This window comes from Bos mutus, chromosome 23 (genome assembly GCF_027580195.1).
Source record: "Bos mutus isolate GX-2022 chromosome 23, NWIPB_WYAK_1.1, whole genome shotgun sequence".
In the NCBI taxonomy this organism is placed as follows: domain Eukaryota; kingdom Metazoa; phylum Chordata; class Mammalia; order Artiodactyla; family Bovidae; genus Bos; species Bos mutus.
In genome coordinates, this window is record NC_091639.1 from 33,376,073 (window position 1) to 33,497,968 (window position 121,896).

Below are 121,896 nucleotides of genomic sequence, written 5' to 3' on the forward strand. Positions count from 1 at the left end.
CCATGTTCCAAGGTTCTTAAGGCTAGCAGTTGACCCCTGACGACTGTGGTCGTGGCACGATGTTCCCCTGACTCAGCAACAGTGCTGGAGAACAGTACCCTGTGCACCCAATGTTCTCAGCATTCTCCAGTATAATATAATGTGAATTCACACAAAAACCACACTCACCCCCAGGTCACATAAGGTTCCACGATACGAAGCGTCTTTATGGTTTCAGGGGTCACCTTCACAAAGACACCACTGAAAATCTTATTCAGGCGAAGTCTGGCAATGGTCCTTTGCACCAGTGAACTCACCCCATTAATCCTGAAATGAACAGCAAAGTCAGGCTCTGCCCAGCAAGCACCATCAAGTGTGTGCCACTAATGGGCACCCAGAGGGCAGGACAGAGCATGACTTACAGAGTTAACTGAGTGGGAAGCAGCTATGTAAACAGATCACTCACCACGCTATGTGGAGCAACGCCCGAGGCGCTAGAGGGACAGAAATGGTCCCTGGACTTGTAATGGGGAGGGCTGTATTTGTCAAGCTAAGGACAATGGACTTGTGTCTGTGGGTATTAAAAGCTAGAGAAGATTTTAAGTAAAGGAGACGTAACCAGATTTGACAATCACCGAAGAGAGCTTATAAAACAGAAACAAGAAAGTGACACCAAAGTCTGGGAAGTTTACCTAGACAGCTGATGTGATAGTCCAGGAAAGAGATCATGGGCAATGAAAGCCAACTACACTCTAATTTAAAAAATACAAATAAAAGGCAAAAAGGAGAAGAGATTATGGGCAAGGGCAAGGATAGGAGGCTCACACATACTTAAAACCCACAGGTTTCTGGCACTTTCCTGGTGGTCCAGTGGCTAAGACTGTGCTCCTGATGCTAGAGGCCCAGGTTCAATCCCTGGTCAGGGAACTAGATCTCACATGCCACAGTGAAGATCGAAGATCCTGTGTGCTCAAACAGACCTGCTGCAGCCAAATAAAAACAAAACTCCACGTTTCTGACTTGGATGACTGGGTATGAAAGGAAGAGCTAACGCTGTATGTGCAGGTAGGAATGGGCAAGGTTATCGCTGAATGTGAAACAGCCCTCCCCAGCACTGACTATGCACCATCTGCTGGACCCTGGTTCAGTTCCTAAGAAACCACCTTGATCCTACACTTGAACTTGCTGCATCTCTGCCTGGAAAGCTGCCCCCCAAACTTTTCATGTGGGCAGGCCGCAGCTTCCTGCTCCAAGTGTCCTAAACCACCACAGATCACACTGTGGCCACCGTGTCCTAACTCCAGCACTTTGCCTTCACAGCAACTAGTGTACTTTCATGTTTGTTTCCTTAATGTCAGTCTCCCTAACATATTTATATATATTTTGGCTGCACCTTGTGGCACGTGGGACTCTTGGTTCCCTCACCAGGGATCAAACCTATCCTCCTGCAATGGAGTGTAGAGTCGTAACCACTGGACCACCAGGAAAGTCCCAATCTCCGAGTCTTTTTTTAATGTGACTAACTTTAGTAGAAGTCTGTATTGAATTTGTTACAGTATTGCTTCTGTTTTATGTTTTGGTTTTTTGGCTACAAAGGCAGGTGGGATCTTAGTTCCACTGATCAAACCCACAGCCCCTGCATTGGAAGGTGAAGTCTTAACCACTGGACCTCCAGGGAAGTCCTCCAGTCTCCCTAATTTTGAAGACAAAATCTGTTTTGCTTAGCCCAGAATTCCTAGCACAGCTTGCCTTAAGGGCTTAAATCTCATCTCCCTAAAAAGGGCCTAAAGCTGAACCAACAGTTTCCCCAGCCTCATGGAATCCCCCAAGTTCCCTACCTTTCAATGCGGACAACAAAGGCCAAGGAATGTTTGTCTGGCACTTCCAAGCCATGAGGTTTCACTGTTAGCCGTCTGAGTCGCACTCTGTCCCGTAGCTGCCGCCAGGAATCATGTACAAACCATTCTAGTCGCTTAAACTTGACTTGTTTTCCTTTCCTCTGCTACAGAGAAGGCAGACCACCATCACCATTTTTTGGCCTCTGTAGTCATCTTTTTCTTTCACAATGCTAATTCACTAGTCACTATTCACAGAGCTTATTTCCCCTATCCTCTGGAAGGGGGCACAAACAAACATCCTGCTTTTATTTTTTTTAATTTATTTTTACTTATTTTCTGGCTACATTTCAGCATGCAGGATCTTAGTTCCCTAACCAGGGATTGAACCCGTGCCCCCTGGGATAGAAGAGAGAATTCTTAGCCACTGGAATGCTAGGAAGTCCCCTCTATTCTTATATAATTTAAAAACAAGATTGACAAGAAAGAAGTGAAGCTGAGAAGCCGTGGGAACTATTGGGAAAAGTCCCCGATAAACAAACAAAAAACCCAATGTACATGCTGTCAGCCCATGAACAGAGGAGCCTGGTAGGCTGTAGTCCTTGGGGTCCCTAAGAGTCGGACACGACTGAGCGACTTCACTTTCACTTTTCACTTCCATGCACTGGAGAAGGAAATGGCAACCCACTCTAGTGTTCTTGCCTGGAGAATCCCAGGGACGGCAGAGCCTGGTGGGCTGCCGTCTATGGGGTCACACAGAGTTGGACGAGACTGAAGGGACTTAGCAGCAGCAGCAGCAGCAATGTTTACCATCAAGTGTTTAGGGATCCTAACACTGTGTTAGGCATCATAAACTGCCTCCAAAATGTATTTCTCCAAAATCATGTAGCAAATAGCAAAAATTGTACAAAACTGGTACATTAAAAATCTTCCAGGTACAAATTCGGGTCTCTCAAATCACTTGGTATGAATCCGGAACTCTGCAATTACTTTCTTCCTCAACAACTCAAATCCAGTACTTTGCCCGTGGAAAGTGTTTGATACATTTTTTGCTAAACAAAGACAAGAAACCAGTATCAGGTATAACCCAACCGATGGGGGAAGGGGCCATCGGTACCAAGCCTAGTTCAACACGTGCTGGATACAACTCAAACACAAACTCTAATTCCCTCCACCTGGTTCCCACCATTACCTCCTTCCTTTGCAAAAGCGCCTGTTTTGCCTGGGTGGCTTTGAGGGCCTGATACGCCTTCCTCTTTTTCAAGAGATTCTCTGGAACCAAAGGGATCTTTCTTCTTGGCCTAATACAGAAAATGGAGACCAGCGATAGTACTTAAGAAACAAGTATGCACCAGATTTCCAAAAGATATCCCGGGCCTAGGGAAACACTATCTTCAAATTCGTAAGGGCTATGGCCCTTCCGAAATCTGGTTTCTAACACTAGCCCTCAAAATGGACCCCTCATATTTCCTAGGATCCAAAGACTTAAGTCACGAAGCCCACAGCCACTGGTCCTCATATACGTCAACAGAGCTAATGCTGCCACAGCTTTATAGACACTATCAGCGATGAGATTCCGCTCCGTGGAGTTGGGTCGCGTGCAGACCCAGCTACAGTGGTAACACTTAAGCACAGTTGGGGGAACCCAGCCTGCTCTCAGCTCGCTGCCCGAAAGTCAATCCTCGCCCGCTTGAGATGACCCGAGCTCCGCGGCGGCCCCCTTCGCCCACCCACACCAACCCGTACGGCGCCTCACTCCTCTTTCTGTAATCTGGAGCCTTTCCTATTCTCTTCTTTCAGTCCACAAGTACCCTTATTTTCCCCCAGCGAGAAATAAACACCGTGGATGGCACCGGATGCTCAAGAAGCCACGCCAGAGATACACCTCCCCGAACACTTACTCTTCCTCCGCCATTTTTCCAACGCTGCAGCTACTACTCATGCGCAGTTCCACCCCGTAGGGCCGAGAGACGCCTCTCTATGTTTACTCTAACCATAGAGACGTCTACTCTAGCTCAAGGCAGGGCGGCCCGGGCCGTCTTAGTAGTAGTAAACCGCTGAGGTTTTGCTAGCCTTGATTCCCGCCAAAAGTTACACAAAGCTTCCTTCGCACTTCTTGGAAGCTTTTCGGAGCCGTGTCATCTTCAGAATCCAGTCCTTTCCATTCTAAGTGTACTCGCTTTACGCTGGAGGCCGGGATGTAAATAAACATCGAGACGCTTCCCACAACGCACTGACTTCCGGTGGAGTGTGGGCGCTGGGCCTCCGGCTTCCGCTCGTTGCGCTACGCGTCTGCGTGGCTGGGTGGGTAGAGCTGGGACTACGGCTTTGGCGCTCTCTTGTGGGTAAAGGTGAATAAGAACCACCTCGGAGAAAGCAGTGGCACCCCACTCCAGTACTCTTGCCTGGAAAATCCCGTGGACGGAGGAAGGCTGCACTCCATGGGGTCGCTAGAGTCGGACACGACTGAGCGACTTCACTTTCACTTTTCACTTTCATGCATTGGAGAAGGAAATGGCAACCCACTCCAGTGTTCTTGGCTGGAGAATCCCAGGGACGGGAAGCCTGGTGGGCTGCCGTCTATGGGGTCGCACAGAGTCGGACACGACTGAAGCGACTTAGCAGCAGCAGCAGCAGGATGGTGGAAAAACGCAGCTGTGATTCCGTCGGCCTGGCTCCGTCAGTGGATCCCTGAGCAAATTCTTTGACCCCTGTGTCCCTGAGTTCCTTTTTCCCGTAGATAGACATAATGGAGCTTGCCTTATTACTAGCCTCAGGCGAGTTATGTGAACTACTCCATTTAAAGCTCTTAGCACAAAGTCTGGCGCTAAGCGAACTTTAACACTATGTTAATTGTTCCTGGTGCTGATACGAAAACTAGAAATTCCAATTTACTAACTCAGGACCTTCCCTCATACAGCTCTTACCGCCTGGAATATGCTTCCTCCTTTCCTGGTTTTCATAAAACAATGAAAACTCACGTCTTGTCTTTTCTGGAAACCTTACGAGCAGCGTGTCTCAGGCATTAATGTGCATAGGAGTTACCTGAGGATGTTGTTAAAATACATGCTTTTTATTCAGGAAGGGGCGGGGATCAATACTGTACATTTTAAACATGCTTCAAAGTGATACGGATGCTTCAGGTCTGAAAACTACACTTTGACAAGCAAGGTTCTTGAGTAGTCTGTCTTGAATTTTATCAAGCAAGGTTCTTGAGCAGTCTCTGTTCTTGAATTCTGTCAGGAAGCTATTGTATTTTTAACATCTCTTCCCCATGATACTAGGAGAGCAGAGATCATACCTGCTTTGCTCATCACTGATCTAAGGGTCATAAGCACAGGTTTTTCAGTCTCAGCACTACTGGCATTTGGGGCCATAAAATTCTTTGACAGGACAGGGATGGCTGTCCTGTGCATTATAGGATGTCTAGCATCCTCAGTTGTGACAAAAAAGAAAAAAAAATGCTCCAGGCATTGCCACATGTCTAGCATAGTACATATATTTATCTTTCAAATATATATTATTTAAGTTGTGACAAGAAACAAAATGCTCCAGGCACTGTCACATGTCTAGCAGAGTACATATATTTATCTTATATATATTTATCTTAAGGTCTAAAGCAATGTCATTATTTGACAGTTAGTACTTACAGGTATGGGGGCTTCCCAGGTAGCACTGGTGGTAAAGAACCTGCCTGCCAAGCAGGAGACACAAAAGACATGGGGTTGATCCCTGGTTGGGAAGATCCCCCAAAGGAAGGTGTGGCAACCCATGTCAGTATTCTTGCCTGGAGAATCCCTATGGACAGAGGAGCCTGGGGGGCTGAAGTCCATAGGGTTGTACAGAGCCGGACAGGACTGAAGCGACTTAGCAGGCGTGCAGGCACACACTTGCAGGCATATCCACAGATATTATCCTGTATTGTCTGGCTTATTGTTTCCCTGACTAGATTGGGTTCTCTGAAGGCTGAGAACTTGTCACAGACTTCTCTGAATCTTCTACAGCACCTCTCAAAACAATGGACACCTGCAGGGACTTATTAACCATCTAAGCTCAAAACATCATTTTGGTAAGTGCTATGTAACTATTAATAGTTCAGCCATAAAGTACCCATGCACAGAGCTCAGTACCTGACGAATAAATGTCGAAGGACAACATGGTCTTCAGAATCCTAGACCGTGGTGTGAACCGTGGTGTGCGGCTCATTTTTACTCGCTCTTTCAGCACCTCACCATGTGTCTTTGTGGAAAGGCAAAAACAGAAAGGCCAGCAAACTGAAACATCCATTACATAGTAAACAAGAAACAAAGTAAATGTTTTGTAAGTTCCCCTCTGCACATACAAGATAGGTTCTGTGGTACTAAAAGTTCTTTCAGAGGTGTTAGTAATTTGTAACACCCTTGGCTGAGACTTGGAGGCCAGGAGTCAGGAGAGGCTTTCCAGGGCCAGCAGATGGTGCTAGCAGAACACTTAGCTCAGACCCAAAGCTGTCATTCCACCAGACTGATCCAGAGAAAAAGAGATGGAGTACTTCTCAAGCCCAGATGTTCACTGACTACATGTTTATAGTGAATTGAGTATACGCCCTGAGCTCTGGGCAAGATAGATGAGAATGGGGCATGGCCATATACAGCCTCTAGAATCTGATTCTTTATAGCCAGACCGCACAGTCCTCAGTTCTTTTTTCTTGACCATTTCAGTTGTCCATCATTAGGGAATGGTTAGAACAATTTACGGAAGACTATGCAATTATTGATATCTGCAGTGAGGTAGGTCTTTATGTCCTGAGATCTCAGTGGTATTTTTTCTTTTTTGGTCTACTGGCCTCCGTCCCCTTTTCTCTTGTGGGCTGAGTGAGCTCTCCTTCATTGTGTACAGTCTTTGGAGGGTGGGGTGTCAAATCCAAACATACTTGACCTCCCAATACATCTGCTGAAGGGGTCTCTGGAACATCTTTTCAACTCCCACCTGCCCATAAGACCCTAACCTTCTCTCCTCCAGACTTTGAATCTTCAACAGAGTGACAGTGGAAGAAACAGAATTAGTCCAGGGCAAGACTTTTAAGGATTTCTACCTCCTAAGGCCTCCTGGAGTTTTCTTATTCCTCTCTTTCTCAAGTCTTCTTTTGTTTTTGGAATTTGACCCCCAAATACTCTAAGTTAATTTTTTGCTAATTAAGTTTAGAATTTTAATTTTTATTTATTTATTGGCCATGCTGTTTGGTTTGAGATATTTTAGTTCCCTGACCAGTGATCAAACCCATGGCCCCTGCAGTGGAAGCACAGGGTACTAATTACTGGATTAGCAGAAAATTCCCTTAAGTCTTCAAGCTCTTCAATCTTCCCTTTAATATTTATCCTTCCTATAAAACTTCTTTATGCTGTTAATTGACCGGATGGGTTTCTGTTACATAAAACTAAAGAATCCTAACTATAAAACTCCCAGACATTTGGCTACATTTGAAAAATCAAGATACAGAATAGAGTACAAAGGATATATAGGAAAGTGTGAGCTGCCCTGGTGGCTCAGACAGTAAAGAATCTGCCTACCATGCGGGAGACCTGGGTTTGGGAAGATCCCTGGGTTGGGAAGATCCCCTGGAGGAGGACATAGCAACCCACTCCAGTATTCTTACCTGGAGAATCCCATGGACAGAGGAGCCTGGCGGGCTACAATCCACGGGGTTGCAGAGTTGGACATGACTGAGCAACTAACACACACATAGGAAAGTGTTGACAGAGGTCATTTTGGGGAAATGGGAGTAGGGCCTGGAATGGGAGAAAGACTTACACTTTGTGGTGTGCCCTTTGTTTATCACTTATGTATTAGTTTAAGAAAGCACTCTCCTAGGTTCTTGTGATTTGCCTGTTTTAGAAACCACTTGACTATGTTTGTTTGTTTTTTTAGGACACCTTGCAAGGGACTTCCTTGGTGGTCCGGTGGTTAAGACACCAGTGCAGGGGCACCAATTAGATCCCTGATGGGGGAACTAGGATCCATAATGAAAAATTCAGAGCCAACGTTCTGTGGTTCTCTGAATTGGCCCCAGGATTCCTTTCCTAACATATCTGCATTTTGGGATTACTTGGAATCCATGCCTTCTCAGTGAGGCAAAAGCATCACATCCCACACACCCCAAAGTGGGCCCAACTTGCAATTTCCCATCCACCCCAAACCTTTCTTGGATTAGGACCCTCCTTGCAGTCGACTTTGTTTCAGGATTTCCTGGTTGCCTCCTCAGAGAGTGCTACGGGGCCCCCAGGCGGCAGGTGGGAGAGAGCAACGAGGAGAGCCTGGAGTTGGGAAAGACAACATGGACAGCAGCTTTGCTGCTGCTGCTGCTAAGTCGCTTCAGTCGTGTCCGACTCTTTGCGACCCCATGGACTGCAGCCTACCAGGCTTCTCCGTCCATGGGATTTTCCAGGCAAGAGTACTGGAGTGGGTGGCCATTGCCTTCTCCAGGACAGCAGCTTTAGGTCCTGATAAACAATGAGCAAAGGGAGCAAAAGTACCTGAGCGGGTTGCATGAAAGGGAAAAGTGAAAGTAAAGTCGCTCAACCGTGTCCAACTCTTTGCGACCCCATGGACTGCAGCCTACAAGGCTTCTCCGTCCATGGGATTTTCCAGGCAAGAGTACTGGACTGTGTGGCCATTGCTGTCTCCAGGACAGAAGCTTTAGGTCCTGATAAACAACGAGCAAAGGGAGCAAATGTGAAAGGGGAAAAGGAGAACTGGTCAGGGCGGCAGCCTCCTGAGGGTCGAGGGTAGACACAGGAGAGCTGAGGGGGTGGGCAGAGAGCATGCTGTAGGCAAAAGCAAATGCAAAACAGAACCACCCAGACCTCTTGTGAATTATTTAGGGGATAATGAATGGAACTTTAGCTTTTCCTACCTTCCACATTCCTTTAATGCTTCATTTTACAACTTAAAAAGTGGAGAATCAGGACAAGTCTTCCCAGTTGATAGGCAAGGAAGCAAAGGATGAGAGTAACTTGCACGAAGCTGTCTGATGAGAGTTTAGGTGAAGTCCTGGGTTCTGTTCCCAGGTTCTGCTGCTAAAGACACTTTCTGTGCCCACCCACTCCCACCTCCCATTGTACCACTTTCCTTGACCTTCACACATGATTTGCTCTAGCACATGCCTACAAGGAATATAGATCAGGGACTCATGAAGGCCTTTTAACCTGCAATGGCACCCCACTCAAGTACTCTTGCCTGGAAAATCCCGTGGACGGAGGAGCCTGGTAGGCTGCAGTCCATGCTAAGGGTCGGACACGACTGAGCGACTTCACTTTCCCTTTTCACTTTCATGCATTGGAGAAGGAAATGGCAACCCACTCCAGTGTTCTTGCCTGGAGAATCCCAGGGACGGGGGAGCCTGGTGGGCTGCCGTCTATGGGGTCGCACAGAGTCGGACACGATTGAAGTGACTTAGCAGTAGCAGTGTAGATACACACAGGCTATTCACTTTAGCCTGTATGTATCCTTTAGAATCCACTTGATACTGCAAAGGTGCTCCTGCAGTTTGTGTGTCTGCTGCACCAGATTTCCCCATATAGTTAACACTGTAAAATTCCTCTAACTTCATTCATGCAAAAAGTATCATACTTATTTTTTCTCAAACGTACCCTAGGAAATTGCACTAAGAACCATGGAAATAAGAGAGGCATGGGCATATAGATTGTGGCTCTCTACCAAGTGGAGATCTGGAAACATTTTAGCCCCAAGTTTCTTTTCTCTTGGAATGTAGCTATTTATGGACTTGTTTCCTCTCTAGACTGAGTTGCTTGAGCATAGACATCACACCTGAGTGATCTGTAGATGCCCAGGGTTTAGCACACTGCCTACAAACTGCTTGATAGTTTGATACTTAATGCCAGATGCCTGGGAGTCCGCCCTCTGTCTCTGAAGCAGAGCCAGAGCTCAGATCCAGTGCCACAGATATCCTGCCTGAGCGATGCTGCTGCTGTGCCCCAAGATGGTAGAGTTTCTTTCCTTTCCCTTCCCTTTTCCCCCAGTAACTCCCTGGCTACTCTCCCCACATCAGGTAGTGCTAGGGCCCCTCTCCTGGGACAGGGCCTCTCGTACACAGGGCTCAGGGCTCTAACCATCTTAAGAGAAGCTTTTTCCTCTGTGCATGCTCCCGCGCAACACACAGACTTCACTCCTAACCAAGTAGCCAGATGATCCTTCTCTTTATTCACGGGGCACACCCACAGCAAATGGGCAGAGGGACGAGTGTCATGTTGGACACGTATCTGTCCTTAGCAAGGGGAGAAGCTCAACAGCAGGACACCACTGCAGAAGATATTAAGGGATCCGTCCACTGACGTCATTATTCTAACTTCTGTTAAGATATAGGAGGACTTCCTCTTTATATATTGATTGCTGAAGAATCTTGATATCCGAACTGCTACCACCTAATGGTGGGGGTGGGAAAGGGAGCCATTAAACCATAAAATAAGGAGGCTAAGTATAAATTCTAGGCCCCAAAGAAAAAGGTAAGGAGTCTTAGACCCTTACTCCATGAAGTTTCCACTCTGGTAGTTTTCCTGACCATTTCAGTAAAGTTACACTTGGGAGGGAGTATAGGAATTCAGAAGTGCCCCTGGGGCTGACTTTATAGACATAACAGGGGTTATTTCTCAATATAATTTGGTCAAATGTGTGAATCCAAAGGGAAACGTGTTCATTCTGGAACAAGTCTCATGTCAAACAGTTCTTAATCTTTTTAACCTATCCCTTAGCCTTCTTGTCCCTGCAGAAACAAAAGAAATATAATGACTAAAGGAAATTTCTTGCAGATTGAGACCTTTAAGTGACCTCATTTTTCCTTCCTTAGTTAAGGGCCCATATGGCAGGAGGCCCGGGAGGGAGGCCTGACATGTGCATGGCTAAACTTTCTCAATGACCAACTTTAATTGGCAACTGTTTAGAAAGGCCGATCAATTAAAATCCTACCCCTTCACTGGCAGAGCTAGTTTTGGGTAACGGGATTTAATAACAGAAAGCCCGATGGACACTTACTTACCCTTTTCTTCTGGGAAAAGCAGCCATTCTTTGCAAAATCAAGACAATCACAGTTGCACATTTTCCCAAATCTTTGGCTGTATTGCAATGGTTGTTTCATTTTGTAATCTCCAACTAAACATTTCCTAACCATGGATTAACAATATAGTTACTGACTGGTTTCTTTTAACAGTATTTATCCAACATAACAAAATAAACTGCAATTTGTTATACTTTTTTTTACAAAACATTTTATAAATATTTTTACAAAATGTATACAAAGCAATTTCAAGTGAGACATACTATACAAATGAAGGTATTTAAGCAAATAAAGCCCACACCACACTGACAGTGAGTGACGCGTCCTCTTAAGTCAAGTCAGTCTGTAAGGCCCCCCTAATCTAACAAAGTCTACTAAACTCTTCAGCGCTAAAATAGTTCTTTTTCGTAATTGCCAGTTTAAAATTTGCTTTATCTTTAGGCAGTACTTAAGGACACAGAAAATCAAATGCTTAATAACAAATTCACACTCTTCCACAACAACAGAAAAAAAAAGAAAGAAAAGAAAATGATTTTTGTTACTGAGTACGAGTAGCTCTAAAACTTAACTTCGACTAATGAACCTTAACAACTGAACGTTGGCCATCCGAGGCTGAGCTCTCACCCTCCACCAGAGGGGCCTCGACATGCGAGTTATGACCTAATCACAGGAATCAAATATACTTCGTAATCGTCATTTGTCATTATCTAGAATCTTTCCTCCGTTAAAAGTAAACTTACATACAAGGACACAAAAATTTACAAGTTTCATTTTGGTAAATTAGGCTCTCTGTTTTCTAGACAAGTGTCAAATCTTTAAAAAACCCTTTAAGATGGTATATTGAAAAGCTGGGACTGGGGGAGCAGGGCAGGCAGGGAAGGAGAGAGGTGACAAATGTACATGAATCTATCTTGTCTCTTAAGAATTCCACTGATTCGGTAATTAATGTAACGCATTAGTAGCCTCCAAGAAGGCTTCCAGGTATAAATTTCCACAATGAGAAGAATTTGATCAGGAGGAACCACCTTTAAGGCTTGCTAGTAATTAGGGAAGCATGAGCCCTAAGAGAAGAAGAGCCTGTGACATCATGGGGTTCAGAGCAGGGTGTTATCCCAGGGCTGCCCAAACAGAAAGTTCCAACTGGCAATACCAACTTATCTTTCTAATATGTTACAATACGGGAAAAAAGGGGAAATCTGCAACTTGGACATTGGCACAAATAAGGAAAACATGGCAACCGTGAAATGGCCCAGACTTTCCGGTTTCTATTGGCTCAGGGGTGGGAGTGGGGAGAAGGTATTTTGCTTTTGCGAAGACTGGCAGTCCCCCAGGATTTCTCTGTGTGCGTGTGTGTGTAGGGGGCACTAAGGGGCAGGCAGAGTCTAGGTCTTCTGTCGTGTTTTCTAGGAATCAGAAGCCCTCCTTTCCATTGCAGGCCAATCTGGAAAAGAAATGTCCAACATGATGACAGGGGTTGTCCTCATGTTGGGGAAGGCCAGAAGTAGATCTTGGCAACGTGTTCGAGTGAAGACCAGCGGGAGTTCCTCTAAAGCCAGAGAGATGGACAGAAGAGATGAGAGCCTGTCCACATAAGAGGGAGGGTGACTGTGTACACTCTGTAGCCAAAATAACCTCTGTACCTGAACAGCCCAGACACACGCACACACGTATGTCAGGACACACAGAATGCCACGTGTAGCGTTCCCAATGTGAGGGGACACTGATGGTTGCGGTGACCTTGAGAATGAGAGTGACAACAGAAATGGGAGGAGCTGGGGCAGGCATACAAGAAAGGAAAATGGGAAAGCGCCCTGAAAAGAAATATCAATAAATAAAGCAGTAAGTCACACCCATGAACACGAACATGGGCCAAACACAAACCATGACAGGGCGTGTCCTTTGGCTCTCAAGTGGGCATCTGGGTCTCAGAGCTTTCCTTTCAGTGGTGGGCTGCCTGGTTACCTTTGGTTTGTCTGTGTTTTGGTAATGATTGCTGCCAGGGGGTGTGACTACTGTTCTCAGACAACAGGAAGCAGAAACAAGGCCAAAGTTCCCTTAACATTTAAACTGAAAAATTATAACACAGTTTTCAAATGAAAGTGCTTTCGATGCTTGGCTATTTGTTGTGGGAGGGGGTGCGAAGAGAGGTCGAATGAAACAAAACCCAGCAACTAACAAAAACATACATTGTATGTTGACTAGATCCAATTGTAGAATGCAAAACACTTATTTTTTTCTCAACAGTGAACATAATATATATGCTTTTACATATATACATATTATATTCCTCAGGGCTCGATCCTGGCCTCCCCTGTACACTGTGCCACTTAACTGGTTTCCATTTTTCCTTTATTTTGCCTGGTGAGATTATCTCAAGTCATGCTGTCGCAACTCAAAACAAAGTTTTCCCTAGATGAAATTCAACGTGGATATGCTGAAGAGGTGAGGTTTTGCTCAGGGAGCATCAGAAAAGCACTTGAATGAACAGGAAGCCCTGCTTGTGTGCTATAGGTGCTCAGGCTGGGGTTGTGGGTCCCAGCAGAGCAGCCAGGACTAACTGCTCACAGATGGCCGAGGGGAGAGCCATGTGGTCTCCTGGCCCATGACAACCCCAAGACCCACCCCCCTCAAAGCCCAAATTTGGAGATACAGTGGGGATATTCTTTAAAAAGTATCTTCTAACAGTCCTGTTTGATTTTCTTTAATAAAGTCTGTTCTTTTCAAATGACTTATGATTGTCAGAATTTTACCTAGGGCCAAGTGTACTGTGATCTCATTGAATTACAGTGTTTGGGAAAAAAAATAAACAACAACAAAAATGACGATAAGCACTTTTAAAACACTTGAAATGTATAGGGCCTATCAGACTGCTTTCTAATAAGGATCAGCTTTACTAAAGGATCTCCCTGTAACCACGATGAGTATTGCTCTTAAACAAAGAATGGGATTGAAATTAGAAAGAATAACCTGTGATGAAAGATCAAGCAGGCTGGAGACAGGAGACCGTTTCCATTGCTTTTGCCAGGAAAGAATGTAACTTGTCCAGGGCGGGGTCTTGGGGCGGGTGCGGGGAGGACTGCGCTATTAACACTCTAGGATACTATTTACAGCTGCTTCTAAAATAGAGTCAGTTTCTACGACGCCTTCACTGTGGTCCGGGATGAACTTTTCCAGGCAGTTTTCCTGCGAAGCCATTGGAGAAAAGTTGGGGAAATCTAACTCGACAGAGCCGCTAACCGTGGGGTCACTCTGGGACTGCCGCCCAGCCTTTTTGAGTTCCAAAATGTTCTTAAATGTCGTTTCTAAACTCTTAGTAAGCTGGAGATCGGGCTGGGGCTCGCCTGACCCTTTCATGATGTCTGTGTGTAAAACTTCATTCTTTGGAGAATTCCGCAGCGTCTTGTCCTGGAAGGAGCTATTACAGGTCATCTCCAGCTGCGAATCTACTAGGAGGCTTGAGAGTTTGCTGTCAGGACCGTGATCTGGTCTGGACGAGTTTTTCCGGTGGCCTTCAGGGCCGGGGGAGCACTCGCTGCCTTTTGCAGAGTCTCTCCGGCTGGTTTTCTCTTCAGACGTACTCCGGTACTGAGCGGAGCCCACTTTGTCAAATTTCAGTGCTCTGCCGAGGCAGTCGGTTTTTTTAGAAATGTTTCCTTCTGCAGAGACCACGATGTGATTAGGCACTAGATGAAATTGGTCATGATTCATTGGTTCTGCCAGGCCTGCTTTGGCTCGGTCTCTGCTCTGGGCCTTGGCCGTCAGATGCACAGAACTTGTTGTTTTACCACCATGCTGGTCACTCCGGCTGAACTGCATCTCATGGGCAGCTTTATCGAGTTTGAAGGAACAACAGAAATCAGCCTGAAAACCCTCTGCAATTGGGAACGAAAAGAATGTTAATGAAAGGAGGAGGCAGTGAGGACTAGACAGCAGCCCCTCAGTGGGTCAGGTGCAAACTGCCCCCATCCCACCCTCTAAATCAGTGGTTCACATCCAGGAATGTGCAGAAGCACAGTTGGAGGGTGTCCTATAAAAGCAACCTGTAAATGATATATGCAAGTGGGAACCAGGAGTGGAAGAAAACTTGTGGGAATAAAAACATTTATAGGATGGTGAAACCATGGGTGAAAATCCATACTCCACAAATTGTTATAATGTTATTGGATTTAAAAATTTCAGAGGCTAGAAAATAGTATGGAGAATACTTTTTTTCTTTTTTTTTCCCTATTTTTCGGCCATACCATGTGGCATGCAGAATTTTAGTTTCCCAATCAGGGATGGGACCCACGCCGCCTCCATTGGCAGGCAGATTCTTAACCACTGGACCACCAGGGCAGTCCTGAGAATCCATTTCTAAAAGGCGGAATGTGGGTTACTCCAGCATGATGCAAATGGCAGGAAACTGATGGGGTATTCAAAGGGCACCCACAAGGAGCATTACCATCCATTAGCTTATGGGCAGGGACCATGCTTCACTGACTCCCCCCAGCAAGGTCTGGCACATAGTAAGACAACTCAATAATTGGCTGAGGTTTAGTTGCTTCTGGGAAGGCTTCTGACTTACTTAGTTCTCAAAAAGTAGAGAAAGATTGAGAAGTGTGAGTTTACAGGAGAGAAGAAGATTCAGTTAACCGAATGTCAAATTCTGGTTTGGATTTTGCAGAACACAGACCTTCTCAGAGGATTCATATCGTGCTCTCAACTCCGGATTTTTTCTCCCTGGAATCCAGGATCTACCTTCAGGTCTTATCCCGCAAGGTCAGTTCAGATGGTCTCCCCAAAGCCATGGCCCCGGAACCCTGGCAGGAGCTCTCCTTGGCTTTCACTCTGACAGTTCTTACCGGGGTCTACGAGCGCCAGACGCTTGTCCCGGGACAGAGAAGCTCTTTCCTCCTGGTTGAACATTCTGTCAATCATCACCATCTCAGCGGAGGGGTTGATCCGCTAAAAATGAGAGAGTCTAGTCATTTCAGATGCCTTTTAACAACTGCGAACATCTTGCTGCATTTGGGGGACAGAGGAAGCAATCAGAGAAGAAAATGTGTTTATCATTGACATATTTTTTAAAATTGTATTTTTTGGGAAAAGGTTATTTACAACATTGGTACAAACTTCAAAAGGTACTAAAAGGGGATGTAGAAAGTAAGCCTTCCTTCTTCACCTGCCCTGTGCAATGCCTTGCCCACCCACCTAGGGCCCTCTCTGGAGGTACCCTCTGCCAAGCAGTTTAACAAACTCTTCCAGAGATATTTTATGCACACACACACATTTACATTATTCATTCTCTATTTTTTGCACACAAATGACAAGCAACTATATGCACTGTTCTCTGCTTATTTCCTCCTCTGCTTAATAATATGTTGGAAATCTTTTTGTTCAGACACTCTTTTACTTTATATTTTGCTATGCTATAATCATATTTTGGCCTTGCAGCACAGCTTGTGGGATCTTAGTCCCCTGATCAGGGATTGGACCTGGGCCATGGTACTGCAAGCGCAGAGTCCTAACCACTGGACCGCCAGGGAATTCCCTATGATTGTGTTTTGTATTAAGGCTTTCCTTAGAATTATTTCTTGCTGTACAGAATCAAATCTTATTCATTCTTAGTTTACATAAAATAATTTATGTTTTATTTATTTAACATAAAATAATTCATGGCAGACATAATTTGTCCAAATAATTAGTTCATTTGTCCAAATCTGTCCAAATGATCCTTTTCTCATGAATGACAGTCTTCTTGATATCTCAGTTTTATTGTAGAAATGATTGTCAAAGTAAGAACAACCGTTTGACTTTAGTGGCACAATTTAAAATAAATATATATACGTTACAGGCATATCTCATATCTCATTTCATTGTGCTTTGTAGATACTGCATTTTTTTTTTTAAAACAAATTGAAGGTTTGTGGCACCCCTGCATTGGGAAAGTCTATTGGCACCGTTTTCCCAGCAAACGTTGAATAACATTTGCTTATTTCATGTCTCTGTGTCATGTTTGGGTAATTCTCCCAATATTTCAAACCCTCTGCCAGCAAAAAGATTACAACTCACTGAAGGCTCAGATGATGGTTAGCATTTTTAAGCAATTAAGTATTTTTAAATTAAGACATACACATTTTTGTTCTGGACACAATGCTATTGCATACTTAACAGACTATAGTGTAAACATAACTTTTATATGCATCGGGAAACCAAAAAGTTCATGTGAGTCACTTTACTGTGATATTCACTTTATTGAGGTGGTCTGGGGAAATAAACCCTCAAAAGCTCTGAGGTATGCCTGTTTATGGAACAACAGACTTGTTCCAAATAGGAAAAGGAGTACATCAAAGAAGTATATTGTCACCCTGCTTATTTAACTTATATGGAGAGTACATCATGAGAAACACTGGGCTGGAAGAAGCACAAGCTGCAATCAAGATTGCTAGGAGAAATATCAATAACCTCAGATACGCAGATGACACCACCCTTATGGCAGAAAGTGAAGAAGAACTAAAAAGCCTCTTGATGAAAGTGAAAGAGGAGAGTGAAAAAGTTGGCTTAAAGCTCAACATGCAGAAAACTAAGATCATGGCATCTAGTCCCATCACTTCATGGGGAAACAGTGGAAATAGTGTCAGACTTTATTTTTGGGGGCTCCAAAATCACTGCAGATGGTGATTGCAGCCATGAAATTAAAAGATGCTTACTCCTTAGAAGGAAAGTTATGACCAATCTAGATAGCATATTCAAAAGCAGAGACATTACTTTGCTAACAAAGGTCCGTCTAGTCAAGGCTATGGTTTTTCCAGTAGTCAGGTATGGATGTGAGAGTTGGACTGTGAACAAAGCTGAGTGCTGACGAATTGATGCTTTTGAACTGTGGTGTTGGAGAAGACTCTTGAGAGTCCCTTGGACTGCAAGGAGATCCAACCAGTCCATTCTAAAGGAGATGAGTCCTGGGTGTTCTTTGGAAGGAATGATGCTAAAGCTGAAATTCCAGTACTTTGGCCACCTCATGCGAAGAGTTAACTCATTGGAAAAGACTCTGATGCTGGGAGGGATTGGGGGCAGGAGGAGAAGGGGACAGACGATGAGATGGCTGGATGGCATCACTGACTCGATGGACGTGAGTTTGAGTGAACTCCGGGAGTTGGTGATGGACAGGGAGGCCTAGTGTGCTGCGATTCATGGGGTCACAAAGAGTCAGACATGACTGAGTAACTGAACTGAACTGATGCCTGTTTATATATATATATATATACATATATATGTACACACACACACATAAAGTAAACACAAACATACATACATATTTCCACTATACTGTATACATATATAATACAGTTCACTTACTCTTCCAAGGTAAATTCTCAAAGCTGACTTCAAATTAAAAGCCAGTTATAGACTCCCCTGGTGGTACAGTGGATAAGAATCCACCTGCCAATGCAGGGAACATGGGTTCCATCCGTGGTCTGGGAAGATTCCCATATGCCTCGGGGAACTAAGCCCACACGCCGTTACCTACTAAGCCTGTGCTCCAGAGGCCGGGAAGCGAAACTACCAAAGCCCACAAGCCCGAGAAGCCACTGCAATGAGAAGCCTGTGCACCACGAGGGAGCAGCCCCCGCCTGCCGCAATGAGACAGGAGCCCATACACAGCAACAAAGACCTGGCGCAACCGAAAAAATAGCCACTTGTAAGAGACCAGTTTATTAGTCCGTATGATTTTAGAGCTGCTTCTAAAATCTCATAGATTTGGTCTTCCATCATTTTCGGAGATAATCTGACTCCTTTCTCTAATTTGCTGTGCTTTAAAATCAATTTTAGTTTCTATTTGGAGGGCTGAAAATGTTCTGGAGTTAGGGAGTGCTGATGGCGGCATAGTCTGTGAACATATTAAAATCCATCAGGTTGTACATTTTAAAATGAAGCATGATTTTTATGACGTTAGTGACCTCTCAACTGAAAACAAAACTAATTTTAACATCTGTCACCTCATCTTTTCAGATATTATTCTGAACAACCTTCAGCAGAACTGTCACCGGTCCTCTCCTGCCTCTTCCCGTTGATGAGAAGCAGTGGACAGCACTGAGTACGGGGGGCGGGGGTCAGGGGGTCCTGGTCTGTATCCCAGCTCTGCTAATTACAGAACAAACTTACTGGCTGTATGGCGTTGGGCAAATTACGTGAGCAAGCCCCAAATCCTCACTTGGCACACACTGAGAGTGATCAGTCACGGAAAGCACAGCACTTGTATTTGGGTTGGCCAAAAAGTTTGTACGGAAAATATACAGAAAACCCGAACAAACTTTTTGGCCAACCCACAGCTGCTGTTAGTAGTAGGTACAGGTAAAGGTAACTTTTTCTACAATTTTAAGTATCTGCTCCTTTTAAACTATGGTGGGAAAATGTAATTCCTTGAAGTTTTTCTCTCTGAACTAGTAGCTGTGACCTGTGGAGTTTAAGAAACAAACTGGGCTCAGTGGAACTTTACCATGGCATCCTCCAAGAGCAGGCATCTGTACTTGTTAAGCATAGCTTGGGTCCTTTTCAGGAGCTGAGTGGCAACTGTTTCAAATTCACTGTCAACTTTAAAAAGAGGGAGAGAGAAAAAAATAGTAAGAGAGTGCACACCAACCACTAGGCCCTTCACTCCTCCACTTTCTCTCTCAGTTTAGCTCTTCCCTGGTTAGACGTGATGCTTCTGCACGGCTTTCCCTTACTGTTCACTGGCATGTGCTCTCAGAAACTCATTTTAATACGAGCTTATTTTAACTCTGATTAGGAAACCAAAAACATAACTCCTTTAAGATCATCTATAAAAGAAAAGCACGAAACACAGAACAGCAGCAAATATCAATGAACAGAGAATCATCTACTAGTTCAGGTGACCGAAGCCTCCACTTCCTTCCAGAGCATGAAAATCTGAAACCACTGAGACAATGAGGTCCTACTGTCTGGGCCGGGCAGACCAGGTTCCCGCAACCACACCAACTAGTCCACGGCATCTCGCAGGTCATGGTCCTGTAGCTCTGTCCTTTGTCTCCAAACGTCTCAGTTTCCACTTCACTCTTCTCAGAGCCTCCACATCCCTATTTCATGCTGGATGAGGATGAAGAGCACCCTGGCTTTCCCAGGGAAGCTCACAGTGGGCTGATGGCTGTGCTCCCATTAGAGACCCTGGCCAGAAGGACAAGGCTGGGGGCAGCTGAGGGGCTGATTCAAGCAGTGGAGGGCGCCTAACGGGGTCCAGGCTGGGAACATGGTGGGAAGGAGAGTAGAACTGGGCAGCGTGGCTGAGAGAGACAGAAGGGCCAGGCATCGGAATGGGCTAAGCTCGAGGCGGGATAAGAGGATGTTACCTCCAAAACGTTTCGCCAGTTTCTGGATGTGGAGCGGTGCCTTAGACTGCCTTTGGAACCACAAAGCTTTTGGAGGGCTACAGTATCTAATTCAAAATGGTGACGCTGACAGCTCAGGGTATGTGTGTACTCAGCCTACACGCCAAGGACTGTGCCTGAATCACTGTGCAGAGCACCTAGACCAGGGCCGTCCCACCTGCAGCCAGAGTCCAGACAATGTTCTGCATTCACTGCCCTCAAACTTGCCCATAAGATGTCCAGACATTTGGGTATCCCTTCCCAGAATGCTGAGAAAAATAAGTCACAATTCTCAACATGGCCTGGGAAACCAAGTAAATTGGGAAGATGGCAGGTCTGCGGTGAAAAAGAGTAATCCAGTGACCATCTGGGGGCAACGAGCTCAGGTTCTCCTGTGGGCCGTGTCCCCAGGAGGCGCTCTGGGGCTCCAGCTTGCTCACCTTTCCTCAGGTCCTCCTCTGTGGGCATGGAGCCCTGGCACACATGGTAGGACAGCAGCCTCTGCACCGCGTCACTGAGTGACCGGAACTGATTTTTGTCAGGTGTCACTGCGTGGGCTTGGTCCCTCTGTAACTGCTGGAGAATGCTGAGAGAGAGAAATTGCCGATGGCTGTGTTGAGTCACGTCAAGAAATCTAATCACAATGGTTATTCGCATGCAAAGACAATGAGACACCCAGGGATGTTATCATCTATAGTATAGTTTTATACTCTGTACATCATAGTGGGTTTAGTTTAGTCTGACCCTGAGTTTAGTCTCAAACTTTGACCCTGGCCTCTAAAGCACCATGTTCCCACCAACCATTCAAGTGCGGGTGCTCACACAGACCCTGGCAATGCCTCACCACTGGCCAGCTAAGCTTCTGGTTAACATTTCTGTTCTAAACATAGGGATTTATCAAAGCATGCTTCTCAGAGATCCTGAGGCCAGTCAAAGGGCACGTGGTTGCTCAGAAGACAAAGAACTATTCTTAAGAACAAAAGGGTAAGCAGTAGGCTCAAACTACATTTGATATACATACGGGTGCTAACAAACTATAGGCAAAGGCTTCCGAAGTATACTTTAAAAAACATATAGCATCATGACCTGACGGCTGTTGTCTATTTGTTGAAGGTTAGGAACCTAGAAAAACATTCAAAATGGTTAATTTCCGAAGGGGACTCACAAAGCTCCTTTAGTCAGCTGTTTGGCAGCAGGCCTCTTCTGTCCTCCCGGATGACCATCCACCTGAGGACAAAACACACCTCTTCTTAGTCCCTTCTGTAGAAAACATAGCAGAACACAGTTCCACATAAAGGTCACTGTGGCTGCAGCCTTTTCAGCTCTCTATCAAGAGCACACTCTAAGGATGTAGAACTTGCCATGTTGGAAAGCGAAACGAGGAAGTCCCACAGACCCATGCAGCAAAGCTGCGCTGTGTCAAGATTACAGAAAGCTGTGCTATCAGCTCCTTGAAGGGATTCACTTGTACCTTAAAGCCTGAATTCCTAGCTCCCTCCACAAACGCTTCATCATATTTTAATTTTTTCCTTTGGCCACCTTGTGACACGTGAAACTTCCCTGACTAGGGATCAAATTCATGCCCCTCTGCAGTAGAAACAGAATCTTAACCTCTGGACAAGCAGGGGAGCCCTTAAATGCTTATTACTGCTTTTTTAATTTGGCTGCACCAGTTCTTAGTTGCAGCATGTGAAATCTAGTTCCCTGACCAGGGATCGATCCCGGGACCCCTGCATTGGAAGCACAGAGTCTTAGCCACTGATGACCAGAGAAGTCCCTTCATTATATTTTTGAAAACACAATATTTTAAGTGCCAGCTTCATAAACAGCTGAAAATTCAGTAGGTAGTCCTTAACTCATCTTCTCAGTAGTAAATAAGGAACCAAACACATCTGAGCTCTTGTTACATCTAGTCCAGGTGTGTGACCTAGCAGGGTATTTCTCAGATCACAGTAAGGAACAAATACTCCTCCTGTCAGAACCTGAGAACTGAGCCAGATCCTTCACTGAGCATCCAGGTAGGCCCAGACGATCACAAATTTCATTAGGCTATTAAGTGGTAAAACTGATGGAAAAGAAACTAAGGCCTTAGAAAATGGAAGACAAAAAAATTTGTTTCTTCCTTTTTAGACCAGTGGGTGAGTTAAAAGACCATAGAGTCTGACTACTTCATACACTACAACAGGGGGAAAAAATCTCTAGTATAACTAAGAGGAACAGATCTACTTTTGATAAGATAATGGTCATTATCATTCAATAGTAAACTACATTTTTTGAGTGCCTATTATGTGTTGGCTGCTGGTATATTATTATTTTTTGTATTCAGAATCATTTTTATTTTTAAAAGATAAATTTTTGCACTGTTTTATTTTATTTAACAAGTACTTAATATTTTCACATGAATACATTTTCCAAGAAAAATCAGAATGGAATTTTTCAACTAAAATGTAATTCAAAGGCTATAAATTATTCTTTCTTTAAACAAATGTATTAATGTATTACTATATTTTGGGACACATTCTATTTACTTTTGCTCTTGAGGATTAATTTTTTCTTTTTAATTAAACTTTCTGTTTTGGAGTATAGCTGATTAATAATGTTGTGATAGTTCCAGGTGGACAACTGCTGGTATATTATTGATTCCTGAGGAAATCATAGCACTGAAAGCATGTAAGGAAGAGATGCATTCATCCTAGAAACACTGACATTACAAGACCTGGCCCTTGGGGAAGGTCTTCAGCGAGCACCTCTGTGGGCACACAGGGCATCGGGGCTGACTGTGCAGAAGGGGATGTGACGTTTTCTTTCAATCACACTGAACATTAAGAAGAAGCCAGGCAACTGTCTTCTACCTGCACCGTTGGCTGGCCAGGAGGTGATCCAACGACTTTTTCCTGTTGGGGCTGTGTGGTTCCTAAGGACGCTGGTATAACTTTGCTTCCAGAATCCTGCCCTATTAGAATGAACACATGAGACAACGTTCAACAGAAACAGTAAATCAGGCCCGGCAGGTAACCCCTGGAGTCCAATATACACACATTACTGAACTTGCTGAAATAGATTTATCGTGGATGTTGGCTATGAGAAAGGAAAGCAGAAGTACATTTATCTACCAAGGTGCAAAAAGCAGAGGTAAGGTTTATGAAAGATTATTTATGTAATACATAAACACATGCACAAATGGGAATAAATAAAAGCTGTCAATGCTACAGTTTCAAATCATCTAAGGTCTACGGAATAGGCCTCGAGCCAGTGTGATCTGTCAGTACCACCGAACCTCCAAATACTCACAACTTAAGGAAAGGGAGGCCCAAATGGGACTGGCTCTGAGTGTTCACAGTGTCGTCTTTTCTGGTACTTACTGAGCAGTGTGGGTGTTCAAGGCTTTAGAAGCAACGGGAGACATGACCCATGATACTTTCTGTCTCAGAGGGGTGAATTCTAAATACACCTATACAAAGCAACATGAGGACAGCCGCAAAGTCACATGTGCCATATAATACTATTTTCATGTCACTATTTTCAAAATACTAGATTTCACTCTTTCTAAGCAGCACACTTTTTGAACATAATTTAACCGAGGTGTTTTAATTTCTCATTTTTTATATAAAATGATGGCACAGATGCAGCATGGTATATAACTTGGGTGGAAGGGATACAGAAGGCAGGTAGGATCAGAGCAGAGGTGAGGCGGAGTGGAAGAGATGCAGGATGACGGGCATGCAGAGAGTGCCCCCTGGGAAGACGGGCACAGACTGAGGAGAGCTCACGGGGGGACTCCTGACCTGGCAGTGCGGTGCTCAAGAGGCCTGGCATGGGCGCTGGCCTCAGGCCATCTGTGGTCTTGGAAGCAGAAATGGGGGAAGTCTGATTCAAGCTTTTTTTCTGAGCCTGTGAAAAACATGGCCAAGATGGAAAAATTAAATCCATGATAAAAGCTTTAAAAGATCACTTAAAATGCCAACCAAGCCAGTTAATGAGTCTCCTGCATCGCCTTCAGGTTAGATTACAAAACAATTTTCCCTGTCACATTGGAAGAACTGCAAAGAGTACCCTCTAAAGCCTCCAGGCACGCTGAGTCTTCTTGACACCATTCAGGGATGCAGAGTGCATTGACACCAGCTGCTTTCTTGCTCCTGGAACTCCTGTGTCCATGGTACTCAGATGCAGAGCTGAGCGTGGAGCTCAGTTTCTACCCCACAACAGTTTCTAGCTTCAGGAATGCTTTATCCCACCTGCAAGGATTATGACCTTGACTATTCGGGGTCTGCAGGAATGCTGAGCACCCGGTCAGGGCCTAAGTGCCAACTCCAAATCTATTGTCAACACTCGCTGTTTGCTGTATAGATGATCTGAAGGACCTCTCACCTCTGCTGTCTGGGAGGTCTTTGGTTCATGAAATGACAGCCTTAGGTGGCAGGTAACTGGGAAATTCAACTGAATATTAGTCCGGGAAAAATATCGCTAGAAAAATTAATCTGATGTTTAAACTGTTATGTGCTTTTCTATAAATAAGGAAGATGAACTGGTGATGTTTAAGGGCTAACAAGTTCTAGCTCTAAAAAAATCTGTTATCTCTATAATGCATTTAAAGTGATAAACAGTTTCTGGGCTTCCTTGGTGGCTCAGTGGTAGAGAATCTGCCTGCAATGCAGGAGACACAAGTTCAATCCCTGGGATGGGAAAATCCCCTGGAGGAAGGCATGGCAACCCACTCCAGTATTCTTGCCTGGAGAATCCCATGGACAGAGGAGCCTGGCAGGCTAGAGTCCATAAGTTTGCAAAGAGCTGGACATGACTGAAGCGGCTGAGCACACACGCACGCACAATATAGGGTGGGTTTCTACACCACACCCAATTTTTAATCCTTTATGTCATTACTATTTCACAGTGCAGTAAGTTTTCAGTTTTTCCTTCAATTTTGTACACCAGCAGATGCTTAGCGTAACCATCTCCATGGGTGATGGCCTGTGACTTTGGCCTAAGGAGAAGTTTCCCACCAACCATTCACACGCGGCCGCTCACAGAACTGGGTAATGCCTGGTCACTAGCCAACTAATGCAATTAACTAGATATGTTAATATTTCTGTTCTAAACAGCGAATTATGCTAAACAATGATCTATTTGGCTCCTTTTTCTAATACAAAAATGAAGAGGGATTTGACATCATCCAAGAGAGACTGGAGGAGATCATTACAAAGACGGAAATGGTCACCTTGCTCATCTTTCCGTTAGCAGGGAAGCTTGGACCTGCATCTCTTAAGTCTACAGGCAATATTCATACGTTCTTAGTGAGAACACCACAGGGGAGAACCTCCCAGTCTTCACAGAGTTTCCCCTGGCACAGAACCCCACACTCTCCTACCGCAGAGAAGCCACAAGGAGGATGTCCATGTTGCAGGGAGGCCTGCGGCTTTCCTCACAAGTATTTCCAGCAGACAAGCACTAAGGGCCACCGTGACCCAGTGGTTAGGACTCTGGACTTTCACTGCTGTGGCCCAGGTTCAACCCCCGGTTGGGGAACTGAGTTCCTACAAGCTGCAAGGTGTGGTCAAAAAAAAAAAAAAAAGAAAGGAAGGTACTACTTTGGATAAAAAACAGATAAAAGTTGGAAAAATGTGGTCTAACAGGGCAAGGCTATATTCTAGATGGGACTCTGAAATAACGAGATCAACAGATGAGTAGATGAACCAGAAGGAATACGTTCAAATGACCAAAGTCCTCACAGCAGTGCTGCCAGGACACATCTTTGGAATTTCTTTCAATAGGCCTAGTTCACATAAAACAGAAGAATTTCATCCTTATTGCTTAAGAGCATACAACTTTGAAAAACTGAATACGTAAATGGCACTACCCAGCCTGATCTCCCAACTTATTTATCAGTCATGACCCTGAATGACTCTTAGCTATTAAACAGACAAATAAAATTCATGCATACATAAGGAGTAAAACTAGGGAACTCTCCAGTAGTTCAGTGGTTAGGACTCCAAGCTTTCACTGCCGAGGGCTTGGGTTTGATCCCTGGTTGGGTACTAAGACCCCACAAGACGTCCAGCACAGCCAAAACAAAAAAAAAAGTTAAAAAGTACATAAGAAAAGCAAGGAAGAAATCATCATGAAAGTCAGGAGCAGGCTGGGGTTAGGGAGGCACACGGAAGGAGGAGGTGGTCTGTGCGGGTGCTGAGAACAGTCCATTTCTTGAGTTGTTACTTGCACAGGTATTTGTTTATAATTATTTGGTAACTGTACATTTATGTTTTCTTTATTTTCCTAAATGTGTGTTTTCATAATATAGAAGAGTAACAAGAAAAAAAAATACCCTGAACAATCTAATCTAATGTCAAAGCTGCTTTCCAACTGTGATGTTGGAGAAGACTCTTGAGAATTCCTTGGACAGCAAGGAGATCAAACCAGTCAATCCTAAAGGAAATCAGTCCTGAATACTCATTGGAAGGACTGATGCTGAAGCTGAAGCTCCAATATCTTGGCCACGTGATGCGAACAGCCAACTCACTGGAAAAGACCCTGATGCTGGGAAAGAATGAAGACAAAAGGAGAAGAGGGTGACAGAGAATGAGGTGGTTGGATGGCATCACTGACCCAATGGACATGAACTTGGACAAACTCTGGGAGATAGTGACGAACAGGGAGGCCTGGTGTGTTGCAGTCCATGAGGTCGCAAAGAGTGGGACACGACTTAGCGATGGAATGACAATAACAGCAAAGGGAATAAATTGCCGCTGTGTCTGAAAGCAAGGCTGCTCTCTGCAGGATGCCTCTCGTTTGAGCAGGTTCTGGTATGAGTGTTTTACAGGCCTCTTGCCCACCTGAGTTGGGGCTCAACACTGGCATCAGCGCATTTTCATCCTCCAGCTGCTGCCCGTGCCCCTGACTGTGTCCCTCCGCTGGGGACTGGAATGATCTCCCCAGCTGGTGCATGCTGGGTACCATGGAGGTTGGGTGGGCCAGGCTGATGGGAGAATGGCAATCCCCTGGGAATGTGGCTTACACCTCCATTCACCAGGTCTGTATGTTTGGAAAGCTCTGCTGCCCGACAGGCCCGCTCCGTTTCCAGATGTCACTGGTCACTTCCAGTCCTCTGATTTTCCGGGCAGGACTTTTGTCTGGTTCACTACTGAATCCCCAGCACCGGAAGAGGGCCTGACACCACAGCGAGTACAGGGTGAACCGCTGTCAGATGAAAACAAGTGAGTGAATTCCACGGCAGTGTAAGTTACAGGGGTCCCTACTTCCTCCTAGTCCAAAGCTCTCCCTAGCAGCCAACAACTTTCTGCCACTTCCCTCCCAGTTTAGGTTGCCCGCAACTGACAGTCTTTTCCAGAAATAAAATTTATCATTCTGGTCTTTTTTCCCTGAGCTCTAAGGAGAAAACTTTCTCTTGAAATATATTTTCTTTATAATAGAGAAGCTACTGAAGGCTATTTTCTTGCAAACTTGGCTCCAAGAACTCTGCTCACATCAGTGTATGATTTTAACTCTTTAGATCCTGCATTATCTTGATACCATGTGAATACAGAGAAATCCCCCAATGAATCAGAATACAGAATCTATCCCTACCCAGCTCTGTGGTACCCTTTGTAAGAAGCCCACAGCAAACTAGCAAGATTATAAGCATCAGGCATCTGCTGAATGAGGGAGGCCACTGGGAATCTTCCCAGCCCACGCCCTCCTCTGGGAATGGGTGGAGCCAGCGTGGTGGACACACACAGGGCTAGAGGATGTAGAGAGCCAGAATCCAGGGCAGGGGCACCTCTTCTTCCCGTGGAAAGTGCCAACCCTGCCAGTGAGCAGCTTCTCCCTCCTAGGGGTACCTTTCTTTATTTCGGCTCAGGGCGCACTTTTTCCTAATTTGAACAAAGGCTCTGTACAGAGCAGCAGAGGCCCCATGCGGCTGCTCCCTCAGGTCACCCGTGACTGGCTCCTCTGGTCAAGGCTGACTGAACCACAGGTGGGCCAATCAGATGCTCTTGGAGTTGAGAATGGGGGGAGCGGGTGGGTACCTAAGAGCAGTCATTCTCAAGGGCAGGTTTGTAGCCTAATTGTACCAAGATCACCTTGGGGAGCTTCTGAAAGACAAAGTTTTGGGGTTCCATCCACAAAGATGGATTCAGAAATCCAATGTGGCGTTTAGGAATCCTTTATTAAACAAAGCTTTCCAGTGGATTCTGATGTATTCTGAAGGTGGGGAAACCACTGCATTTGCCAGTCTCTGTTTTTCTTTTTTCTCTTTTTCCAGTCTCTGTTAAATGGTTGGCAAATATTGTGACGTTGGCCTGGGCTGGCCACTTGGGGCCAGAAGAAGGAGAGGGGACCGTGAAGGAGAGAGGCAGGCACATGCCATCTTGGAGAGGCCAAAGGAACAGCAGAGAGCCTGGTTCTGAACCTTATAAAGAAGCTGCACTCCATGAGATGTTCTTTTTTGCTAAACAAGTTAGAGTGAGTTTCTGATAGTTGCAACCCAAAGTACCCTGACTAAGACATTTGGGCGTTCACTGTATACACCATACAACGGTAATCAAAGAGGGGGGCTGAAGGATACCACTACAGGCCTTGCCTTCTGAACATTTACCAGCCAAAGAACACCCAGGCGGGCCCAAACCCAGCCCATCAGTGCACCACAGTTACAACAGCCGATCTCAGGCCCTCAGGCCTGACCAGTAACCCTTTCTTTCTCTGGCTAGCTCCCTGCTCATTTTCCACTGAAGGCTATTTCATTGTCTTCAAACCTGTAAGCCAGGTGAGAATTCATTCCACCTTCTACCATCAAAGTATGACCTCACCTGATCCCCAGTCATCCCTTCTCCCTTCCCTGTCACAGTGGAAGAAGCATCTCCCCTTTTTTTCTACAAAGAATCCCACCGATGCCCTGGAATTCACGTCCTTCTCCTTCCCAAGAGCTTTGGAAAAAAGGTCCAGGCTTTCCTGTATCTTATAAAAATCACCCACTGGACTCCACACATCCGTGGAGCTACTGCAGGGTCAGTTACTGTCATTTTTCTGGAAGCTGTCCATGCTCATCACCACACTCCTCATCTCCCCTCATCTATAATCTGGCTTCTGCACATATCACTCCATGGAAACAAATGTTACCAAGGTCAAAAACTGCCTCCCTGTTGCTAAATATGTCAGAAACATTCCCATCCTGACTTCCACCAGCCCCTCAGTGACACTCAACTCTATGGACCCCAGCTATCCCTGCCTGCCTCATTTTCCTTTCTTAGCTTCCAAACCGCCAAGACCTTTTGGTTTTTTTAGAATATTCTGAATCTCTTTGTCTTTCTGTGTCCACCCCCAAAGTGTTGAAGTGTGTTAGGGTTCTCTTCTGGTCACTCTTCCTTCTCTACTGACACACTCTTCCTGAAGCCTTTCCTCCACTCTGGCCGCTTCCATCGTGATACACATGCAAGTCAGTCCTACTTCAGCTGGCATTTCACCCTCTGCTTCAGCATATGGAGCCGTCTCCCATACAACTCCGTTGTCACACAAGCACCTCATCCTTGACAAATATCCTAAACTAAACTCAGAACTTCCCTTCAAACCACGATGTCTTCCCCTGTTCTCTATTTCAGTGAACCTGGGTGTCACAGTCAGGAATCTCGGTTCAGTTCAGTTCAGTTGCTCAGTCATGTCCAACTCTTTGTGACCCCATGGACTGCAGCACACCAGGCTTCCCTGTCCATCTCCCAGAGCTTTCTCAAACTCATGTCCATCAAGTCAGGGATGCCATCCAACCATCTCATCCTCTGTTGTTCCCTTCTCTCACCTTCAGTTTTTCCCAGCATCAGGGTCTTTTCAAATGAGTCCGTTCTTCACATCAGGTGGGTAAAGTATTGGAGTTTCAGCTTCAGCATCAGTCCTTTCAATGAATATTCAGGACTGATCTCCTTTAGAACGGTCTGGTTGGATCTCCTTGCAGTCCAAGGGACTCTCAAGAGTCTTCTCCAACACCACAGTTCAAAAGCATCAATTCTTCGGCCCTCAGCTTTCTTTACAGTCCAACTCTCACATCCATACTTGACTACTGGAAAAACCAGAGCTTTGACTAAACGGACCTTTGTTGGCAAAGTAATGTTTCTGCCTTTTAATATGTTGTTTAGGTTGGTCACATAGCTTTTCTTCCAAGGAGTAAGCGTCTTTTAATTTCATGGCTGCAGTCACCATCTGCAGTGATTTTGGAGCCCCCCAAAATAAAGTCTCTCACTGTTTCCATGGTTTCCCCCTCTATTTGCCATGAAGTGATGGGACCGGATGCCATGGTCTTAGTTTTCTGCATGTTGAGCTTTAAGCCAACTTTTTGGTTAAAAAAGTCAGGAATCTGTGTCACCCTTATTCCGCCACTCCAGCCAATCAATCAGAAATCCTGTCTAACCTGCCTCAAATCCATTTCACTTCTTGCCCTTTCTACTGCCGCCCAGGCGGAGTCGGTTTTCACTCTGTCACGCTGAGGCTATGACCCCATGATGGCTCTGTGACACTGCATCAGGGTCCTGTAGGATTTAGTGTCCGCTTACCTTTCCCACCGAAATCTTCATGCCTCACTTGAACCTGTTCTCCTTCCCCACAGAACCACATTCTCTTCCCTCCCCAAGGCCTTGCACTTGCTGATCCTACTGCCGGAACATTCTTGACTTAGACCCTCTCTTGCTGGATAACTTCCTTCTCCCTTAGGAGGGCTCAGTCAGAAACCACTATTTCATGGAAACCTGCCCCATCTGGGTGAGAGGCTCCTTTCTGGAGCCTGGAGCTCCGGGCTGCTCTCACTGGAGCACTGAGAATACTGGCCAGCTTGTCTGCTGCCTTCTGCCCTGCAACAGCCCATCGTAGCCCTGGGACATGGCCCAGGGCTGGCCGCGCAGGGGCTGACACACTGCTGAACAAATGAATCAACGAAGGAGACAGTACAGCGAGTGATTATACTGGTGGGCAGTATAAACAAACAGTGCAGAGAAGGATCAGTGGATGGGGTGAGAAAGGCTTCACTCTTTTAGAAGTCTGGATGCCCTGATGGAGGGAAAGCCGTCAGGCCAGACAGGAAAGGACATTCAATAGATACCCATCAGCAGAGGCTTGGGGCTCACGGTGAGTCTGGCCTGTCTGGGGAACCATGAGGGGTCGTGCCTGGCAACCTGAAGAGTTCAGCTTGAGTTCAGCTTAAGGGCTGGGCTGGGGGTTTGTACTTTTCTCCTGTGCAATGAGAAGCTCCCAGATGCTGTGGTTTAGGTCACTGAACAAATGTTTTGGGAAGATGAATGTGATGGAAACCAGACTTTTGGAAGAGGCTGAAGGCAGATTAATCACTCAGACAATGGTGACAGCCACCTAATGACAATACGAATGGGCCTTGGGAACCATCTACTCATTGGCCCTTCTTCCTGTTTGCACTTTAGAATCACTTGGGGAGCTTTTGAAAAATGCTAATGTCTAGAGCCTTTAATCCAGATCATTTAAGTCAGAATTTATGGGGGTAGCTATATTTTTACAAAGCTCCCCAGATGATTCTATGGCTTGGCTAGGGTTTCCTCATTTTCAAGGAAAACAAGGGCTCAGAATTTAAGATATGAACTTAGATCACAAAACCAGTCACTGGCAGAAGATGACCTGCAAGTGAGCTCTGATTGCTACTCCAACTCTTGTTTTACCCATTATACTGCTGTCCCTCTTAAAGTCTAGCCCCAAGTACGGATGCAGAAAGCAGAGCAATGGGAGGCAGTGTGGTAAGACAGCTAGCAGGTGAAGTCTGCCTTTACAGCAATTCGCCCATGCTCTGAACCTCCAAGTCCTTGACTGCAAAATGGGAACAATAATGCTACCTGTGGCCCCAAGGTATGTACCAGTTGTTAATAATATTATTACTTTCATTGTTATTGGGAAGAATGGATGTGAGACATTCAAAGAAGAATTTGTAGGATTTAGTAACCTATTAAAAGTATAGAAGGAAAAGAAAAAAGCAAGAACATCTAGATTATGAAGTCTGAGTGTCTGAGCATTCAGTGGTTCCATGGTAAGGTAGGCAGGCTGAGCTGGATGCAGAAGGAATTAGGGAGGGGCAAGGATGGCTGGAGACTTCAGTGGTGACCACTCCAGAAATCTCTCACACAAAGCTCTCAGGGAATTTTAGTTAGTTACTTAGTTAGTAGGGGCTTCCCTGGTGGCTCAGAGGTTAAAGGGTCTGCCTGCAATGTGGGAGACCTGGGTTCAATCCCTGGGTTAGGAAGATCCCCTGGAGAAGGAAATGGCAATCCCCTCCAGTAATCTTGCCTGGATCTAAAGAGAGTTGGACTTACTTTGTTTACTTTTGTTTGATAGGCTAAACTCTTGAAAACTGCTTTAATCAGTGATTTGTAAAATATTAATCCATTCATGAGAATCCCAGGGACGGGGGAGCCTGGTGGGCTGCCATCTATGGGGTCGCACAGAGTTGGACACGACTGAAGCGACTTAGTAGCAGCAGCATTCATGAGAAAGCCTAAGTCCTGTAAATGACTCTTTGCATGAAGAGATTTAAATTCACAGGGCTCCTTAGAGAAATGACTGATTCTAGGTGTGAGGCAAGGAAATCATAAGACACGCCTATAACATCTTGTCCCACAGAGTGCTCAAAGGGAGGTGGGGGGCTGACAAAAGCACAGAAGGCACCTTAAGCAGCCCTCGCCTCCACTGACCAGACGGGACAATTTAAGCATTAAAAGAATAAGGAAAGCAATAGATTGCAACATTAACTATGAAAGAAAATACACGGTATTTTAGAGAAATACACTAAAAAATTAGAGATGAACTTCTGTGTCTCGATAGCTTCGGAATAACACTGGGCAGGGAAGCCTGAGTCAGGTATGGATAACACAGAAGCAACCACAAGTGGGTAAGCCCTGAAGCTGATTGAGCATGAGGGTTCAATATACTACCTTGTCTACTTTTGTTCATGTTTGAAGTTCCTCATAGGGACTCCCCTGGTGGCCCAGTGGTTAAGAATCCACCTTGCAATGCAGGGGACATGGGTTCAATCGCTGGTTGGCAACCTAAGATCCCATATGCCGTGAAGCAACTAAGCCCACGGGCACAACTACTGACCCTGTACGCCACAACTGAATCGGTGCATGGCAACGATAGATCCCACATGATGCAATAAAGATTCTGCGTGCCGCGATGAAGACCTGATGCAGCCAAACAAAGTAAATAAGGAAATAAATACAATAAAATCCCCCAAAATAAGTAGTTTTAAAGTGAATGAAAAAACAAACTATGATGTCAGGACTTCCCTGGTGGTCCGGTGGCTAAGACTCCACACTGCCAATGTAGGGGGGCCTGGGTTCAACCCCTGGTCAGGGAACTAGGTCCCACATGCTGCAACTAAGACCTGGCATAGCCAATTAAATAGATTAAAAAGAAAAAAAACAACTATGATTTCATAGTGTTATATGCACACATACACATATATACTGGAGAAGGCAATGGCACCCCACTCCAGCACTCTTGCCTGGACAATCCCATGGACGGAGGAGCCTGGTAGGCTGCGGTCCATGGGGTCGCTAGGAGTCAGACACAACTGAATGACTTCACTTTCTATTTTCACTTTCGTGCATTGGAAAAGGAGATGGCAACCCATTCCAGTGTTCTTGCCTAGAGAATCCCAGGGATGGGGGAGACTGGTGGGCTGCCGTCTATGGGGTCGCACAGAGTCGGACTCAACTAAAGTGACTTAGCAGCAGCAGCAGCTCACATATATACACAATGTGAGAAGAAAAGCTCTCTTTTTTGGAAAAATCTCAATCACTAACAGTAGATAGAATAATTAGAAAATCATTTTGCAATCACTAATTGTAGTATCTATCAGTGAAGTCAATGGCGAAAGGCTGAGAAACAAGAGGGTCACGTAGTCCCAAACACCGTCCCAGAGATTATGTCCTCCTGTACTGGTGTAAGATACTTTTGAATACCTCGAGGAGAAACCTGGCCAGCGGGGCCACGGGAACCAAGTGATCACCCATAAAGGGACAAACAAACATTGTATGCCAGCCGCTTGGCCAGGATCTAATCATGAGGAAACAATCAGTCAGTGCTCTGAGGGCCACCCTTGAAACAACCGACCCAGGCTGCTATAGCCTAAAGAGACGTGACAGTAAGTGCTCAGTGCTTTCCAGAGTGAGGCATTGTCATAAAGGGCCTTACTGGCTCAACAGGAAGAAATCTGATATAATGTTATTATACAAATGTTAAATTTCCTGGGCATGATAGTGATACTGAGGTTGTGTTGAAGACAGTCTTTGTTTTTGGGAGATACTTGCTAAAGAATTTAGTGGTCAAGGCTCATGCCATTTTGCAACTTACTTTCAAATAGTTCAGAGGAAAGTGTGTGTGTGTATGTCTGTGTTTGGAGAGAGAACCAGAGACATCCAGACACAAACAGAACAAATGCTACAAAACATAAACAAGCAGTGGATCTCGGTGCAGAGGTTCACTGTACTCTCCCAACTTTTCTGTGGTTTTGAAAGTTTTCATAAAAGAAAAGGTGGGGCGGGGACTTAAGTTCACTCTTTAAGAAGCTGGTTAAACTAGAGGCAACTGGGTGGCGGGCAACAGGAGGAAGGAAATTTTTCACTGTAGTACACAACTTTCTGTACCTTTTGAATTTTGAACCAAGTAAGTGTATTATCGATGGCAAAAAAAATACAGTTTACATTTAAGACTCGTTTAATATTAACACTTTATAGTATCAAAACTTGCTAAATGAAATTTCCCCAAGTAGATAAACATTGAAGGCCCTTGATAATGGTATTTTTGTTCCTTACAATGTTCTATAAGGTAATTTATACAGAAATTATAAAGTACAAGAGTCACTGTCCTTCTGGATTTCCTGGGAGTGTAAATGTTAGATGGCACCTCAACACTACTTTCCCAGCTTGTGCAGCCTCCGAGGTTATGTCCTCCTTACTCCACAATACCTGACATTTTAATTGTTCTGGAAAACCTAGAGCAGAACACATGGGGTATAATGCAAGATTTAGTTCCCAATATTCTTTGACATTAAAGTCACAAAAAATTACTTTGGAGCTGCTGGAATATGCCTCTTGTTACCTTTGGATAATTGAAACTTTGGGGAGTTAGAGAGAGAGATTTTTCCCCCCTTCATTGAAGCATTATTGAAAAAAATGAAAAAGAAAGGAAATGACCATGCTGTGGCTGATTATGTATAATTAATTATAATAAACATAAAGTAGACCAATATATACAGATATCATGAGACCCTCAAGTTATCTAATTAAGTAAAAATGGGTATGGTAACAGGTACGGTGTGTTGCAGAGTTAAGTGTATATGTGACGTGTGCTGGATATGCAAAGGATGTCTCTGGGGGAAGAGAAAGAGAAAGAACACAGAAACACTGGTGGCCTCTGGTAGGGAAATCTGGAAGAGGAGGGTTTACTTTTCATTCTAAGCTATTTTGGAACTGTTTCTAATTTTTACCAATGGGAAGTTTTACTTTTAAAAAAAATGCATCAATATGTTGATAAATGCTTTCCAGGTATCACCTCCTCTACATGAGTAAATTTTTTAAATTAGAAGAAAACAGAGTATCTGTAATTCCATCACCCAAGGAACAGCTGTTAATGGAGTAGTACATTTCCTTTTAATCAAGTTTCTGAGTGTTTGGTAAGCAAGAGGGTTTTCTATTTTCTAGTTCACCATATTGTCTTTCATCATTTTTCTAAAATAGAAAGCAAACTGCTTATTAACTATTTTACAGTTAAATGTACATTTTAAATATTTCATGTTTAAATGTGCACTTAAAATGATTTTATAAGTGAAATTCACTCAGTCGTGTTTGACTCTTTGCGACCCATGGACTATACAGTCCATGGAATTACCCAGGCCAGAATACAGGAGTGGGTAGCCTTTCCCTTCTCCAGGGATCTTCCCAACCCAGGGATTGAACCCAGGTCTCCTGCATTGCAGGCAGACACTTTACCCTCTGAGACACCAGGGAAGCCCATGAATTAGTGATTATAAAACTATTTTCCATGTATTCTAGGATTGGGCAAATAAGCAAATATATTATGGGGCAGGCTTTTTCACTATTAGAAAGGGAAGGGAAAGGGAAGTCGCTCAGTCGTGTCCGACTCTTTGTGACCCCATGGACTGCAGCCTACCAGGCTCCTCCGTCCGTGGGATTTTCCAGGCAAGAGTACTGGAGTGGGGTGCCACTGCCTTCTCCAATTAGAAAAGGGAGTGACAAATATGGAAAAGGACACTTGAATAATGAATCTGGTGGTCCTGGATTAGAATTGAAGTATCAATATGAACTCTCTGTTTTTAATATAGATATATAGACAATAGACAGCTACAGATGTTGTGTATGTGTAGATATATATAAGTCCCAATTGCGACAACGTCAGTAGCAGTGAATACATAGTGCTCAGATCCTGGCTTCTAAGTATTGTTCTCCACTAGAAAGAACAAGGCCCCTAAAATGGTTGAATTCCAGGGCAGGGGCAGGAAAGTGAAAGATGAACATGCAACATCATGTTTTCCCAGAAATTAAAAGGCAGTGCTCAAAGCACAATGGAAACATGTCAGAGGGACCAGCGGCTAATTTGGAGGGGCGCTCAATGGCCATCAAATCAACCTGAGTGGAACTTCCCTGGTGCTCTAGTAGTTAGGACTCTGCGCTGCCAAAGCAGGGGATGCGGGTTTAACCCCTGGGCAGGGAACTAAGATCCCACATGCCATGCACCCAAAAATTAAATAAACATATAAACCCCAACAAACCTAAGCATCAAAATGAAATTAAAAAAAAAAAGAGCATATGATCTCAAGTTTCATGTTAAAAAATAATTTTAAAAAATCAATTTGAGCATCAAAATAAATGACTGCAACAATTTTAACCCATTAAATAAGATAAAAATCTATGAGTCTATACTGATAGAATTTGTAAAAGGGAGAAACAGGAAAGCTCTTCCTTAGAGCAGAATGCTAAAAATTAAGGTAGAATAAACTTGATGGAATTAGAAAGTCTCTATGTGGTGACCATCACAGTAACAGCTGACTGAGTAATAACTGATTCAGTCGGGAATTATCAATGGAAGCTTAAACTAGTTCAAGTTTGACAAGAAACTATATCTACATCATCTCAATGTAGCTCCCCAAAGAAGCTTGTTAATGACACATCAGAAACCACATGAAGCAGACCCCACCTTAAGCAAGTGCTCAAAGTTGACATGACCAGGAATGGGACGAGTCCACCTCAGGAGGACACATACACCACTTTTGTGGCAATCCTATCAAAAATGTGTTGTTGTTTAGTTGTTCAGTTGAGTCTGACTCTTTGCGACCCCATATACTACAACCCACCAGCCTCCTCTGTCCATGGGATTTCCCAGGCAAGTATACCAGAGTGGGTTGCTGTTTCCTTCTCCAGGGGATCTTCCTGAACCAGGGATCAAATGCACATCTACTGCACTGGCAGGCAGATTCTTTACTGCTAAGCCACCAGGGAATGCCACCAAAAATGTATAACCTGAATTTCACCATGAGGAAACATGAGAGAAACTCTAACTAAGGGACACTCAATAAAATAATTGATTAGTACTCTTCAAAAAGTCAAGGTCATAAAAAATGAAGAAACTATTTCAGATTTAAAGACATGACAACAGAATTAGGCAGTGATCCTAGGTTGCATCCTGGACCATAAAAACAAAACAAAACATATTTTATTCTCTCTTGCCATAAGGGACATTATTGGGAAAATGAGCTACACAGAATAAAGTATATAGATTTAATAGTAACATTGTAATAATGCTGACTTCTTGGTTTTGATAACAGTACTGTGGTTAGGTAGCGGAATGCTCCTGACTTCAAGAAATAAATCTGTTGAGACTGAAGTACGTAGGGGTCAAGAGGCATCATGCCTGCAATTTACTCTTCAAAACTTTACGTGTGTGTTTGTTTATGTGTGTGTGTGAAATAGAGAGAGAGAAGAATAAAACAAATGGAGTAAAAAGTTAACATTTGGAGAATCTTGCTGAAGCGTACACGAAAATTCTGTACACATTCTTACAACTCTAGTTTTTCTGTAAGTCTGACATTATTTCAAAACACACAGAGGGACTTCCCTGGTGGTTCAATGGCTAATATTCCTCGCTCCCAAAGCAGAGGTCCTGGGTTTGATCCTTGTTCAGAGAACTAGATCCCACAGGTCACAACTAAGATCGAAGATCTGGCATGCCACAATTAAGACGTGGGACAGCCAAATATATGTAAATAAAATTTAACAAACAAAACACACAAACAAACAGTTTTGATACCAAAAGTGTACACTGAACATCCTTAATCATAAATAATCTTTGTTTCCTTAGGATTCTTAATGGAATTACTAAGTCAAAGGTATACAGTTTAAAAAATATTGACCTACGTGGTAGAGAGAAGTTTTTGAGTTCTTCTAAACATGGAGGAGAAAGGCAGGGAAAATGGAGGAGTTGAGAGGGTATACCACAGCGGGCAGGTGGGATATGGAACTGGAGCTAGAGAACATTCTCAATGTGCGAGAGCCAAAAGCCAGAGGAGTTCAGGGACTGGCAGATGGGGTGAGGGACCACCGCTGGCAAATGTCTGAAACGCTTTTCAGGGACATCATCTTCACATGGTGTAACTGACTTCCTAGTCGTTCACCTGCACAGCAGCCTGGTAAGAACAGGCTCAGGTACTTGGTCCAATCCAGTGCCCTGGATCCTTCCCTCTGTATGCATCCCTCTGTGCAGGCCAGTTACCCGCTGCTGAGTCTCAGTGGGTCCCTGAGCCTTTCCAGTTGGCACCCAAGAAACAGCCATGACTTCTCTACCCAGTCCATAGTCATAGGACCCAGTGGCTTCTATATGATGCAAGTGGGAGTGAAGCCAAAGTATTAGTCACTCACTCGTGTCTGACTCTGTGACCCCATGGACTGTAACCTGTCAGGCTCCTCTGCCCATAGAATTCTCCAGGCAAGAATACTGGACTGCGTTGCCATTCCCTTCTCCAGTGGATCTTTCCAACCCAGGGATTGACCCCGGGTCTCCCACACTGCAGGAAGATTCTTTACTGTCTGATCCACCAGGGAAGCCCCATGATGTAAGTAAATAATCTGAAATAATCTTTCCTTTTAAATGCCTATAACACATTCCATCAAATATATGTATTAATATTGGCTCTTTGATCCCCTGGAGGAGGAAAATGACAACCCACTCCAGTATTCTGGCCTGAAAAATCCAGACAGAGGAGCCTGGCTGACTAACAGTCCGGGTTGCAAAGAGTTGGACACAATGAGCTAAGCACACACTGAGTATTTGCCACTTGCCAGGGACCATGCTAAGCGCTTTATACAGATTATCTCATTTACCTTTCTCAATAACTATGTGGGATGGTAGTATTATTAATATAAAGTCTATTATACAGATGGAAAAACTTAAGTCTAGAGAGGTTAGTTAAGGTAAGACTTGTTCCCAGTCATACAGCCTAGATTCAAATCCATGAAGTCTCCACCCTAAACCACAATGCTATGCGGGATAGAACATTTTAACTAAGAAGAAAAAAGGCAATCAATCGTAAGTTGAACATCTTCAGATAATAAATTGGGAACCTAGGATGAAAATTATATTCTTTACAAATACACATTCCATTCTTCCATTCCATAATCACCCAAGCATTTGTTTGATAAAGGGAACATTACCTGACAGAAGAACTGCTGCTGGCTTCCCACTCCAGGCGTGTTGCTGAAGGTGCTGGTAGACTTGGAAGAAGGAACTGGAAGACGATGGGACACACTGACTGGTCCTGGAGTCCTGTTTGGCTGGGTCAGCTGATCTCCTGTAAAGTTTGATCCTGATGCACCAGACTGAACCGCAGACCCAAGACTAGGATGGGCAGTGCTGGACGAACTAACAGGGAACCGACTAGGTCCTGCCATGCTTGTCACCGAGGGCATGGTGGTGAAGCCAGGTCTTCCTTGGGAGACGCTGCTCTGCCCAGGGGACAGGTGCAAGACGGTGGGTGATGCCTGCTGCAAAGGCACCTGTCCACCGACGATCTGAGGGGAGGCGTGGTTGACAATCACCGGGCTTCCGGAGGCGGCGAATGTCTGCCCAGACACTAACTGGACGGCGGCACTCTGGTTGTTCAGCATCTGTCCAGAATATGGTTGGTTGGTCCTGAGCATGTTGGAAGAGTTTCTGTTCAACATGACATGCTCTGAGGCCACCTGGCCGGAAATGAGCTGAGAGGGCTGAGTCTGAAGAAGCTGCCCATTGATGGTCTGGACATGGTGTACCGAGTTGGAACTGACAGAAAGGCTTGTAGGTATGAGGAACTGACTCTGGGGTGTGTGAGGCTGGCCCATGGGAGAATGAATAACGATACTGCCCCCGGCGCTGCTCACGGCCTGCGAGGTGACGGGCTTCCTTGTGTTCTGTTGGTTTACGATGTTCACGGACATGTGCGGACCAACCACTGAGCCCTGGGGTGAGCTTGCAGAGGCGAACGAGATCCCTTGCTGAACATGGTGCTGTTGTATTCCCAAGTTGTTCACATTGTATGTGTTTTGCTGACCCATCTGGATAGGCTTTGGCTGGATATTAACTGGGACTTTATTTGAATTTGGTGCAAGACCCCTTTGTATGATGATGTTATGCACAGGTAAAGATGTTTGGAAATTTGTGCTGTTAAACGGAACGGTAACAGGCTGTGCTACTGGGCTGGAACTGGAGTTCCCAAACAAGGAGTTGCCATTAGGAGTCTGTCTGTGAACAAGAAGCCCTCCACTCACATTTGAGGGGGCTTGCTGCCCACTACCCTTTAGTATAATTTGTGATCCATCTAGGTTATTAATAGTCATCATGGAAGGTTGATTACCAAATGACCCAATTAACTGTATTTGTCCAGAACCACTAATCTGGCTGCTATTAGACAGATGCTGGCTGGGCACACTGATCCCCACGTGGTGCATAAAGCCATGGTGCACACCCACTGTATTGCTTGCAAACGAGGTGCCAACAGGCACATGAGTCACCCCTATAGGCTGCAGTGTCTGACCTGAGTAATTAGAAACATTAGAAGCCTGAGTAAAGGATGCTGATGAAGAGGGATGAAGCTGAGCTTGTGCAAACTGTTGGCTTGAACCTATACTGGCGTCCAGATATGCCTCTTCTGCCAACGTCTGTTCAGTGATATTGGCCTCCTGCAAGGATTTCTGAAGAATGTCAAAAGGTTGGTCCTCACTGAGATCAGGAAGAGGAGAAGACTCAAGTTCATCTTCGAGAAACTGAAGGCTACTTGAAAGTGGCAGTCCATCACTGGGCCCTTCTCCAAGCTGGCTGCTTACAGCTTTGAGGGCTGACTTAGGATCAGCATTCTAAAAAGATAAGTGGGAGGTTACACGGCGTATCTCACCTCTGAGAGAGACTCTTAGACAAAAAACGAATCTCACTTTTGAATATGAATAAAGCATAACAGTCTGCTTTTTAGACTCAACTCTCCAAACTGCTCATCTTATTCTGATACTTGATTTCCTTAGTAATGATGTTTAAGGTTTTTTTTTTCCTTTTTTGGTAAGTATAAGCATTCATTGCTCTGGTAAATTATTTTATAGGGAACAGATCAATAATGCAAACATACTCATGGCTACCTGAGTAGCTTTATTCTTTGAGACAGTGGCACAGGCATTATTTTTCAGGATTGTTCCCAAGTCCAAAGCCTGAATGGGACTCAGCCTAGGGTATGTGTGTATCCAGGAGACAGCAGTATCTAGTTCTTTGTACCACAGGAGGAGACGTGAATTTTGGGAGTTCTGAGTGTGGTTCTACTAGATGTCCAGAAGGTATCCCAGATTCAGCCTTGACTTTCAAGGTTTCTCAGAACTCCCCTAGTTCTAACCTGTCCCAATCCAGGCAAGATCAGTCTGGATGAAAAGAAGCTTCCCATGTGAAATGAGTGAATGCGCATTTGATTTCTTAGAAGTAATCAGCTCATTATGATGCTTTAAAAACTCTATCAGTGTCCTATTCAAGAGCAAAAGTTGGTCACCATTTGTCAAGTGCTCACTTGTGCATTAGTGTCTGTCCGTAATGAGTCCTTAAGGTCTGGGCATTCCAATTAGAGACAACAAAACAGGCATATGTAGAGAACCGAACACAGTTACTGATAAATCAGAGACACTCCACTGGGCCAGAAGTTTATCATGGGATACGACAAGGTTATAAAAGAAAAAAAATGAAATCAATAGTTATTTAACACAGGTGAAGGCAATGTGAATATACTTAACACTACCAAACTGTATACTTAAAAATGGTTAGGATGGTAAACTGGTTATATATATTGTAACATAATTAAAAATTTTTAAAGGTGAAGAAAAACATTTAAAACTAGATCAAGCAAGAATAAACAGTCCAGGGATTCCTTGGTGGTCCAGCAGTTAGGACCTGGTATTTTCACTGCCAGGACCTGGGTTCAATCCCTGGCTGGGGAACTAAGATTCTACAAGCTGCACAGTGTGATTGAGAAAAAAAAAAAGAAGAAGAAGAATGAACAGTCCAGTTTTCAAAACCCTAGAAATTCTCAGCCATAGGCTAGTAAGGTGTGGTGTTCTGGGGGCTAGAAGACAGGAAGAACCAGGTAGAAAAGCAAGACTGGTTCACCTGACACCCAATTAGAACTTGAAGTCATTTGAAAGGAAGTGGGGCAAGGCCACTGAAACCAAGGAGGTGTGTTTGCTTGTTTCTGCAGAGAAAGGTCAAGGCGACAGTGGATTATCTCCTGAGTGGTGAGACATGGTAATGTTTTCACAGTGCACAAACTAACCGACCATGGGTTTAAAATTTCATAGTTTTCAAAGCTTTTAAAATATTTCTACTGCCATGACATAATCCAAGTTCCCCCAAAATCCACCCTGAATGAAGAAGCCTGAAGAGTTAGAATCATACTCACACGGAAGGGGGAGAGCTGGTGAGTAAACATCAGCAGTGTCGGAAACAGGCTAAATACCTCCTTTATGGGCTATAGGCATGCATGCAGTTACTGCCCATGCAGAATGAATTTCAGAATTGCTACTGATTCACAAGCCTTACAGGAGACAGTGTTGTGACTTTAAAGCCACCTCTAGCATGTGGAGGAGTCTTACATGTTATGATCTAACATACTTTGTACACACTCAAATACGTTAAAGAACTGTACGTTTCCAAGAACTTTCTAAATGCTACACCAATGGTACTCCATATTATGGATGAAGAAAATAAAGACCCTGATGATGACAACAAGTTGACATTAACTGAACAGTGTGCCCATGGACTAGTTCCATTCATCTTAACCAGTCTATGAAGTAGAGTTATCATTCTCCTGGATTAACAAATTAAGAACCTGAGGCTCACAGAGATTTAGTGATATAAGCAAGGTTACAGAGCTAGAAAGTGGCAGAGCAAGGATTCAAACTTGGGCAGTGGGACTCTGGACTATCATCCGTGGAGAACAAAGCAGTTAAAAGATTAAAGTAACATGGGCTTAAACACAGCCATCTGGATACAGTTTCCAGGCAGAACTCACCTGTCCCCCAGGTCAGATTTCTTGTCTAGATGCTCCTAGAGTTTAAGGACCTGCACCCTGGAAGCTGGTGGCCTGGGTTCAGTTCCAAGCTCTGCAACTCCTGGCTGTGTAATACTCGGTAAGTACCAACCTTCAGTTCCCTCATCTTCAAATATGGATACTAATAGAACCTACTACACTTCATGGAATTATTGTAAGGGTTAGTGGGGTTGATATTTGTTAAGCTCGTAGTGCCAAGAACATACTGAGTGCTTAATAGGTGTCAGTTACTATGATATTTTTCCTCGTTTAAGATGAAAAGGATAAGAACATAACCATAATTCAGAAGGATTTTTTCTTAAAGCTTATGTAACAGTGTTCAAAAGCCTCTAAGTTTTTCAGGTTATGTGTCCCTGGTATTTTAGAAAGAAAATTGAAAGCTTAGGAAAATAGTAAAGTAAAAATCTTAATAGGCTAAGTTAAAAGTAGAAACTGTCAACATAATTCAATAGATTTTCCTCTTGTGGCAACTGCAAAAGACGAAGTGAGGATTCCCATCATGATCCAAAAGCAATTATAGCTTCCAGTCACCAGGCATCAATGAGACAGAAACACCTGATCACTGCAGTTTCCAATACTCACACTAGAGTTGGCGAAAATTGAATTTGAATTGGCTGCAGAATATCCTGCGTTAGTCAAGTCCTCATTGCTCTGCAAGGTACAAATTCAAAAAAATGATCACTTAGACTGTAAAAGAAGAAGCAAAATGTACGACTGTGACAGCCTGAGTATTACTCACCGATTTATTACTAGGTCCATGTAGAAAATAGTTCAATGCTTGTGGGTCTCTAGAAAACAACAACCAAACAGAGACAACAGCAAATGAATACATTACTTATACTTAGGGTTCCTCTTTACTAGGGTAAAAAGAAAATGACGTATTAGCTCAAGTAGAATCCTCTCCTTGCTTTAAAACTATTAAAAGTTTTTGTTTGTTTTGTTTTGTTGTCATTCCATTTCCTATTAGCACTCATTTCGGCCTCCTAGGGTTTCTTAGAAAATAAATTTAATAAAGGATTACCTAATGATGACTCCTATGTTAATCCATGTCACTCTGTCCTCCTACTCTACCTATATATACCTATAGGTAGGTATACTACACTTATCTACTATACCTATATATATCTACTATACCTATGATGATTACTTAATTTTTATTTAAAAAACCCACTTGGTCTCAATGTGCTTATTAGGTTGTTTCAGTACAGCAGACCTCACACACTCAATTCACCCCAATCCCGGAATAAGCATCTTACCCAATAAGATCAAGGAGACACGAGTCGTCATCATCATCCATGACAACTATAAAGAAAAGGAATAAGAAAGCACTGTTTCAGCAGAGCAGATTAAAGCCACCAGCATCAACGCAACACAAAAATATACCTTATACTTTCCTAGATAAATAACTGTAATTCCTGTGCATTTCCCGCTAATTGCTTATTATGAATGTGATTTTAAAATTTTTGTGGTCATTCAAGAGATCAAGTATTCAATTTAAATTGTTTTTATTGAACACAAATCCTTAACTTACAAGTTAAAAAGGAATCCAGACAAATCTAAGGGGGTTGGCAGCAACCTTTCACATGCAATTCCCCAAAGAGGCAGTAAACCAGGAACAGTCACTTCCTCAAAAAATATAGTCAACAAGAGGAGCAATCACAGTTTTGTTTTTAAAAAAATCCCGTGCATACAGAGGTCTTTGAATTTTGTGACTAGATGTTTCCAAACCTGGTAAGCAATCTGGATTTCTAGCCATATTTTAGCTATCTTTAGGAAAACAGAAAAGTCAATTCTCCCTACTTTTTGAGACAGAAGAGGCACCACTGCCCCAGGCAGTACTGTGACAGGCTTTGCACTGAAGGTCCCAAGTTCCTCCCTCCGCAGCAGCAATGCCAACTGTTCAGTTGTAAACAGTGTACATCCTAACCCTAGAATCTTTAAAGTAGAAACTCTCAACTCCCAGTTCACCGCAGCTCTAAGCCCAAAGCTCCCTCTCTCCCCAGCCATCGACAGCATCCAGCTCAGCCAGCGCAATCGCTGTGTTCTGGCTGAAACAATAACAACTGTACAAATTCCAAGAGTGGTTCTCCCCCTTTCTTTCTCCTCCCTCCCCCGAGATCCGGGAAACTTACACTAGTGATCCGACACCTGGTAACATTGCTTTGCACCCATTTCGAGCCATGCGTGGAATAATTTACATCATGGAATGCCAAGGCCAAGAGTTCTGGAGCCGTTGGAAAGGGCAGTTGTGAACGGCAGTTGGACGGAGGAATGAAATCCTGAAGAGATGCCCAGAAGAGGGACACGCCCGAAGAAGGCAGAGTTTCTACTAAGGTTTTTTTTTTCTCGGTTAAAACTGCCATCTCCTCTCCACTTCCCCCCAACTTCCCATCCTATTGGTCACAAGGCCAAACAAATATAAAAATTACTCCTGCCACATGGAAGGAAACTTGCTTTCCTCAGGAAGGGTCTGGAAGGGGTAAGTATCCCCCCATGTGGGACCTCCCCATTGGTGGGTGACAGGGTTCAGCTGCTGGTGGATTATCCATCTGAGTGGATCTTTGGTGGAGAGGAGAGCTGATGGGAGATAGGAGGAGGTCAGTGTGAACAGCTTATCCAACGCTAACAGCCATGGCCACAATGGTGGGAGGAGCTCGGGCCAAGTGAAATCTGTGTCTAGGACTCAGATGTTGAGTTACCCAGGGGCATGCTAGGATGACTTTACTAACATGGCTTTTGAGAGGTGAAAAGGGACAGGAAGGAGAAATTGGAAAACTATCATCAAGTAGATATGGTAGAAATTTGTATGAAGGTCTGCACTTAAATCCTGACATTTAACATGCGGAATCACATTAGCTGTTACTTATAACTGTTCCCTGGGCTGGTCTCCCAGACATCACAATCACATGGACTACATTAGCTAATTATGATGTATAATTAAGCCTATAAAATGCATATTATTTCTTTACTTCAATATGACTATTTAATTGGAGCTCCGCCGTACCCTCTGTAAATTCATTTTTAAAGTGTCTGTTTTCAGAACAAACTAAATGTATGTGAAAACAGCTTGCATCAGGGCAGAACCCTTTCACGTCTCTCCCGGTTCCCTTTACACCTGTATCAGCTCCTCCAGCACACGAGATGCCCAGGGTTAACGCACACACACCGAGACAGGAAGGCAGCACCAGTCGCTCCTCCCAAGTGTCACTGCCACCAAAACGTTCAAGCACAGAGAGCATCTGCTACCCCACAGTTCAGTGACAAGCCACTCCCTGAGTAGACCCAATAAAAGAACAATTGTACAAGAGGGATGAAATTAAAAGCCACCGCACATCCTCCCCTACCAAACCAAGTGGGCTGCCCAGACACTTGACAGAACACTTGGTGGGGACATCCACCCTACTCAGGGCATCAGTCTCGCCAGACAGACCTTCTCCTCCAGTGCCCCTTGGGTAGAATTCCACAAGCCTTTATAGTCAGGGGTACTCTGAGAATTCTACTTTTTAAAGGGCCACACTCTTTTCGACTAAACAGTTTCAGATTAGAAGAGATGGCTCTTACCTCTACACACCCAGCTCTACATGGTGCCAAAACACAGTCACAATGCAGCCCAAGCCAGTATTTCTTTCCCCAGGAGGACAGATGGCCCCATCAGAGTAAATCTACTAGCGTGAACATGTAGAAATTGACTAGGATTCTAAAGCGGAAAGACAACCTGAGGATAGAAACTAATGACTCCGAAGTGAAGAGCTGAGTTTTTTTGGGAAAGATTCTCCCATTACTTCTGGGCTCTCGTTGAAGCCCTCACTAAAGTAATGACTCTGGATTCACAAGATGGGCCTCTGGCCGCCCCTCTTCCAAGGGGAAGTCCCTAGATCAGAGGTTACAAACTACTTGGTTTCACACACTAGAGCAAGACACATCCCCTGGGTGATAGCAGTTTGCAGCAGTAGGATCTGGCAGGGGGAGAAGGGGACTGCGGTTCTTACAGGTGCCCTAAGAGATCAGAAGGCACTGCCCAGACACCTGACTACCACTTTTTTAAAAAAAATTAATTTATTTTTATTTCTTGGCCACACGTGGGATCTTGGTTCCCTGATCCAAGACTGAATCAGCACCCCATGCATTAGAAGTGCAACGTTTTAAGCATGGGTCACCAGGGAAATCCCTGACTACCACCCCTAGAGTAAAAGCTAATATTTAAAATTGCTCATACTGTTCTTAATCAAGAAGACAATGTAAAACTGACATTTCAAATCAGCAGGAGAAACGTTAGCCCTCTAGAGAAGAAAAGGTGGATCCATACCTCCTATCTTACAGAAAAATAAATTCCAGATGGATCTAACAGTTAAACGTGGGGGGCGGGGGAGGGAGGAGAAGAGACTTACAGTTTAAGAAAAACATACGGGAGAATTTTGTTTTTATAATCTTGGAGTAGGGGAAGGCTAAGTATGTCACAAGACGCAGAAGTCTGCCAAATTTGATGACAAAATTTTTTTAAATTCTGCATGATAAAAGAAAAAAAAATGAACAAAGACTAAAAAACAAACAAAAAAGTGGGGAAAACATGTTCAGTTCATATCACAAGCAGCTTTTCTCCCTAACACATAGAGAGCCCATATTTTTAAAAAGGTCAGCTACCCTGCAGAAAATCAAAGGGTATGAAAAATCAGTCCATAAAAAAGGAAAGACAAGTAGCCCTAAACATGTAAAAGTAATCACCCTCACTTAGAATAAGAGAAATGCAAATGAAAATTACAATAAGATTATTTGTCAGATTGGCAAAGATAAGGTTTGATTAAGGACTATGCTAGTCAGGAAATGGGAAACAGAGACTTTTACACTTTGGTAGTGAGAGCATAAACTCTGGAGAGGGCAACTACTTTAAAAATTTTAAATGCATGAATCATGTCACCTAGCAAACATTTCCAGGTGCTTGTCCTACAGATATTTCTTGCACAAGTGTGAAATGCTACGTGTATAAGACTACCCAATGCAGGGGGCTCCCTTAGCGGTCAGGGGGCTAAGTCTCCACACTTAACCACGCAGGGGGCACGGGTTGGATCCTGATCCAGGAACTAAGATCCAATGTGCCCGCAACACAGCCAAAAAAAAAAAAGACTTATCCACTGCAGCATGATTGGTTTTTAACAACAGACTATAAAAACCTAGATGGCAGGAGTATGGGATTTCTTCTTAACGTGATGGAAATGTTGTGGAATCAAACCACGGAAAACTGTACACTTTAAAGGGTGAATCTTATGGTATTGAAATTATATTTAAAGCATTAAAAAAAATGAAATGAAAGAGGTATGCACCTTTCTTGTTCCTTTGATCATATACCTTTCCAAGTCAGTTCGTATACATCTGCCTCATTATTTTCAATGGCTGTGTAACAATCCATTGTGTGGGTGAATATAATTGATACCCAAGTGTTGGGTAGAGGGAAAATATATACATGTGTTTATAAATATTCAGACCCTGAAATAAGGCACAAATAACCAGCAATACCAGCTGCTTCTGCGAGGGAAAACTGGGTGGCTGGATTTTGGGCTTTCCCTGTTTGGGGCCTGGGCTTGATTTCAGGTTAGGAAACTAAGATCCAACAAGCTGAGCAGTGGCCCCCACCCCAATACAATTAATAAAACAAAGAGGATGGGGAGACCCACGAAACACAAGAACCTCAAGTCAGGCTCACTCTAGGTAAGCATACTGGACATCAAATACTGGGAAAATTTTCAAGCAGTCCAGTGGCCTCAAGAATAACCTACATCAGCTATCTCAGAAGAAAGACCTTATAGACAGTTTGATATTCATGAAGATCACAGAAAGATTTTAAACACTGCCAAGCCAGAGATAAAAATGAAGATGGTAGGCTATATATATATATATATATTTTTTTTTTTTTACATAGGAGGAAAAAAAATCTGAGCTCTTATATCAAGAAATGTGTTGGTTTCAAGAACAAATTTCAGGAAAGCTAGCTAAGCAAATCAATTCTACTGATTTAAGACATTATAACCTAGGAGCAGAAGAAAACATTAAAAGTCATAACACAGGATTTCAAATAATTCACAAAATGAAATCTGGTATGTGACTGTATCACAAATGATTCTCTTCTCTCCCTTATACGCTTTTCTGTTTTCTCTTCTTCCAAAAACATTATCTACTGAAAATGATGACTAGTAAGCTAAAACTTTAAAAGATCATCAAGAATCAATAAACAGGTTATCTTTCCAACATACAAAAAAAATTACTGACATCTGCTTTATTTGCATTGATTTGGTATAGCATCAGTATGTGTCACAATTTCCCAGTCATTCACAAATTTGCCTTTAAAAGGTGCTGAGCTAGCACAGGGATCAGGAGGACACTTTATTTAAGCAGTCCTGAGCCATGGAACAGGCAGTCTTCTCATGTGATCTCTGAGGTATAATGAGCTGTAGTCACTTTTATTTTTACCCATATATTTACCAGTTCCAGTGCTGTTCAATCCTTTGATCGAATTCAGATTTTCATCTGGTATCATTTCCCTGCTCCTGAAGGATTTCCTTTAATATTCTGAAGTACAGATCTGGTGATGAATTCTTTCATATGTCTTTAAATGTTTATTTTGCCTTAATTTTTGAGATGTATTTCACTGGATATATATAGCTCTGTCATTCAGCCACTAAGTCGCGTCCAGTGCTTTGCCACACCATGGACGGCAGCATTCCAGGCTGCCCTGTCCGTCACTATCTCCTGGAGTTTGCTCAAACTCCTGTCTATTGAGCCTCTTTTCTTTTGGTTCTTCAAAGATACTGCTACACTGTTTCTTGCTTGCCCTGTTTCTAAACAGAATTCTGCTGTGGTTCTTACTTTTGTCCTTTTGTACATAACAGGTCTCCCCTCCCCACCCTCATCCCCGACCCCCAATACTTTAGATTTTTCTCCTTATCACTGGTTTTAAGCACTTTGATTATGATGTTACCTTGGCAATGTTTTCTTCATGCTTCTTGCGCTTGGGATTCATTAAATTTCCATAATCTGTAAGTTTATAATCTTCCTCCAATTTAGAATAATTGTAGTCATTGTTGCTGTTTGTTGTTCAGTTGCTAAGTGGTGGCAGACTCTTTGTGATCTTGTGGACTGCAGCAGGCCAGGCTTCCCTGTTCTTCACTATCTCCCGGAGCTTGCTCAAACTCATGTCCATTGAGCTAGTGGTGCCATCCAACCATCTCATGCTCTGTCGCCCCCTTCTCTTCCTGCCCTCAATTTTCCCCAGCAGCAGGGTCTTTTTCAATGAGTCAGCTCTTCCCATCAGCTGGCCAAAATATTGGAGCTTCAGCTCCAATGAATATTCAGGGTTGATTTCCTTTAGGATTGACTGATTTGACCTCCTTGCTGTCCAAGGGACTCTCAAAAGAGTCTTCTCCAGCACCGCAGCTTGAAAGTGTCAATTCTTTGGTGTTCAACTCTCTTATGATCCAACTCTCATATCCGTATGTGACTACTGGAAAAATCATAGCTTTGACTGTAACAGACCCTTGTGGGCAAAGCAATGTCTCTGATTTTTAATAGGTTGTCTAGGTTTGTCATAGTTTTTCTTCTAAGGAGCAAGTATCTTTTAATTTCACAGCTTCAGTCACCATTCACAGTGATTTTGGAGCCCAAGAAAAGAAAATCTGCCACTGTTTCCACTTTTCCCCCATCTATTTGCCATGAAGTGATGGGACCAGATGCCATGATTTTAGTTTTTTGAATGTTGAGTTTTAAGCCAGCTTTTTCACTCTCCTCTCTCACCTTCATCAAGAGGCTCTTTAGTTCGTCTTTGCTTTCTATCGTTAGAGTGATATCATTTGCATATTTGAGGTTGTTGATATTTCTTCTAGCAATCTTGATTCTAGCTTGTGAGTCATCCAGCCCAGCATTTCACATGATGTACTCTGCGTATGAATTAAATAAGCAGGGTGACAATACACAGCCTGGAAGTACTCTTTTCCAATTCTGAACCAGTCTGTTGTTCTACGTCTGGTTCTAACTGCTGCTTCTTGACCTGCCTATAGGTTTCTCAGGAGGCAGCTAAGCTGATCTTGAATAATTGTAGCCATACAGAATTACTTCATATTCTCTATGTTCTACACTTCCTTCACGGACTCCAATTACCTAGGATTATGCTGCTTTTAAGTGGTTCCACAGCTCATTGGTGCTGTTTCAAAACTTTTTAAGTGTCCTTTTATATCTCTGGTTTTCATTTAGGATAGTTTCTATTGCTATGTCTTCAAGCACACTAATCTTTCTTTCTGCAGTGTCTAATCACTTATTACTCCTATCCACTGTATTTTTAAATTTTCAACCATTGTAGCTTTCATCTCTAGTAGTTGGGTATTTTTAAAAATATCTTCCTTGTCTTCAATATGTTCAATCTTTCCTCTACCTTCTTGAAATTATGCAGCAGAGTGACAACTTTTTAATATCCCTCTCTACTAATTCTATCATGTGTATCATTTCTGGGTCTGTTTCTACTGATTGATTTTTTCCTCCTTATAATGGGTAGTGTTTTTCTCCTTTATATGCCTAGTAATCTTTTGGATTGGATTCCAGACATTGTTAACTTTACATTATTGAGTACTGGATATTTTTGTATTTCTGAACTCTGTCTAGAACACAATCTGATTTTAAGCTTTGTCCGTCTTTAGTCTCGGGTCAGTTTTGCCCAATACCCACCTGAGGACTTCACTTGATACTGCAGAATTGTACGGATTTTTGCACTCTTACAAGTGGAAACACAAACTATTCTCTGCCCTGTGTGAGCTCCAAGTGTGAATTCCTCTAATCCTTATGGTTGGTTCTTTCCCAGGACTTGGGTAGTTTCCCCATACGCATGAACTGACTGGGCATCAGCTGAAGAGTCAAGGGAGACACTCTCCAGGGTCTTACATTTATCTCAGTGCGGCTCTCTTCTCTGGTGCTCTGTCCCCACGAGTTTAGCCACTTTTACACCCCAGCAACATCAGCTCAACTCAAGAAGACTACCAGATGCCATCTGGGTTCCTTTTCTGGGTGCTGTGGCCTGGAAACTCTCCCCAGACAGGACACTGGGGAAGTTACAGGGCTCATCTTATCCATTTTCTCTTTCTCATGAGTCACTGTCCTGGGCTGCCTGATAGTCAATGTCTAATAACCATGTTTTATCTAATTTTTAACTTTTATGAAAGAAGGTCAATCCAGTCCTTATTATTCCATCTTCGGAAGAAATTACTTTAGGAGGTAAGAACAGCTTATATGAGTTCATTAGCATGAATTGTGGGATCAGAGAATCCTAAAAGGAGGAGGGAAGGAGAAGAGGAGGACAGTAAATTGCTTTAGCCCTGCCTCCTTCTGTTTTCTACCCTGAAAAAAAGCTTAGGGAACGGAGAAACCTGCTTCTTTAATTACTACATTTAATGAAGTTGCTCGGTGGGTGAAGAGAGTAAATATTTAACTAGCACTCAGCGCCCACTGTGTGCCAGGTCTTGTGTTAAGGACTGGCAATGTCAAATGAGTACGACGTAAAATGCAATGGTCAATATAAATACCCTTAGCATTTCTGTAGGACTGTAAAAGCAAGGCCAAAAAGTAAGTTACTGTGTTTATTTAAGCAAACAATATTCCAGTAAGTGTCATGATCAACAAGTTACACCATAAAACAGCCACTTACCCAGGGAAAGTAACTGTTTATGTCACCTAGGATATAAAGTATTCTCATCTTATTTCTTTTATTGTATTGTTATTGTTACAGACTGTTAAATTTTGTAATTGTAAGGCTGTGTCAGACTTCCTGGCACAGTTCCTAACTGTAAGGAACTCACTCTCTCTTGGAAGCCAGATGCAGTAATTCACCACAACGCAATGTAAGAAGTGCTAGAGCTTTTGCAGGGGGTTCCCAAGCTTCTTCACGTGAAGTCACTGGTCGTTTTTTTGTGAAATAATATGACACTTTGCTAGAAAAAAAAATGACTGTATCTTCGCAGTTATACCTATATGTAATAAAAGGAAACTGTCAAACTCAGCATGATGGCTTCTGAGTTTTTCTGTTGTTATTCAACCAAGAACTTCATTTATTTTGTCACCAGCTACAGCCCACTAGCAGCAAGGAAGAAAGGTGGAAAAAACTAAAACATTACTAGCAGAAAAAGTTAGGAACCAAAGAATTCCTTGAAGTCAGAAAAGATGACCATTATTAATGTAGGCAATTATCAGTAGTTCATGGTTCAACTCATGAAATGCAAAGTTTGGGAATTCCCTGGTGGTCTAGTGGTTAGGACTCTGGACTTCCACTGCAGGGAACATGGTTCAATCCCTAGTCAGGGAACTAAGACCCTGCTGTGCAGCCAAAAAAAGAAAAAAAAAAAAAAAAAAAAAGACTTTGAAAGCCTTTAAGTTGCTTTACTTTTCAACTTGGAATGAGGTGACGTAGACATAACCCTAATAAATTAAGCAACCAGCTCACTACACTACATACTACAACACGGGGAGAAAGAAGGAGCAGCCTGAGGGGGTTAGGGAGAAGTCTGGCCAGGCTTTACAGGGGCTGCACATCGGGGGGCACTGAACTTGGAAGTCAGGGGCTCATTCTGGACACAGACACTGACAACTACTGACACACTCCCATGTTTCAGGGCTTGTTTTTTTATCCTTAATGAAGTTAATAGCCAGAATAGTGATTTTAAAACTGATCCCTGGAGACCTTGGATTCTCTGAGGGGTCCAGGCACAAAATTCCAACACAGCAATAGTGACCTATGTTTACTGGCTATAGAACCATTTAACCATACACAGACCAGTGTTTCTCAAACTAGTATCTTAAGAAATAATCTTGGCTGGTCTGAGTTCTCAAGTTTGAGAAACATCAACAGATTCTAAAGCCAGCCAGAAATATACATGCTGAAATATTTCAGGGCTGATAAAAATTCTGCCTAACATGTTTGCTGAAGGCCTGCCTCTCAAATTTTTGAGATCTGACGGGAACCCACTGACGGAAGACCTGTGTATGTACTGTCTGACTGATGTGAAGATGGTCCCGGGAAAAGAGCTCTCTTCATCATCCTTTAATGTCAACTGCCGTGTGGTGCCAGGCTGGGTAGACGGGCGGGCCTAACACAAAGGAGGACATCAAAAGAGGTTGGGGGTTGAATCCTGAAAGTCTCTGAGGTGGTTCAAGAGAAACCAAACTCCGAGAGTAACGCGGCATGTGAGGACGCGCTTAACCGTCTGCTCTCCTGTTGCACGGCTTGTGGTGGGAAAGAGCTCTGGGTATTAAGTTACGGCTCAGGTACAGTGGAGTGAAAGTGTTAGTTGCTCAGTTGTGTCTGACTTTTTGTGACCCCATGGACTGTACCCCACCAGGTTCCTCTGTCCAGGGACTGATGCTGAAGCTAAAGCTCCAATACTTTGGCCACTTGATGCAAAGAGCTGACTCACTGGAACAAGATCCTGATGCTGGGGAAGACTGAAGGTGGGAAGAGAACGGGGCACCAGAGGATGAGATGGTTGGATGGCATCACTGATTCAATGGACATGAACAAACTCTGGGAGATGGTGAAGGACAGGAAAGCCTGGCGTGCTACAGTCCATGGGGTTGCAAAGAGTTGGACGTGACTTAGCAACTGAACAACAGCAATAAGTACAGTGGACCAAAAGACTCACCTCAAATCTAAATGTTACTAACAGATTTATATATAAGACAAGATTTCAGTGCTACCCTCACTGACGGTGATGGAATTGCAGCTGAGCTATTTCAAATCCTAAAAGATGATGCTGTTAAAGTGCTGCACTCAATATATCAGCAAATTTGGAAAACAGCAATGGCTACAAGACTGGAAAAGGTCAGTTTTCATTCCAATGCCAAAGAAAGGCAATGCCAAAGAATGTTCAAACTATCGCACAATTGCACTCATCTCACACGCTAGCAAAGTAATGCACAAAATTCTCCAAGCTAGGCTTCAACAGTACGTGAACTGAGAACTTCCAGATGTTCAAGCTGGATTTAGAAAAGGCAGAGGAACCAGAGATCAAATTGCTAACATCCATTGGATTATAGAAAAAGCAAGAGAATTCCAGAAAAAGACCTGCTTCATTGACTATACGGTAAAGCCTTTGACTGTGTAGGTCACAACAAACTGGAAAATTCTTAAAGAAATGGGAATACCGAATCATCTTACCTGCCTCCTGAGAAATCTGTACACAGGTCAAGAAGCAACAGTTAGAACTGGACATTGAACAATGAACTGGTTCCAAATTGGGAAAGGAGTACGTCAAGGCTGTATACTGTCATCCTGCTTATTTAACTTATATGCAGAGTACATCACGCGAAATGCCAGGCTGGATGAAGCACAAGCTGGAATCAAGATTTCCAGGAGAAATATAAATAACCTCAAATATACAAATGACACCACCCTTATGGGAGAAAATGAAGAACTAATGGGCCTCTTGATGAAAGTGAAAGAGGAGAGTGAAAAAGGTGGCTTAAAACTCAACATTCAAAAAACTAAGATCATGGCATCTGGTCCCACCGTTTCATGGCAAATAGATGGGGAAATAATGGAAACACTGACAGACTTTCTTTTCTTGGGCTCCAAAATCACTGCAGATGGTGACTGCAGCCATGAAATTAAAAGATGCTTGCTCCTTGGAACAAAAGCTATGACAAACCTAGTGAAAGTCGCTGTCATCGACTCTTCGCGACCTGGTGGACTATGGAGTCCATGGAATTCTTCAGGCTGGAACACTGGAGTGGGTAGCCTTTCCCTTCTCCAGGGAATCTTCCCAACCCAGGGATTGAACCCAGGTCTCCCGTATTGCAGGCGGATTCTTTACCAGCTGACCCATAAGAGAAGCCCAACAATACTGGAGTGGATAGCCTATTCCTTCTTCAGAGGATCTTCCCAACCAAGGAAATTGAACCCAGGGTCTTCTGCATTGCAGGTGGATTCTTTATCAACTGAGCTATCAGGGAAGCCCTGACAAACCTAGACAGCATATTAAAAAGCAGCGATATTCCTTTGCCGACAAAGATCCACATAGTCAAAGCTATGGTTTTTCCAGTAGTCACAGCTATGGTTTTTCCAGTAGTCAAAGCTATGGTTTTTCCAGTAGTCATGTACGGATATGAGAGTTGGACCATAAAGAAGGCTGAGCATCAAAGAATTGATGCTTTTGAACTGTGGTGTTGGAGAGGACTCTTGAGAGTCCCTTGGATTGCAAGAAGATCAAACCAGTCAATCCTAAAGGAAATCAGTCCTTAATATTAATTGGAAGGACTGATGCTGAAGCTGAAACTCCAATACTTTAGCCACCTTATGTGAAGAACCGACTCATCAGAAAAGACGATGCTGCTGGGAAAGATTGAAAGGCAGGAGAAGGGGGTGCCAGAGGATGAGATGGGTGGATGGCATTACCGACTCGATGGACATGAGTTTGAGGAGGCTCCAGGAGTTGGTGATGGACAGGGAGAACTGGCATGCTGCAGTCTATGGGGTTGCAAAGAGTCAGACAAGACTTAGTAACTGAACTGAACTGAACCCTCAAAATAAGGAATCTTGTCATATTCATCTTCACATCCCCAGCAAATAGCACATAAACAGATATAATAAATACTGAATAAATATTCAGTGTTTAAATGTAGGGCAGCTGCGATTTGTGTAAAGATTGTGTTCCCAAAGGTGTTATCTTAAAAACTCACATAATTCTAGGTTAATCCTAACAAATGTAAATTTTCCCAAGGTCCACCAGCATTGAAAATTTGCAATTTCAATTTAGTGACTTATTAAATACATTACATCCCAATAAAATTTTTTTAGATGTAATAATGACATTCGGGTCACATTTTTAAAAAGAACTCATATCTTTTAGAGAGCTCACACTGAAATAGGCATGAATGAACTAACTTTTAAGATGTCTGGGATTTGCTTCACAACAACATGGATTGGAGTCCGTTATTAAAAACATGGAATCCTGTCTCCCCTGCCCACTCCAGAGATTCTGGTCCACCAGGAATCTGGGGTTGTAGGGGGCTTTCTCCCTGGCCCCCTGAGGTTGGTCCCTCTTTTTCCCTGTCACAGCACACACTTGGGCACATTTCAGGCAAACTGGGGAATCTGTCCCCCGCAGCAGGCAGTCCCCTTCAGTTCAGTCACTCAGTCGTGTCCGACTCTTTGCGACCCCCTGGACTGCAGCATGCCAAGCCTCCCTGTCCATCACCAAATCCTGGAGTTTACTCAAATTCATGTCCATCGAGTCGTTGATGCCATCCAACCATCTCATCCTTCATTGTCCCCTTCTCCTCCTGCCTTCAATTTTCCCCAGCATCAGGGTCTTTCCCAATGAGTCAGTTCTTTGTATCAGGTGGCTAAAGTATTGGAGTTTCAGCTTCAGCATCAGTCCTTCCAATGAATATTCAGGACTGATTTCCTTTAGCATGGACTGGTCGGGTCCCCTTGAAGTCCAGGGGACTCTCAAGCATCTTCTCCAACACCACAGTTCAAAACATCAATTCTTTGGCGCTCAGTTTTCTTTATAGTCCAAATCTCACATCCATACATGACTACTGGAAAAACCACAGCTTTGACTAGACAGACCTTTGTTGGCAAAGTAACGTCTCTGCTTTTTAATATTCTAAGTTTTCTTCCAAGGAGCAAGCGTCTTTTAATTTCATGACTGCAGTCACCATCTGCAGTGATTTTGGAGCCCCCCAAAATAAAGTCTGTTACTGTTTCCATTGTTTCCCCATCTATTTGCCATGAAGTGATGGGACCAGATGCCATGATCTTAGTTTTCTGCATTGTTGAGTTTTAAAGCCAACTTTTTCACTCGCCTCTTTCACTTTCATCAAGAGGCTCTTCAGTTCTTCTCTTTCTGCACCAGGCAGGGGAGACCTTCAAACGAGGACCTCTGGTCAGCTCAGAGGCCCACACTGAGGCTGCCAACCCTCCAGACTCAGGTGAAGGGCTGCTTCTTGGTGATCTGACTGAAGGAAATGCTGTGGGTGAAATTTCACTTGAGGATGCATCACTCTTGACCAGCCTCAGTATCAGTCCCTCTCAAATAACTTATTTCTCCCTTCCCCTCTTTACTGTATTGACTTATATTTGCATTAGGACGTCAGCTCCACCAGGGCAGAGGTTTGTCTGATCACTGATGAACCTCAGACCAGCGCCTGGCACATGTCAGGAGCTCAATGAACATCCTTAGCGTTATTGAGATATAACTGATAAATAAGACCATGTAAGTTTAAGGTGTACAATCTGATGATCTGACATATGTCTATTAATGTGAAATGATTACTATACACACATCCATCACCTCATGTAGTTATTTATTTTTTGGTATAGTGAGTACATTTAAAGTCTACTCTCTCAATAAATTTCAGGTCTAAAATATTTTAGTAACTATAGTCACCATGTTATACATTAGATCCCCAGAACTTATTCATCTTTAGCTGAAAGTTTGTACTCTTTGACCAACATCCCATTTCCACCCCCACCCCAGTCCCTGGCAACCACCAATCTACTCTGTTTCTACAAGGTCAACTTTTTAAGATTCTACCTATAAATGAGATATCTTTGTCTGACTTATTTCACTTCGTTTATGTTTCATCCATTTTGTTACAAAACGGCAGGATTTCTTTCTTTTTATGGTTGAAAATATTCCATTGTGTGCGTGTATGTATACATCCAACTATCCATATGTTTATGTTGACATGTAACAATCTCTTCATCCATCCATCAGCAGACCCTTGGGTTGTCTCCGTATCTTGGCTACTGTGAATAATGCTGCAATGAAAACGAGGGTGTAGATATCACTTCAAGATAGTGATTTCATTTCCATCAAAATATACATCTAGAAGTGGGGCTGCTGGATCATATGGTGGGTCTACTTTTAATTTTTTTAGGACCTTCCATACTGTTTCCACAGTGGCTGCGCCCGTGTACATTTGTACCAACAGTGCATGAGGGTTCCCTTTGTCTTTATCCATGCCAACACTTGTCATCACTTGTTTGATAGCAACCATTCTAACAGGTGTGGGGTGGTATCTTGCTGTGATCAAATGAACCATTTTTGAATTGAACTTATCACCCTTCCAGTATGTCAGCCACATAATGGAAGAAGCTGCAACAGGATCAGACACACCATTTTTCCAAGAAAGCATGCTTATTTTGGACACCAGGTTATTCCTACGGGACAGCAATCTAAAGTGGAAAACACAGAATTATATTTAAATCTAGAATGTACAGTGGGGCTAAGTTACGTCCCACTATTCCCCTACACTCTATTTCTGGTCAAACTGCCACTCTTCTAGCCCCCAAATACAACGCACACTTTCCCAGCATCTGCCCTTGTCCAGGTGACAATTTTCTTACCTGAAAAGTTCTTCCTCTTCTGCATCTACTGACATTCCATCCATTATTCAAAGCTTAGTTTGACTCTACCTTTATGAGCCTCTCTCTGACAACCTTAGGTTGTCTCTTGGATTTTCTACTCGGAATTCTATAAGTTTATTTATTTGGGGCTGCACTGGGTCTTTGTTGCTTTGTGCGAGGGCTCTCTCTAGTTGCAGCGAGCGGGGTCTACTCTTCGTTGCAGTGTGTGGGCTACTCATTGCGGTGGCTTCTCTCATCGCAGAGCACAGGCTCTAGGCGCGCCGGCTTCAGGAGTGGCAGCACACGGGCTCAGCAGTTGTGGCCCATGGGCTTAGCTGTTCCTCGCCATGTGGGATCTTCCTGGACCAGGGATTGAACCCATGTCTCCTGCATTGCAGGCAGATTCTTATCCACTGAGCCACCAGGGAAGTCCTTTTACCCACAATTCTAACCATGTCTTTTCACATTGATCAGACACTGTTCTGGGTGATTAACTTCATTATGCCTATGCTTTATGGCTATGAAAGAAGACTTTATACCCAACTAAAAACAGAAGCCAAATGTAAACAAAAAAAGTATAAAACGCTATAAGAGTACAGTGAATTCTCCCATCCGAAATGCAAGCAACTTGTAGACTGCATGGTTTTTTGGCGTCAGTGAACTGAAAACCCTGGCCCATTACACAGGCTCTGGCCTCCTTGCTTCTTTGCCATCTTAACCATTTAAGGTCCCCTAAATTTAACATGCTACTTTTTCAAATTCTTTGGCTTTGCACTTTTCTCTTTACTTAGAAGATAAAAGGCCTTTCTGCCAATCTCCAAGTGGCCAACTGACAATATCTCCTTATCTTTTAAGGCTTTGAGTAAAATGATTTTGCCTTTCTTTTTCTTACTACAAATTTATTTATGACTGTATGGGGTCTCTGTTGCTGTGTGGGCTTTTCTCTAGTTGCAGCAAGTGGGGGCACTCTCGTTGCGTGCATGGGGCTTCTCGTGGAGCAAAGGCCCTAGGGCACGCAGGTTCAGTAGTTGCGGTGCGTGGGCTTAGTTGCTCCGAGACATGTGGGGTCTTCCTGGACCACAGATTGAACCTGTGTCTCCTGCATTAGTAAGCAATTTCTTTACCACTGAGCCATCAGGGAAGCCCATGCCTTTCTTTAAAAAAAAAAAAAAATAACCAAGCAAAACTCCGTATTTATTTGTATCCCGACAGCACATCTGACATTTTACTAGATCTGACACATGTATCACAAAACCTTGCTTTTCTGATGCCTCTATTAGCTTGCAAGTTCCATGAAAGCTGCGTCAGTTCTTCCATCTTCATGTCACCAGAGTTTAGTGCAATACCTGATACAAATGTGCCCAATAAACATGTTCCATCAGTTGAATTACTTAAAATTTTAGTCTTCACTTTTTCAGGGGTGATATCAGTTCCTTATCATTTGGTTTCCAAGAACATGCAGCTAGGCTACACAGGAGCACTTCAGCACAACCACAAAGCACAGGATTTGAAGGCAGGGTTGGCCATCCAGGATGCCCTGGCTTACGCTGGGCCCTGATCTGTCAAGCCAGGCATTCCTGCTGGGGAGAAAAAGCCTTGCAAGGTTGACTGGTTTCCCCATCTCTGCTTCAGATCAGATGGTTCAACTCTCTGATGCATAAGGTAATGCCATTTTTTAAGATCCATATGATAAAAAAATTGTTTATCCTTCCATGATAACCCTGTTAATATTTAATGTGTGTGTGTGTAAGTCACTTAAGTCGTGTCCAGCTCTTTGTGACCCCATGGACTGTAGCTTACCAGGCTCCTCTGTCAACGGGATTCTCCAGGCAAGAATATAGGAGTGGGCTGCTGTGCCCTCCTCCAGGGGATCTTCCCAACCCAGGGATCAAACCTGTGTCTCTTTAAGTCTCCTGCACTGGCAGGCAGGTTCTTTATCACTAGCGCCACCTACAAAGCTCATAATATTTAATAAACCTCCTTAAAACAGGGATTTATGCACTGAACATGAACATAAAATAGTTCCTAGAGTCCCCAAATTATGAGCAGTTAATTTATGATATTAATAATAGTTGTGCTCATTAAAAGACTCAGAAGTAAAAGATGAGTCTCTGGCATAGCCATGTAGGGTTTTTGAGGGCATCAACACTAGATTTTACAGGGAAAAAAATCCCAACTCTACAATATAGGAAAAACAGATGCTCTGCCAAAAATGTTTTCGTAACGTCTTTACTGTGTTTTATAATTGACAAGATTTTAATGACGATGGAAAACAATTCACAGGAAATGACTGAGAAACGACCAAGAAATGCTTCTGTCCTAATTGCTACTAAATGCAAATAAGTAAAATTAAGTTGAGACTATCCTTGTGATAATTCACAATGTATCACTACATAGAATAATAAGTACTAAAAAAAAAATGAGTCAGTTCTCTTCAGTTACACTACTACATTTCAATCAAAGAACTCTATTATACTTCCAAATAAAAGGTGAATTTGTTTTAATCACTGATTGCCATATTTATTATTTTCTTCCACTAAAAATAATCAGTCATTCAGAGAATCGACTCCAGTGAGAATCTGACTTAGCAAAAGGAAACAATGCCAACGGTGAAATAAACACTCACGAAGACAAACCTGGTTATGCATCAACCAAAAACACAGAGTCAACATTTTAGGAACAGGAATTAAAAACAAGAAGGCCAAAAGTAAGTCTCACTTGCATCCTCTCCATAAAAACAAACTACCTGGATATTAAACACGAACTGCCCTTGACACTTCTTAAATTTCTAGTTTCATTCAGAAAAATATATTTTATTAAATGGAGATTTACTGAGTCATTTGTGTTTTTTCTAATAGAAAAGGATTTCTTTTAGAGAACATTTATTTTAAATGAAGTAAAAGAAAAATCCAATGCAATTTTTTTTCTATTTTGAAAAACAATGGATATGAGTGCATGATACCAGTCATAAATACAGAGAAAGGACTGCCATCTGCCTTTCCATCCCATAGTCACAAAATTCACTATAGAGTACAATATGGTAATAAGCTATTAAAAAAATCAAAGTCTTATGTGACTCTTTGTGACCCATGGACTGGAGCCCACCAGGCTCCTCTGTCTATGGGAATTCTCCAGGCAAGAATACTGGAGTGGGTTGCCATTTCCTTTTCCAGGGGATTTTCCCAACCCAGGGATTGAACCCGGGTCTCCCGCATTGCAGGCAGACACCTTATAATCTGAGCCACCAGGGAAGCCAGATCTTTCTCTATATTTCCTCAAATATAATAGGACATCATTGCTCTGTGTTAGCATAGTTTGTACATGTTATTGTCTCTATGAAACTGCTTTTTAAAATACTTTGAAATGGCAGTAATTATAAACAAAAAATATTTTTCTTTTATTGAGCTTTAGTATTAGGAATCCAGTTAAAGTTATTATGCAAACTCTTGACTCTTATTGCTGTTGGTCAATGAGTAACATTCAAACTATTTTGGTTTTATGGTATGTTCCAAGAAAAACAAGCTCTATAAAAACAACTAACAATATTAACAAACAAAATTCCATTTTACAAAGTCAACAATGTTACCAAGGAAGACATGCTGAAGATTCCCTTTTATAAAAGCAGGCTCAAAAGGAAGATGTATGCATGAAGTCCACTTTTTAAGGAGAAGAAAATATAAGGAACTTTTTAAAGCTTAAAAGCCATTTCAAAAAGAATATCAGCAAATATACATGTGGCATACTATGCCAATAAAGATTTCCCGGTTTCTACAAAAATTGTAAAGAAGTTGAATTAATCTCACTCTGCTAAACTCCATTTAAGAAACAAACTTCCCTCTAGTGTGAATTTTTTTACAAACTTTAAGAAATGCCATGTGAACTGGAATTTAAATTGATAGTTATTTCAATCAAAATACCATAAGATATAAAGTTTCAGTTGAGGAAGATGAAAGAGTTCTGGGAAAAACAGTAGTGATGAATACACGACAACGTGAATGTACGTAATGTCACAGAACTGTACTTCAAATGGCGAAAATGGTAGGTTTTGTGTCACGTATATTTTACCACACACACAAAAATCACCTATGAATATTCCTACTTTAAAAAATACCCAAAAGGGTTTGCTTGAAACTAACTAGTTGTACATCTATGATCAAAAATCTTCCTATTTCTGGAAAAGTATCCTCTCCCTCAAGCTGGCAGTGTCAGGACAGATGCTCAATGAGGGGAAATGAGGGACCCATGATTCATCAGTTAAAATTAACCCCAACAATCATTGGGGTGGAAGAAGCTGAGGCAGATCACCCCACAACTACCGATGGGCACAGATGTATTAATAGAAAGAAATCATCACACGAAGGAAGGAAGGTTCTTAAGCCCTGGTGTGCCTTTTGGCTGCCTGGTGAAACCTATGGATCCCTCCTCAGAGTAATATTTCAAAATGCATAATAAATGGAAGATTTTTTGAAATAGGGTTATAAAAATATTGTAGGAGAGTTATATACATGGTTTTTCATCAATGTATTAATATACTAGATGTAGTGGTGAGTCTCCTGGAGCAGGGCATGGCAACCCACTCCAGTATTCTTGCCTGGGAAATCCCACGGACAGAGGAGACTGGTGGGCTAGAAGCCACAGGGTCACAAAGAGTCAGACATGACTGAAGCGACTTAACGCGCGCGCACACACACAGTGGTGAGTCTAGTAACTACCATCATTTAGGAGAGAGTAATCTTTCAAGATATCAGCAAATGTAATATGATAGATAACATTTCTACAAGTAATATTTCCAGGCACTGTTAATATCAATAATACTGTGGCTAGTGGCCTTTACTTATAGATTTAGGAAATAATAGATTTCAACTGGAGTCTAGTGAAAATAACATGCAATTTATTTTTTTTCCTTTAAAAGATCTAACTGGCTTTATTGAATGATTCATGAATCACGCAATATCCCCTCCAGTGAGCAGGGCTACAGTAAGGGAAGATTTTTAAAGGCAAGACAAGAAAGTCATAAACAAAAAGGATTATTTCAGGCTTAGGTAACCTATCTATCGGGGACAGAAGGGGTCTGTGTGGCAGATTACCTCATCTTCCTTTGGGGGATGGAGAGGACCCATGTGACCAATTAAAATGCGACATTTTTCATATCCAACTTCATGGGCCTCCCTCTTCCCAGTTCTATCCATAGATCCTTTAGGGGTCACTCCACGGAGCCCTTGCACTGCTGGGGTCCAACACAGTTTGTTCAACATGTGAAACAAACTCAATCCAGTAACAAACACAATGGGATTCTGAACATCTGAAAATAATTCATAAGATATTTTTATACTTGCTAAGCACACAATGGCCATTTCTACACGCTGTACTTTTTTGCAATATAAAGATGCTGAAGGTGCTGCCAAATACACAGAATAGTAGCAGCAAGCTGCCAATTTTCACAATGCAGAAAGGACACTTCACCATCACCAAAGTTATCAAAGAATTCTCGGAGGGAGGAAGGTCAAGTAACCTAGTTTTCTGCAAGCTTAGTAGAGAGCAACAGAAATGCATTTTACAATTTAAAAAGCCTGACACTGCAGTGGAAAAGACCATCAACATTCTCAGCCTTGGACCAGAGTGAGTTACAAGTTCCATCTGATAAACTTGCAACAATTTTTTTTTTTTTTCTGGAAAGCTTAGTCAAAATTTGTATCTTCTTCTCCCAAATGTCCAATGCAGAAAACAAGTCACATAATCATTAACTTTTCCAGTTTTTACATGAATGTTTGGAATTGAACACGTATCTAAATTAACACCTTTGTCTATACTCACTTCTGGGCTATCCCGCTATAGATTATTGAACCTTCATATAAGAGAGTCAAGTAATTTAGAAACAGCCTCTGGAGATCTGAGAATGAAAATACTACATTTCTTTTTTAAGGCCAACTCAGTGTAATTAAAAGATTTTAGAAATTAAAACCACATCATTCTGAAGGTGGCAGTCATATGTGCTAGAAGTAAATAGTGTTGGGGCACTGTTTACAATAGCCAAGACATGGAAGCAACCTTAATGTCCAACGACAGAGGAATGGATAAAGAGATGTAGTATTAATACATATATACAATGGAATATTACTCAGCTATAAAAAAGAATGAAATAATGTCATCTGCAGCAACACGGATGGACCTGGAGATTGTTATACTGAGTGAAGCAAGTCAGAAAAGGAGAAATGTCGTATGACATCCCTTATATGTGGAATCTAAAAAGAAACGATACAAATGAATTTACAAAACAGAAAGAGACTCGCACAGAACAAACTTATGGTTGCCAAGGGAAGAAACGGAGTTTGAGATGGACAAGTTAAACCATCGAGGACCTGCTGTGTCGCACATGGAATTCTGCTGAGTGCCATGTGGCAGCCCGGATGGGAGGGCAGCCTGGGGGAGAATGGACATGTGTATATGTATATGGCTGAGTCCCTTCACTATTCACCTGAAACGACCGCAACACTGTTAATCAGCTACACTCCAATACAAATAAAAAATTTAAAAAACGAAAGGACTAAGTGGTGTTGGGGAAACTGTATGACCTGCTGAGAACACAGTCCCTTCTTCTGAGAGACCTGTGGCTACAACACAACCCTTTTCCTTAGGAAAGAATTAAAGACTTTTCATTCAGTTTGACCTTCTTCTATTACTTCTGGGTCATTTGAAATAGGACAGACTCTGAAATACGACAGACTCATAGCACTATTACTGCCATTATTCAATATTGCTTTTTTGGACAAATTAGAATAAATTTTCTTTGCTTCATTGTGTCTTAGTAGTCTTGCCTGTAGAACACCTTATTTACCTCTTTAAATATTTTAAGTTCTTTGACTTTGCCTCACTTAATAAAAATCACTTTTCTATGAAGGTTTGTCATTATTTAACTTTTCCTTAAACTTCTAATGAAAGCTTGTAAATTTTGTTAATGATTCTCAGATCATTAATATCACAATTTTTCTTTAAGAAAGTACATTAAAATAGCATGATATGTTAAGCAGTACTGTAATTTATTGTACTAATGGTAATGATGACTTGATTCAATGATTATTTATTAAATAAGCATGTCCTGGAAGGGCAGGGTACAGGATTAAAGAAATACAAAAGATCCCACACAAGTATATATGTCCCAGCTCTCAAGAAACTGATAATCTTATTGGAAAGGCAAGACCTCTGAAATAGTCTTCCAAACTGTAGAAAGCATTATCAATGTGCATGAAAATAAACATATACTAGCATGGACATTTACAATAATAACAAGCTCTTTTTACAATTAATTATTTCTATTATAAAAATATAAATTAATATTACTATTAATATATGAAGGGACATGATGTGATAAAAACTATAGTAGAAATAAAAACTGTAGTAGCAGCTAACATTAAGTACCTTCCCCCCCGCCATGTACTTTACATAGTTCTAATCCTTCTTTAGTCTTGAGAGGTATGAATCATTATCCCTGTTTTTAGAGAGAATGTAAGACACTTGCCCAACATTGTAGTTTACAAGCAGTGGGACAAGAGGTTTGAACTCAAATCTCTAACTCCCAAGCCCATGCTGCTGCTCATCTCTGTGAGTGGAAACATGATTCTTGGAAGGTCTGATTTCTGTCAACGTTTTCCCGTGTCATTTGGCATGGTGAGATTTGGTGAGAATCTTGAAACACATTTTCTCCCACAGCAAAAACCCTCACTATTCCATCAATTACAATTCTAAAATTTTAAATCAACTTGGAATTTTTGCTGAGAAAAGTGAAGCACATTATTGTAAATCTATGAAAAGTAGGGAGAAATATATTAGAACTGGCTTGGATAAAGGACCTGTGGGAACACTGTGGCTGACATTTTACAGTCTTTTTTTCCATGTAAGACTTGGGGGAGAGGAGTCTTTTCAATAGAAAAGGCTGGAAGAGGCTCCATAATGAAGTAACTTCGGGAGATGCTACGTATCACATACCCTTCTCGTATGTGCACATCAGATCACCTGCTTTTTAAAAGTCACTGTTTCCCCCACTGACTTTGCCCCCGATCCCTCCATTCTCTCCCAAGTTCACTCCCAACACCCATGAACTCCCGTGGGTCTAGAGCAGCAGAGCTGTCCAAGAGAAACACCATGAGGCACAAGTGAGAAGCACACATTTTGAGATTCAAAATTTTCTAGCAGTAAAATTTTTAAAGTGTAATTTAATACACAGTTGATCCTTGAACAATATAGGTTTGAACTGAGAAGGTCCACTTGTACACAGGTTTTTTCTGATACATTTACAAATATATACATGTAGAACATCATATGCAAGACTTGTATATGATAGCCTATCCTTACACAGGCATAGGAGAGTGATATTTAATACAAAGTTAATGGTGTTTCTATTCTTACTGTTTTATAACTTTGCTTTCAAACAATTACATTACCATAAACTATGCCTCTCTCTCTTGTAATGGGAGAACCTGCATATCTGCCTATCGTGGGTTTTTTTAAAGAAAAATATAACAATGTTTCTAATAGTGTATTATGAATATGACTGTTACTGTATGCCGTCAACATTTGAAAATGATTCATTCATTAGCATAGAGGCTGGGCTACTGTGAAGTCATCATACCAATGACATTGCTGCTGCTAAGTCGCTTCAGTCGTGTCCGACTCTGAGCGACACCATAGACGGCAGCCCACCAGGCTCCCCTGTCCCTGGGATTCTCCAGGCAAGAACACTGGAGTGAGTTGCCATTTCCTTCTCCAATGCATGAAAGTGAAAAGTGAAAGTGAAGTTGCTCAGTCATGTCCGACCCTTCGAGACCCCATGGACTGCAGCCCACCAGGCTCCTCCGCCCATGGGATTTTCCAGGTAAGAGTACTGGAGTGGGGTGCCATTGCCTTCTTCTAACAATGACATTAGGCCACCATAAAGCAATCACATAGCTGCTTCTTCATTACCAATGCATGAATCACTATACCTAAACATAAATACATAAATCTTTTTCACATTTTCTTTTCATTTTTGATGTCTAGTATTAGAAAGACTAGATTTTCCAGTAGTCAGGTATGGATGTGAGAGTTGGACTATGAAGAAAGCTGAGTGCCAAAGAATTAATGCTTTTGAATTGTGGTGTTGGGGAAGAATCTTGAGAGTCCCTTGGACTGCAAGGAGATCCAACCAGTCCATCCTAAAGGAGATCAGTCCTGGGTGTTCATTGGAAGGACTGACGTTGAAGCTGAAACGCCAATACTTTGGCCACCAGATGCAAAGAGCTGACTCATCTGAAAAGCCCTGATGCTGGGAAAGATTGAGGGCAGGAGGAGAAGGGGATGACAGAGGATGAGATGGTTGGATGGCATCACCGACTCAATGGACATGGGTTTGGGTAAACTCCAGGAGTTGGTGATGGACAGGGAGGGCTGGCGTGCTGTGGTTCATGGGGTCACAAAGAGTCAGACATGACTGAGCAACTGAACTGAACTGATTAGAAAGACATGTAACACCTACAGCGTTTTATATAAAACAATACTGAAATAGGTATTGACAGACAAGAAAGTTCATCTTGTGAACAGATATTGTAAGCTTATGATACGGACACATACAGTATAGTACTCTAAATGTGTTTTCTCGTCTGTACGGTTTTCTTAACAATTGTTTTTCTTGCTTGCTTTTTATAAGAATTCAGCATATAAGAAATATACCAAATATATGTTAACCAGTGAGGCTTCTACTCAACAGGAGGTTATAAGTTATTTTAAGTTTGGAGGGATAAAAAGTGGTACATGGATTTTTGACTGCTAGGGGGCCGGTGCTCCTAACCCCCACATTGTTCAAGGGTCAACTGTGTTTTATTTTGTCCAGAACACTCAAAAATATTTGGACAAAATTTTTAAAGATTTTATTTAGTACTTAAGATAATCATTTCAACATTAATATTAGATTAACTAGATATTTTACATTTTTTTTCATACAAAGTCTTCAAAATCTGGTGTGGACTTTACAATTACAGTACATCGCTACTGATGCATTTCAAGCACTAATGGCCATAATATGTGGCTTGTGGCCATCATATTGGACAGTTATCATCTACAGACTTTCTTTTAAAGAACTTAGTTTAGGAAAAACACTGGCCTACAGGCTCATTTGCCCCTTGTTAGTCTTTATGGACAGTCACAAAGTGGAAATCTTAAGAGTTAAGAACAGCTGACAAGGTATGAATAATTATTTACATATGGCTTCCAAAAGATTTTGTTGATGGGATTTTTTTTATAGGAAGGAGGGATGAAGGGAATGGAGTTGCCATAACACTTGCTTTCACCAGAGTATCACACACGCACACACACACACACAATACATAAGGACATAATTTAGAAAAGGAAAAAGTTGAATATTAAGTATCAGTTCCAAAGACAACCCTAGTCTAGCCATTGGACTGAAATAATCCTAATCTTCTAAGAAGCAAAGTTAATTTTACATGCTTCTCATATACTTAAAGACTTTAACATGTATTTCTAAAAACAAGTTATTTCTTCATGTTTGTGCAAAATTATCTTAAATACATGAGAAAAAAATAAATTATTCAAGGAAAAAACAAACAAAAATTTGCTAAAAAGAAATTAAAACTGATGTTGAGAGTTCCTCAATCAGGTACTCTCAGATAAGCCTCACAACTGGCTCTCAGACCCATTTGAATAGGGAAAACCAAGACTTGCTGTAGGCTCCTCAATCACATGGCAGTATGTCAAAAATTCAGATTCTGAGGCCTATTCCAGACCCACGAGATCAGGAACTCAGGGTGTTAACCAAGCCATCCAGATAGTCCTGACGCACACCCATGTCTGAGAAACAAGAGTCAACAGGAACTCCGGGTGTTAACCAAGCCATCAAGGTAGTCCTGATGTACACCCATGTCTGAGCACCACGAGGTCAACACAGAAACAGCATGTAAACCCAGTCTGTTTAACCCCAAAAGCAATACATATTTTTTAGAAGTTTCGGGGGGGTGGGTTCTACCTTTTTTTTTTTGGTCCTTCTGGAGAAAGGGCTGAGAATTTTTGTGTGTATGTGTGGTAAAAATAACATATCATACAATTCACCATCTTAACCATTTGCAACTGTCCAGTGGTTGTAAGAACATTCACACTGTTGGGCAACCATCACCACCATCCATCTCCAGAAGTTTTTTTCATCTTGTAAAAACCGAAACTCTACCCATTAAATGCTAACTCTCCCTTTCCCCTCCCCCTAGCCCTTGGCAATCACCATTCCAACTTTCTGTCCCTGTGAGTTTGACTACTCTAGGTAACTCATTTAAGTGGAATATAGAAGTGGAACCCAGTTTCACCCAAACATCCTCAACTGCAGAAAAGTCTGCAAAATATTGAAATGTATAAAGAAAATGAAGATCACTTATGATTCCCACTGCCTAGCAGTGACTGCCATGGACTGAATTGTGTCCCCTCCAAAACGCATGTTGAAACCCTAAGCTCTGATGTGACTGAAAAGAGAGTAGAGTCTTCCGGAAGTAATTGAGATTAGATGAGTTCATGAGGGGAGAGCCCTAATCCAGTAAGGCTGGTGCTCTTGTAAGAAAAGGGTCCAGGGCTCATGTGAGGATATCAAGAAGGCAACCTTCCCCAGCAAGCGAATTGGCTGGTACCCTGGATCTTGGATTGCACAGCCTACAGAAATAGGAGAAAATAAGTTTCTGCTGTTTAAGACATCCAGCCTATGATATTCTGCTGCTGCTGCTAAGTCGCTTCAGTCATGTCCAACTCTGTGTGACCCCATAGACGGCAGCCCACCAGGCTCCCCCATCCCTGGGATTCTCTAGGCAAGAACACTGGAGTGGGTTGCCATTTCCTTCTCCAATGCATGAAAGTGAAAAGTGAAAGTGAAGCCACTCAGTCGTGTCCGACTCTTAGCGACCCCATGGACTACAGCCCAACAGGCTCCTCCATCCATGATCTCACAATTAATTCTGGTGAATTTCCTCTACAAAGTAAATCCTCAATCCAGAGGAAGAAACAAAGGCACAGGCCCCCAGGGAGGTTACATAATTTACTGGAGTCAGCACGGAAAGGAAGTAAAAGAGCCAGGACTGGAACACACATCTGTCTGGTTCCAAAGCTATTAATAACTATAATGCTTCTTTCTTAAATAACTGCCTTGCTTGACAGATTTTTATTTTTTTATACATAAAGAAAAATTCAAACACTGTGGCCTTGCACTGAGTGTATTTCACAAATTGTTACTCCAGTGTCCCCCCACCCATACCCCAGCCTTCCTTCCTTTTCTCTCTCTCCTCTTCTAGAAACTTCTCTCTTCATCTAAATAAGTTTCCCCACTGTCTCATCGTTTCCATACACTTCTCAGTTTGTTTCTTTCCCACCTAAATTCCTCTGCTTTGCCATCTTCTCCTGGTCAACGAACTTCTTAGGCTCCAGTTCAAATGCCATTTGTATAGGTAATCTTTCACTGCTCATTCACTCATGCCCCACATCCCATATATCAAGAAATCTCATCAGCTATACTTTCAAAGAGATCCAGAATCCAACCACACACTGCCTCCATTGCCACTTCCCTAGTCTGAGCCGTCATAACCTCTCACCTGGCCTCTCTGCTTTCCCTCTTTTACCTGCTACAATCTATTCTCATTCCAACTTCCTGCTGCTGCTGCTAAATCGCTTCAGTCGTGTCCAACTCTGTCCGACCCCATAGACAGCAGCCCACCAGGCTCCTCCGTCCATGGGATTCTCCAGGCAAGAACACTGGAGTGAGTTGCCATTGCCTTCTCCAATGCATGAAGGTGAAATGTGAAAGTGAAGTCGCTCAGTCATGTCCGACTCTTAGCGACCCCATGGACTGCAGCCCACCAGGCTCCTCCATCCATGGTATTCTCCAGGCAAGAACACTGGAGTGGGTTGCCATTGCCTTCTCCAATGCATGAAGGTGAAATGTGAAAGTGAAGTCACTCAGTCGTGTCCAACTCTTAGCGACCCCATGGACTGCAGCCCACCAGGCTCCTCTGTCCATGGGATTTCCCAGGCAAGAGTACTGGAGTGGGGTGCCATTGCCTTCTCCATCCAACTTCCTGAGTAATCCCTTTAAAACATAAATCAAAACCATTTAATGAATTCCCATTTTTCCCATTGTAAAAACCAAAATCCTTTTCTATGCTCAACTATGAATGCCCTAACACCCTATATAACTGTTCCCACTATCCCCAAATCTCTGAATGCTTTCTGATTCTAGCCCTTGCTGACTTGCCATGCCTTGAACTCACCGGGCCTGCACATGCCTCATGCCTCAGGCCCTCTGCACTGGCTGCTCTCTGCCTGGAATGTCATTCCCTCAGATAAGGTCTTCTTTCCATCCCCTCAGCATTCCATGTTTTTCTTTCCTTGCTTTCTTTTCCCCTCTATGGTTTATCTAGGTTTATAGTTTGTCTTCTCAAGAGAGCCCTGCTCATTGAGGCACCTTGGAGCCTAGAAGGCACTTGGAATATATTAGCTGCTCAATAATATTTGCTGAACAAGTGAATGGATGGACTTGCTCATACACTTTAGTCAAAGGCTCTCTCTCCTTTGCTCTCACTTGTATCAGGCATTTGAGATTCATCACAAACCGCTGTATGGTGGTGCTGGTTTAGGTGTTGTGTCTGACTCTTGCAACCTCATGGACTATAGCCTGCCAGGCTCCTCTGTCCAGGGATTCTCCAGGCAAGAACACTGGAGTGGAATGCCATTTCCTTCTTCTCTGCTTGTATCTATTATCCACCCACCTAGATCATGTGTTCCCATACCCTCCAAGTGCCCTGTACAAAATTAGCATTTAATAAATACTTGATGATGAATTATCAGTACAGTGGCTTCTTCTCCTGGAGTAGATAGTTATAGTAATAACCTTTAAAAACATGACATTCCATTTAGAAAAGAGACATCCTGGAAAACAAAGGGAAAAAAAAGCATATTTATATATATGTATAAATATATATTTAATATATATTTAATATACTTATATAAATATATTTTAATATATTAAATATATATTACATATATTTTAATACATATTAATATATATTTTAATACACATTAATATATATTTTTAATACATATATATATATATTTTTTTTTTGGCTGCACCAGGTGGCTTGTGAGATTTTAGTTCCCCAGCCAGGGATTGAGCCATGGTTGAACCATGGCCCTTGACAGTGAAAGCACAGAGTCATAACCTCTGGACTGCCAGAAAATTCCCAAAATATTTTAGATTACTCTTAAAAGGGTATAAAATATTTTAAAGGTATGTACAGATAATGCATATACACATACCAAATCTGTGTCATGCTCTGAAAACAAAATTATTTGCTTTGTGACCTCCATGTGTACTATATACTGAAGACATTCCTGAGAGTCAAGCTTAAGGTTACATTTGGACAGGAAGGTAATTTGCAGAAAACACAAGAGAAGGAAAAGACCTACAAAAAAATAAACCCAAAACAGTTAAGAAAATGGTAATAGGATCACATGTATCGATAATTACCTTAAATGTAAATGGGTTAAATGCACCAACCAAAAGACACAGACTTTACAGGCTGAAGTAAGGGGATGGGAGAAAGTATTCCTCGCAAATGAAACTCATAAGAAAGCTGGAATAGCAATACTCATATCAGACAAAATAGACTTTAAAACAAAGACTGTTATAAGAGACAAGACACTACATAATGATCAACGGTTCAATCCAAAAAGAAGATAAAACAATTATACATGCACCTAACATAGGAGCCGAAGAAGGCAATCGCACCCCACTCCAGTACTCTTGCTTGGAAAATTCCATGGACTGAGGAGCCTGGTAGGCTGCAGTCCGTGGGGTCGATAAGAGTCAGAGACGACTGAGGGACTTCACTTTCACGCATTGGAAAAGGAAATGGCAACCCACTCCAGTGTTCTTGCCTGGAGAATCCCAGGGACGGGGGAGCCTGGTGGGCTGCCGTCTATGGGGTCGCACAGAGTTGGACATGACTGAAGTGACTTAGCAGCAGCAGCAGCAACATAGGAGCACCTCAATATGTGAGACAAATACTAACAAACATAAAGGGAGAAATCAACAGTAACACAATAATGGTTGGGGACTTTAATACCCCACTTTCATCAATGGACAGATCATTCAGACAGAAAATCAATAAGAAAACGTGGGCCTTAAATGGATAGTAAAGTAATTTGGAACACAGAACATATTTTAAATAATGAGTCAAGAATTTATGTAATATATCACAAAATTAAAAGGTTAACGTCAAATAGGTTTTATGGCACATTTTTTGATCTAGTATCAGTTCTAGCTGGGAAACATCTAAATTATAATGATAATGTGTTCTATAAAACAATTTATTATATAGAACTGAAGTCTCCATTTACATGAAAACTGTAACATCTCTCTCTACATTGTTCATTTTGCATTGCATATCCAATATGCATATTTTAAAAAACCAGTTTAGCCAACTTTAGGATCTTTTCAGTCATTTTTTAAAAATTATTTTTATTTTTGTCTGCCTAGGTCTCTGCTCTGCACGGGATTTCTCTAGTTGTGACACACAGGCTTCTCACTGAGGTGGCTTCCTTCCCTTACTGTGGCTCACAGGCTCTAGAGCACAGGCTCCGCAGTTGTGGCACATAGGCTTAGTTGCCTGGTGGCATGTGGGATCTTCCTGGACCAGGGATCAAACCCATGTCCCCTGCACTGGCAGGTGGATTCTTAACCACCAAATCACAGGGGAAGTCCAAATATTTATTTATTTTTATTTATTTGGCTGCGCCAGGTCTTGGTTGCGGCACACCGGATCTTTAGATGTGGCATGTGGGTTAAGTTCCCTGACCAGGGATTGAACTCGAGTCCCCTGCACTGGGAGCAGAGTCTTAACCACTGGACCATCAGGGAAGTCCCTATCTTCTCAGTCATCTTGACTGTAGCATATGCACAATTCATTTTGTGAATATGGGTGAGGAAGATAAGTAAACAGACCCCCTGCAAGACTTTTGGTAATTTCTTAATTGATTATATAGCTAATTTAAGCTTAGACCTTTAACAGTGCAAATGAAACAAGAATGTACAGTAATAATCCAGTACTCATAAAATCTACTAAAAAGATAAGGAAATCTTCTCTGGTATGCACAGGCATTTCACATTGGAGCACAATGTCCATTTTACATTTCTAGATAAGTTAAGGCCCTCCCCACCCCGCTTTTTCAAACATAGTTCCCCAAAGTTTATTTTTCTTTGATTACTCTCTTTGGAAATTTACTTTCAGATTGTTTTACCTACATAATATATGCTGTAACAGAAAATTATTCTAAGTAAATCATGTGACATAAAAAAGAGAAACAAGTAAAATACTTTTCAAAATGTGGGGGGAAAAAAAACCTAGAGGAGCAAAGAATTAGGGCAGTAGCTGGAGGGAGAAGTGAACTAAAAAAAAAAAAAAAAAAATCAGTTATTATTACCTGTTAAACTAGACCAGTAAAGTGAAAAGGAATACCTAAAATAAATAGGTAAGCAACCTATCTTGAGGCTTATGGATAGAAACAATTCCAAACATCTCAAGGTGAAAATGTTCATCCATTAAGTGTGATCACACCTGGAGAAAAGAGGCTGGCCTCTCTGGATCTCTCCAATCCTAAGATTCTCACAAATCTGAATAATCAGAATACAAATAGGTCAGTTTATTCTTACTTTTTATTTCTAAATATATTTCTTTGCATTTCTAGGAAATATCAGAGTTAAAAGAAATTTAATTATAGAAGCATTTTTATTTTAAATCCAAGGAGAAATACCTCCAAGTTAAAAGCACACCATCAAAACAACCTTTACTCTCAAGAATCAGGAGGAAAAAAACCCTGATTTTGTGTGTGTGTGTGGATAACAGTCTCTACACATGGAATGTAAAGAAATCTGTCTGCAATGCAGGAGACCACCTATATTGTTATAACACTGTGAAATGTTATTCTAAGGAGAGTTGAATACCAATTCTAAAATAAAAAACAAGAAACTAAGTAAACTGATTATCTTTAAAAAATACAATAAAAATCTGAAATACACTGCAAGCAACTTTTAAAAGTAGGTGATTTTAATACATATAATAGCAGTCTTAATATTCCTTAGTTATATTTGAAATATTTAGTCTGCATAACAAAATTTTTAAAGTCTCTCCCATATTACACTTACCACAAGATTTTGAAATTCTTCATCTCCCCAAATTAAGCTTACCACTAGTAAGTAGTGAGAGGGCTGGTTCTCAAGGAGGGAGAGGGAAAATTCAGGTTAGTTCTAGCATTCCAAGAACCCAGGTACCACCTCAGACTATAGAGGGAGCCACTTAATGCTCAAGAGCCATAAGTCAGTGGGGCAAACTAAAACATCCACAGTACGAGTGTTTCATCATCTTTTACTATTGTTGTCCCTCAGGGCTCAGCTTTTTCCCAGAGTCAAAAAGAAAAGGAAAAAATCCTTCTGACGCATTATCTCACTGGTCTTATATTCAACCTACAGCAAGGCCTCTTTAAAAGAACGTCTCCTTATAGAGTGAATCATATTTTGTCCGTTTTAAATCCTTTCCCCCAAATCTGTACTATGATTACACTGACAGCATTCCAAGCAAGGGAACAACTTGAGCGGCACCATATCATGTTTAATTAAGGTTCTGAGTGTTCTCACTTCCAGTTAGGATTTTTGTTTAGTGAAAGATATGATTCATAATCTCTGATTGCTCCCAAGTATAGAGCTAAAATGGGCCCTATGTTTGGTTCACCATGCTATGCAAATTGAAACTGAATTATCTGCAGAAGGAGCAGAATAATGGCTCTGACCTAAAATCTGACCACTGACAACAAGACTCTGGGTTTTTTGGTCACCATTTTTAATTATCAACAAAACACTACCTTTTACCATTTCTCCTACTGAAACGAAGGTCATCCAAGTTTAATTTTAGGGCCTCAAAATATTTTAACTTGTAGACAGTCATTTGTAGACAAAATTTAGACATGGTTTTAATACCAATGGCAAACTGTATGAGGTATGGACATGCAGTATATATTCAAACCCCAGCTCTGCCCCTTATAATGTAACCTCGGGTAAGCGATTTATCATTTCTAAACCTCAGTTTCATTATCTATAAAATGGAGACAAACCTATCTACAGGGAGTTCTTTAGAATTTTATAATCCTTAACACCCATCAGGGCCTGAAATAATATTAAGGTTTAACAACATTCTTTCTCCTTTCCCCCATTTTCTTTCTTATGAAAATGTTTCAATCACAGGTTGGGACTCCATGTTTAATTTCTAATGATACTAGGAAGCACCATGGATTTCAGTAGAAAACTGAAATAAGCCTAAGCCTTTCCTAGAAAGCCCTCATGTGGGTTTCCCAGGTGGTGCTAGTGGTAAAGAACATGCCTGAGATGTCAAGAGAAAAGGGTTTGATCCCTGGGTTGGGAAGATTCCCTGGAGAAGGGTATGGCAATCTACTCCAATATTCTTGCCTGGAGAATCCCATGGGCAGAGGAGCCTGGCGGGCTACAGTCCATGGGGTCACAGAGTTGAACACGACTGAAGCGACTGAGCACGCATAGAAAGGCAATACTTTTCATATCTCATTCCCTCACATTCAGGATTTTTATTTCAGGTAAAATGAATGTTCAGTGTGTTTGCAAGATAAGCCAAAAAACCCACAAAAACAGAAAATGTTCAATTTTCCAACTTTATTAAAAAGAAATGCATAATTAAATCACAACTACATAAATCAAAGTTGATTGGGAGTACAGGGAAGGGGAACCTGGGTTAAACATCTGGTACAGTGAGGTTTCAGGTCTCTTCCTGAATGGAAGCACATATGAGGTAAGGAGGAGAAAAGATCAAGCCCCTAGCTGCCTCTCCCCAAGACCTCTATCTTCCACATTCCCATCCCAGTCACGCTGCCAGTTCTGAGCGCTCCTGAGCTACCTCACGCGTGTACAACCGCCTCAGCAGAGCGGCCTTCTGGGCCCACTTCCATTCGGCGAGGGACCACTTACAAAGTTTCCCTTTTAGGGCTATCCTTTAAAGGCAACACCGCCTTTCTTCTCTGTCTACATTCCCACTGCACATTCATTTAACCACCCCCACCGTCTGCCAGCCCCCTCACCCACTGTATTTTTCACTTTTACTCTAGAACACTATTGATCATGAGAGAACCATGCCACGCAGGTGGATCTGGTATACTGTTTAATTCACGTTGCCTCACTGCCACCAAGTCCCACTCCTTTCCTCCATCCTCCCCCACATCTCACACATTTCACACATTTCTTTCCCTCAAACTCAAAACCTTTTGCCTCTGCCCCTGACAAATGGCCTTGCAATCTTCTCAGGAAAGACCTCTATTCTGAATCCTATCATCTACCCTGCTCTCCTCTCCTTTTATTTTACTGTTACTTTTTCTGTAGGCAATTTGGGGAACAGAGGAACCTTATGAAAAAGTGAGTAACAGCAGTGTGAGGAAATAATAGAAAAAATGAGGTTAAGGACAGTGCTACAAAGTTCCACTTGGTATTATCTGAATTTTTTAAAAAATGACCTTCCCTTAGTTCTCTCCCTCTCCCTTTAACCCGACTTTTCTCTCACCCACAGCCATCAGAATGCACTACAAGTCCCTACTGATTTCTATCTCAAAAACAATTTTTATTTAGTTCCATCATTCTGTTCTACCTGGTTGTCTAAGTAGTCAGCCAGCAAATGTTTACTGAGTGCCCAGCGTGTTTTAAATGCCATGCTACAGGCTTAGAAAAAGTCAGTGAACAGGGAAACGTAAGATTTCTCGGTTCTCCTCCAGAAGCTCCGTGTCTACAGGTGACTGCTTCGCCTATTCAAGTTTGGGCCCATGATAAGAGGGATTACCATCTCTTCACTCTCAATAATTTGAGATATGATTTCTAAGTCTTTCTTCCATAGAACCTGGGTCCTCAGCATTGACAGCACAGAGTCCTATCCACTGGACCACCAGGGAACTCTTGAATTCATTTAATTGTGGTAAAACACGCAAGACTTACCACTTAAGCGTACACTTCATTGGCTTTAAGTACATACTCACTATTGTGTTGGGTTGGCCAAAAAGAACATTCTGAATATGTTCTGCAATAAAGTTCTCAGTGAAAATGAAAAACGTGTCTTTTTTTTTACTTAAAACCAAACGAACTTTTGGGCCAACCCAATAAAACTATTGTCACTATCTTTTTCACTATCCCCAGCTGAAATTCTCTACCATTACGTCCCTTTTTATTAACCAAAAGTTATTCTCAAGGTTAAGTTCTCGGCCCCCACCCTTATTATCCTGGTTCATCACTGTTACCCCCTTGCAACCACCCTCGAGTCCCTGGCGTCTCTCTTCCTATCACATCTGGGGGGCAAAAATGCCAATCTTGGTTGAACTGATCACCTGGCTGCTTTTACTTCGCTTGTAATAAACGGTGGTGGTTAGCTGGTGGCAGAAAATCACACAACTAACTGGACTGATTGGTTCCACCTTCATGCAGACCCCCGCCCTCCAACGTGCACCCAGGCATTCAGCAATGCCCAGCCACCCTATCGAGTATCCCAATGAGTTCACCGCCCTGCTGTCCAAAGCAAGGTGTCCTCCTTATCTCACACCATCCACACCCCTTCCTCCTTTAAGGTGCTGGCCCTGCCTCAGACTCCACTGAGAAAACCGAAACCATGAGAACAAAAAGCCCCGTATTCTACCTCCAATTCCTAAGCCTCTCTGCCTTCTCTCCTGCTACACTGCAAGTCATCCTGCTCCCACCAAAGGCAAACCCTCTTGTATTCTGACTCTTCTCCTACTGAAGAATTTTGTTCCTTTGGCAGGAATTCCCTGGTGATCCAGTGGTTAGGTCATGGTGCTTTCACTACCTTGGCCCAGATGCCTAGTTGGCCCAATTCCTAGTTGGGAAACTAAGATCCTGAAAGCAAAGCAAAGGAGAGAGAGAGAAAGAGAAAGAAAGAATTCTGTTCCGTTGGTAGTCTTACCTCTCTTCTGCATTAGTCTCTCCCTATTAGACAGTCTCACTAGCTTATTGAAAATGCTCTTCTATTTCCCATCAGTTTAAAAAATGTGCTTCCTTGACCCCACCTCTCTCTCTCCCCAACCACTGCTGTGCCATTTCTGTCCTTGTTTTATGGCAAAATTTTCCCAACAAGCGGGTCACATTGGCTTCACTCCCATTCTCAGTTCAGTTAAGTTGCTCAGTCGTGTCTGACTGTTTGCAATCCCTTGGACTGCAGCACACCAAGTCTCCCTGTCCATCACCAGCTTCTGGAGCTTACTCAAACTCATGTCCATTGAGTCCGTGATGCCATCCAACCATCTCATCCTCTGTCGTTCCCTTCTCCTCCCGCCTTCAATCTTTCCCAGCATCAGGGTCTCTTCAAACCAGTCAGTTCTTCACATCAGGTGGCTAAAGTACTGGAGTTTCAGCTTTGGCATCAGTCCTTCCAATGAATATTCAGGACTGATTTCCTTTAGGATGGACTGGTTGGATCTCTTTGCTGTCCAAGGGACTCTCAAGAGTCTTCTCAAACACCACAGTTCAAAAGCATCAATTCTTCAGTGCTCAGCTTTTATAAAGTCCAACTCTCACATCCATACATGACTACTGAAGAAACCAAGCTCTGACTAGACGGACCTCTGTTGGCAAAGTAATGTCTCTGCTTTTTAATATGCTGTCTAGATTGGTCACAACTTTTCTTCCAAGGAACAAGCGTCTTTTAATTTCATGGCTGCAGCCACCATCTGCAGCAGTGATTTTGGAGCCCCCCAAAATAGTCTGTCACTGTTTCCATTGTTTCCCCATCCATTTGCCACTAAGTGATGGGACCCGATGCCATAATCTTAGTTTTCTGAATGTTGAGTTTTAAGCCAACTTTTTCACTCTCCTCTTTCACTCTCATCATTCTCTCAGTGCATTCCAATTTGGCCTCCATTCCACGTGCCACTAACACTACTTGTCAAGACCGCCAAATCCAAGTGGAATTTTTCTCTCCTCAGGGTTTAACTTCCCAGTAGTATTTGGCACAGCAGACCACTCCCTTTTCTTGAAACAGATAAAATCACTCTCCTGCTTTAATGCAGAGCCTTCTTGGTCTCCTTTGCGCCCCCTTCACTCACGGGAGTTTCAGGCTTGATCGTAAGTCTTTTATGCTCACAGATGATCTCAACCAGTTCCATGACATACTATCTCCATGCTGGTGACTCTCAAAATTTACGTCCACTACCCTCAGCTCAACTTGAACACTCACCGCCTGCTTGACTTTCCACTTAGGTTTTTCAAACACTTGTGAGACATCCAACGGGTTCCACACAGAACTCTAGTTACCCGCCCCCCGCGCCCCAGTCTTCTCTACAAGCAACTGGCACCACCAGCCACCAAGCCGTAAGCCAGGAATCTGAAGGAATCCTTTGATTCCTTCTCCTGTTCCTCCAGCCAACCCATGAAGCAAATACTCCTGATTCAACCTCCAAAATATCTCTGAAACCCATCATCTACTCTGCTCCATCTCCATTGCACTCGCCTAAGATACTATCAAACTTGAGCTGATCATTGCAGTAGTTCCCCAACTGCCCTCTCTGCTTCCTCTCTTGTTCCACAGAGCAGCCAGTGATGTTTAAAAACAAAAACATATCACTCCCTAATTAAAGCCCTATAATAGCTTCTCCTTTTCATAAAATAAAATCGCCAAGCCCCTGTATGTCTTAAGAGGCCCTGCACACCTTCTCTAACCCCATTTCACTGCATTCTCCTCCTGCTTCTTTCTGTTCTAACATCCCTGCCCTTCCAGACCTTTCAGGGCTTTGTACTTGTTCCCAGGCCAGGAATGTCTCCCCAGCTTTTCACAAGGCTAACACAAGTTCATGTGTTAAGTCTCAGCTCAAATGTCACCTTTTCACAGGGACACTCCTTGACTCTTACTAGCCAAAACAATACACTCTTTTCCCCATAACACACTCTTTTGATCCACAAGCTCAACTTCTTTTAAGTTTTTTCTTAATCTTTAATTTCCTTGATTATTTGTGTTTCCTTATTTCCTGTTTTTCACACTATACTACAAATTTCATGAGGGCAGAGATCTTGTCTGTCTTGAATTCTACTGAAGGCTACTTTAAAATAAAGACGCTTCTCTTTCCCTCTGAACAGGCTGATTTTTAGATCCACGTGCCACGCCCCCCCCTTTCAAGCTTTACTGGATTTTAGTCAAAGAAAATAATTGCTGTGGCATTTACGCCATGAAAAACAAGCAGAGAAAAACCACATGGGACAGTCAAATACTAGAACTCCACCCACTCACTAGACTAGACAACGGACTGCACACAGGTATCCGCAGCGGCCCCTTACAAAGCTTTTCAAAATATAGCAGAGGAACATGGATATAGGCAAAAATGTAACTCTGACACCTGCATCAAAGGTCTCAACCATTTCCCCCAGCGATCACTAAACAACAGCGATTTCAGAAGAAAGAAAAGCACAAAATCACTCAAATATGTGATCTCTGCTCCAGAGAAGTTAATGATTTCCTCACTGACTTGGTTCTCTCATTTTGGTCTGGCTGGCTATTCATTATCTGCTCTGGATGTTTCTTCCTGACCTTCTGTGTCTTTAATGTATATTCCATTCCTACTAAGTCTCATGTTTAGAATAAGTTCCCCATCCTACTTCCCAAAATGCAAGAAATATCTTCTCAATTTAAAATTCAGAAAAGAACTCGTTCTTTCAAGGATTTATCTCTAGGTTTTGATTTCAGTATATCTTCTACCCCACTTCTAACTTCTGTATTTCCTAGATTCAATTCTATTTTTGTTCCAGAGCTGTCTTGACTAAACTAGATGGCCTGGCTAGACCTGAAGCCAGTATGTTATATAACTTCTCAGTAGAATGAAACTATATATATATTTTAAAATATACTAAGATTTAAAAGTCTTGGGATACCTAAGATTTCTGTAAGAAAATCGTTTCAACATTTTGATAAATGGCAGGAGAAAAATAAAAATAACGCAAGCAATAAAATTGTGCTGAAACTCAAAATGATATGAACCTCAAGTCTCATCAGTTCAGTTCAGTCGCTCAGTCGTGTCCGACTCTTTGCGACCCCATGAACTGCAGCACGTGCTCCAGTTCAAAAGATAGCCAGCAGCACAGTGCATAGTTTAATACAGGGATGTTCTGAATACGTCTCTGGGTCACAATGAAGTCACCTGGAGAGCCTGGAATAACAGAGTCCAGGCGATCCTAGATGAGCAAGAATTTCAAAATTCTTGGAGGGAGTTACAAGCATCAAGAAATTCAAAGTCAGAAACTTAAAACTGAGACTGTCCAATACATCAGACCTTTTGAAAAACCCCAACTGTCCCTAACAAATAATGGATATTACAAATCCGTATTTTAAAAACATCTCACCAGTTGATTCTACTGCTCAGATTTGGAAATTAGATACAGAGCCAAGAACAGGGCTTCTGGGACCCACTGTCAGTTCTATCACTTAAAACTTTGAGACTTTGAACAATTCAACTATCTTGGCAAACATTTTAAGTTCCTTCCCTGGCAAGTAGAGAATAAAAACCAATACTGCAGAGCTGATATGATAAATAGGAATTAAAAAACACCAAGCACTGTTCTTGGCATACAACAATCTTAAAAGGCCTAAAGACATCCACCACAGTCAAGGACATACCTAATGGTGCCACTAAGTTACTTTTATCCACTAGAAATTAACTATTTACTTTCCATCTAGACGCCTAGAAAGATCAGAGCTTTACAGACTCCTCCCAATAAACTTTTCAGTAACAAAGTTAAAACCCACACACCCATTGTTATACTGCTACTACAAGATAGCTGAGTATTTTTATGAATGCTTCTAGGAAACATTTTAAATAAAAAGTGGGGGAACTCAGAAGTCTTATAGTGATTAGAAAGAGATGAACCATAACAGCCCCCCCTCCCTTTTTTTTTGAAAGGAAAAAGTCTCCGGGGTGTTCCAAAGTGAGTTTAATTTTTCAGATCAGAGGTCTAAGAAACTATTGTAATTTACTACCATTTATAATAGGGAATATGAAAGCCAAAAAGAAGTTTCAGATCACTGGAACCCATTACCTTCCCACAAATGTGACAACCAGAGAAAAGGTTGTTCAGGGTTGTGAAAACACAACCAAGAAAACTAGTAGGGGACCCATACAGAACCACGATACTGGAAGGCAGACACTGTCCTCGACTATTTTTCTGCAATTCTGCAACTGGGTTTGACTCTCCTCTCAAAATGAAGTGCAAGAGAGCGAAGGGAAAGCCTCCATGATCTGCCCCCAGCCAGGCCAGGGAAAGCAAAGTCTTCCAGGTTCGAGCCCTAGGAAGACACGGAGAAGCCTTCATCTCCAATCTTGACTGGGGTTGGGGGTGGGATGCGGGTTTAGGAAGAGACCCCACGGCTGCAAGGCCCGACTCTTTTCCCTCAAAGGCAAGTGGTAAAAGGAACAAGACGCCGCGGTCCCCAACCCCTTCCCGCTCGGAGCCGGCGGCCTACTCTTTTGGGTCTGGGGGCACCGGGAAGGACCAGGCTACTCCACAGACTTCTGCCCGCGGAGCGTGGCCCCCACGTCCCGGACCTCCCGGCGCTCGGGCGGGCGAACCGTCCAAGAAGGGCGCTGCCCGTGCCGCCGGGGAAGATGGCGCCCGCAGAGCAACTGCGCCACCAGCACTGGCGAAGGGCCAGGCCCAGCGCCATCTTAGCGCCTTCCAACCGCCCCCCCAACCCCGCCCCGCACAACCCCCGCAAGAGCCTGCGTCCTGGCCGGTCGGGGGGCGCGAACCGCGTTGGGCCCGCGCACTCTCAGCCAAAAGAGTGCCACCGAGCCTCTCGTCTCTTCGGACCGGCCGCGCGGGGCCCGCAGAAGAGCCCGGCTGAGCCGCCGGTCCTCCGCGCGGCGCGAGGGCTCGTCCGGGCCTGGCCGCGGGTCGTCGGCGGTGCTTCGGGCCCAGGCGGCGAGGCGACCGGGAAAGGGCCAGGCCGGCCGGCCCCGGCGCGCGCGCCGGGAACCAGGCCGGAGAGGCCGGCCGGCCCCGCGCTCTCCCCGCCGCGGCCGGCGGCACAAGCGCCGGGAAGGAGGAAGCCAGGATGAAAAATAAACCCCGTCCCCGCCGCCTCCCTCCCACCCGCTCCCTCCCCCTCTTGAGACGCGGGGTCCATTTTGCCGAGAAGAAAGAAAATGCGATTCACACCCAAGAGCTTCGGAGAGAGAAAAGAAACGAGGCGGGGGGAACCGAGGGGAGGAGATTGGAAAAGCTTATTTTTCTTCCTCGCCCGCCGTCACTCCTGGCCCTCCCTGCCCCCTGCTCGCGGCCCCGCCGCGCCCGTCCTCCCCTCGCCGAGCCCCGCTCCCTCCTTCCCGGCTCCCGGCGGCTCCGGGGGGGCGGAAAACACACTCGCACTCGCGCACACAACTAATTTTAAACCGGCTCAATCAATGAGTCATTAAAAGGCTTCCCTCCCCTCTCCTCCCCACCACCAACCGCCACGCCACCCCCCTTCCCAGGCTTCTCCCTCTCCCCGCTCCAGAAATTTGCATCCGCGAAAAGGGAAAAAAAAAAAAAGCGCCAGGGCCCCCACCCCGCAGAGGAGCCCCCAGCCCGGCCCCGCCGCCCCCTGCCCGCCCGCGCCCCCGCCCGCGACACTGAACTTGGTCTTCCCGGGGCCCGGGCATCGCTGGGAAAGGCATAAACACTCGATTCCCCTTTTCTCCGTGTCCATTAAACATCCACCCACCACCACCATCACCCACCCACAAACCCACCCCCCCCCCCCCAAAAAAAAAAACACAGCCTTAGCCAATAGCTCTCTGGGCTGAAACCTAATATCCTGGTTTTGGCAACTCGGTGTTTAATTTGCTCCTCTTTCTTTTCTGTCTGTCTGGAGATAGATCTCCAGCCCCCCCGCCCTCGCTTTTCCCCTCCCCGAAGGAAAGAGGCAGAGGAAGAAGGTTGTGTGTGTTTTTTTTTTCTCCTTGAAATTTTTATCACAAAATTATAATACACTCAAAGGGAAACTCACCGTCATGAAAAAGCAGTGCCTTGTCAACGGGGTTTCTGCGCCATCGCACCAGGGGCGGCGGCGGCGGCGGCGGGCGCGGGGCGCGGGGCGCGGGCGCGGGAGCTCCCGGCCGAGCGGCGCCGGCCACACGCGCTCCGCTCTCTCTCTCGCTCACCCCCGCGCCGGGCGGCGGGCGCCCGCTCCCCGCGCCCGCCCGGCCTTCATGCTCTGCGCCCGGGCAAACCGCTCGCCTGTTCGTCTACCTCCAAACTTCGGTTCTCGCCTAGCAAAAAATGCGGAGATTAGGATTTTTTTAATTAAAAAAAAAAAAAATTTTTTTTTTTAGAAAAATCAAACTCCAAAGCTGATAATTCCTGCTTCCTTTGGGATTCTTTTTAACCTCAAGAAACGTAGTGGTTTATTCAAGAAACAGGGTTTTTTTTTTTTTTTTTTTTTAAAGATCTACGAGATGCGTGCTATTCTCAGCAGGCGCCCTGCGCACACACACACACACACACACACACACACACACACACACACACACACACACGCTAGTTTTAGTTGGGGGGGGGGCGGGGGGAGCGCCAGGAAGTGGGGGTAGTTTAAAAACAAAACAAAAAACACAATATTTGTTTAAACTCTAATTAGAATATGTCCCAATAAATCCTTTTTTGCTTATGCTTTAAAAAAACAAAAGCGAAAACATCACTTTTAACTTATTTGGTAATTCATTCCAACTTTTAATTCTACTAAGCTTTCCTTTGCAACACCCTCTTTCCATTCCGAAGTGTAGTGAAACCTTATCTGTAAACCTGTATGTCAACATTAAAAAAAAAAAAACACAACACTTTAGCAGCCAAGAGGAAGGTGAGGAGGGAAGTAAGTCACTCTTAAAACATCCAGTTCCCAGTGCTTACTCTTTATGCAGATATCTGTATCGTCACATTTGTGGAATTTTCACGATGTGATCCCCAGTCTTAAAGAGAGCTACCCAAATATCCATTGAAATAGAATAGGTTAAAAAAAGAGAAAGAGAGCTACCTAGCCTTTTAACACTCTGTAGTCCAAGTATAATTACCACCCATATTTAATCTCAAATTGAGACATCTCCATAAACCATCCAGCATCCAGAGCACTTAAAGAAATGTTAATTATGACAGTGTGGATTGGGAGTAGGTGTCTGTGTGGTTTAATTACATTTACTTTTCCTGTAAATGCCCACAAAAATAAAGTTGGGGGTTTGTTGTCTTTTATTTTAAATAAATATCAAAGTAAAAGATGGATTGTACAAATATGTGATTCAGAGTTTTAAAAATACATATGTAGGCCCCAGAAATACTTTAAAATTATTTTAGTTTATAATACATATAGCAATGGGGTTCTGCTGATAGAAAGCTCAAACCCATATCCCCCAGATACTGAGTTCTAAAATTATCCTTAGATTTAAATTATTTAAGTGAAATTGGTTAGTTTCTAATACAAATCCCTGAGCATTAAAAAAAACAAAATGGCAGCATACCACATTTGCTTTTATAAGGATACTGTAACTATGCTGTTTTATTGTACAAAATAAATATGTCAAGGTTGGTATACAATGTTGTCATATTCAAGATAGATCTCTTCAAAAAACAAACCATATCTTGTTCAAGTAACTGCCACTCTGTCACTCACAATGTGTGCTTTGTATTTAGACCCGCCTTAACAAATACAGTCAGTGATTTAGTATCACATAGTATCATGGAGGTGTTTTCTCAGAAGATATGTGTTGTGTTCACATTCAGCCAAGGTCTTCCTGGAACTGAAGCCTTTGCATAAATTAGCATTATTTCTCTACACTTGACAGTTGGACCAACCAGTTTTCTAATTGGCTTGGGAAATTTTAAAACCTGTTTTAAAGTGCCTTTGGATTGGCTAGAGTTTAATTATTATACACATTTTGAAGAATTACATTTCAAAGGAGTCCATGGATTATTCATTGCAATTAGGGCCCACCAAGCAAGTTTTGCAGCTGTTGCTTCACAGCTCCAATGAAATATTAATGGATTTCAGAAAGCTGAGCTCCCTACTAGGCCAAAACTCCCAAAAAAATACAAATCTGACTTTAAAATCACTTAACAAAGAGGTGAGCTCCAGAAGAGGATAGGGCACTGCGGGCTTTCTCACAAATGCCCAAATACCAGAGCTGACATTTATTAAGGGCCTACTAAATCCTGCCAGGCATTATTCTAGATACTTTATTCTTATAGTATGTATTATTGCCTGAACCTTCACACAAACCCACAGAATACTGTTTAATTATCCAGATTTTCACTGATGAGTCTCCCAATGTTTCTCATCATTTGCCTTAGGTCATCAGTCTAAGAAGAGCTGGGGGGAACCCAGGCCTGGTTGACTCCTCAACACACCCTCTCTTCAAGTCCCCAAAAGGATCCTGGGAACAAGCAGTCTGTGCTATTTCAATAAAAACCAAGTTCAGTGGTAGTTAGGGGGACCATCCTCTCTCATTGGCAGAGGGGCTCATAGGCAGAAGGGGCCATCCTTTCTCACTGGGGAAGATTTACTTTGCCAGTTGTCAAGGATAATTTAGAATATTTGGGAGGGTAGAGGTGGGTCACAAAATACTGGGACAGCAGTGGGGAGAATCTCAGACTCACCAGGTATAACACCAAATTGGTATCATTTAATAATAAAACTCTTGCCTGGAAAATCCCATGGATGGAGGAACCTGGTAGGCTGCCGTCCATGGGGTCGCTAAGAGTCAGACATGACTGAGTGACTTCACTCTCACTTTTCACTTTCAAGCATTGGAGAAGGAAATGGCAACCCACTCCAGTGTTCTTGCCTGGAGAATCCCGGGGATGGGGGAGCCTGGTGGGCTGCCGTCTCTGGGGTTGCACAGAGTCGGACACGACTGGAGCAACTTAGCAGCAGCAGCAGCAGCAATAATAAAACAAAAACAACTTCTTAAAATTTCCCACATGCAAATAAAAAAAGTAACATTTAAAATAAGGGATATGCCTTTGTACATAAAATTTTAAGTGATGGTTTATATAGACAGGATTTAAAATAAGGGATATGCCTTTGTACATAAAATTTTAAGTGATGGTTTATATAGACAGGATTTTGGTATCTGAATATAAGATTAGAAAACTTTTAAAAAGGAAAGTTCTTTAAATGGCTTGATCATATGCAAAAAACTTTAATCGTGTACAGTTATGTACAAGCTCCCTCCTATGATGCTTGTCTGTATATGTGACCTAGTAAGAAGGGCAACTGGACACAGGTGGAAAAAAAAGATAAAATTGAAATGTTCTAGCATGGGCTTGTACCTCTAAATAAACAGGTTCAATACCAACATAACAAGTAAAAGTGAAAATGTTGCTGTTTTTTGCATCCTTCCTCCACGTGTTCCCCTCAGTTGGTTAGCCGTTCTCAGAGCGGGGAGAATGCAAATACTGGAGATTAAGTGGTGATATGCATGACCAGATGTGTCCAGATCACAGAACTCTGAGATATACCCAATGAATGTTTGTGATATAAAAAACTTATAAGTCCTCAGTGTGCATAAATAAGCTTGGTACTTTTATTTGAACCTCTTGAGGTGCTTATAATCTGAGGCTTAAGTGCACTGGCTGTGCACTGAGAGTGCCCGGGGCTCAAATTCCATCTCTGTCACACACCAGGTGTGTGGCTCTGGGCAAGTCACTTCACCCTTCAGAGCTTCAACTTCCTCATCTCTAAAACAGGGATAATTATAGTACTCACGTCTGAGAGTTATTTTAAGGATTCAGGAACTAGTGCATGTAAAATGTTTAGCGTGGCGCCTGAAACATAATGAGAGGTCAGTATGTTCAGCTAATATTCCATCACCTCGTTTTAGTTATGTGTCAGGTTAAGTCGTGTGAAACCTTCCCGTGTAAATTTCCAATGGCAATCTCACATGATTCCACCAAACGTATCTCTCTTCTGTTCTGTCCAGGATAAGGAGCTCCTCAAAGGCTTTTTATTTTCTAAGGGCCTAGCAGAAGACTTTGTGTATACTAAGCTCGCAACCAGTACTTGTGGAGTAAAAGAAAAACAACCCCATCCACCAGATGTATAAGAATGCAAGAAATCATCATATTTCTACGTAGACAGCTACATATTAAGCTAATAATAGAGTCAGTCTCCCTGAATCACATAAAACCATTGCCCAGTTGATCCCAGGCAGTATTGCCTAATGGTTTATAAGTTCTTCCTCACTCTCTTTCACTTCCTCTCTCATCAAAGAGCTTTATCATTGCTGCATTTTAGCCATGTGACCGTGGCCTATGTTTTTAACTTCTCTCACCTCAGTTTACTTATATGTAAAATGAAGGTGACAGTGTCTGTATCTTGGGTCAGTAGGGGAAGAGTTCAGTGATATTAGGGATGTAAAACCAGCTTTAGTGCCTGGTATACAATAAATACTCAATATTAGTTGCCGTTACTGTTGTGGTTGCTAATACTATTATTAGAAGTAACGTGGAATTGTTTTCAAAGCAGTGGTAAATAAGCAAATTACTGGAGTGATTACAAATGTTTTCAGTACCTTGCCTACAGTATTATTTTATTTGATACATGAGTATAAACATTTTAAATCGTCTTTGTAGAGACTAAGGCTATTCTAGTCCTGACATATTTCAAGCTGGTTATTTTTCTTGACAGACTTAAAAAAAAATCTGAACTCCTACAAGCTTCTAGTAAAGGATGAGGAACAGAGAACTGTTTAAGAAAACAGAGGCACAGTCCCTCCCACTGGCCTTGCTGTCTTACACATCCAGCCCGTTTCCCCACTGAATATGTGAGGGGAGGACAGTCATTAGGTTTGGAGGAGGCGTCACACACACAGGAAGCGTCACCAGCTCCCAGGCCCCTGTGGAGCCGGGACTCTGAACATGTCCTCCGCAGAGTGTCCCTTCCACTCCACCATGCCCAGCAGGATCATGGGTCATGGAAACAGCAGCAGAGAGGTCTCACAAGCTCAGAATTTGGAGAGAAAGCCAACCGTGAAGATAAGCTACCCATGCAAAGGGGCTTGCTCAGTAAATAAATGTCAGTGTCCTTTCTGAAAATGAAACCAAGAGGGAAGACATATGAAGAAGAAACTACCCCTAAAAGATGACTTGTACATACAAGTCGAATACAAAGAAATAAGTAAGTACAAAGCACACACCAAGATACATCTTCAACATGGAAGAAAAAACTGAGGGGCAGAGACACTGTATCACCTCCACGAGTATTCTGATCACATTCTAATGTGAGCAGGGTAAAGTTGGTCAGTCAGGCAATTTCAAAGCCTCCATGAAATACCTCCTAGACCATACCATTCTTCTTCCCTAAATCTTCTAATTACTGGTGCCATTCCCCAGGTGCTCTGATACTGCTGAGCAAAGATACAAGTACCTTTGTACCCAAAAAGGTTAAGGCACCTCCCTCACTGTAAATCAAACCAGTCAACTAGCAGTCTAGGTATACTGGTCAGTCCCTTGTAGAGTTAGATTAACCTGAGTCAGGTCTAACAACCGGGAGGTTGTTCACAGATTGGCAATCAGAGCAAAGCACATGTACTCTCTACATATTTTAGAATCATCTGTGACTTCTTATTCTCTTTTCTCCCTTAACCCAGGCAACTCACTTCCAAAATCTCCCTCCAACCTAGTCCCTTTGCTCCACTAACTGCCTCACCTAAATTCAGGCCCTTATCTCTTGCTTGGTCTCTCGATTTCCCTTCCCTCCAATCACTCTTCTATCTAAATTATGACCCCAAATCACCTTTCAAAAACCCAGAGTTGTTGGTGTCACACCTCTACTAGCACCTCACTGCCCAGGGAAGCTTATCAGAAACACAGATTCCCAAGGCCAAACTCATCCGCAGAAAAATGGAGTTTCTGGGATGAACTGAGGCCCTGATACTGGTACTTACAAGTGGTTTATTGGCTCCACCTGCCTCCCCAGGGGCACCTGCAGCTACTCCTGTCCCCGCACCCTGCAGTCCAGTCATGGAGAACACCCACCCCTGGACAAGAACAAACTCCTCCCCCATTTGGCCATATCCTTTCCCCTCTGCCTGGAATGTCCTTCTTTTGGGGCAAGCCCACCATTCTCCAAGGCCCAGTTCAAATGCCACCTCCTCTGGGAAGCCTTCCCTCCACCCCCCAGTGGCTTTCAAACATCTCTGCCTGAGACTCAATCTCAAGAAACAGATTTCACATTGCAATGCAGTAGATGCCTAACTGAAACAAAGGCTTCCGAAAACAGTATCTAAACTTCCTGTGGAGGATGCAACTTGATCTATTTCATTCTATTATCCCATTTTTAAAAATGCTGTTTGCCACCTTATAATGGATTTCACGATCCACTAAGGGAGGCAACCTTCGTTTGAAAAATACTGCTGAACGTGAATAAATAACTCCCCTCTCTATGCATGTGATAGGTACTCTATTATAGACTATTATCACACTCCACAGTAATGATCTGTTTATAGTCTGTCTCCCACCCCACTTCCCTCCCCCCATCGGGCACACACCACAAGGAAGTCAGCATATCCTTGGGTAGTTACCCAGCCGTTGATAAATGCAGAAATGAGAATATTGGAGAAGGAATAATTTAATTGCTTTTGCGCGTGTCTAATTTTTTTTTTTCATTTCTGGTTATGGTTCACAGCATAGTCTATCAGCAACTCCCATGAGCCTGGAAATCATATTAGCTTCAACCCTTGAAGTTAACAGCAATTTAAAACAACAGCCGTTGTATTTCAGAACAATTTAACCAAGGTGTAAATTTTTCTTCCCCTCAAAAATAAAAACCACGGCACAGGCAAAACCAACCAGAAAATATTTTGTCGGGTTGCTAGCTTGCCAAGATAGTACAAATGTGGGCAAACAAATCTCTTACTTAAGATACTCAGAAGCAAATATTCAAAAACCTCAAAACCCTCCTTCCGTACCACTTCAGAAAGGAAACCCCCCTCCTGCAGGGCGGGTGCAGATATAGAGGCCTTTCTATCTTGCTGCCTAAAGCTCCCTCTCTCACTAGGCTGTCCCCATCGACACAAGCACAAGAAAAAAGTAAGGAGAAAGAAAAAGAAACCAGATCAGCTAAAATGAACCACAGTAATGAACCCAGGCAGCCAGTTCCGGTACGAATTATACCTGTGATGGATGAGCGGGGACACGGCCGGCTGTGGGGGAGGGATCCTTTTTCTGCAGCACGTGGCTCCATCGACAGGAAACCTGCCTGCAACACCCCCAACTCTGCACACCGCTCATTTGCAGCACCGTCATTTGTGTGATGCTAATTTGCTCAATGTCCTAAACGTACTGAGAGAGATTCAGTGAAAACACAGGGTGGGCTTGGAGTAGCTGGCCCTAGGACAGGCTGGGAGTGGAGGAGGGACCAAGTGTCCAGGAAATGCTCTGGGGGCCAGAGGATGGAACAAGAAGAGGAGTCTCACTTTAAAGCTGGGTTTTAAAGGATGAATAAGAGTTCTCCAAACCATGTGGGGAAGGAGAGGAGAGAGCTCCAGGTAGAGGAGCCTTATGCAGGGTGTCATTGTTAACTATGAATGAGGGGGGGAGCTGCAGACAGGTAGATGGTGAGGGGCTTTGTTGTGAGTGGCAGAGAGTTTGGACTTCTTTAGACTACTGCTTTCCACTCGGCAGGTCACAACGCGACAGGCTATGAAATCCATGAGATTGTGACCAACTTTTGCAAAAAATGAAATTGCCTAGAATAGGAAATATTTGAATATATTGCAGGCAGTGAGGGTGTAAACTCTTCTGTGAAATTTGTTTCCAATATAAATGTGTCTATGTATGTACTGGTTTGTGACATAAAATGTATTTCTTACTGTGGCTGTGACTTAAAAAAAGCAAACCAAAACTCCATCTGGGCAAACAAGGGATCTACTTGAGGACAGTTAAATAAGAGACTGCTGTGAAAAGACGTGAATCTCATGAGGCTAAGTGTGGTGGCTCAGGGGACACATGATGGTGTTCTTATAAGGTGTCCCCCACCAGACACTGAGCTCCTCAGGGACGAAACTCTGTGTGACAAGCTCTCCGTTTCTAGCACCTGGCGCACATGTAGGCACGAAATCACTGTCTGCTGACTGAATATGGTAACGGGTCTTCAAGGTGATTCCCAAGGAGCCTCATTTCCTGGTATCCCCACCTCTGTGTATCCCCCGCCCACATTGTACCAGGGTTGGTCTGTGTGACCAACAGAACAGGGCGCTAGTGATCATCACTTCTGAGATTAGGTTATAAAAGGCTGCGGCTTCCATCTTAGGTGCTCCTTCTGGAACAGTCGCTCTTGGGGAAGCCAGCTGCCACGTCCTAAGGATACCTAGCCTATGGAGACACCCACATGCCAAGGAACTGAGGTCACCAGCCAGCAGCCAGTGAGGCAAGGAGGCTTCCTTCCTGTCACGGAAGCAGGTCAGCCCCCAGCCCGCCTTTCAAATGGTGACAGCCTCACGGAATAGTGACGACGACCTCATGAGAGACTCTGAGGCAGAAACACCCAGGTAAGCTGTCCCTGGATTCTGGACTCACAGAACTGGGTATATAATATAATAAACACTTATTATTTAAGGTGCTAGGTTTTGGAGTACTCTGTTATACAGCAAAAGACAACCAGTATACTGAATCAGTGAACAGAGCTGAACAATAATGCCAGTACACTAGAGTTATCCAGGGTTGACTACCATTTTTTTTTTCCTCTAAGAATCTATCATGTCACATTTTCGGCCTGACTAGGTAAGGGAAAGGTCCCTGATCCAAGCTGGAACAATGGGATCCTCTCTTCAAGTTTTAGTACTTGAGACACAGAAACTGGGTCAGGTGTGAGGAGCGGACTGTAAGTCTGACTAGGGGTCAAGACCACCATTTGGGGGCAGTTATAATGGGGTCCATGCAAGTGAATGGGAACAGAAAGGCCAATGTGTCCAGAAGAAAGCAGATTCTCAGTGGATGTAGAGGGAAGGAAGTGGGAAGGAGAAAGGACCTGGGATTTTCTAAGCCCCAGAAAGTCTGGCCCCTTTCTAGTATTTGGGGTGGAAGATTCCCCTTCCTTATAATTATTTCCCATTTTACTTGCTCATTGATGAGTGAGTTCCTTTTCTTGAAACCAAAAGATCCTCGAATACGGCCTCTCTCCAGTTCTGGCCAGGGGAGCAGTTCCTCCTGCGGGCCAAGGGTCTTTCCAGAGAAGAGTAACAACTCACCAGAGACTTCAGCTGTGTAACTACCGCTATGCAAAGACAGCGATAGATCGAGTGGAAGGTCTGTTCAGACCATTAAACTCCTTTTCCCTTAACTCCACTTTCACCGAATAATCCTTTGATTATTAATGTACTTCAATTTAAAAAGCTGTGTTCTGGCCAGCTGACCTAATCATTCAAGTGGTTGGGTAGGTTCATGCCCATTATAAATTCACAGATTGGCTTTCGAGTACAAATCATTCCGGCGTAACCTCCATTTCATTTCCACTGCCCTCGGCCAAGCCCTGTCATTCATCCAGTGACCCACTGCAGGAGCCTCCCCATGGCACTCATCCTGCCTCAATCCATCCTCTTCAACTTCTCTTCCTAAAACACAAAGCACCCGATGCCTTGCTCCCTGCTCAAAACCTCTGATGGTTCCTGGTGCCTTGGGAATAACTGCAGGCTCCAGCCCCATCTTCTACCACACACCTCGACACTTCTCCTGACTCCTTCTTGCTGCCTGGCGTTACCCCAAGCTCCTCAAGTGCAACTGGTGTCTGCCCTGCTCGGTGCCAGTTCTGCCCTTGCTGGCGCGCTTTCCTCTGGGCACCTGCTCCGCCCACTTTCTCTCAGTCCACTCCTCTCTCTGCCCTCCTCTCTCTTCTCTTTGTACTTCCATGGAATTCCTCTCTCTCCTTTATAACCCACACTGGGGTTGACCTGACTTATAATTAATTGTCTTCTTGTCTATCTCTGGATCGTGAGCCTCAAGGAGACTAGGCTTTGTTCATTTTTCTCTTCCCTTCGTCTCAAGGCCGAAAAAAGCATCTTGCATAAACACTTTAACATTCATTGCATGTTTTCTGTATCCAGGCACCTGGCTGATGTTGGAGGTAGCAGGCACTCAACAAATGGCCACCAAATCAATGACAGTCAGTCAGGTGGCAGGAACAAGTTTCCCCTGGATCTGATGATGGTCAGGAGAGGTGTCCACCTAGCCTCTGCAGGTGCAGAGCTGAAAAAGCAGTCAGACTCCTGGTGACGTCCATCATGCAGCAATGAATGAATGAATCTCAGCCTAACTTTTTTTTCTTTTAAATAAAAATCGAGGTGTGATTTCTCATATCCTGATAAACTAACATGCCACTTTCCTTTCTTCTCTTTCTCCCTCTTTCTGCAGTTGCAATTATGACTCACAGGTACCTTATGGAATGCATAGGATTAGGTTATCCTATGCATATTAGATTGTTATCCTAATGCAAGCTTTAGGATAACAACTTCTGGAGAATGGGGATGGGGGTGACCCTCCAGTTACCTAGTTTATATGGTTTAGAATAAGGGCACATGGCTCAACCCACCAGTGACTTCAGTGTCCTTTCAAAAGAGTCAGCAGCTACCTGCAAAGGAAGGATTTGAATCCATCCATCCAGAATTTGGTCCTGATTTGTCCACTGATAATCCGTCTCCTGTCCCCAGCTCTCCCTCTCCCTCCCAGAGTTGTGGGAAGGACTCAGCTCTGGGCAGACCTGAGATGGGCAGGTCTGTCCTAAAGATCCAAAGATCATAGCAGAGAACATAACACAGTCATTCCTAATGCAATGGGTCAAAAAGTATCTGGAATTAACCAGTAAAAGACAAAAAAAAAAAAAAAGAGCATGTTTTCTCCTCTTTTTAAACAGAAGTGAAGATTTCTACCCTCTAAATTTCTATCTTCCAGAGGTTATATGCTAAATGAATGTTGCCTCAAATCAAGGCTTCCCTACAGGTTCTAACAAGGCATCCAAGCATATTGCACAGAGCCTTGACCATCTCCCTCATTGCGGGCAGATTCTTCACTGTCTGAGCCACCAGGGTAGCCCTGCTCCTGACAGTCTTTAGAGCTGCATACACAGAGCACCAGGAATCACCAACCTGCAGAACCTGGGAACTCTCACGGTGACTTTTGTTTTCTGGGAAAATCGCAACTTTGTCAAGAGGTCATCTTTCTTGGCTTATCTTCACAATCCAGAGTTTTACTCAAACTTCACCTCTCACTTTGTGGTCATTCTTCACACAAAAACCAACTTTTTATTATTTTAAGAGAATTGTGCTCTTAAGACAAAGATAGTGGAGAACAGGGAAGCCTGGTGTGCTATAGTCCATAGGGCTGCAAACAGTTGGACACCACTCAGCAACTGAACAATGACAAGACAAAGAACAGGGCTTCCCTAGTGGCTCAGGGGTAAAGAAACTACCTGCCAAAGCAGGAGCCTCTGGTTCGATCCCTGGGCTGAGGAGATCCCCTGGAGTAAGAAATGGCAACCTGCTCCAGTATTCCTGCCTGGAAAATCCCATGGACAGAGGAGCTTGGCGGGCTACAGTCCATGGGGTCACAGAGTTGGACAGGACTGAGCATGCATGCATGCTGTAAAGCACAGGAAGCTCAGCTCAGGGTTCTGTGATGACCTAAAGGGGTGGGATGGGGGGTAGGGTGGAAGGGAGGTCCAAAAGGGAAGGGATATATGTGTACTATAGCTGATTCACTTCACTGTACAGAGAAACTAACACAACATTGTAAAGCAATTATAGTCCATCCCCCCTGGCCCCACCCCGCCAAAAAAAAAAAAACGACAAAGATTAGAAAACCTCACAAGCTCCGTAGAATGCAGAGGGAGGGTAGGAGGCGTGGCTCCCTCAGAAGCTAAATCACTGTCTCTCTCCACCCACAGGCTTGGGATGTGCTCAGATCAGTGCCTCAGCAAATTAATTGGGAAAGGAGTACATCGAGGCTGTACATTGTTACCCTGCTTAACTTAACTTATATGCAGAGTATATCATGCAAAATACCAGGCTGGATAAAGCACAAGCTGCAGTCAAGATTGCCGGGAGAAATATCAATAACCTCAGATGTGCAGATGACACCACCCTTATTGCAGAAAGTGAAGAGGAACTAAAGAGCCTCTTGATGAAAGTGAAAGAGGAGAGTGAAAAAGCTGGCATAAAACTCAACATTCACAAAACTAAGATCATGGCATCCAGTCCCATCACTTCATGGCAAATAGAAGGGGAAAAGTGGAAACAGTGACAGATTTTATTTTCTTGGGCTCCAAAATCACTGTGGACAGTGATTGCAGCCATGAAATTAAAAGATGCTCCTTGGAAGAAAAGCTATGACAAACACAGACAGCATATTAAAGAGCTACTACTACTACTACTACTACTACTACTACTAAGTCGCTTCAGTCGTGTCCGACTCTGTGCAACCGCACAGATGGCAGCCCACCAGGCTCCGCTATCCCTGGGATTCTCCAGGCAAGAACACTGGAGTGGGTTGCCATTTCCTTCTCCAATGCATGAAAGTGAAAAGTGAAAGGGAAGTCGCTCAGTCGCGTCGGACTCTTCAAGACCCCATGGACTGCAGTCTACCAGGCTCCTCTGTCCATGGGATTTTCCAGGCAAGAGTACTGGAGTGGGTTGCCATTGCCTTCTTCTATTAAAGAGCTGCTGCTGCTGCTGCATTTGCTGACAAAGGTCCATATAGTCAAAGCTATGGTTTTTCCAGTAGTCATGTATGGACGTGAAAGTTGGACCATAAAGAAGGCTGAGCGCTAAAGAATTGATGCTTTTGAACTGTGATGTTGGAGAAGACTCTTGAGAGTCCCTTGGACTGTAAGGAGATCAAACCAGTCAATCCTAAAGGAAATTAACCCTGAATGTCCACTGGAAGAACCAATGCTGAAGCTGAAACTCTAATATTTTGGCCACATTATGTGAAGAACTGATTCACTGGAAAAGACTCTGATGCTGGGAAAGATTGAGGGCAAAAGGAGAAGGGGACCAGGGAGGATGAGATGGTTGGATGGCATCAGGCATCACTGACTCAATGGACATGAGTTTGGGCAAACTCCAGGAGACAGTGAAGGACAAGGAAGACTGCTGTGCTGCATTTCAGGGGGTCGCAAAGTCAGGCACGATTTATCGACTGAACAACGGTAACAACAAATTTCAAATCACCACAGGTTAGGGACCACTGGATCCCTCCTGGAGAGCAGAACTCACACTTGTCAAACACACGTGCCTTATCTGGTAGCTCCCATCACACACCCATGGTCCTGAACAGTAGGTGCCATTGTTTCCATGTCCAAGTTGGCATCTTTCATATTTTGTAAGCAAACATGCATTATCCTGAGAAATGAAGGAGGAGGAAATATCTGCAGCACAAAAGGATTCCGACTGTGCAGCCACATTTCCGGACTGCTGCCACATCCTAATGACACATGACATCCCTTTATCCATGTCAGTGAGCACATCTCAGAACCATAATGTGCAAAGCATCATCACCAAACCCTTTTTTCCAAACTTTTTTGACCATAAACTCTAAAAAGAAATACATTTTATCCTGCAAGTAACACATATGTATATGTAAAATATATATGTATACTATAAGCCTACTTATGCAATACATTGCACTGTGACATTTTCCATTTTATTTCGTCTTTTTTTTAATGCAGACCTCTATCCACTAAACAGATTTCATGACCTTATTATGTTGGAACTTGCAATTTGAAAGCATATGATATTTCACAGAAAAGTGGTGCTTTGTAGAAAATAATAAAATTCTATCTAAAGGAGAGAAACTTTCAACTTCTAGGCAGAAAAGTTGAAGAGGAATAATATTTTTGCTTCTTTTAACTTTCAACTGCCAGGACATTTTAAAAGCATTTTATCTCAGCAAATGAGCATTTCTACAAAAACCCATCTCAAAACATTGTGGATCATTATTCCCCTTATACTGAAGAAGAAAAAAATGGAGGTTGAAAAGGTATTGACCTCACCCACCCACCTTCCATGTGCAGTGTTTAAAAATGCACATCTGTTTGGGAATTAAAATTTGGCTGTATCTTCTGGGACTTCCCTGGTGGTACAGTGAAGAGGAATCTGCCTGCCGATACAGGGGACACAGGTTGGATCCTTGGTCTGGGAAGATCCCACATGCTCAAGAGCAACTGAGCCCGGGCGCCACAACTGCTGAACCCGCCTGTGCTCTGCAACAAGAGAAGCCACCACAATAAGCCATGTACCCAACAAGGAGTAGCGCCTGCTGACCACACCCAGAGAGAGCCTGTGCACAGCAAGGAAGCCCAGCCCAGCCAAAAACAAATAAATAGATTTTAAAAATAAAATCTGGCTGTATCTTGTAAAGAATTTTGAAGTTGTGCTGCTTGAAATTATTACCCTCCCGGCAAGGTGACTGTGAAGATTAAATGAGATAATACGAGGGAAGGCTCCTGCTGTCCTTCGGGTTCTTGGGTTATCTTTTCCTGGACGTGCCTGAACTCTGTGTGACCTGGGAGCTCATTCACTGAACACCTGCCCTGCTGGGTGACAGAGGACAGAGGATCCCACAAGGAGTTTACTGGTTCCATTAGTAACAATAAATATCATTACAAACTAGGATTCTGGAGTGTCTGGGCTGAGTATGTCAATTATTCCTCCAACAGATAATTACAGTGAGCTTTCCACGCCAGGCATGATCTGCCCATGTGCAGAGACTATGGGGTGTAAAAAAAAAAAACAGGAGACACAACTACAGCCCTCATGGCGCCTGCAGTCAAATAAGATCTTAGAGGTTGTGAAAATACTTCACGTTCCATTAATGTTACATCGCCTGTTCCCTTATCTGTAAAGTGAAGTAAGATTAGATCAGTGGTTCTCAAAACTGAAGATTTCACAGATAAAAAAGGCTTTCATAAAAGAAACTGAAAAAAAAAAGCAAATGATCTCACAATTCTATAAACTGAATGAATCATCACTTAAAAAAAAATTACATAGCCTCATTTTTCCCTTTTACTATATAAGCCAGTTTTTGTCCTAGAATTTGAGGATCCCTCAGGACTTGCCCAGCTCTGACTTTGTAGAATTCTTTGGTTTTCTTTTGCAGCAACTACTTACATGTAAAGTGAAAAGTGAAAGGGTTAGTCACTCAGTCGTGTCTGACCTTTTGCAACTCCATGAACTGCCAAGTTCCTCTGTCCACGGGATTTCCCAGGCAAGAATACTGGAGTGGGTTGCCATTTGCTTCTCCTGGGGATCTTCCCAACCCAGGGATTGAACTCAGGTCACCTGCACTGCAGGCAGATTCTTTACCATCTGAGCCACTAGGGAAGTTCTATTTACATGTAAATTCTACCCGTATATCCCCCAGAATTGCAGACAGGCCAGACACCTGTCCCTAGGAGAATCATTACAGGGTCCTTTATGAGAAAATCTTAGTACACACAACAAATTCTGGCTCTACCCTTGACCCTGAGTGCTGAAAAGTGCAAAGGGACCAAGTGCTGGTGACTGGAAGGCAGAAGGGAACAATTGTTGAGGAGCCACCACAGGCCTAGCCCAATACTTGGTGCTTTCCCACCCTCTACTTTAACATCACAACCATTCCAGGAGAAATATATCTTCCTCTTTATCTCAACCTTTCAGTTGGAGGAAACTGAGTTCAGAGAAATTAAGTATCATGCCCAATGTCACATAGCAAGTAATCAGAATTTAAACTCAGATCTACTTATTGCCACAATCACACCTCCCTGGCAGGAAGAAACATCAAAAACAGAATGAATGCAGAAAGGCTTTAAGAGATTTATGTGACTTTTGACATGAGAGAAATTTGAAACTACGTTAAAAAACTCAAACCTTTGGAAGGAATGTAAATTGGTGCAGTCGCCATGGAAAACAGAATAGAGGTGCCTCAAAAGACTAAAACTGCAACTACTATATGACCCAGCAATACTACTCCTAGGGATACGTCTGAAAAAAAGAGATCATTAATTTATAAGATACGTGCGCTCAAATGATGTTTATAACAGCATTATTTATAATAACCAAGATGTGGAAGTAATCTAAGCGTCCGTCAACAGACTAATGGATAAGAAGATGTGATAAACACACGTACACACGTGGGTACGTGCACATACAATGAAATACTACTCAGCCATAAAAAAGAATAAAATTTTGCTATTTTCAACAACATGAAAGAACTTGGAGGTATTATGCTTAGTGAAGTAAGTCAGACAGAGAAAGACAAATAGTGCATGGCATCACTTATATATGAAATCTAAAAAAATAAACTGGGGAATATAACAGAACAGACTCACACATCTAGAGAACAAACTAGTAGTTACCAATGGGGCGAAGGGGGTAGGGAGGGGCAAGACACGGTAGGAGGTTAAGGGGCATGAACTACCATGTATAAAATAAATAAACTACAAGGATATCTTATACATCCCAGAAAATACAACCAATGTTTTATAATAACTATATATGGAATATAATCTTTAAAAACTGCAAATCAATACGTTGTACACCTGAAATCTATATATTATACAGTACTATACCTTGATAAGAAAAAAAAGACAATTCAGATAGCTTACTAAATATAACACTCTATTTTAGAGTCAGCAGGTTGGTACCTCTTTAACTAGGTCTCTTTCCTGATCAGCTTAGCAAACATCTTCTTCTCTGCCTCCGGACTCCTTCTATTCTTTACCCTAGGAATGAGAACAGCAAGCCCCCGACCCACTTCCATTCACACTCCTAGGAAAAGCTTTGCTTCTGGCCCAACTCTCCATCCATCCTTATTCAATTTAACAAGCCTTTATTAACATGTATCAGGTGTTGTGTTAGGCACAGAATAAAACACATCCCTCCTTGAAGGAGCCCAAGCTATAGAGTGGATACCTAAAAATACAGGCAGGATACTGACTTTACACCTGGACACTCACCCAGAGCCAAAGGAGGGGAGGATCCAGGTAGGCTTCCTGGAAGAGGAGATGTGTAAAACAGCTCTGTGGGAGACAGGTGCCCTGTCACACAGAGAAGAAAAGGCACAAGACTGCAGGCAGTGGAACAAGGGAGCAGGAAGCAGGTCCCATGTGGACCCATCAGCTCTCTCTCAAACCCGTTCGTCCCGGCACCAAGCCCATTACAGACCCAGCTCCCCACGCCGGGACCTTCCACAACTCCTTGCCCTCCTCTAGCCCTTACCTCCAGTGAATCCCTGAGTCCTGTCTAGTCCCCTTCTAAGTCTCTCAGACATCTCCCCTTCCTTCTCTATCCTCACTCCCTTCACGGCAGCCCAGCACCACCATTTCTCCTTGGCTCCTGCAGCAGCCTCCAAATGGACACCACTTTACTTTTGCTCCATTGAATTCACTCAGCGCAGAGCATCTAGACTGAATCTCTAAGGCGGGGGCCGGGGGAGGGTAGCCACAGGTTGGCGGGAACCACCTGATACTGTCATCATCCTGCTTAAGTCCTTCACTAGATCCTAGTGCCTTCCTGATTAAGACAAGCCCCCTAACAGGATTTACAAGACCCTTGGCGGTCTGGCCTCTGCTCACCTTCCTAACCTCATCTCTGATCTTCAGTTCCTCATAAGCTGTGGCTTATGAGCCTGGTTGCCCAGCACCACCACCTGGGGAGCTTTAAAAAAAACCCCAACATCACAGTCCCACTCCCAGACACTGTGACTGAATTACTCAGGGGAAGACCCCGAGCATTCGGGGATTCTAAAGCTCCCCTTGTGATATTAGTGTGCAGCCACAGCTGAGAACACTGCACTAGTCCAACACATCTGACAGGTTCCCCAGGGAAGCCCAGTCTCTGCCATCAGAGGCCCTGGAGCTATCCTGGCTTGAGGCCAGGGTCTTTCTGTCTCATTCACTGCAGTATTTCCTGCACCCAGAACAGTACCTGAGCAATTCTGCTTTCTCCCTTCACCTGGTCTGATGACACTCATTCTTTAAGATCCAGCTTAGACTTCCTAACAGACACCCCTCCCTCGATGCCCCTGTTCTGGGGCAGGTGATCCTCTGTGAGCTCAGCGCCTAGATTTCTCCCAGTATAGCATCTATCCCCCACCTGGTGATCGTCTGCATCCCACAGGTCCTCTGTAAGCTCTGAGGGTGACCTGTCTGTGTGTTCATCAGTATAGCACCTCCATCCCCGGGAAGTGCCTAGCACAGAGTCAGGGCTGATTTAATAAGTGTGGCAGGAATAAGTGGAAGTGAAGGAGCACAAGTGTGGGTGTAACGGCAGAGAATGGTATGACTGGGGTGATAGCAATGGTGGGAGATGAGCGGGAGAGGCATGCTGGGGACAGGTCGTGAGGGGCCAGGCGTCCTCACCAAAGACTCTGAACAGCATCAGACAACTGAGAGCCAGGGCAAACTTTAGGTAAAGTAACACAAACAACTTGAATTTTAGGGCAGTGAGTGGCTGAGGCACAGAGCACCGGGGGAGGTCAGGGAGGCCCAGTGGTCAGGGACCAGATGGGGATCTAGAGCAATAGCCCACCCGGAAGAAGATGAGGAGGGGGCTCAGGCCTGAAGATAGGGGGCTGGCTGAGACAAAAGACCCAGAGAGAGAGGGAGGGAATCGAGAGTGTTTGGAGGCTTGGTGGCCCCGTAAGGAGGAATGAGGCTCTGTGGATGACTGATTTCCTGTTCAGAAGACTACAACTGTGGTGTGACGATTGTGACCAGATGCAGTATCATAACCAGACAGGGGTATGAAAAGAACCTGATGGCCTCCATTCAAGTCTTTTTTTCTCGATTTTTTTTTTTTTGTTTGGTTTGATATGGACCATTTTTTAAAAGTCTTTACTGAATTTGTTACAATATTGCTTCTGTTTTATGTTTTGGTTTCTTGGCCAAGAGGCATGTGGGATCATAGCTCCCTGACCAGGGATGGAATCCACACCCCTGGCACTGGAAGGCAAAGCCCCAACCTCTGGACCGCCAGGGAAGTCCCACCTCGATTCAAGTCTTAGCGTCACCTCTTACTCGCTCTCCGTCCTAAGGAAGTCACCTTCACCTCATTCCTTCACCTGCTCAATGTGGGTAACAAGTAGTACCTCTATCACAGGGATGTTGCGAAGGCTGAAAGGAGTAATAGGTGTACATGCTCAGCCACTGACTGGCACAAGTACACGCCATATGAGAGTTCACAAAATTATTTATATACAATGTGCCATATTATCTGCTAAGAGTTACGATCTGCCAACAATTCCCCCCGCTCCTCGGAAGACCTGTGCTCCACCCATCAAAAGGTGGAGTCTGTTTCTCCTTGTCTTGAATCTGGGCAGCTTTGTGATGTGCTTTGATCAAATGAAGTGACACTGTACCAATTCCGGCTCAAGCCTGAAGAGACCTGGTGGCACCTACTTTTGGCCCTTGGGAAGCCAGCCACCATGCAAAGCTGGAAACCAATAGCAATGTTAGGAAGGAGACTGAAGCAGGAGACAGGCTGGGTGGAGGGGACGAGGTGCAGTAAGGCTGCAGACATATGAGAGAGGCTGACTTGGAGGCTCCAGACCCAGTTCAGCCCACAGAATTGTGAGAAATAAGTTACTGCTATTTCAAACCAGTAAGTTTTGGGTTCGTTTCCTACACAGAAATAAACTGAAACTATGTACCGAAGAAAAAGGACATCACTGGGACAATAAGGACTTCCTTTGAAGCCATCTTAAAATAGGTATTTTGGACAGCAGAAATATGGAGACATAGAAATATCAAGAAAAGTGTTGGAAGTCCAAGTTTGGGCTCAGGAGAGAAGCAGGAGGAGCCAGCATAAGGACAGGACTCGGTGCCCTGGGAGGAGGAGGGGAGCTCACCAGTGGAGGTGAGAGGAACTAGAAACTGGTACCAAGACAGAAATCTGGCCCCGTGGATACTTAGGGGACAGGTGGAGAGAAGCTGGTAAAGAAGATGAAGAACAGTGATCAGGGATGGAGAGAGAACACACAGAACCAGGGAGCTGTACTCTGAGAAGGGGTTATCCAGTGCTGAGACTGGTTATCCAGTGCTGAGAGCTACAAAGAACAACGGACTTGAACATTAGGAGGGAATGGGGATTTCCCACTGAAGTAGCAGAGGCAGAAATCAGGTGATAAGGGATTAAGGAGGGAATAAGATTGAGAATCTGAACACAGCAAACGTAGATGACTGTTCTTAAAAAAAAGTCTGTCGTTACAGTTGAACCCAGAGAAACAGAGACTAGATTGGCAGCTGCCAGGGGTGGGATGGGAGATGGACAAAGGTGGTCAAAAGATACAAACTTCCAGGCACTTCCCTGGTGGTAAAGTGGATAGGAGTCCGCCTGCTGATGCAGGAGACACAGGTTGGATTCCTGGTCTGGAAAGATTCCCCAGCTATGGGGCAACTAAGCCGGTGGGCTACAACTACTAGAGCCTGTGCACCTAGAGCCTGTGTTCTTCAATAAGAGAAGCCACCACAATGAGAAGCCCATGCACCGAAAGAATGAGTAGCTCCCAGTTCCCTGCAACTAGAGAAAGCACAGAAATGAAGACCCAATGCAGCCAGAAATAAACAGAAAGTTACCAACTTTCAGTTACAAGATGAGTAAGTTCTGGAAATGTAACATACAGCATGTTGACTACAGTTAACAATGTTGTAGTTGAGTCCCTAAGTCAGGTCAGACTGTTTTTCGATCTGTGGACTGTAGCCCGCTAGGCCAAGTCCCTGGCATTGGCAAGCGGGTTTTTTTTACTACTGAGCCACCAGGGAAGCCCCACAGTTAACAATCCACGCGTCCACAGTGGCTCAGTCATATATATAGTAAAAGAAGGACTGATCCTTCCATCATGAAAGTCTGATGCTGAAGCTGAAGATCCAATACTCTGGCTATCTGATGCGAAGAGCTGACTCACTGGAAAACACTTTGATGCTGGGAGAGATTGAGGGCAAGAGAAGAAAGGGGCGAAAGAGGATGATATGGTTGGATGGCATCACCGACTGAGTGGACATGAATTTGAGCTAACTCAAGGAGACTGAAGGACAGGGGAGCCTGGCATGCTGCAGTCCCTGGGGTTGCAAAGAGTTGGACATGACTTAACAACTGAACAACAACAACAAATACAAATATAAACACACACACACACACAAGTCAAATCATCACAATGAGTCCCCTAAACTCACACAATATATCTCAAGAAAGCCAGGAAAAAAATAAACCCAATTACCTCTCCCACAAAATTTATTTTAAAAAGTTGAATAAAATAAAAAGTCTATTAATAGGGACTTCCCTGGTGGTCCAGTGGTTAAGAATCTGCCTTCCAATGCAGGGGATACAGGTTCGATCCCTGGTTGGGGAGCCAAGATCCCCACATGCTGCAAGGCAACTAAGCCTGTACCTACACTCCACAACAAAGAGCCCAAACAATGCCATTAAGACCTGAGGCAGCCTAGTAAGTAAATAAATAAATTTTTAAAAATTTACTTATAAATATTTTAAGAATATATATATTTTAAAAAGTCTACTGACAAAGAGGGAAAAAAGAACAAGCAAGTTCCCTCCACTCAAAAAGAAAACTGTTTTAAGTGGAGAGAACTTGCTTGTTCAGAAGAGAAACCAAAGAAGAAGCATTAAAGATCCTGAAGAGAGGATGGGGGTGGCTCAAGGTTCCAGGAAATGGGAGGGACGCAGATCAGGTGGAGGTGTTGGCCTTGAAGAAGGGGAAGAGGCAAAGGGGTGGATCTTCACAGAGAGGTTATAAGAGGGAGGTGAGGTGAGATTCTTCTCTGGGGGCCTTTCTGTCCCTGGGACTCTCCAGGCAAGAAGACTAGAGTAGGTGGCCATGCCCTTTTCCAGGGGATCTTCCCAACCCAGGTCTCCAGCATTGTGGGCAGATACTTTATTGTCTGAGCCACCAGGGAAGCCCAAGAATACTAGAGTGGGTAGCCTATCCCTTCTCCAGGGGAACTTCAGACCCAGGAATCAAACCGGAGTCTCCTGCATTGTAGGCGGATTCTTTACCAGCTGAGCTATCAGGAAGCCCCCGAGAAGAGTAGGTTAAGGTCATCTGCTGACAGGTAGTGTGGGTCTTCGAAGACTGACATAAGTTTCTGAAGATTTTGGAGGGAATGCAGGAGGGGCCACAGGAGTCAAGCTTCCAGACCTTTCTAGTGAAGCCCCGCCACAGGAATTCCTGCCTTCTGAGGCTCAGGCTCTCCATGCCAGCCTCTCTCCTCTACCCTGCCCCTAGCCGTGCTCCATCCCCTGAGTCAGTGTCTGGCCTAGATGGCCCCCTGGAAGGTTGCTCCTTCATTCTCAAGTATTTGCTGACTATCCACACCACCAGCCCTGCCTCTCTGGACAACACACTCTCTCTCTTCCCACAAGGCATCCAAACGTTCCCCCTACTTTTCAGATGCCTCGTGCCTCTTTCCTTTCACACCCAGCAGAGGACCCCGCTGCCCACTCACAGACAGCACAGACACCGTCAGACTCATCAAACATGCAAGTTTACCTACAACTGCACCCTCTCCCTGGAGAAGGCAATGGCACCCCACTCCAGTACTCCTGCCTGGAAAATCCCACGGGTGGAGGAGCCTGGTAGGCTGCAGTCCATGGGGTCGCTAAGAGTCGGACACGACTGAGCGACTTCACTTTCATGCATTGGAGAAGGAAATGGCAACCCACTCCAGTGTTCTCGCCTGGAGAATCCCAGGGATGGGGGAGCCTGGTGGGCTGCTGTCTATGAGGTCACACAGAGTCAGACACGACTGAGGTGACTTAGCAGCCAGTATTCTTGCCTGGAGAATCCCAGGGACGGCGGAGCCTGGTGGGCTGCCGTCTATGGGGTCGCACAGAGTCAGACACAACTGAAGTGACTTAGCAGCAGCAGCAGCAGCAGCAGCACCCTCTCCCACTGACACATCAACTTAAAACTGCTGTTTGATTAGCAGGTCTTGGCCAACATTTTAAAATACAATAAAAAGAATAGAAAATAGCATCTACTGTATATCCCAAGAGTATTTGCTGTTTCTTAAAGCTTGTGTTTCAATTATGCATCTGTTACTATGAGTTGGGAGCAAAAGGTTTGCATATGTTTGAAAACTTTCACAATAAAAAGTTAATACAATAGCACTGCCATAGAGAAAGCTGTCCTTCCCTTTATCCACGGCTAATCCTCACACCGGTGTTTTGTGTCCCATCTCCTCCAGTCATTTCAGGGCCCTTAGGTTATGTCTTCTTTTTTCCTGTAAAAATCAGAAATACCTCATTGGCCTCCCTGCACTGCCTATTTATTCCCTCCTTCCTCCTCACAAACTTCTCCAAAGAGTTATATGGATTCGGCATCTGCTCCCGCCTCTCCCTCTCACCTAACCCCTGCGGCCTCCTGCCCCCAGCCCTCCTGGACACAGCTCTCCACAAAGTGACCAGTGACCCCTGAGTCCACATACCTAGAGGACACCTTCCAGGGTTCACTGACTCCATGTTCATTCCTGTTCCTCCTTCCAGCCAGAGCTCAACCCTGCCTGCTCCGGAAGACTTCGCTGACCTCCCAACAAGGTCAAACCTCCCATGAGGGGCACCCACTGTTCCTCTGTCCTTCCTAGCAGTTGTCAATTGTCACTGTTACGATTTTACATTTGTGTAATTATCTGCCCCAGATTAGGCCTCCTCAAGGAGGAAAGGGACTCTGCCTATCTTGACGCACTTGGCAGCCAGAGAACCTCCCTGGCTCAGTGCTGGGCGTGGATCCATAAGCAGCAGCAGCCCCTGTGCTAGGTCTTAGGGGTACAATGAGGAAGGGACATCCTAGAAAGTGACGGGAGCTGAGGAGGTGAAGAAAGCCAGGGGCAGAGGAGGAAGGCAGAAGCTGCTCCCATTCTGCTTCCCAGACCAAGGTGGAACCTTTTCCAGAATAGCACGTGCCTGCACGGCTGACACCCCTCACTGGCTTTGTGTCAGAAGTCAGCCACCCAGACTGGAAAATTGGCTATATATTTCATACCTGACACGCAGAACTTGTAGTGAATCCTTTTAATCCACTACACATTCAATATTTGCTGAAAGATGAATAGGTGACACCTACTTCTGGAATCCAGCTAGTAGAAAACAGAGCCTGGATTTGTTTATTTGCCCAGGAATGGCCTGCACAGGGTTCCTGATAAACACCAGAGAACACAAAAGGCCTCATTCTTTGCTATCTGACCACACCCAAAGACGGTTTTATTGTGTTACCTGCTTTCATTCCTCAGTTACTGATTTTCTGTGGCTTATCACTACACAAATATTCTCTTAAGGATGTTAAAAGATCAAATAAATACAACAAGTATTTAAAATGACAAACATAGTATGCAGATGCAACCAGAAACTTCAACCTGTGGGAAACTCTATTAAACAAATGACCATTTTTCTCAACAAAACATTTGAGAGAGAGAGGGGAAGGATTTAAAAGTGATTAAAGAGACATATTAACTAGGCTCACTGTATAGAACTTGTTTGGATCCTTATTCACATAAAGTAATTTTAAAAAGGAAATTATAATCAGAGAAATGTGAATATTGGTTTGGATCAGTGGTTCCCCTAACAGCCTGAAACTCAGATAGTAATGGAAAAACAGTCGCCACTTTTTTGGACTGTGGCTCAGCAGTAAAAGAATCTGCCTGCAATGCAGGAGACTTGCAGGAGACTTGCAGGAGATGCAAGTTCGATCCCTGGGTTGGGAAGATCCCCTGGAGGAGGAAATGGCAACCCACTCCAGCATCCTTGTCTGGAAAATCCAAAGGACAGAGGAGCCTGGTGGGCTACAGTCCATAAGGTTGGAAAGAATTGAACACAACTGAGTGACTAAACAACAACAAATAGTATTGTAGTTATGTTTTTAAAAAGACAGCCTTAATCTATTTGAGAGACATATTGAAATATTCGTGGATTGTAAAATATTAAATAATATAAAGTTTGGGATTCATTTTAAAATAAGCAAGTTAGAACCGGAAATGGAACAACTGATAGGTTTAAAATTGGGAAAAGAATATGACAAGGCTGTATATTGTCACCCAGCTTATTTAATTTATATGCACAGTACATCATGAGAATGCTTGGCTGGATGAATCACAAGCTGTAATCAAGACTGCCAGGAGAAATATCAGCAACCTTAGATATGCAGATGATGCCACTCTAATGGTAGAAAGTGAAGAGGAACTAAAAAGCCTCTTGATGAAGGTGAAAGAGGAAAGTGAAAACGCTGGCTTGAAACTCAACATTAAAAAACTAAGATCATGGCATCCAGTCCTATCACTTCATGGCAAATAGAAAGGGAAAAAGTGGAAGCAGTGACAGATTTTATTTTCTTGGGCTGCAAAATCACTGCAAATGGTGACTGCAGCCATGAAATTAAAAGATGCTTGCTCCTTGGAAGAGAGCTATGACAAACGTAGGCAGCATATTAAAAAGCAGAGACATCACTTTGCTGACAAAGGTCCATATAGTCAAAGCTGTGGCTTTTCCAGTGGTCATGTACAGATGTGAGAGTTCGATCGTAAAGAAGGTAGAGAGCCAAAGAATTGATGCTTTTGAACTGTGGTGCTGGAGAAGACTCTTCAGAGTCCCTTGGACAGAAAGGAGATCAATCCTGAATACTGATCCTAAAGGAAAATCAACCCTGAACATTCATTGGAAGGACTACTGCTAAAGCTGAAGCTCTAATACTTTTTCCACCTGATGTGAAGAACTGACTCACTGGAAAAGATCCTGATGCTGGGAAAGACTGAAGGCAAAAGGAGAAAGAGATAACAGAGGATGAAGTGATTAGATAGCATCACTATCTCAATAGACGTGGATTTGAGCAAACCCTGGGAAATATCGGAGGACAGAGGAGTGTGGCATGCTGCAGTCCATGAGGTCACAGAGAATCAGACACGACTTAGCAACTGAATAACAACAACAAAAAATCAGAGTAAGGTGGGGTGGGAAAGTGGCTAGGGTTTTAGAAGAAACAGGACTGCCAGTTGTGAATTGCTGAAGTTGGGTGATAGGTACGTGTAAACACTCTCCTCTCTACTTTTTAAATGTTCAAAAAATTAAAAAACGTATCTAACAAATAGAACCATTAAAGCATCTAAATTTTTGTTAAATAATTTTTAAAGTCTGGAACACATTACAATTCTTTCACTTTCCAAGACGTCTAATGGACAGCAGTTCTTCGATTCACAAGCTTTGTAAAGTATCCTTGAAAGCGGGATCCAGAACTCATGGGCAGCTTGCCTTCTGCCACATTTCCACTGTAAAGCATTACCCTGTTTCCTTCCATCAGAACAGGCATGTCCTTCTGAGGAGCTGGGGCCCTTTCAAGGATGCACACTGAATCAACTGCCCTCAAACGTCATAAAGAAGACACATATACAGCCTGTCAATGCCTTCCTACTTTTGAAATGTAGCTTTAAACCTATGTCTTGACCGGTACCTCCCTGGCTTGCAGCTGTGCTGGGGTCTGTCAAGAACTGTCAAGCCGGACCGCCTCCATGATACAGTGGTTGAGAATCACCTGGGACAGAGGTTCATTCCCTGGTCTGGGAAGATCCCACATACCACAGAGCACCAAGCCCGTGTGCCACAACTACTGAGCCTGTGCTTTAGAGCCTGAGGGCTGCAACTGCTGAAGCCTGGGCACACCCACAGCCCATGCTCCACAACAGGAGCCACCAGAAGCCAATCACTGCAACAAAGAGTAGCTCCCACGGCAACTAGAGAAAGCCCGAGTGCAGCAACGAAGACCCAGCGCAATCAAAAATAAATGATAAATACATTATATATTATATATTACAAAAAAGAACAGTCAAGCCAGTGCTTCACAATGACCAGACTTCTGACCCCTGTCCATTCCCACTGGGGCCTCACATTAGTCTTTGAAGGCACCTCCCACACACTGATGGCAACCCACTGCAGTACTCTTGCTGGAAAATCCCACGGATGGAGGAGCCTGGTAGGCTACAGTCTGTGGGGTTGCAAAGAGTAGGACAAGACTGAGCGACTTCACTTTCTTTCTTTCTTTCTTTCCCACACCCTGGGTCTGCAGGGTGACCCATTCATTCTTGCCCTTTACTGCCCCTTTCTCATTAAAGTCTGAACTAACCAACTTAAAATACTTGGAAACTTCCAAAATCTATTGGACCCTATCCCCAAACCGCTCACTGGGCATAAGTGAAGTTCTTCGAAGGGTTTAATGGCTTTCCATTCCACTTCAGATACAGACAACACTATCCCCTACCCCCAGGGTCACTGTAGCTAATTTAAAAACGTTGTCTCACTCCTGTTGCAACACCCAAGCCCAATAAACCTTGTTTGCTACAAACTTCTTTAACTGGAGACAGGACAGACTGTATTGCTGAAATACTTAGGTGAGGCAGGTCAGATTTTTCTCCCTAGCAAAATAAACTTCCTCTAAACCGTCCCTAAACCTTCCCTAGGGGCTTCCCGGATGGCTCAGACGGTAAAGCGTCTGCCTGCAATGCGGGGGACCCAGGTTCGATCCCTCGGTTGGGAAGATCCCCTGGAGAAGGAAATGGCAACCCACTCCAGTACTCTTGTCTGGAAAATTCCGTGGACTAAGGAGCCTGGTAGGCTACAGTCCATGGGGTCGCAAAGAGTCGGAAACGACTGAGCGACTTCACTTCAAACCTTCCCTGGTTAAATCAATTTTTCACAAAATAAATCAGCAATTGCATTCCCCCATATGACCCAAAGACAAGATAACCAGTTATATTTCGTTCACCAGCCTTGAAAACATACTTCACACACACACAAAAATCTCCATCTATCTTGTCCATGAAACAAAGCAAATTAAAATTTATCATATATACTACAAGCGCAAGCACAACATGTTTTCAGCAACGTCATTTCGATCAGGTGCATGTCTACAAACACACAATAATTATAATTCCATCCCCGAGTGGAATTTGCCAAACAGTGTGACCTGCGCTGACTTTCAGCGGAGAAACTCGGGAATTTATGTTTGGTTTTCCTTTTAAATGAGAAGGAAAGGAGGAGAGTGGGTATTGAAAAAGTGGGAGAGGAATCTTAATCCTCTCATTTCCTCCCATTTTTTTCTGCATCAAAATGCAGGTATATCAGTACCATTTCAAGTGACAGTTTCTCGGGCAGTTAACTACCCCGACAGAGGTTGGAAACCGGGGGTGGAGATAAGGGTGGAACCGGCGACAGTAAGGACGGGCAGGGTCAGAGGCCCCGGCGCTCAGCGGAGCACGCGAGGTGCCCCGCGCCGGCTGCCGGCCGCGCCCGGGTTCTCGCCCAGCCCGCTGTTCTGGGTTTTGCCAGCGATTGCGCCGTCCAGGCTGCCCACTCACACCTCTGGCTGGTCCCGACTTTAGGGGAGGCTCATTTACTTCCGGTGATAAATCCCTCCCATCACCTCTAAAAATAATGTAACATTTCCCCCATCACTTTCCTAACCACCGACGGCCCCACAGACTGCCGCGGAGTCCGGGGCTGGGGTTTCAGCACCCCGCGCGGTCAGCAGCGGCCAGCTGTGCAGGGAGTGACGGCCCAGGGGGGTTAGGGCGTGGGAGGAAGAGGGAGGGGGTGTGGAGTCTCACCCTCCCCCCGCCCCCACTCCCCACCCCTTCGACTGCAGCGATTGGCAAAAAAAAAAAAAAAAAAAAAAAACAAATAGTAATCTGTTTTTAGACTCCTCCAGGGCCCCCTGGACCCGGCTGCAGTGAGGACCTCAGTCTCTCCCGTACGTGCCCTTCGCCTTCTCCCGCCCGGGTAACTGCCTTAGGGAATCCAGGAGCCCCAGGCCACGCGGAACTGCAGCGGCGCGGGGGTGGGTAGGAGGGTTTAGGGGCGGCAAGAATGGGTTGGGGGAAGGGATGGTGGAAGGAAAAAGAAAAAAAAACCCAAGAGACATGCAAGCGGCTCCCTAGCCAGCTGTTCCAGCTGCCGCTTCCACCCGCGCCGGCCGGGCGGTGTAATATTCACCCCCCCTCCATCTTTCTCACCACTACCTGTCCCCCCCACCCACCCACCACACGCACACATTCCCCCCACCAGTTGCGGATCTCCGGCCTGTAAGGGGGTAGTAGGGAGGAGCTGGGGGGGAGGGGGAGTCCTGCGAGTTTCTAACCTTGTTCTTATAAACAAACCCACATGTGCAGCTGCCGCTGCTGCAACTCACCCCACAATCCCGGATATAAGTCCTGCCCCTTTAAGAAGAAAAAAAGCTTCCCCCGCCTGCCTCCCACCCCACCCATCCACAAGGACCTTTGTCTCCCCACCCCCTCTGTCAGTCGGCCCCGCCCCACATCCCCGCCCCCTCCAGTGCAGAGGAACCAATGGGCGAAGAAAATAAGGCCGGGATCTGACGTCAGCATGCCCGGCCAATCACAGGGCGCGTTGGTGGGAGGCCTCGCGAAAGGGCGCGCCCGGAGGAAGGAAGGCAGGAGAAAGGAAGCTTGAAGTTAAGATGGAGACTGGTGGTTTGTCCGCCGCTGCCCTAGCGAACGGGGACTTGGGATCCCAGCGAGAGCGGACCCTGGTGCCCGAGCGGCTTCAGAAGCGAGAACATGAGCGGCAACTGGAGGTAGAAAGGCGGAAGCAAAAGCGGCAGGACCAGGAAGTGGAAGAGGAGAAGAGCGACTTTTTCGCCGCCGCCTTCGCTCGGGAGCGATCGGCCGTGGAAGAGCTTCTGGAAAGCGGGGAGTCCGTCGAGCGGCTGGAAGAGGCGGCCGCTCGGTTGCAGGGCCTTCAGAAACTTATAAACGACTCGGTTTTGTTCCTGGCCGCCTACGATTTGCGGCAAGCGCAAGAGGTGCTGGCGCGGCTGCAGGCGGCCCTGGCCAAGCGGCGCCAGGAGCTTCAGCCTAAGAAGCGTTTCGCTTTCAAGACCCGCAAGAAGGATGCTGCTTCAGCCACGCAAGTAGCTTCGGCTCCCGACGCCCCGGCGGCGGAAGGCAGCCTGACCTCCCCGCCGCCCTTGAAGGAGGAGGGAGATTTCGACTCCAGCTGGATCTGCGGCTTTTCCAATCTGCAGTCCCAAGTCTTGGAGAAGAGAGCTGAGGAGCTGCACCAGCAGGACGTCCTTTTGACCCAACTGAGAAACTGCACGATCAAACTCTACGGCAATCCCAACACCCTGCGGCTGACCAAGGCCCAAGGCTGTACGCTGCTCTGCGGCCCGGTGTCCACCTCCGTGTTCCTGGAGGACTGCAGTGACTGCGTGCTGGCCGTGGCCTGCCAGCAGCTCCGCGTACACACCACAAAAGACACCCGCATCTTCTTGCAGGTGACCAGCAGGGCCATCATGGAGGACTGCACCGGGATCCAGTTCGCCCCCTACACCTGGAGCTACCCGGGCATCGACAAGGACTTCGAGGGCTCTGGTTTAGACAAGAACAAAAATAACTGGAACGACGTTGACGATTTCAACTGGCTGGCTCGGGATGTGGCCTCTCCAAACTGGAATGTTCTTCCTGAAGAAGAGCGAAGGATCCAGTGGGACTAAGCAGTTGTAACTCTTCACTTCCACCAAATACTTCCCTGTGGGACTGAGTCCGGCTCATGGGACTCCAAAGTTTACTGTCGTCATGCTATGTTTTCATTATTTTAAGATTTTGAGGTTGACTTTTGATTTCCATTAAATTTTTGGCAGGTGTAGCACTTTAAAGAATTTTTGCTATTTTGGTACTGCCTAGGACCTATTGTTAGACGGTGATTCTTTGAAGCCATAAGGTGAAAAAGTGTGATTGTATGTTGGTTTTTAATGATTTTGTGGTGTTTAAAACTTATTGCTTGATAAATTAGGCCTTTAATAAATATTTGTTTAATAAACGAATTCACTAGGGCTCTAGTAGGAGCCAGTTAGTCTTGTTTAATTAAACTGCCATTAACCAAGAGCTTTTTTGACTTGCAGGTTTAACTTCCATAAGTATTTTTTAGTGGATCGATGGAAAGACTCCTATCTGGTCTTCAGCTACATGTTGGCTTGGGTTTTTGGCATCCAGCTACTCATTGACTGACTTGAATCCAGTTTTGGCAGTGGGCTCCAAGAGCCTCATGAGTCTTAACCACACATAAAGCCACAGTAGTTATAGCTACCAGTTTTTGCGCACTTAAAATGTTATTGACGCCATTGTAAGCACCTACCTGGTGTAAACTTATTAAGTCTTCAAAATCTTGAGTTAGGTTCTGTTAACGCAATTTTTCAAGTAAGGAAACAGGTAAGAAAGTTGCCCAAAGGCTACACAGCTGGAGTGGTGGGCTGGATTTGAAACCAGGTACTCTGGCTCCAGAGTCCAGCTTAATCACTACTGGATACTGATAATTGAGTTGGGAAGAAAGCTTCCAAAATTAAGAAGGGCAAATAGCTTTTGGCATAATAGTGCTAAGTATCTATTCTCGTATACTAAAAGAACTGAGGCAAACATGGCTGAGTCTTAATTTTTCAACTCATTTTGCTGTAATTCTCTGCTGTTACAAATTTGGCTTTCTGCTCTGTACACTACGACTCATTATTAAATGGAAAGTTGTATGATTTTCAAAAGGCTTTTTTGGGTCTAGTGGCTTTGTAACTGGGTGTGCTTTTTATTTAATATCCACTACAAGTATTAAGGTGTTTAAATATCTCAAGTCTTTATATGTTTAATATTATATGTTCTCTTTTGTTCCAAAAAAGGATTTACAGTGGCTTTTAGGATATGTGAAATATAACAAAATGATACATGACGAGGAGGAACCAGGGTAGAGTGACAAACTACATGCAGGCAGAAATGAAGCCAATAAACAAACATAGCTGCCACACTCGCTTCCTTAGCTGGGTGTGAATGCAGATTATTTTTTTTTCCTCAACCATTAACTGACTTGAAAAGAGATCCCAATCAGTTTCACAATTTGCATCATTTACAAACAAGAGGGAAAAATATCATTTACTTGGGAGAATTAATTCTGATAATAAAAAGAGACAACATATAATTAAATCCTCAACCATATCTTTACATTAGAAACTTGTATATCGTAAAGCTATACCCCTAGAGACTGATAGTTTACACAAGTGCACTTAAGGATAAACCATGCTTAAATAAAAAAGGTTTAAAAAAAAAGAATAAACCATGCTTGTTTTTCTTTTTTGGCCACACAGCCTGGCATTCAGGATCTTAGTTCCCTGACCAGGGACTGAACCCAGGCCTTGGCAGTGAAAGCTTGGAGTCTTAACCACTAGACTGTCAGGGAATTACCCAAGAATAAACCATGCTTGTGACACTAATGGGCTTGCAATTCATTTCTGTGGACTGGTCATTTTTATAGGAAAGTTTACTTTGCTAATTAAAGATTAAAATACCTTGAATCGCTTGCAAACCTTATGGTAGTGTGAACCATAGTAATGCTTGCTAATCTCAGCCTAGCTTTCTCTGCTGCTCAAAAAGCCTGTCCTGCCTTCCTGAATGATGCCAAGTCTCCCAGACCCTTTCCTACTTTCTTTTTTCAGCTTGTTGAGGGGACCTTAGTTCCCGGGCCAGGGATTGAACTCGGACCCCCGCAGTGGAATCCTAACCACTGGACCACCAGGGAAATCCCAACCCCTTCTTAAGTTCACACTCATGTACCTGTAACTCTGCCGACAACCCAACCAGTTATAGGCTATCCAACTAGCTCCCGCAGTGTCGCTCAATATTTGAAAGCATTTCCATCTTTGCTGATCTTCCTCACTAGAGGCACGCCTCTTGCCCAGAGCCTCCTCCTCCATTCGTGGAACCAACCTCCTGTGGCTGCCTTTCCGCAGGCCTTTTTCTTCTACGATATCCCATCCTGAGACCCTCCACCCTACACGTCACTGAATGACGCTCCATTCGTGGAACCAACCTCCTGTGGCTGTCCCGCCCTTTCCGCAGGCCTTTTTCTTCCACGATATCCCATCCTGAGACCCTCCACCCTACACGTCACTGAATGATCCACAGGCCTTTTTCTTCTACGATATCCCATCCTGAGACCCTCCACCCTACACGTCACTGAATGACGCTCCAGCTCCTTTCTTGTGTGTCTGACACCCTAAAACAGCTGTGTCCACTTACTCTATATCTATGCTGTCTTTCAGTCTTTGTAATTTTAACTCTTCTCTGCTGAAAGTGCGCTTTGATGATCTTTGTTGCTTAGTTGCCCAGTTTTGTGACCTCATGGATTGGGATTTTTCCAGGCAAGAATACTGGAGTGGGTATATTAGTGGCTTGATCACCAAATCTGGCTCCTTCCCCTCCCCTCAACTTAGCCTTTTTACTCTAGGTACAGTGTACTCTGTGTTTGAGATACAGTTTACACTTATCCTTGAACTTCTCTCCTTGACCATAAGCTTTCTCTAACCTGTTTCCGGTAGGACGGCTTCCCTTCATTGGGATTCTGGTAATTTATAGCCCTTAAATATAAGTGATGCCCAAAGTTTTGAGCATCAAAACTTAGCTTTTTTTTTTTTTTTTTTTTAATATTTACTTGTTTGGCTGTGTCGGGTCTTAGTTGTAGCACACAGGACTTTCACTGCTGCATGGGAGACCTTCATTACAGTATGCAGGGTCTTTAGTTTCAGCATGTGGGATCTAGTTCCCTGACCAGGGATTGAACCCAGACTCCCACATTGGGAGCACAGAGTCTTAACCACTGGACCACCAGCACAGTCCCCTTTAGCTTCTTTCTGTATTAATTCTCTCAGAGCCTCAACTCTCAACCTATGGGCACAGTCTTGGGTTTGTGCCCCTAGCCTCGACCCTTATTGGGCTTACCTGCCTTTCAGATTCCAAATTCTTTTTTTTCTGTTGTTTTCCTTTGGCTGTGATCTTAGTTCCCTAGCTAGGGATAGAACCTGGGCCTACAGCAGTGCAAGTGCCACATCCTAACCAGTCCACCAGGAAATTCCCTCAAATTCCATATATTGTTAAAACTCTCCGTTTTTCACTTTTTCTCACCCAAGTTCCATGTTCAAGGATGTCACTCTTCTCCAGGCACCCAATGCTTACCAGGTCTAGTGTCAGACTTTATTTTTCTGGGCTCCAAAATCACTGCAGATGGTGACTGCAGCCATGAAATTAAAAGACGCTTACTCCTTGGAAGAAAAGTTATGACCAACCTAGATAGCATATTAAAAAGCAGAGACATTACTTTGCTAACAAAGGTCCATCTAGTCAAAGCTATGGTTTTTCCAGTAGTCTTGTATGGAGGTAAGAGTTGGACTATAAAGAAAGCTGAGTGGAGAAGAATTGATACTTTTGAACTGTGGTGTTTGAGAAGGCTCTTAAGAGTCCCTTGGACTGCAAGGAGATCCAACCAGTCCATCCTAAAAGAAATCAGTCCTGAATATTCATTGGAAGGACTGATGCTAAAGCTGAAACTCCAATACTTTAGCCACCTGATGCGAAGAACTGACTCATTGGAAAAGACCCTGATGCTGGGGAAGATTGAAGGCGGGAGAAGGGGACAACAGAGGTTGGGATGGTTGGATGGCATCACCGACTCAATGGACATGAGTTTGAGTAAACTCCGGGAGTTGGTGATGGATAGGGAGGCCTGAGGTGCTG

General features: G+C 43.7%; 3 protein-coding genes across 4 annotated transcripts in view; 1 reads left to right on the top strand and 2 right to left on the bottom strand.

Moving 5' to 3' along the window:
• The window catches only part of RPL7L1 (ribosomal protein L7 like 1), a 6,622-nt gene extending 2,610 nt beyond the window's left edge, over window positions 1-4,012 (bottom strand). Inside the window, exons 1-4 of the mRNA XM_005900130.3 lie at window positions 3,716-4,012; window positions 3,007-3,115; window positions 1,818-1,981; window positions 169-306 (exon numbers count right to left, since the gene is read on the bottom strand). Of these exons, the coding sequence (XP_005900192.2) occupies window positions 169-306; window positions 1,818-1,981; window positions 3,007-3,115; window positions 3,716-3,756 (452 nt within the window). The 5' untranslated portion in view covers window positions 3,757-4,012. The remainder of the gene's footprint in view (window positions 1-168; window positions 307-1,817; window positions 1,982-3,006; window positions 3,116-3,715) is intronic.
• A 9,885-nt stretch (window positions 4,013-13,897) lies between these two features.
• On the bottom strand, window positions 13,898-116,532 carry BICRAL (BICRA like chromatin remodeling complex associated protein). 2 transcript variants are annotated; one of them, XM_070361047.1, is made up of 13 exons: window positions 116,517-116,532; window positions 87,334-87,595; window positions 45,099-45,144; window positions 44,582-44,630; window positions 44,425-44,493; window positions 39,944-41,620; window positions 24,011-24,116; window positions 23,078-23,178; window positions 21,391-21,452; window positions 20,666-20,811; window positions 19,340-19,434; window positions 15,705-15,807; window positions 13,898-14,735 (listed from the first exon to the last, which is right to left on the bottom strand). In XM_070361047.1, the coding sequence occupies exons 3-13, from the start codon at window positions 45,137-45,139 to the stop codon at window positions 13,948-13,950; spliced, it is 3,237 nt and encodes a 1,078-aa protein (XP_070217148.1). In that variant the 5' UTR covers window positions 45,140-45,144; window positions 87,334-87,595; window positions 116,517-116,532; the 3' UTR covers window positions 13,898-13,947. The 2 variants fall into 2 exon arrangements, with proteins under 2 accessions (XP_070217148.1, XP_005900193.2); XM_005900131.2 differs by lacking the exons at window positions 87,334-87,595; window positions 116,517-116,532 and adding an exon at window positions 45,975-46,111.
• A 148-nt stretch (window positions 116,533-116,680) lies between these two features.
• TBCC (tubulin folding cofactor C) lies at window positions 116,681-118,172 on the top strand. The gene has a single exon (XM_005900133.3). The coding sequence runs from the start codon at window positions 116,805-116,807 to the stop codon at window positions 117,840-117,842; it is 1,038 nt and encodes a 345-aa protein (XP_005900195.1). The 5' UTR covers window positions 116,681-116,804; the 3' UTR covers window positions 117,843-118,172.
• Window positions 118,173-121,896: the final 3,724 nt, after the last annotated feature.

What these genes read in the sequence shown, in the direction of transcription:
- BICRAL (XM_070361047.1), bottom strand. Translation starts at nt 45,139, where the DNA reads ATGGATGATGATGACGACTCGTGTCTCCTTGATCTTATTGG. An exon ending in TGTCTCCTTGATCTTATTGG is followed by an intron (nt 44,631 to 45,098) that starts GTAAGATGCTTA and finishes GTTGTTTTCTAG; the next exon opens with AGACCCACAAGCATTGAACT. An exon ending in TCTGGCGCTCGTAGACCCCG is followed by an intron (nt 14,736 to 15,704) that starts GTAAGAACTGTC and finishes TCCCAATTGCAG; the next exon opens with AGGGTTTTCAGGCTGATTTC.
- TBCC (XM_005900133.3), top strand. Translation starts at nt 116,805, where the DNA reads ATGGAGACTGGTGGTTTGTCCGCCGCTGCCCTAGCGAACGGGGACTTG.